Source organism: Oncorhynchus tshawytscha, linkage group LG11, assembly GCF_018296145.1.
Source record: "Oncorhynchus tshawytscha isolate Ot180627B linkage group LG11, Otsh_v2.0, whole genome shotgun sequence".
Lineage (NCBI taxonomy): Eukaryota > Metazoa > Chordata > Actinopteri > Salmoniformes > Salmonidae > Oncorhynchus > Oncorhynchus tshawytscha.
In genome coordinates, this window is record NC_056439.1 from 16304399 (window position 1) to 16438943 (window position 134545).

The 134545-nt window shown below is 43.0% G+C and overlaps 1 protein-coding gene across 1 annotated transcript; it reads left to right on the plus strand.

Annotated features, from left to right (window-relative positions):
• The first annotated feature begins 47623 nt into the window (after positions 1-47623).
• Positions 47624-121362, plus strand: LOC112261493 (FERM domain-containing protein 6). The gene is made up of 14 exons (XM_024436869.2): positions 47624-47809; positions 98050-98357; positions 103466-103556; positions 106508-106587; positions 107101-107177; positions 107610-107796; positions 109107-109262; positions 109348-109413; positions 109530-109598; positions 116779-116953; positions 117256-117567; positions 117812-117949; positions 118235-118326; positions 120224-121362. Exons 2-14 carry the CDS (start codon positions 98256-98258, stop codon positions 120518-120520), a joined length of 1842 nt encoding a protein of 613 aa, XP_024292637.1. The 5' UTR covers positions 47624-47809; positions 98050-98255; the 3' UTR covers positions 120521-121362.
• Positions 121363-134545: the final 13183 nt, after the last annotated feature.

Consider the following 134545-nt stretch of genomic DNA (forward strand, 5'->3'; position numbering starts at 1 on the left):
TCAGCACCTCTGTGTTTTTGAACATTACCTAAAGGCAGTTTGGGATCCCGGCTCTTCTTTCTGCTAATGGGGTCACTCAGTTTGTGGAGGGACTAGTGGACTCGGGGGCTGCAGGGAATTTCATTGATGAACAATTGGCACAAGTTAATCCCAGCTAATCCTCCCTTTAGGATTAATGTGCTGGACAGACAACCTCTCGGAACTGGTCTTGTGACTCGCATGACTGAAAGTGGTGTTGTCTTCACCTGAAGAACCCCTCATCCTTGGTAACCCCTGGCTAAGCCTTCACAACCCTGCCATCTCCTGGTGGCAAGGGAACTGCTGTCATGCTCTCACGCCTGTTTTAAGAACTGCTTCAGTCTACCCTGTCGAGCCACTTCTATAGAAGGATCGGAGTCTGCCATTCCAGTCCACATTCCACCTGTATATGCCCAGTTCCTGGGTGTCTTCAGCAAGAAAAAGGCGTCCATTCTGCCCCCTCATCGCCCGGAGGACTGCGTGATCGACCTCCTTCCTGGGGCATCATCACCTAAGGGTCGGATCTACCCCTTATCCATCCCAGATAATGAGGCTATGGACACCTATATAGAAGAGGTTCTCGACATGGGATTCATCCGTCCACGTCTCGGGCTGCATTCAGTTTATTTTTTTGTAAAACAAAAAGGATGGTAGTTTCTGTCCCTGCCTAGATTTCCGACCTCTCAATGACCTTTACCATCAAGAATCGCTTCCCTCTCCTCTGATTCTGGCCGCACTAGAACAAGTTGGACAGGCTACCACCTACTCCAAACTGGACCTACCTAGTGCTTACATCCTGGTCCGTATCCGCAGTCTTCCAGTGAGGATGAGTCAACGATATGGACAGAAACGTATGCATGGCAAAGTCACGTCTGTGCTTAACTGGCCCAAACCTACCACCGTAAAGGAACTACAACGTTTCCTAGAATTCTCCAACTACTACCACCGGTTCATCTGAAACTGCAGCAGCACAACCGCTCCTCTCTCAGCTCTCACCAGTCAAAAAAACCTGTATGAGTCGTGGGACTCATACAGTGGGAAATCCAATCAGCTGTCCAAGAGGCCCTATGCCCAGACCCAGCACCTCCCGACAACCCTGCAGGCAAGACCTACGTTCCTGGATCTGTCAGAACCCAACTAATGCAGTGGTGCCATACCTCGCTGAGTTCTGGCCATCACCTGGACCACCACGCAAGTTCTGGTGGTCATCCCTAAAAGCCGACGTCCGAGATTACGTTCTTTCCTGTCCCGTCTGTGCTTGAGCAAAGAGCCCTCGTCAACTACCTACAGGTAAGCTCAAGCCTTTACCTACATCACACAGTCCCACATCGCCATGGATTTCCTCAATGATCTGCCGGACTCTTCGGGCTTCACAACTATTTTAGTTGTAGTGGACCGTTTCTCCAAGATGTGCTGACTCATCCCCCTTCCGCATCTACCTCATGCCATGGAAATGGCGAGTGCATGTTCCAACAGGTTTTTCGTCTGTATTTATGCCCCCGTCTCTCAATCATCATTATTCACAATTAATTAATGATTATCCGTAATCATGATAGCGTCCAAATAAATGTAGTGTTCAGAAACGTATTTTATTCTTATCCACAACAAAGTGACTCCAAAATGACACAATACATTTATTTACCATTCATTTCAATTTGCACAACATAATAGAAAACACAACCAAAACAAACTGCAAATGCAAGCATGATGTAGTCATTGAGCGCTAGGCATATGGGAGCTAGTAACTTCTACAGATGCACAATCGAGAGCATCCTGGCGGGCTGTATCACCGCCTGGTATGGCAACTGCACCGCCCTCAACCGTAAGGCTCTCCAGAGGGTAGTGAGGTCTGCACAACGCATCACCGGGGGCAAACTACCTGCCCTCCAGGACACCTACACCACCCGATGCTACAGGAAGGCCATAAAGATCATCAAGGACATCAACCACCCGAGCCACTGCCTGTTCACCCCGCTGTCATCCAGAAGGCGAGGTCAGTACAGGTGCATCAAAGCTGGGACCGAGAGACTGAAAAACAGCTTCTATCTCAAGGCCATCAGACTGTTAAACAGCCACCACTAACATTGAGTGGCTACTGCCAACACACTGTCAATGACACTGACTCTACTCCAGCCACTTTAATCATGGGAATTGATGGGAAATGATGTAAATATATCACTAGCCACTGTAAACAATACTACCTTATATAATGTTACTTACCCTACATTATTCATCTCATATGCATACGTTGATACTGTACTCTATATCATCGACTGCATCCTTATGTAATACATGTATCACTAGCCACTTTAACTATGCCACTTGGTTTACATACTCATCTCATATGTATATACTGTACTCAATATCATCTACTGTATCTTGCCTATGCTGCTCTGTACCATCACTCATTCATATATCCTTATGTACATATTCTTTATCCCCTTACACTGTGTATAAGACAGTAGTTTTTTTGGAATTGTTAGTTAGATTACTTGTTCGTTATTACTGCATTGTCGGAACTAGAAGCACAAGCATTTCGCTACACTCGCATTAACATCTGCTAACCATGTGTATGTGACAAATAAAATTTGATTTGATTTGATTTGATTTAGTAATAAACTTTTGACAGAATGTACACGTGAATTTGTCCAAATACTTATGACAACATCAAATGGGGGGACTAGATACATAAAGTGCTTTCATTTCTGATCTCAAATCCAAAATGCTGGAGTATAGAGCCAACTTTCAAGTTTTAGCTTCACTGTCCAAATAAATACATAAGGGACTGTATTTCTAAAAAAAATATATTAAACCTATGACGACCACCCATGTGCATATCACCCCAATCTTGGACCCTTGAATAAATTGTGACGAGCACAATGTAAAAATGAATCTATAAATGATATACTATATTCATGTCATGTGCATCTTTCAGCGACAGTAAGGCGTGTTTCCAGTTGATGTTGTGTGGTTATGTTATGTAACCAGATAACAGTGGTGAAAGGATAGATGCCTTGCAGCACTCTGTTGTTATTTCTATTGCTGTTATTATGGTTAGCCTAGTGCTCTATTTGCGTCCCAGGTGACACCCTATTCCAATTATAGTGCACGACAATTGAGTTGGGCCCATAGGGCGAGCCTTAGGGCTCTGGTCAAAAGTAGTGCACTATATAGGGAATATACTGTATTAGGGTGCCAATAATGGGACGCACCCTCAGTGAGATGTGGCATCAAAGTGCTCCCTATAACCTGTAGTGACAGGTTGTTATGCCTTTTGGCCTGTCCTGTGCAGTCACAATTGCACCTCCCAAATGACACCCTATTCCCTTGTTAAATGTAATACACCATGTAAGGAATAGGGTTCCATTTGGGACGTATTCACATTGACTTCACCTCAGTCTGCAGAGAGGGAAATGTATGTGAGAGCAACGAGAGCATAGATCATGTAAGGTGACTGGCAGGCAGCACAAACTTGATACATCAAATCAGTGTGTACAGAATAGATAGTCAGAGGTAGAGGGAATTGAATGTATGAACCTAATTTAATCATTGAATTGTTATACTACTAAAATTGCATTGCTTTGGTAAAATCTGTACTCCCATTCATGCCATCATAGCTCATTTGAATTGAATTTGTGATTTAAGAGAGACTTGTCACATAGGCACTTTCACACTGATGTCACTTATCTCAGACATACTGTCACCTAATGGTTCAATATCACATCTCCACTATTAATAAAGTATTATAATAATAATATATAATATGAAAGTTGTATTGGATACAAGCCAAACTCCACACACATTGTAAGAATCCCAACGCTATACTTCCCTGCTATTTGAAACATGTCCTGTCACAATCTTAAAATGTCCTGCCACAGTCCCCACTTCCAGTTGTCTCTCTCTCTCTCTCTCTCTCTCTCTCTCTCTCACTCAGGGCATAATCTCTGTGGCCTTGTCAGGGAGAGGGGAAGGAGGGAGAGAGAGAGTTTGGCCTATTTCAGTACTAACCTGACATCTGAACGGGAAGAAGATGCCATGATTACTATAGCAAGGGTTAATTACAAGGTTTAGATAACTAAGGGACACTTACTGCCTCTGTGTCACCAGCATCGATCTGTGTTCCTCTGTGTCCCAGGCAGAGCCTGTCCTTTTAATTGCAGGTCTGTGGCATTAATCAACATGTATTTTGGGGGTACGGCTTTAGAATAATATGGGAGTACGGATAGACTCATGGGGACATTCTTTTTCTGTATCCTCTTTGTCTCTACATCCTTGTCAGTTGCATTCGGTCGAGAATGTGTCTCCCAGGCCGTCAGTGGAACAAAACAAACACATTTGAGAAAATAATTAAATGAACAATGTGAAGATATGCAGTGTGCAAATGTACTGAGGAAAAGGTGGCGCCGGGGAGGGAGATTTTACGCCTCTGCTGATTAAACTGCAAAAGAGGACACGTCGGCTAATTCACTGCAGTAATGGACTCATCAGATAGACTGTACTCATGTATCATGCTCTCTTCATCCCATTACTTCTATTAACACTGCCTCCCACCCTCCTGCTGCTGCCTCCAGCGTCTTTGCATCTCAAATGGCGTGCTATTCCTTATATAGTGCACTGATATGACCAGGGCCCATTTTAACCAGGACCATAGGGAATAGGATGCTATTTGGAACACAGCATCTGACACCATTCAGACCGATATGGAAATGATCAGATGCTGCATACATTGTACTACTTTTAACACGTTCATTATTTCTCTCCATACAATAATGAATTGTGTGATACCGGTAGTGACAGGTTGTTATGCCTTTTGGCCTGTCCTGTACAGTCACAATTGCACCTCCCAAAATGGCACCCTATTCCCTTGTTAAATGTAATGCACCATGTAAGGAATAGGGTTCCATTTGGGACGTATTCACATTGACTTCACCTCAGTCTGCAGAGAGGGACATGCATGTGAGAGCAACGAGAGCATAGATCATGTAAGGTGACTGGCAGGCAGCACAAACTTGATACATCAAATCAGTGTATACAGAATAGATAGTCAGAGGTAGAGGGAATTGAATGTATGAATAAACCTAATTTAATCATTGAATTGAATGTATGAACCTAATTTAATCATTGAATTGAATGTATGAACCTAATTTAATCATTGAATTGAATGTATGAACCCAATTTAATCATTGAATTGAATGTATGAACCTAATTTAATCATTGAATTGTTATACTGCTATAATTGCATTGCTTTGGCAAAATCTGTACTCCCATTCATGCCATCAAAGCTCATTTGAATTGAATTTGTAATTTAATTGAGACTTATTCTGCTTATGTCACATAGGCACGTTCACACAGATGTCACTTATCTCAGACATGCTGTCACCTAATGGTTCAATATCACATCTCCACTATTAATAAGGTGTGAACCAGAAAATCATTCATGCATGATATTCTTGTGAAGGGCAAAAACATGCATGCTTCAGCCCTTGACTTTTTAATGTCGTCATTCAGTGTGAAGAAAGGGTAGTCATGATGCAGTCATGCTGTAGAACTGACTCACCAGACTGACTGTCATAGTGACTTCTGGTCTCCATCCCCGACGGAACCTCAACCTTTTCTTCCCTGTTGACATTCGTAAACCACATTCCCACTCATTCAAAGGTTCAACCTACACAGAGAACATACAATTACATGTGAACCTGATGCTGCAGAGTCTGGGCTGCAGGCTCTGACTGTTGACATTGGCGTGTCTGTGTGCGCTATATATCAAAAGCACTCTCTGTCTCCGCAGTCCTCAGACTCTCCAAGGTTTCCCAGCCTCTGGTTTCAGTTAAAGCCTGGTTATGCGTTCCAAATGGCACCCTATTCACAATATATTGTGTACTACTTTTGACTAGAGCCCAAATGGGCCCTGGTCAAAAATAGTGCATTATAAAGGGAATAGGGTGCCATTTTGGACGCAGCCCTGGTTTTCAGGGGGTAGAACAGCGGTGTTATCCCTCCCTGGTGAGGGTTATGTCTGGGAAGATCCATTGTGTGCTTTACAATTCAGGACCAGCTTTATGGGATCCGCTCCTTTCATCTTCTCTCATATGGAACACATGCAATTCTCTTCATCTACATGCATGAAACTCTTTTCAGTGTTTCAGAGGTGCATACCACTGAATTCCAACTCCAATCTAAAGCTTTATGTGTGCTAACATGACTTATTTGTGGTGGCAACACGGCTCACCAAGCAGACACTCAAGGCTGCAGTCCACGAAGACAGATCTTATTCACATAACTCCTACAATCCCAAATGAGATTCATCCTGCTTTCGAGCAGGCAGAGCATGGAGGACAAACCAATGTGGCTATAAACGCAAAGCCAACAAACATCAAGCTTTGCTCTCAACAGCAGTTAGTCAGGCAGTGTGGAATGAGGATTGTGTTTAGGAATACATGACTGGAACCCTGTAACCCAAGTGTTGTTAACATACAATATTTTCACCCATTTCCTTCTTCCTTCGACGCACCTCAGACTCAGTGCTGTTCAAGGATTACAGCTCACACTAAAAAGAAGAGGAAAATCAGAGGGGATTCTGGCATTCCAGAACTCCCAGAATGGAACTCCGGAGTGTCTGCTGCAGGGATTCTAAGATTCCTCCTCGGCCGCATATGGAAGATTCATGTCCCGGGACTAAAGGGGCTCACCCCTCAACTTTCACCCCACTGATCACCCCTCTGATCTTGCAATGAATTCCACACCAACCCCGGTCATGTCTATAGGCAGAAGGACACCCCTGCTACTGAACTGATCTTCTGGCAACTACAGCACGTTACCTGCAGAAGAGGCAGGCCGGAGATCACGTGTATGGACCAACCCAGGAGCGACACTGGCGGTAGAGGAGGAGGAGGACATTACGTCTGAAATGGAGAACAGGCAGCTCTGAAAAACCCACTTTTGCTCCCGTGGACCCCAGACGACCAGATGATTTAGTATACAAGCAGCCCAGGACCCGACCAGTTCCGGACCAGAGAACTGAGCAGTAAAAGGCAACAGGGTAGAGAGAGGTCAGAGGTTATGTACCACAGCCACTCAGGGACTCCCTGGGTCAGTCCAAAGGCTTATGGGAATACCACCGTTTTTCTCCCCTTACCCTTGCACTTCTCTGTAGACTGAGCTAGGCTTGTGCACTGTGCAGCCAGTCATTGACTACTGCCTATTGCAACTTGGACACAGGATCATTTATTAATAAAATCAATAGTTTTTTCCTTTTAAGATAAATGTTATGTTAAGATAAATTACATTGAAAATGAAAAAAACATTTGAATATGTTTCAGTACAACACATGCACTCTGCTATGAATATTGACCATGCTTTTTGAGTGCACAGTGTTTCTGATGAGGCAGATGAGGCAGAGATTTCATGTACTATATATGGCCACATTCCTACCCATCAGATTACAACAGGAGAGGACAGGTCTTAGCCTGCTCTCCCACTTTTTCCCTCCCTCCCTCCCTCCCTCCCTCCCGCCCTTGTAATCCAACCAGGCAGCGATGATTTTTTCTTTTTTTCTTTGACACACTTTAACGTTGCTTTGTTCCACAAAAAGCCACAGCCGGGCATGTACAGTATACAAGAAGTCCTTTATTCTGATACCCTGGAATTTCCTTTTTTCTCCCTGTTTTCACTTTTAAGAATGTACTTGAAAGTGGCTAAACTAACTGTCTGTGGAGGGAGCTAGAGGAGGTGTCGCCTGCATCCCAAATGGCACCCTATTTCCTATTTTGTGTACTACCTATGGGATCTGGTCAAAAGTAGTGCATTATATAGGGAATAGAGTACCATTTGGGATGGGACCATAGTGTTTATGTCTTTGGGAAGCGTCCAGGGCAGGTATAGACATGCAGAGCCAGCACACATAGAAGGGAGAGGGGTGGAGAGAGATGAACTCAGCAACACTGCATTGTCATGGTCTTGTCAATCCCCGTACCTTAATCCTGAATTAATTAATAATACATGGTATTATAAAGCACTTTTCAAGGACCCAAAAGCGCTTTACCATTGTATAAAACAAAAACAATAACAATACCAGACTAACCAGAACAAAAATAAACAAAGAAAAGGGTTTAGGGCTCAAGGAAATGGAATAGTGTGTGTGTGTGTGTGTGTGTGTGTGTGTGTGTGTGTGTGTGTGTGTGTGTGTGTGTGTGTGTGTGTGTGTGTGTGTGTGTGTGTGTGTGTGTGTGTGTGTGTGTGTGTGTGTGCTGTGTGGGGAAGGGGATTTTACTTGCACATCTGAGCTCAGTAATAATAAAACAAGATATTAAACAGACAATCCATTACAGTACAACATACAGCATGTATGAGAAATACACATATCCTAACTCTACACCACAGTAAGAAAATAAGTGTTTACTCCATGCTGCTGGGCCTCGATGAGGTCATCTGTTTAGGATTCAATTGCTGATCTATTAACTCCTGAAAAAATGTGGCCTAGTGGTTGAGCGGTGTTGTGAGGGGTTAATATTCACTATGTGTTCCGTTACATTAGTTTGATTGTTACCGTTTGTGCCAATGTGGCCTAATGATCTGGTGCGCCCCAGAGCATTGGTTGAGCGGTGTTGTGAGGGGTTCCACACAGTTGGGGAAAGTCCCACTTTTCAATCCACAAAAGAGTTTAAAAACAAGGCTTTTAAACAGATCATATATTTTTACATCCAGCTATTTAAACAAATGGATTGTGTGTTTTCTCTGTGAGAGGTCCAAACGCTATTAGAGTCACAGCATGCTTGGAACGATGCATGAGACGTCTCAGCCTAATTGTTTTTGTTGTTATTTTTGTTGCGTTGTGGTACATGCCAACACCGTGGAATGATGAACGGTGTATTATTCCAAGGGTACGTCCCAAATGGCACCCAATTCCCTATAAAGTAGTGCACTATAAAGGGAATAGGGTATCATTTGGGATGTAGCCCAAGCCTGCGTGTCTGCCAGTCCAGTCATGGGGTTTTGGCTTGCTTTATTCATGGGTTGCACGTCCGTCACTCTGTCGCATCAGGCCAAAAGTTGACTAATGCCCAGTCATTCTGAACGGGGGATAATGACTGTTTCATCTAAATTACACTATAGTGGCTTGGAAATAAGATCACATTGCTAATGTAGGCAAAGATTTCGCAGGAAACAACTGTTCCATCAAATGTACTTTAGACATATGGTAATGTTGTCATTAACTAGAAAAGTGCTTTTTTTTTTAGCAATGCTAACGTAATCTAGCTCAAATCTGGCGGACCCCTCAATCTAACTAACGTTATACTCCATCTAAATTCAGCTGGACAACATCACAATGATGACAAAAGGTTTTCCTACTAATTATCTGCCTCCTTTAGAATTAGAAATGTAACTGTATTTCTAAACCACTGTAATGCACTTTTGATGAATGCCAATTGACAATGCATTGAGTATAATGCTGGGCTGTAAAGGCCTACATGTGGCCTAATTACTCGGCATTAACTTCACAGTTGTGTTTGACAGAGAGAGAGCGAAAGTGAGAGAGAGAGAGAGAGTGAGAGAGAGAGAGCATGGCACTCATCAATTGGCTGAAGTGTAAAGGGAGATCTTTTTTTTGGGCCTACACAGATGACATTTTCCCTTTCATGTTTATGCTACAAAACACACTCTCGCTCTTTTTCTAACTTTCTTCAATATGTCTCTCCGACTCTCTCTTACTCACTCTCCTTTTTTCTTTTTCAAAGATTGTTTGGTACACAGGACATTTAGAAAGTCATTGAATTGTTTTCCTTCCCAATCAAAATATACATCAGTACACTACAGTATGTACTAAACAAATATCACAAAAGCAGTTAAAGGGGCAATCTGGGATTGGTACATCCAACAAGTGTTGGGTGTCTTCTTTGTTGTTGTTTGAATCCCAGATTGTCGCTTTAATTCTAAGGTGAGAGGGCTGGCTCTGTAAATGGGGAAGGGCTATACAGGCTTTTCTGACTTGCAAACCGACTACTAACCTTAACCCTAACCTAATTTTAACAAATTCTGTAATTATTTATTGGTTTGCGCGTCAGAAAAGTACATATAGTCCATTCCCTGTGACTGGGGCCACCATGATGGCAAGGCAGAGTGGTTCAGCCCAGCATAGCACGGTGCCCACTCCTTTGTAATAAGCACCACCCAGCACCATCCTGCCTGTGCTGTAAGAATGCCAGCCTGTGTCCCAAATAGCACCCTATTCCATATATAGCCCACTACTGTAGACCATGGCTCATAGGGCTCTGGTCAAAAGTAGTGCTGTGTAGGGAATAGGGTGCCATTTGGGTCGCAGACCCTAGAGACCAGAGAGTGACTGTCATAGGTTGTCTGTGGCTGTGGAGCAGATCTGTTTTGCTGTATAGCCAACTCCTTGACAGATCTGGGACCAGGTTAAATGTGCTCTGTATGGCAGCAGGAGAAGGCTGCATCACAATAGCCTTGATCTAAAGTGAATTGTTACGTTTCACTTCACAATACCATTTAAATCCAGGCTAATCTCCAATCTCCAACCCACTGAGTTATGCAACAACTTTGTTGGCCCAGGCCAGACCAGAGTTGTGGTCCAGAGTCTCTGCTGGGATGAAATGGATGTGGTTCCTCTGAGGGGAGAGAGGAAGGGTTGAGTCTAAGTCCTCATGATATGAATGTTCTGTTTATTTCCATACACACCACAGGCACGCACACACACACACACACAGGAAAACATACACACACATGACAGGAACACAACACATTCCACCCAATGAGAGGGACATGGCGTCTGTTTCATCATCCAACAATGCAAGTCATTTTAACCATAATGCTAGTCAGATGAATAAGTGCTGCAGCGGAATGTGAGAAATATGTCCAAAATGACTCCACATTCCCTATTTAGTGCACTACTTTGACCAGGGCCCGTAGGTCTCTGGTTAAAAGCTGTGCACTATATAGCGAATATGGTGCAATTTGGGAGGGAGACTAAATATGTTGTTTTTCTGTGTAAGTACACACGGACCATAGAGATTGCTCCCACAGCACTGCTGCTCCTCCAAACTTCCAAACTTAGGGTTCAGTTACAACATATGTATGTTTCCACAGCCAACCAACCTCTTTTAGTTTCTGGAGAATATGTGTGATGTTAGATAAGATCTCTGATGCTGACAGATTATGTTATTGGTGAACTGAACATTGTTATCTATACTGAATAAAAATATGAATGCAACATTTAAAGTGTTGGTCCTGTTTCATGAGCTGAAAAAAAAGATTGAAAATGTTTTCCATTATTTCTCTCAAATTTTGTGCACAAATTTGTTTACATCCCTGTTAGTGAGCATTTCTCCTTTGCCAAGATAATCCATCCACTTGACAGGTGTGGCATATCAAGAAGCTGATTAGTTTTTTTCAATTGTTTACATTTTGAAAACAGGGCCCGGTTTGTCAAAACACTACACACAATTAGCACAACCCTACACCAAAGTAGCACACCACTTCAGATTATTTGCAAAATGGAACACTTGTCAAAACTATACGCGACTTCATAAAAATAATATTTTGTTACCATACGAAACACACACATTTCATACGACTTCAATCTTTTTGAACCAGTTACACACTGCTGTTGCTAACCTAAAACACTTTTAGCAAGTCTAATTGTCAGTGATTAGAGTACTGTAAATGAAGTACACAGAGAAAGTGCAACTATACAAACACTCTACAAGACCAATGCTGCAGACTGAGGAAAATATTATTTATTTCTCTCCCCATATACCCAAATCAGTCAACATGTCAACATGGAGAATCACAACAAAACATGTCAATTGTCATGCTACTACAGTAGTGTGCATAACACTGTTAGCTCAGCAAACAGACACACGTAAAATACTGTATCCAGTACAGGTTACAATTACAGTAAATAACAACAAACATAAAAAATAATCTGAAAAAAACAGACAATATTGTACAGAAAATACTGCAGTAAACATACTATACATTATCTCATCGCCTAGCTGGATCTGGCCAGAGAATTTCATCAACATCACAAGTAATATCGTCATTAGCAAGACAACGCGGGAAGAACCGTCTTGAATGACGAATCCATCCTTGCACAGCTACGGCGTCGACTTGGTCACAGGGGTCCTCCATGGCCTGAATGAGGGGTACCTGAGCCTGAGCCTGGAGATCGTAAACCTTCCACCGCCACGCAGAGGAAAACTATTCGATAGGGTTTAGAAACGGAGAGTATGGTGGAAGGTATAGTACTGTCAACTGTGGATGGTGTTGAAATCAGTTCTGGACCAAAGCAGAGCGGTGGAATGACACATTGTCCCAGATGACCGTGTATTGCATCTGGTGCATTTACCTGCTGTGACGATGTGGTGCAATCGGTCCAAAAATGTGAGAATGTGAGATGTGTTGTAAGGGCCCATTTTGGCATATCGGAGGACAACCCCATGCTGTGAAATGGCAGCGCAAAGGGTGATGTTACCCCCACGTTGCCCTGGGACATTGATTATAGCCCTGTGGCCAATGATACTTCTGCTTCTCCTTCTTGCTTTTGTGAGGTTGAACCCTGCCTCATCAATATATATGAATTCATGCAGGATTTCCTCAGCATCCATCTGCAAAACTCCCTGAAATACAGTGAAAGACAAGATTGTGTAGTTCAGGATAGAACTAGTATACAGTCAATGTAAAAAAGTCATGTGTGCAGTATGCAACATCACAGTGCTAAAGTGAACAATACAAACCCCCACATACTCATGCCGCAGCCGTTTGACCCTCTCTGAATTCCGCTCAAAAGGCACTCGATAAAGTTGTTTCATTTGAACCTGATGTCTTTTCAGGATGCGTGCCAGTGTTGTCTGAGAGACCTGATGGACATTATTGAAAATGGCATGGTCACCCATAATGTTGACTTGTAGTTCTCTGAGCCTGATAGCATTATTGGCCAAAACCATGTTTATTATCTCCCTCACTTGTTCTTGCGTGAATATGGGCCCCCTTCCTCCTTGTCGTTCCCGACCCTCAATCCTATGTAGAGAATAACACATGTAACTTACTGTACAATGTCACAGGAAGGGGTATCACAAGTGCTGATATGGTGCATACATGCATTACTGTAACTGTAAACAGATCTTCTTTTACCTGTTTTCCTGTCGAAAAGTCCTTATGACAGATGCCGCTGTATATCTGCTCAGATTTGACTGAACTCTCAGTCCAACCTCCCTCAGCGTCAATCCGTGGTTCACAACATGGTCCACTCGTGTTGCACAAATGTCATTTGATAAGTTTGGTCCTCTTCTTCTTTGTACACGTTCTCCTCCTGCTTCAGGTCTTCCTCGACCTCTGGCTTGGCCTCTGCCTCTTCCTCTACCTCCTCTACTTCCTTTACTTCCTTTACCTCCTTTTCCTCCTCCTCCTCCTCCTCCTCCTCCTCCTCCTCCTCTGTGTACTCCTCGTCTCACCCTCACTCTTCTTCTGACTCCTTCCATTTTGGTTGAAGGCAGGTGAACCTACCTGCTGCATTTTTATAGTGCTTAAACCTGATCGGTGTGTCTACAATTTAGCAATCATGTGTTTGTGTACCTGATGGCTGTGTTTAACAGATTGGCTCATAGATGTGGTAATTTGACAGTCAGTGCATTGGAATTGCAAGGAAGTGACATCATGATATACTTCTGTGTCTGATGTATATAAGTGTGTTTAGTGTTTTGCAAATCACTGTGTGTAATGTTTTGCAAATAGTGTGAAGCTGACAATGTGCTTACAGTTGTGCAAATCTAGCCTTGTGTTTTGCTCCTTGAGTGTAAAGTTTTGCTAATTGTGGGAAAAGTTCAATTTTAGTGTGTAAGCAATCGTAAAAAACTGTAAGCAGTATGATCATTACACAATGCTCCTTGTGCTGGGACAATATAAGGCCGCTCTAAAATGTGCAGTTTTGTCATACAGCACAATGCGACAGATGTCCCAATCTTTGAGGGAGCGTGCAATGGCATGCTGACTGCAGGAATATCCAACAGAGCTGTTGTCAGAGAATTTAATGTTAATTTCTCTACCATAAGCCATGTCCAACATCGTTTTAGAGAATTTGGCAGTACATCCGACCGGCCTCACAACCGCAGATCATGTGTAACCACGCCAGCCCAGGACCTCGACATCTGGCTTCTTCACCTGCGGGATTGTCTGAGGGGGAGGGGTTGTTGAGGAGTATTTCTGTCTGTAATAAAGCCCTTTTGTGGGGAAAAACTAATTCTGATTGGCTGGGCTTGGATCCCCAGTGGGCAGCGCCCCTGCCCAGTCACGTGGAATCCATAGATTAGGGCCTAATTCAATTTCAATTGACTGATTTCCTTAAATGATCTGTAACTTAGAAATTGTTGCATGTTGCCTTTATATTTTTGTTCAGTATAGTTGTCCTCTCGAGAGGAAGCTTCATACTGTGACTAATGCCTGTAACATGACCCAGGTTATCAACCAGGTAGAGTGTATACCAATAGTGTTTGATTTGTGAAATCCACTTGTATTGATCATATCTTCACTAACACTGCAGAGCTTTGCTCCCAAAAAATATAAATTCCAATTGCATGTAGTGATCATAACATTGTGGCAATAACAAGGAAAGCCAAAGTACCAAAGGTAGGGCCTAAAGTGATTTATAAGTGTCAAGGCTCAGCAGAAGACCCAGATGCAGACAGTTTCGAAGTAACGAAAGTTTATTACAAAAACAGTGGGGCAGGCAAATGCCTGGTCAAGGGCAGCAGAGGTCAGTAATCCAGAGCAGAGTCCGAAAGGTACAGAATAGCAGGCAGGCTCAGGGTCAGGGCAGGCAGAGGTCAGTAATCCAGAGTAGTGTGACAAGCTACAGAACGGCAGGCAGGCTCAGGGTCAGGGCTTGCAGAATGGTCACAACCAGGAAACCTAGAAAACAGGCACTAGAGAAAGACAGGAGCACGGGAAGAAACAACGCTTTTAGGCTTGACGAAACAAAACAAACTGGCAACAGACAAACAGAGAACACAGGTATAAGTACACTGGGGATAATGGGGAAGATGGGTGACACTTGGAAAGGGGTCGAGACATGCGCAAAGACATTTGAACCCCCCCCCCCCACTCTTGGGCTGAGTGGGAGAAAACAAGGATGTCATCGAGGTAGACGAAGACAAACCGCTTCAACATGTCATGGGGAACGCCATTGACCAGGGTTTGGAACACAACTGGGGCATTGGTAAGACCAAATGGCATGACCAGGTATTCATAGCGACTGTTGGCCATGTTGAAGGCAGTCTTCCACTCATCCCCTTCCCGTATCCGCACCAGGTGGTAGGCGTTCCGCAGGTCCAACTTGGAGAAAGCGGTGGGCCCCTGGAGTGGCTCGAAGGCCAAGACGTGAGTGGTAGCAGGTAGCGGTTCTTCACCGTGATGTCATTGAGGCCCCGGTAGTCTATGCACGGGCGGAGGGTTTTGTCCTTCTTCTCCACAAAGAAGAACCCACAAAGAAGAACCCTGGTGTTAAACAACCACCACTAACATTGAGTGGCTACTGCCAACACACTGTCAATGACACTGACTCTACTCCAGCCACTTTAATCATGGGAAATTATGTAAATATATCACTAGCCACTTTAAACAATGCTACCTTATATAATGTTACTTACCCTACATTGTTCATCTCATATGCATACGTTGATACTGTACTCTATATCATCGACTGCATCCTTATGTAATACATGTATCACTAGCCACTTTAACTATGCCACTTGGTTTACATACTTATCTCATATGTATATACTGTACTCGATATCATCTACTGTATCTTGCCTATGCTGCTCTGTACCATCACTCATTCATATATCCTTATGTACATATTCTTTATCCCCTTACACTGTGTATGACAGTAGTTTTTTTTTTTGGAATTGTTAGTTAGATTACTTGCTCGTTATTACTGCATTGTCGGGACTAGAAGCACAAGCATTTCGCTACACTCGCATTAACATCTGCTAACCATGTGTATGTGACAAATAAAATTTGATTTGATTTGATTTGATTTGATTTGATTTGGTGTGACAAGGTACAGAATGGCAAGCAGGCTCAGGGTCAGGGCAGGCAGAATGGTCACAACAGGGAAAACTAGAAAACAAGAACTAGAGAAAGACAGGAGCACGGGAAAAAACAACGCTTGTAGGCTTGACGAAACAAAACAAACTGGCAACAGACAAACAGGGAACACAGGTATAAGTACACTGGGGATAATGGGGAAGATGGGTGACACTTGGAAAGGGGTCGAGACATGCGCAAAGACATTTGAACCCCCCCCCACTCTTGGGCTGAGTGGGAGAAAACAAGGATGTCATCGAGGTAGACGAAGACAAACCGCTTCAACATGTCATGGAGAACGCCATTGACCAGGGTTTGGAACACAACTGGGGCATTGGTAAGACCAAATGGCATGACCAGGTATTCATAGCGACTGTTGGCCATGTTGAAGGCAGTCTTCCACTCATCCCCTTCCCGTATCCGCACCAGGTGGTAGGCGTTCCGCAGGTCCAACTTGGAGAAAGCGGTGGGCCCCTGGAGTGGCTCGAAGGCCAAGACGGTGAGTGGTAGCAGGTAGCGGTTCTTCACCGTGATGTCATTGAGGCCCCGGTAGTCTATGCACGGGCGGAGGGTTTTGTCCTTCTTCTCCACAAAGAAGAACCCACAAAGAAGAACCCTGGTGTGACAAGGTACAGAATGGCAAGCAGGCTCAGGGTCAGGGCAGGCAGAATGGTCACAACAGGGAAGACTAGAAAACAAGAACTAGAGAAAGACAGGAGCACGGGAAAAAATAACGCTTGTAGGCTTGACGAAACAAAACAAACTGGCAACAGACAAACAGGGAACACAGGTATAAGTACACTGGGTATAATGGGGAAGATGGGTGACACTTGGAAAGGGGTCGAGACAAGCACAAAGACATGTGAAACAGATCAGGGTGTGACAATAAGAGATCATACAAAATGCTTTCTCAGGACTCTTTTGTTGAAGATGTAAAACATGTATGTTGGCCTGATATTTATAAGGAGGAGATTTCAGATGCAGTACTTGGAGGATTTGTAAAATTATTATAAAACATGCACATGTTAAGAAAGTGAGAATTGTTAGAGCCCCCTGGATCGATGAATTGAAATATTATGGTTCAAATAAATGATGCAAAAAAGGTGGCAAACAAGTCAGGCTGCTCAGCTGATTGGTTGATGTACTGTCAATTGAGACATTTTGTGACTGAACTTAACAAAACAATGAGGAATTATATTACCATAACAAGTATAAATGACATAAAAAAACAATGGTGAAAGACTTTGGAGCACCTTAAATGATATTCTGGGCAGAAAACTAATTTAATCTCCATCGTTCATCGAATTTGATGGGTCATTTATAACAGAACCTTTTGATATAGACAATCATTTCAAACTATCTCACTGGTAAAGTCAACCAACTGAAAAGTGAAATGACAACATTGAACAGTGAACCATCATATTTGTGTATTTAATTTATTTGCATACACTTCAAAACAGATATACATGCCCCACCAGACACGCCACTATGGGTTTCTTCACTGTACCCAAACCAAAAACAGATTTAATGCATTGCTCAGTTTTGTAGAGAGCAATGTCATCATGGAATGCTCTGCCACCTGTCACGAATCCGACCGAGGGTGGCTTCCCTTCCCAGTCGGGTGGCGCTCGGCGGTCGTCGCCCCCTGCTGGCCACATGTTTATCTTAACTTTTTTCCTTCACTTTTTTCCCTCTTCCCAGCATAGGATGCTAGTCGATTCAGGCGCAGCTGGGAACTTTATGGATCGCGGACTCGCCCTTAAGTTAGGGGTTCCCCTGGTGCCGATAGATTCTCCTTTTCCTGTGCACTCCCTAGATAGCCGGCCATTAGGGTCAGGGATGGTCAGGGAGACCACGGTTCCACTGGACATGGTGACGCAGGGGAATCATAGGGAGCGTATCAGTCTTTATATTATTGATTCGCCTGCGTTTCCAGTGGTGCTAGGGATTCCCTGGCTGGCCCGGCACAATCCTAAAATTTAGTGGAGACAGGGGGTTCTCCAGGGGTGGTCAGAGGAGTGTTCTGGAAGGTGTTTGGGAGTTTCCATCGGTGCCACGTCGGTGGAGAGTCCAGACCAGGGTTCCACGGTGTGCATTCCCCCCGAGTATGCCGATTTGGCAATCGCTTTCAGTAAAGTGAAGCGACTAAATTACCACATTATCGCCTGGGAAGGGATTGTACGATAGATCTCCAGGTAAACGCTGCGCTTCCCAAGAGTCACGTGTACCCATTGTCCCAGGAGGAGACGTTGGCGATGGAGACATATGTCACGGAGTCGCTGGGACAGGGGTACATTCGGCCCTCCATCTCACCCGTCTCCTCGAGTTTCTTTTTTGTGAAGAAAAAGGAGGGAGGTTTGCGTCCGTGTATTGATTATAGAGGTCTAAACGCCATCACAGTGGGGTATAGTTACCCTCTACCTCTCATCGCTACGGCGGTGGAATCATTTCACGAAGTGCAGTTCTTCACAAAACTGGATCTCAGGAGCGCGTATAGTCTGGTGCGTATTCGGAAGGGAGACGAGTGGAAAACCGTATTTAGTACCACATCGGGCCACTATGAGTACCTCGTCATGCCTTATGGGTTAAAGAATGCTCCAGCCATTTCCAATCCTTTGTAGACGAGATTCTCAGGGACCTGTGCGGGCAGGGAGTGGTTGTTTATATCGAAGACATTCTGATCAACTCGGCCACTCACACCGAGCATGTGTCTCTGGTACGCAAGGAGCTTGGTAGACTGCTGGAGCATGACCTATACGTCAAGGCTGAGAAATGCGTGTCTCTAAACGAGCCGTCTCCTTCCTGGGTTATCGCATTTCCACCTCGGGGGTGGTGATGGAGGGTGACCGCATTAGGGCCGTGCGTAATTGGCTGACTCCGACCACGGTAAAAGAGGTGCAGCGGTTTTTGGGTTTTGCCAACTACTACCAGAGGTTTATCTGGGGTTTTGGCCAGATAGCGGCTCCCATTACCTCACTGCTGAAGGGGGGCCCGGTGCGGTTACAGTGGTCAGCAGAGGCGGACGGAGCTTTCAACAAGTTGAAGGCGCTGTTCACTGATGCACCCGTGTTGGCGCATCCGGACCCCTCTCTAGCATTCATAGTGGAGGTGGACGCGTCCGAGGCTGGGGTGGGTGCCGTGCTATCACAGCGCTCGGGTACGCCACCAAAACTCCGCCCCTGCGCTTTCTTCTTAAGGAAGCTCAGCTCAGCGGAGCATAACTATGATGTGGGGGACCGGGAGTTGCTAGCGGTGGTCAGAGCTCTGAAGGTGTGGAGACACTGGCTTGAGGGGGCTAAGCACCCCTTTCTCATCTGGACCGACCACCAGAATCTGGAGTATATTCGGGCAGCTAGGAGACTTAACCCACGTCAGGCAAGGTGGGCCATATTCTTCACCCGGTTCCGGTTTACATTGTCTTATAGACCGGGCTCCCAGAACGTAAAGGCTGACGCACTGTCCCGCCTTTACGACACGGAGGATAGGTCCACCGAACCTACTCCCATCCTTCCCGCCTCAAGGCTGGTAGCACCAGTGGTATGGGAGGTGGACTCGGACATCGAGCGGGCGTTACGGGCGGAACCCGCGCCTCCTCAGTGTCTGGCGGGGCGAAAGTATGTGCCGCTTGGTGTTCGGGACCAACTGATTCGGTGGGCTCACGTCCTACCCTCCTCTGGTCACCCTGGGGTGACGAGGACAGTGGGGAGCCTTCGGGGGAGGTATTGGAGGCCTACCTTGGCTAAGGACGTTAAGGTTTATGTCTCCTCCTGTTCGGTGTGCGCCCAGAGTAAGGCTCCTAGGCACCTTCCTAGAGGGAAGTTACAACCCCTCCCCGTTCCACAACGGCCATGATCACATCTATCCGTAGATTTCCTGACCGATCTTCCGCCGTCTCAGGAGAACACCACGGTTCTAGTGATTGTGGATCGGTTCTCTAAGTCCTGCCGTCTCCTCCCGTTGCCCAGTATCCCTACAGCCCTACAGACTGCGGAGGCATTATTCACCCACGTCTTTCGGCACTACGGGGTGCCGGAGGACATCGTTTCTGATCGGGGCCCCCAGGTCATGTCCAGAGTATGGAGGGCATTCATGGAACGTTTGGGGGTCTCTGTCAGCCTGACCTCCGGTTATCACCCCGAGATTAATGGGCAGGTGGTGAGAGTGAACCAGGAGGTGGGTAGGTTTCTGCGGTCGTATTGCCAGGATCGGCCAGAGGAGTGGGCACGATACATTCCCTGGGCTGAAATGGCCCAGAACTCACTACGCCACTCCTCTACTAACGTGTCCCCTTTTCAGTGTGTGTTGGGGTACCAGCCGGTCCTGGCACCATGGCATCCGAGCCAGACCGAAGCTCCTGCGGTGGAGGAATGGGTACAGTGCTCCAAGGAGACCTGGAGGGCCGTCCAGGAATCTCTCCAACAAGCGAGTGGACGGCAGAAGAGGAGTGCTGACTGCCACCGCAGTGAGGCCCCCGTGTTTGTACCGGGGGACAGGGTCTGGCTCTCGACCCGAAACCTGCCCCTCCGCTTGCCCTGCCGGAAGCTGGGTCCGCAGTGTGTAGGGCCCTTTAAAGACCTGAGGAGAATAAACAAGGTGTGTTATCGATTACAACTCCTTTCCTATTATCGTATTAACCCCTCGTTTCATGTGTCTCTCCTCAGGCCGGTGGTAGCTGGTCCCCTGCAGGACAGTGAGGTGCCGGAGGTCCCTCCCCCCTTTGGACATCGAGGGGTCCCCGGCGTATACGATACGGGCCATTCTGGACTCAAGACGCCGGGTGAGGGGCCTGCAGTACCTCGTGGACTGGGAGGGGTACGGTCCGGAGGAGAGGTGCTGGGTACCGGTGGGGGACATCTTGGATCCATCAATGTTGAGGGATTTCCATCGCCTCCATCCGGATCGCCCTGCACCTCGTCTTCCGGGGCGACCTCGAGGCCGGTGTCGGCGCGCTGCGGGACCCGCGCGTCAGGGGGGGGGGTACTGTCACGAGTCCAACCGAGGGTGGCTTCCCTTCCCAGTCGGGTGGCGCTCGGCGGTCGTCGTCACCGGCCTATTAGCTGCCACTGATTGTCTTTCCTCCCCCTCCTTGTATGTTTATTGTTAGCACCTGTTCGCGAATGATTAGTTGGGCTTTATTAGACAGCCGGCCCGCCTGTTTCTTTGTGCGGGATTAATTATTGTGACCTTCGGTTCTGTAGTAGAGGAACGTGTTTGTTCCTGGTTGTGTATTTCGGTTGTACTATTTTCGTCCCCCGTGTTTGGGGCATTTGGTTTTGAGCACCCAGTGTTGCGTGAGTGCATTAAAGAGCACAGCATTGCACTCTCTGTTTCCTGCGTCTGACTCCACACCCACTACACCCGGAGCGTTACACCACCAGAGGTTACTCTTAAGTTTACCCTTAAAAAACGGATTATAAAAAACATACTGTATCACAGCACCTTTCCTCTTTCTAAACATCTAATTTAACTGTACTGTATATATGAATATGAATATTTGAATAATGTTTAAATAGTATTTTTGTTGTCTCTTGGTGTCTTTCCAATATATAACTCTTATTTTATTTAAAATTGAAAATGTCATGTCATGTCTTGTTGTTCTTGTCTATCATTGTACTGTACTTTGTCATGTATGTTAACATTTTATGTGGACCCCAGGAAGATTAGCTGCTGCATATAGCAATAGCCAATGTGCAATAGCTAATGGGGACCCTAATAAACTAAACTAATCTATCCCTTTCTCTTTCTTAATCTCTTCCTGTCTGACTCTCTCACCAATTGTATCTATTGTCTTCCAGTGTTTCCACTAGATTATTTTCCAGAATGGGAGCTTATGCCCAAGAGCAACATCCACGTCCTCTGGCACCAACACTTTCAATTAAACCCAACAAAGGTAAGTGAGGGGGGCTAGGCCCCTATATAATGAGAGAGAAAACTCTGCTGTCTCCACCTTTCTGTTTTGGTGTTCTGTTTCTATGGTTACACCACTCTCTCTGGACAGCGGTTGGAATATGTGTGTGTGGGTGTGTTAGCGAGTCCAACTCTCTGAATGGAGAGTTTACATTTACATCACTTATAAAAAGAGCGACTTAAAGTAGTGAGTTGTGACATTTTCATACTGGTCCCTCCAGGAAACAGGCCTCATTATTCTGCCCCAGAACAACTGTACTCAAAAAGCTTCTCAAAGTAGGAGTGCTCATCTAGGATCAGGTCCACCCTGTCCATGTTACGTTATTCCTTATGATCTAAAAGGCAGAAATGACCATGGGAATCGAACCCACAACCCTGGCGATGCCACACGGACTGAGTTCACACCCCGGATGAGTACACCCCATGAGGGTTTGAATCAGACTGAATTACACTACAAAGAACCCTTCCTCCAGGAAACAGGCCTCATTATACTACTCCAGAACAACATCAGAGTAAACTGCTCGGCATATTGATAATTTCCGTTTGGATCATTTTATATGTTAAAGTTCCTTACGAAAGAAATGTAGCTGTATGAATACACAGTGGGCGTTGTAACACCACACCACAGAGGAAGAGGCACTGTTCATTGATCATTTCCGATAATTTCAGGAAGACTGTTGTTTAGCCAAGGCCTTAAAGCAGGGGTTGTTGTAGGCATTGGAGACGGTTCATGGTGATCAGCCAGCCCAACCCTGAGAGGGACGGATCACAGTGCACTCAGCACTCCAAGGTTTGTGTCCAAAAATTGTACCCTATTCTATTCCCTATATAGTGCACTACTTTTGAATTTGCACTATATAAGGAATAGAGTGTCATTCGGGATGGAGCCCAGTTCATGGCTGGAGTTCGAGGAACATGTGGTTCTAGTTAGTCCCAGTGTGTTTATTCCACTCTGTTCCAGGGACTAGCTATAATATGTTTGGTTCCCCCTGCCTCTGCAGAGACAAGAAAATTACAGGCCAGGGGCTGTACTCAAAAAGCTTCTCAAAGTAGGAGTGCTGATCTAGGATCAGGTCCACCCTGTCCATGTTATGTTATTCCTTATGATCTAAAAGGCACAAATGATCCTAGATCAGCACTCCTGCTATGATAGTTTTTTATTATCACAGGGCCAGGAGTCCATCCTTGAGACAGTCAGTCTAAAGCTCTTCTCATCCTCTGAATTAAAAAAAAACTGCTTTCGTGTTTTTTATCCTTAACCATAAAACTGGATCTTTCTGCTCAAATCCTCCAATGTCTCATTGTCTTGGGTCCCTGATTTCCCTAGAAAAAAAAACCCTGACTGTATTTACAGAAATCTGTTGCTTTCACCCAAGCATACTAGCCTGGTTCCAGTTCAGCTTTTGCCTACTCTATTGTCATTGGCAAGCCAAACATTGCATGGCAATTCCATAAGGGGTTGGCAAGAGAACAGAAACTGACTGGCACAGGCTACGAGCATCCGCAGTCATTTAAACACAGGCATTTGTTTTATGTGGGGGGGAAATTACACAGGTTGACTTCTGAATTAGAAAGTGGGAAGACACACACTTCTACTCTCTGTTGCTCACCACATTGTCCTGAGGTAAATTCTGACTTACCTTCCATAGCCCAAACTAACAACTCCAACACCAGCCCCAGCGTCAACCCTGGTCCACGCCCTAGCTTCAGTACCAGCGTCAACTCCAGTGGAGTCCACTCTCACCCAGTTCCTGATCCTCTTTTATCAGGATTTTCTCACCAATCCTCCTGACTATCAGTAGCAGGAAGTGTCTTCAGCCAGCCTTGGCATGCTGTGGGTCCCTGGCTCCTGACCTCATGTTGTTTACCAGACACTGTGACCTGCTGCTTGTGGTATCAGGAGCTGCAGGGACACAATCACCCATGTTTTACAGGAAAAGCATGTAAACATATCAGATATCTTTAGCTGCACAGACTGAAATGATTGTTTGTGGAAGTCTTAGGTCATCTGGCCTTGGTGCCTGTCTGCTTCTGTATTAGTTTGATAAGTTAGTTGATGCAGAGACGCACTGGCACCCAGACTGGTGGTCTTCAATGGCAAAGTTTTAAAAAACAGACGGAAAAACAATGCTCCACTTCCCATACTGAACGGGAAAGTCATAGACAGGAATTGAGGCTAAGCCTTGGTAAACACAAGATAAATGGCAGTTACATCACTGTCAGGAATAGTGTTAAACCTTCACCCAGAACAAAAGTAATCTTTATAATATTATAGTGTACTGGCACCAAGGTGCAGTCCTATAGCTGACATATTGATTTTAATTTAGTTCTGTGAGAAGGAGTCCGATTCACACTGACAGTTAGATTATCAGAGCTCAACTTTATGCATCACATTTTTTAGGTAGAAAGAAGAAATTCTAAACCTTTTTTATGTCAGATTATGAGTATTTGCATATAGGTATACAGCAGTACCTACAGCAAGCAACTAAATTCAGACTTGCCATGTTAATCTCCATCTGAAACTGAAAAGTGAAAGTGGAAACTCTAATTGAAGCATAGATTTTGTGACAGTAAACCAAACATACAGTAAGGCTCATATGACACAGCATTTCAGTACTTAGAAGTTACAGATTATGGTTTTAGTTTCTTATACCTGTCATCAACAGCAAAGCATGTATTTCATCAGACTAAATGTTGAGCACTCTCTGTCCTATCGTTGTGGGGGGGGAAGAGTTACACCTCCCAGATGTTCATTTCAAGGAGGTGCGTTTGCACTTAACCCTCTAGGTACAGTAGCTAGTCTAGCCTCAAACCCCAGGTTGCTCTGCACCATAGTGTGTTTCATTCAACATCAAAGGATATCATTAACAGATGAACATCATCAGCGTGCTGGAACAAATATAGCAACCACAAATGGTAAGTGTTTTGAAAGGAAGAGAGCGCACCTACTGTAGCATGGACGTGAGGACTGAGCAGGGAAGGTAGTTGTGCCACAGGTACTTTAAAGCAGACTTCCTGATTAGTTCTGGCGCTAACTTGAATGGGGCTGGCTGGGGATGGGGGCTTGAGCTGGCTGGGGCTAGGGTCTGACTGGCTGGTGCTGGGGGCCGGATAAGGTTGGGGCTGAGGTCTGACTAGCTGGATGGGGTTGGGGATAGAATTTGGCTGGGGCTAGGGTTTGGGACAGAGGCCAGGGGCTGGGGGCTGGGGGATTTTAGTCAACAGGAGTGCCTTTAGGGCTGGGGTCTGAACAGAGCAGCACAGTGGGGGACCAGACAATGCAGAGCTGAGGGTCTAGTTTTTCCAGTTATAGGCTGCTCTGGTTAATCATTCCCCAATGTGCTTTAACAGGAGTAACTTCAACAGGTCTTTGGTTTCGTTTGACGTTTCCAAAAATAAGAGGATAACGAATGACCCAAAAATCTAAAATGTGTCATCATCCCCAAACATTTTGTAATACTGCTTTTGTAATATTCCAATAACCCAGTGTGTCTTCATTGGTGAATGCAGTGTCATGATTCCTTTCCCTAGTTCAGTGTTATGAATGGAGTGTGCTGTGAGGTTTGGTAGAGGAGAATTGTATCTGTTTCTGGTCTTATTTTACAACACTTTGGAGTACAAGATGGGTGGTGTACCTACGGGTTACTTCTCCAGTCCCATCCTTCAGCTTTATAGCAAACTAAGGGGCGGGGTTGCTATTTTGTTATTTTACGAATTAGGGAGTGGGCCTTTAAGCAGCACAAGGTGGGTGGTGTTCCCACAGGCTACTGTTCTCCTTAATTAGCCCATTATAAAGAGATGACAGAAGCAGTCCAACCTCTAGGAGATTCATAGCCCACAAAACTCCCTTCGTTGCACTTTCCCTCCACCATTGACTACCCAGCCAGGTGCCATGAAGTGGCAATGAGAGGAGTCGCTCTGTAAAATAAAAAATAAAAACGGTAAATGGTAACCATGCCCCCAATTATGCCCTGTCACTGATTGTGAATGGTTAAAGTGAAGTTCTACTTTTGGAAATGTTTTAAATGATGAATGGTGAACACTTAGTCATTAATTATTTCTGATTTCTTTATAACTGTAACTCATTAAAATCATTGAAATTGTTGCATTTATATTTTTGTTACCAGTCAAACATGTCATAAGTCTGTCAACTATGGCACAGGGTGCCATAAACAAAAATATTGTAACCCGAGTCTAGGTTTATAATATGGTGTGTTGGGATTTCAGAGACCAGTAGGAATAACACACGTTTTGTACTGTACTGTAACGTTAGTTGTATTCCACTTTCCAGAAGATTCAAAATACCATCCAAATAGTACAGGTGAAACCGATGCAAGGGCAAGATTTACAGAAAGAAAATCATAACTTCATTTCTAAATCACACACATTACTCTGGGGAAATTACAGGCTGACGGAGAACGTTGTCTCTCCCTGTCGTGTCATGTCCTGTCCTGTTCAGAGAGGTCGAACAGAGTGATGCTCCTTTAGGATGTCTGACTGGCACATACTGTAGGCTGTGTGTGTGTGTGTGTGTGTGTGTGTGTGTGTGCCTAGAAATCCAGCTGACTAATAAATGCCTCACAAGCACATTCAAGTCTGAAACTATTTCATACTCCTAGTCAATCAGAATGTTGTTAATTCATGTGTTTGGAATGTTTTCCATCCAGTCATCTGGAATTTGTAACTTGGATTTTTCCAAAATATTGGAAAATCCTAACCACAAACTCTTCCTGGCAACACAACAATGCATGACAATCTGAATAATTATGAGCAGTTCCTGGTGATGTTAGAAGACTCGCCAAAGGTTCCATTGATAAAAGATGATGATTCCATTCATGCACATGGTTAATCAAAAATCATAGATTAGAGGTACAAGGACCATTATCTGTCTCGAATGGCCATTAAGAAGAGTTTTAAACAATATACTGTGTGTTAGATCATTCAAGTTAGTCCAGTCCTTTTTTGGATTAAAACAAACAAGCAAACAAAGAGAATAAACACTTTAGTTGTCACGCCCTGACCTGAGAGAGCCTTTTTATGTCTCTATTTGGTTTGGCCAGGGTGTGATTTGGGTGGGCTTTCTATGTTCTGATTTCTCTGTTTTCTATTTCTTTGTGTTTGGCCGGGTATGGTTCTCAATCAGGGACAGCAGTCTATCGTTGTCTCTGATTGGGAATCATACTTAGGCAGCCTTTTCCCCTGTTGTGATTGTGGGAAATTATCTTTGTTAGTAGCACTATAGCCCTGTTAAGCTTCACGGTCGTTCCTTTGTTTTGTTGGCGACATTTTACATAAAATAAAGTAATGTACGCTCACCACGCTACGCTTTGGTCCACTTATTCCTTTCAGGAAGACGGCCGTGACATTAGTGAAAGAAACACAAAAGTGAACGAAACACTTAGTCATTAAGAAAGTTCAGATTTTTTACTTTGACACTGCTTTAGGTATTTTGACCATGAAAGTCTGAAATGTTCAGTTGAATGCAGTGTCCCTCCCGCATGACTGAAATGGCACACTATTCGCCATTTACTGCACTACCTTTTATCAGGGTCGACAGGGCTCTGGTCGTAAGTCGTGCAAAATATAGTAAATAGCGTGCCATTTGGGACACATGCAATTATTTTAAACTGCCATTAGCTGTAATTACCAGAGACAAATCACAAATAATTGTTTTTTCAATCAGCACCTCATCTGTGTAACGGTCTGAGTGTAGTGGGTGAGGAGTCAGGCGCAGGAAGCAGAGAGTTCAGGGGAGTGCTATTTTAATGCACTGAGAAACGCTGAACATAAGCCAACCCTCACAAAACACAGGGCGTACTGAACAAACAAATGCCCCAAACAGGGGGACTTAAACTGTCCAGGGAAAACCCACAAAATGGGAAAACACAAAACCCATAGACGTGCACACAAGTACACCAAACAGACGATCACAATAATTAATCCCGCACCAGGAACCCTGCGGGCCGGCTGACTAATAAAGCCTTACTACCTAACTCAAAACAGGTGCACACAATCAACACATAAGGAGGGGGAGGAAATAATCAGTAGCAGCTAGTAGGCCGGCGACGACGACCGCCGAGCACCACCCGAACGGGAAGGGGAGTGTCCTTCGGTCGGAGTCGTGACAATCTGTTTGCAAAACAGAGGAGGGGAGCTCAATCCCAAGATATAGGGGAGAGTGGGATTGTTTCTAGGAAACCATACACAAAATTAATAATTTTAACTGTTCAAATTATTAAATTTTGTGTATGGTTTCCCAAATCAATCCCACTCTCCCCTATATCTTGGGCTTGATCTCACCTCCTCTGTTTTGCAAACACGCATAACAACACGTTTGGCAACACCTCAGCCAGCTATACCACCAAATATCTAGCACTATTTAGGATGGGGTCATCATTTCATGGAGTCTGTGAAGGAAGAAACCGCATGGAAAAAGTGGTAAGCAAGTTAGAGTAGGTCCCAAAAAAATGGACTTTCTCCCCATGTCAAATTAATTTGTTAGAGGTTTCATGATGCTTGAAACCACTAACACAATAATAATGTTAAGATTGTGCGTTACATCAGTTGGGGTGCTAGCTAACTGTAGCTTATGCTTTCAGTACTAGATTCATTCTCTGATCCTTAAATCAGTGGGCAGCATGTCAGTTCATGCTGCAAGAGCTCTGATAGGTTGGAGGACATCCTCCGGAAGTTGTCATAATTACTGTGCAAGTCTAAGGAAGGGGTTGAGAACCAAGGTGGTCCTCCAAGGTGTTTTATTGAAGTCAATGTACCCAGAGAAGGATGGTAGCTAGCTGTCCTCCGGCTACACTATAGTGCTACCCTAAAGAGTGATTTTGAGGCTAATGTAGACCTTTATTGGAAAATAATGTGTTTTAATAAATTATTTGGTGATGTGAATATTTTTAGTATAGTTTAATCTAAAAATGATGACTTTTTGTATGTTTGTCTGTTTTTATTATTTTTATTAAATTCACTGAGGAGGATGGTTGACCCCTTCCTCCCCTGAGGAGCCTCCACTGAACTAAATAATATAAAAACTTAAACTAAGTAAAAACTAGTAAATCTGATCTGACCACTAACTGAAACTAAGCAGACTAATATAAAACACAAAACTAGAATAACCTTGAGCACAACTTATGCAAGCAAGTATGTTCTGAAATTGAGATACACCTCTCTGTAACTCATGATATAGAGTATAATACGTGATATAGAGTAGGTTATTACCTAGAAATGGGTGTGTCGTCGCCACACATTCTCCCTGGAGGTTGGAAAGTTTACATATGGGGTGGGATTCCGGTGATCAAACCCGGGGAATTGATGTATAATACTACCTTACTTTTCACTGCAGAGAGAAAATACACTGAGCCATTTACTGGAAAAGTAAAGCTCGAATTTACTCTGAAACCTACTTCTATCTATCTATCTATCAAGATTTGCCTTCTTTAAAATCCCCTTCTCCTTTCCCCCCTCCTTCACCCCCCTTACATTACTGCTGGGAATGTTTTTTACTGCAGGAGGGATGGGGGAGGGAGCAATGGTAGACCCACTTCTCTACCTTCCTGCTCTACCTCTTCTCTACCAAATTACACAGTATTCACGTCTCAGTGTTCCATGAATACAGTATACTGAGCAACTATTCAGAGTATATAAAGATGCATGTACAGGAGTGAGTTTGAGAGAGTTTGAAGCCTTGCAGAAGCATGTTGGTCTTTGTGGTATTGGTGGCAGGGGACAGGCAGCCATGGATGTTGATGGCTAACAATGCAGGCTAGAAGAAACAAACAGGGACATTCCATGGTTGCGGGTGGGGGCTGGAGGAAATGTATGCTTGCGTGTGCGCGTGTGTATATGTGTGTGTATGGATGTGCATGTGCGTGTGCTTGTTTGGGGACTGGAGAAAATGTACGGGGGTGTTTGTGTTTGTTGTTTTAAGGCAGACAGCCTGTAGCCTTTCTCTTCATGGCATCTGGCTACATTGACATTGTTTTCAGTTTCCTATGAAAGTTACAGAGAGCGTGTGCATCAACAGTCCCTTTTGAGAGTTCCATAATGCTCTTGATTTATGACTCAGTGAGAAACTAGCAGTGACCTGTATCAGGACATACAATAACCTCGTAACTGTGTTGTACTAGTGATGACATGTTATCAGGACACACAATAACCTGGTGACTGATTTGTGCTATATAGGTCTCACCCAGAGTAAACCCATTCACTTTAGTCCTGCTGATGGACTTACTTATGAATGTTGTGGTGGTCCTGAACCTGCTACTGGGAAGTGAGTGACAATCAACCCTTCAACCCTGGCCATTCAGAGGGAGGTACATTACCCATAATGAGACCATTACTAGTGGACAGTGAGGTTAACTTCAGGTTACCTGAGGTAGGAGTTCCTGTTCTTCTTGGCAAAGAACTGTTATACTGATATCAATACGTGTCTCTATGTGTTTTCAATCTCTCTTATAATGCCTGTACATTCATCAGAGAAAGGACATACTGTTATCTAGTAGTGAATATATTGGATAGTGGGGTTGTGAGGTTGTGGGTTGAATTTGGTACAAGGACGTTCTGTTATCCTAGCCTGGAGCCATTGAGAATAATCATTAAATGTAGCGTTTAATGGTTAACCAGGCTACTGTACTGTCATCCGTTCCTTCTCATCAGCCTTGCTGCCAACAGGCACAGTAGGGCAGGCACCAGGCAGCTGCCAGGACCAATCTGACCTCTGTGTGACCTTTTAAACCCTGGCTCTGACTCATGCTGTTGGCACCACCCCAGTGAACCAGGTTTGGGTTGTTTTGTGGTTACATGTTTTATTTCATTTATTAAGTGCCCAGCTCATATGGGTAGACAAGACACTATAAGGGATGGATTGAAATGTTACAGAATGGTTACCTGGAGGGAAATGGGGGAGGGTCATGCTTTTTCAATTTCAGTCAAGGGGAGGGCTTAGTAAACTCAGCAAAAAAAGAAACGTCCTCTCACTGTCAACTGCATTTATTTTCAGCACACTTAACATGTGTAAATATTTGTATGAACATAACAAGATTCAACAACTGAGACATAAACTGAACAAGTTCCACAGACATGTGACTATAAGAAATTGGATAATGTGTCCCTGAACAAAGGGGGGGTCAAAATCCAAAGTAACAGTCAGTATCTGGTGTGGCCACCAGCTGCATTAAGTACTGCAGTGCATCTCCTCCTCATCGACTACACCAGATTTGCCAGTTCTTGCTGTGAGATGTTACCCCACTCTTCCACCAAGGCACCTGCAAGTTCCCAGACATTTCTGGGGGGAATGGCCCTAGCCCTCACCCTCCGATCCAACAGGTCCCAGACGTGCTCAATGGGTCTGAGATCCGGGCTCTTCAATGGCCAAGGCAGAACACTGATATTTCTGTCTTGCAGGAAATCACTCACAGAACGAGCAGTATGGCTGGTGGCATTGTCATGCTGGAGGGTCATGTCAGGATGAGCCTGCAGGAAGGGAGGAGGATGTCTTCCCTGTACACACCGCGTTGAGATTGCCTGCAATGACAACAAGCTCAGTCTGATGATGCTGTGACACACCGCCCAAGACCATGATGGACCCTCCACCTCCAAATCGATCCCGCTCCAGAGTACAGGCCTCGTTGTAACACTCATTCCTTCGACGATAAACGCGAATCCGACCATCACCCCTGGTGAGACAAGAACGCGACTAGTCAGTGAAGAGCACTTTTTGCCAGTCCTGTCTGGTCCAGCAACGGTGGGTTTGTGCTCATAGGCGACGTTGTTGCCGGTGATGTCTGGTGAGGACCTGCCTTACAACAGGTCTACAAGCCCTCAGTCCAGCCTCTCTCAGTCTATTGTGGACAGTCTGAGCACTGATGGAGAGATTGTGCATTCCTGGTGTAACTCGGGCAGTTGTTGCCATCCTGTACCTGTCCCGCAGGTGCGATGTTCGAATGTACCGATCCTGTGCAGGTGTTGTTACACGGGGTCTGCCACTGCCCAGGACGATCAGTTGTCCGTCCTGTCTCCCTGTAGCGCTGTCTTCGGCGTCTCACAGTACGGACATTGCAATTTATTGCCCTGGCCACATCTGCAGTCCTCATGCCTCCTTGCAGCATGCCGAAGGCACGTTCACACAGATGAGCAGGGACCCTGGCCATCTTTCTTTTGGTATTTTTCAGAGTCAGTAGAAATGCCTCTTTAGTGTCCTAAGTTTTCATAACTGTGACCTTAATTGCCTACCGTCTGTAAGCTGTTAGTGTCTTAACGACCGTTCCACAGGTGCATGTTCATTAATTGTTTATGGTTCATTGAGCAAGTGTTACGCTCGTCGTTTGAATGAGGAGACCAAGGTGCAGTGTGGTAGGCGAACCTCTTACTTTTATTAAAATAAACACCGAAAAACAAAAAAATGCAAAACGAACGTAAAGTTCTGCAGGCTACACAGCAACTATACAAAATCAAGATCCCACAAACTAAGGTGGGAAAAAGGTTGACTAAGTATGATCCCCAATCAGAGACAACGATAGACAGCTGCCTCTGATTAGGAACCATACCAGGCCAATCAAAAAATTTGGAAAACTAGATTGCCCACCCTAGTCACACCCTGACCTAACCAAAATAGAGAATTAAAAGGACAAAGGTGCGGACTCCTGCTGCAAACCTGAACCTATAGGGGGGGTCCGGGTGGGCATCTACCCTCGGTGGCGGCTCCGGTGCGCGATGCAGACGCCGCTCCGCTCATGGCTCCGCCAACTTTGGTGGCGCCTCTGGTGTGGAGATCGTCGCCGGAAGCTCCGGACCGTGACTCATCGCTGGAGGAATCGAACTATGGATCGTCGCCGGGGACTCCGGACTGGAAACCGACGCTGGAGGCTCCGGACTGGGAACCCTCGTTGGAGGCATCACTCTGGTCCGGAGCCTCCAGCGTCGGTTTCCAGTCTGGCGACAGTCCCCATTCCGGAGCCTCCAGTGTGGGTTCCCAGTCCCCGGCGACAATCTACGGTCCGGAGTCCCTGGATCATCACTGCAGGCTTCTTGCCATGGATCATCACTGGAGGCTTCGGGCCATGGATCATCACTGGATGCTTCGGGCCATGGATCATCACTGGAGGCTTCGGACCATGGATCATCACTGGAGGCTTCGGACTGGGAACCCTCACAGGAGGCTCCGGACTGCGGAGGCGCACTGGAGGCTTGGTGCGTGGAGCCGGCACAGGGCGTACCAGGCTGGGGAGACGCACTGGAGGCCGGGTGCGTGGAGCTGGCACAGGATATACTGGGCCGTGGAGGCGCACTGGAGGTCTTGAGCGTAGAGCTGGCACAACCCGTTCTGGCTGGATGCTCACTTTAGCCCGACAAGTGCGGGGCGCTGGTACAGGACGCACTGGGCTGTGAAGGCACACTGGAAACACAGTGCGTAGAGCCGACGCAGGGTATCCTGGTCCGAGGAGGCGTACTGGAGACCAGGACCGCTGAGCCAGCACAAAAGGGACGTTTCTTTTTTTGCTGAGTTTATTTGTTAATCTAGTCCAGGGGAGGGTCATGAAATTGATGAAATGTCAATATTTCTCAGTGTTTTAGAATTAGTTGCTCATTATGTTATATATCAATGTGTGCCGGATGCCGCCTCTCATCTCTGATTCTCCGCTGGGCACGCAATATCAAGTGCTCCTATAGACTATTTAATGTGGTCTCAATCAAATGACCCATAGTCTATAGTCTATAGGCTATGAAGTGCATGCTTGTAGAAGCGCAGAGCAAAGTTACACGACCGGTCAAAAGTTTTAGAGTTAAGTTTTTCATTATTATCACTATTTTCTACATTGTAGAATAATAGTGCATACATCAAAACTATGAAATAACACATATGGAATCATGTAGTGACCAAAAAGTGTATTTTATATTCCTCAAAGTAGCCACCCTTTGCTTTGATGACAGCTTTGCACACTCTTGGCATTCTCTCAACCAGCTTCATGAGGAATGATTTTCCAACAGTCTTAAGGAGTTCCCACATATGCTGAGCACTTGTTGACTGCTTTTCCTTCACTCTTCGGTCCAACTCAATCCACATAATCTCAATTGGGTTGAGGTTTGGTGATTGTGGAGGCCAGGTCATCTGATTCAGCACTCCATCACTCTACGTCTTGGTCAAATAGCCCTTAAACATCCTGGAGGTGTGTTTTGTCCTTTTGAAATCAAATGATAGTCCCACTAAGTGCAAACTAGATGGGATGGCGTATTGCATCAGAATGCTGTGATAGGTTAAGTGTGCCTTGAATTCTAAATAAATCACTGTCAGTGTCACCAACAAAGCACCACCACACCATCACACCTCCTCCTCCATGCTTCACGGGGAGAACCATACATGCAGAGGTCATCCGTTCACCTACTCTGCGTCTCACAAAGATACAGAGGTTGGAACCAAACATCTCAAATTTGTCCATTGCTCAAGTTTCATGGCCCAAGCAAGCTCTATTTGGTATTTTACCATATAGGGCTATCTTCTGTATACCACCCCTACCTTGTCACAACACAACTGATTGGCTCAAACACATTAAGAAGGAAATAAATTCCACAAATGAACTTTTAACAAGGCACACCTGTCAATTGAAGTGCATTCCAGGTGACTACCTCATGAAGCTGGTTGATTGAATGCCAAGAGAGTGCAAAGCTATCTTCAAGGAAAAGGGTGGCTACTTTCAAGAATCTCAAATAGAAAATATATTTTGATTCCTTGAACACTTTTTCAGTTACTACATGATTCCATATGTGCTATTTCATAGTTTTAATGTCTTCACTATTATTCTACATTGTAGAAAATAGTAAAAGTAATGAAAAACCCTGGAATGAGTATGTGTGTTCAAACCTTTGACTGGGACTGTATTTGAAGGACAAATATAAGCACCCACCAAATTATTACTAATATTAGATCTTAGGAATGGGGACAAGGCCAGGTAAAGTATGACCTCATGGTCTCACTTCAGTATTCAACCTTTGTCCAAGGGGGATACATGTCTAAGGGTGAAGTTAAGGTTGACAAAACAGGTCAAACTTGATGGTTAAGTTTAGGCATTAACTCTGACTGGTTAAGGTTTGGGATAAGGTTAAAACACTTGGACTGAACCCACAATTCCCAGAGCCAAAGCGTACGGTTTAAGCTCATCCTCTAACTCCATTCACAACACCATAGCAAGCCGTGAGCGTATTACATGGTAATACGTGCTTAAGTTGCCCCTAGTGGAAAGTACTGAAGGCATCTCCCGACGTCCTGGGGTCTTGGACAAACGTTGAATACTGAAGTCAATCTGGTGTGATCTCACTTGGTATGATAAACACACACCACACACACACACACACGCACACACACACACACACACACACACACACACACACACACACACACACACACACACACACACACACACACACACACACACACACACACACACACACACAGACACACACACACACACACAGAATCGTCCAGTCCATTTCTGAGTCAGGCTGTCACCAGACCAGCATGGTGTGACCCCAGGTTGTTACATTAGCCTGTACGCTAACATGTTATCAAAACAATACATCTCAACTGTCTGTTGCCAAAACAGATGGTTCATTTACACTTCCTTTCAATTTCCATGAAACACACACACACACACACACGTACACAAACACTCTACTCTCTGTTGCCCACTTCACATACACACAGCATATGGTTTCTGTGGATGTGAAGGAATGAAGCCTCACATATTTCACTATACACTACACACAGATAGTGTGAGTTTTCGGTTCCCTAAGGTAGGGCACGGGGGACTGGTACTAGTTGGACTTTTGTGTGTTGCTTAGTTGCTCAGTTGTTAGTGTGGGATTGCAACTCTAAGGCCATGGGTTCAGTTCCCACAGGGATCACATACACATACTAAAAACGTATACACTCACTGTACTGTAAGTCTTTGCTTCAAATGGGTGTAGTAGTGGAGGTCAGAATTCTGGTCACTGCAGGGCATTATGGGTAATACCGGGTATGTCCTGTTCTGTTCCGCTTGCTCTGTAAAGCCCATTAGGTCTCTCTACAAAGAGAGCCCGAATCTCATCATCTTATGCATTCCTCTAATGCGTTTCACACTAACAAAGGAGATGCCAAATATAGCAGCATGGATGAAAAGTTTTCAGCCCTTCAAGGTTGAAAGAGAGGGGCACCATTGGTCCTGCTGTGTGATCACTATGAAAGGGCTTCACTCGGGGAACGTAGTGTGCAGCACAAGGCACACGCACACACTGTTAGACACACAGAGACAGACACACGGACACACACACACACACACACACTCGTCTGCTCTTATAGACTAGATGTAACATAGTAAATTAAAATCCGGGACACTCAGATCAGTGTGATATGTTATGATTGGTGTGGTTATATAAGACAGAATGTTACTCAACCAACCAAGGAGGGTAGTTGGTTGAAATGGATGGGTGGGTGGATAACTACTTACTACTTTTTAGATACTTTGCAACTACTTAGCATGTTAGCGAACCCTTCCCCTACCCTAACTCTAACTCTAACCTTAACCCTTTAACCTAACCCTAACCCAAGCCCCTAACCCTAACTCTAACCTTAACCCTTTAACCTAGCCCTAACCCTTAATGTCACCCTAAAATACTCTTTGTCCTCGTGGGGGAATACGTTCCTTGTTTAACTATCCATGTGGGGACTACATGTAAATGGGGATTTCCGGTACCCACAAGGATAGTAACACACACACACACACACACACACACACACACACACACACACACACACACACACACACACACACACACACACACACACACACACACACACACACACACACACACACACACACACACACACACACACACACACACACACACACACAGGCGTACTGCACTGATTCTGTCAACTAAATCTAAAAACATAACCAACACAATTCACACACATGACCTTAACAGTAGAGGAGACAGGATACAGGGGGAAGGGAAGGTTATATCTGAAATATTTTTAGGCTATAGAGGTGACTGTTATATGTAGAGAAAGGAAATAGAAAAGAAGGTTAAAGTAAATATTTGCCTTTTTGCTGTACAAGTGTTTGGGTTTCGGCTGCATCTGTAGTCCAAAGTTCGATGAAGCCCAAACGGGACTCACGAGAATGAAAAGAGCAGGTTTGAAACTGGTCGAACCCGTCTCTGATCTCTTCTAAGGTATATCAAATCAAATCAAATTGTATTTGTCACACGAGCCGAATACAACAGGTGTAGTAGACCTTACCTTGGATAGCTTACTTTCAAGCCATTAACCAACAATGCAGTTCAAGAAATAGAGTTAAGAAAATATTTTCTAAATAAACTAAAGTAAAATATAAAATAAAATAAAAACAATACAATAACGAGGCGATATACGGAGGTACCGGTATCGAGTCAATGTGCGGGGGTACAGGTTAGTCGAGGTAATTTGTACATGTAGGTAGGGGTAAAACGACTATGCATAGACAATAAACAGCGAGAAGCAGCAGTGTAAAGACAAAGGGGTGGGGGGGTCAATGTAAGCAGTTTTATAGCATGGGGTAGAAGCTGTTAAGGAGCCTTTTGGACCTAGACTTGGCGCTCCGGTACTGCTTTCTGTGCGGTAGCAGAGAGAACAGTATCTGACTTAGGTGACTGGAGTCTATGACCATTTTTTGGGCCTTCCTCTGACAATGCCTAGTTTGTAGGTCCTGGATGTCAGGAAGCTTGGCCACAGTGATGGACTGGGCCGCATGCATTACCCTCTGTAGCACCTTACGGCCGGGTGCCGAGCAGTTGCCATACCAGGTGGTGATGCAACCAGTCAGGATGCTCTCGATGGTCCACGATCAGCTTGAGGGAGAGTTTGTTGTCCTGCCACCACACTGCCTGGCCTCCCTATATCAGACATTTCATAGACGATGTCAGTGACCACAAACGAAAACATGCACTGTATTTCACTCCCTGCTTGACTTCACGTGTGTGTTTGTGTGTGAGTGGCTGCGCACTCACGTGATTGTGAATTTGTGCATCTGTGCTTGTGCGCATGTGTGCATGCACGTGTGTGTGTGTGTCAAGGTCAGTATTCCCAAGACAAAAGTGTTCTTGCAGGTGTTGTTGTGACCTGGATTCCCACAGGTGTGATGTCATCTCTACTGATGGGATAAGATGATGACAGATAGGATGCTCTCTATCTCTCACTTTTTCTCTCCATCTCTGGCTCTCCGTTTCTCTCCTTCCCTACCTCTCTCTTTTTCTCCCCCCCTTTCTGTCTCTCTGTGCTTAGGCTTAATAGTCACGTTGGCATGTGTGGCAATGGCTGGGATGGCTGGGAAATCTCTCCTATCTTCTCAGTGTCATCATAGAGAGAAACAACATCACGTTCCTCCCACTGTCTTCACCCCCCTGTGTTTCCCAGCTTCCCCCCTGCTTCCTCACAACTTGTGTTGTGTCTCCACAGGCTGAGATAGGACCTGTGCCTGGGAGAGGAAGGAGACGGGGCGGGGAGCGTGATTAACATGAGAGGGTAATACTAGTAGAGTTGGAGGATAAGGGTTGTAGGGGTTTTTATACACAAGGTAACATCAAATGTTAAGAACAATCAAGGTCCTGGAACCAAGTCTTGAGGGGCATATTTGACACTTGATTCTTTATCCAGTTTTAGAACACAAAGTCAACATAAATACTGATAAAATGCACATTTTAGGCTAGTAGTATTAGAACATCTTCATGTGGAGGACAGTATCTGATGACCTATTCACTCAGGTCTTCAAGAGTGTGACTCTGTTTCCATCTCTCCATTCCTTTATATACTGAACAAAAATATAAACAAAATCACATGAGGAAATCAGTCAACTGAAAGAAATGAATTAGGCCCTAATCTGTGGATTTCACATGACTGGAAATACAGATATGCATCTGTTGGTCACAGATACCTTTAAAAAAAATGGGCCTCACAATGGGCCTCAGGATCTCGTCACAGTACTCTGTGCATTCAAATTACCATCGATAAAATGCAATTGTGTTCATTGTCCGTAGCTTTTGCCTGCCCATACCATAACCCCACCACCACCATGAGGCGATCTGTTCACAACGTTGACATCAGCAAGCCACTTGCCCATTCAACGCCAAACACCTGGTCTGCGGTTGTGAGGTCTTGTTGGATGTACTGCCAAATTCTCTAAAATTATGTTGTAGGTGGCTTATGGTAGAGTAATGAATATTAAATTCTCTGGCAAACGCTTTGGTGGACATTCCTGCAGTCAGCATGCCAGTTGCACGCTCCTTCAAAACTTGAGACATCTGTGGCATTGTGTGACAAAACGGCACGTTTTAGAGTGGCCTTTTATTTTCCCCGGCACAAGGTGCACCTGTGTAATGACAATGCTGTTTAATCAGCTTCTTGATATGCCACACCTGTCAAGTGAATGTATTATCTTGGCAAAAGAGAAATGCTCACTAACAGGGATGTAAATAAATTTGTGCACAACATTTGAGAGATTTTTGCGAGTACGTCTGGGATCTTTTGTTTCAGCTCCTGAAACATGGGACCAACACTTTACATGTTGTGTTAATATGATTGTTCCGTGTAGATGACAAATCTTTGGAGAATGTGTTTCACATCATCCCTCTGACAGCCTTAGAAAGTATATATCAACGATTCAAGGAGAAAGGAGGTTGGGGTTTCCGGGTTGTGATGATGTTATGTTTTATTCTAGCTGGAATGCGTCCGATTCGTGACTGTTCCTATCCTTAAGGTCGCCTTCCTGGTCCTGCCACTCTGTCTCACACACAGATGAACTAAATGTTTTGTTTGACTAATTAACCAAGTGATGAAAGGTATGACGTCACTGCCACAGATAACAGTGCAATGACAAGGAGCCTAGCACTATATTCTTGTTAGTGGGTCTGGGCTGACTCAGGCCTATTCGTGCATGGTCACAGACAAGGATGACATAAAGAAGGACAAGACAGTGGCATCATCTCTATCCAGGCCTTCTTCATCTGCTCCTAGGCTTGATGAGAAGAGAAAGGACTGGTTCATGATGCAATAAAACGCTACATTCTGTACTGTAGAGGGTCTGAGCTGACTCAGTGTGCATTCCAAATGGCACCCTATACCCCTATATCGTGACCTATGGGTCCTGGTCAAAAGCAGTACACTATAGGGCATATGGTGCCATTTGGGACACAGCCTCAGGCCTTCGTACATGGGCACTGATGGTGGTGAAAGGACTGGTTCAGAGGTGCCCATTGTCCATTCTCTCTTCAGTGTTGCTGTACCGTCTGGTGCTGGGCTTTCTGGCTCTTTGTGGTGCCATTCTCCAGAGAGGAGAGATAGAATGATGTTGAGGACAGTCTGTGTGTGTGCGTGTGCGTGTGTGTGTGTGTGTGTGTGTGTATGGCATGGCTTCCACTAGCGATGCCTGACCTCTTTGTCTTGGCGATACAGAGGGAATTGTCTGAACCTAACAATAACACCATCAAGGTAGTTATTGTTTTTTCTGAATTAGTCTTTTATTGGTGAACAATCGTCTTTCAGCTCAAATGTTTTACTCTACACTTAAGTAATGTAATGGTTTTTCTGCCCAATGTCCCTGGCACTGTACAGTACTGTACTCAGTACTCTGTACCAGTGATGATGCAGTTTTTAAGGCAAAGGGCTTACTCAAAAAAGAGTGTAGTAATATATACATAATGTTAATAGCACATACATTTACAAATAATAATATAAATACCGGTATATACATTTAATATAACCACAGTAAAAACAGGCTGTATTTGTGAGGCTAGATATCATTAGGCTAGATAACGTATGCCTAATGACTTACAGCATTATTATGGCATCAGTGCTGTGGAGGAAGACTAATGACATATGGATTCTGCCGACAGCAGTGGAAGGAAAAAGGCTTTGGCACAATGACTAAAATCAATGTCTCCTCATCCCTGCTTTCTTTCTTTCTTTCTTTCTGCAGGGATCCACTTCTGTGTGTCTCGGTAAGACAGACTGTTACAATGCGCCGGGGCCTCTGCGCACACAGATATCATCACCATCTTTTCTTATCTCCATCAGATGAGGATTTTTATACACAACTAAGGCTAACTTAACAAGATACTATTGTGAGTAGATTTGAAGTCGCTACGTTGCTCCTACTACTGCTTTCGATCACTTAATGACACTGCTTCTCCATGAGTGCATATATCTCTCTAAGCACCTTATGGCCACCAGTCAGTTCGACACATTTTTGATCAATTCAGTCAGATGGCTAAATCCATTACCATGTCATAATCATGTAAGAAACCCAATAACAGCAGATCAGTTAGTGTGGAGTTGTATTCAATCAGCTGAATGACCCTTTTTTCACCCCTGAACACTGTTTATCCTCTCCTTCTATCCTCCCCTCCCTCCTCCCTTAGTTTGCTGTCTCCCTCTCTTCCTTCTTTAACCTCCCCCTCCTCCCTTTCTCCTGCCTAACCTCCCACCTCCCCCCTCCCCCTCCCCCTCAACCCTCTTACCTGCCTCCCCCTCTTACCTCTCATACCTTCCTCCTTCCTCTCTGCCTCCACCCTCCCTCCTCTCCCCCATCTCCCCCTCTACCCTTCCTATCACTCCCCAGAGGGGTAAGATGATGGGTTAGATTGAATTCTCAGCTGACCGACCATCTGCCTCTTGTTTGCCTGATGAGATGAGTATAGATGGGTACTGCTGCCACAATATTATATTGTATTATATCCTATTATATCCCAATATTATATCCAATATTGGGGTCATGCAGGGATGCCATTTTAGAAGATACTTGGAATGGCTGGACTGTTACTTACTTGGTGAGTACAAGTAGCTTAGATTTGAGACATAATTGTTCTGTTTCCCTTCACAATATTGTGAAGTGAAAATGAAACCATTCTATTTGAAAGCAGGCTGGAGTACAGGGGGACCTTGTCGTGGAACACACAGAAAAAAATAGCGTTCAAATCTATTAGCAAACCCCAACCAAAACAAGGGCAATTTTTATTGGGCTTGTTTTGAAGCTCAGAGACTACTTTAAGATCTAGATCAAGAGGCCCATAAAAGTTCTGGTGGTACCCATATGGATTTTTTTTAATGTAAAATATATTTTTTGATAAAACGTTTTAGGATTGGCAAAATAATGCATTTAAAAATATTTATATTTAATTCATTTTAAATACATTCCAACATATATTACAGAATGTGTACAAAACTTTAGGAACACCTTAGGAACACCTGCTCTTTCCATGACAGATTGACCAGGTGAGTCCAGGTGAAAGCTATAATCCTTATTGATGTCACCTGTTAAATCCACTTCAATCAGTGTAGATGAAGGGGAGGAGACAGGTCAAAGAAGGATTTTTAAGCCTATCGACAATTGAGACTTTATTGGATTGTGTATGTGTGCCAATCAGATGGTGAATGATCAAGACGAAATATTTAAGTGCCTTTGAACAAGGTTTGGTAGTAGGTGCCAGGTGCCCCGGTTTGAATGTGTCAAGAACTGCAACGCTGCTGGGTTTTTCACTCTCAGCAGTTTCCAGTGTGTATCAAGAATGGTCCACCACCCAAAGGACATCCAGCCAACTTGACACAACTGTGGGAAGCATTTGAGTCAACATGGACCAGCATCCTATTGGAACGCTTTTGAACCTTGTGGAGTCCATTCCCCGATGAATTGAGGCTGTTTCGAGGGCAAAAGGGGGTGCAACTCAATATTAGGAAAAGGAATAGAATATGTTTCTAAACACTTATACATTAACGTGGATGCTACCATGATTACGGATAATCTTGAGTGAATCGTCAATAATACCATACCCACAAGACATGCTAACCTCCCCTGTTATTGTAACGGTGAGAGGTTAACATGTCTTGGGGTTATGATCTTTGACCCTCTGTAACTTTCTCACTCATCATTATTTACAATTCTTTCAGAATGATCCGTAATCATGTTAGCATCCACATTAATGTATAGGTGTTTAGAAACATATTTTATTCTTATTTACAATAAAAGTGACTCCAACATGACACAAAACATTATTTAACATTAATTTATAGTGGATTATCCGTAATCATGGTAGCATCCACATCGTTCTTACATAAGACTCAGCCCCAAAGACCAGCAATTAGAGAACATCTGCTCGGCTTTCATTTTTATACTGCTTGCCTTCTCTGATTTCAAAGCAGGCTCCAAGGGTTTGGAAAAACAGATGCCCGTTGTTGTCGAAGTAGGAAAGAAGAATTCTCTAAAGCATCCCACTCAAGGCAATGACACAAAGTGTTACATAAAGAAGAATGACTTCAAGCAGGTAGCTTGGTGACAATGGTGTTATTCTAAAGGAAAGACTGAATAGGATGTGATATTGAACACATAATAACTGTGGTACTGAGAATTTTGAATGTGTTGCGATGGACAGCACTTGTATTTAGATCTTTGGAGAAGAGCTAAAATAAGGGAAGATAATAAAAGACATATAACCAATGCCTTACCGCAAGTGAAATTATTCAGATCATATCACCCAACCATGAGCGCTCTCTCTCTCTCTCTCTCTCTCTCTCTCTCTCTCTCTCTCTCTCTCACACAAACAAACAAACAAACAGACATGCACACACTTATGCCGCATAATTTCCCAAATACTAAATGATACATGTGTACAGATGTTTCATTACTGGCTAGGGACACATTTCAATGTGAAGCAGCATGTTGCTCATTAAGGCGAAAGGCAGAGCTCTCTTCAAGGGCTTTCCATAATGACGGAACCTCTGGTCTACTCAACCTAGCCTGAGACTGGGAGAGACAAAGGAGTAAAGCTGGAGGAAAAGTAGAGAAGGGGAAAGCAGACGGGTGGGGGGGGCAAGGAGAAGGGACCGGAGAGAGACGCAGGGAGGAGTCATTTCAATTAGTGTGATTATGCCCTAACAAAAAGCCCACCTCTCTCTCTCTCCTCTCCCTCCACACACTCTGGCTTGGAACAACTAATCAAATCAAGACAAATCTTTCAGACACGGGCAGGAGGGTGGGGGAGGCGGACAGGAGGGGAGGGTTGGAGTAGGGTGGTGAGGGGGAGGTGTGTGATGACTGTAACACATTAGGACTATCACATTAGTGGGGGCTCAGGGATAGAATGGGTTTAGTAACAGAGTTTAATCACTCACAAGGTAACAAGATAAGTGATGGCCAGGTATATTAGTGTGTGTGTGTGTGTGTGTGCGTGTGCGTGCGTGCGTGTGTGTGTGTGTGCGTGCGTGCGTGCATGTGTGCGTGCGTGTGTGTGTGCGTGAATTGCAGTCAACACCTGCGATGTACAATAAGCCAGGCTACCTGTTGTAATAGTCTGTTGAATATGGTATAAACAACCGTAATGACAGGTGACTCAGCTTTCCACTGGATCCTGTCCTAATGAATTAGTTTGTGTTTCCTCGATTGCTACGATCCCTACTTCTATGTCTCAGAGTAGGCCTGGTAACCTGAGTAGCTCTGCGGTGGAGACAGACAGGACAGGGAATGGGGATTTGTGGTCTATGGGTCCTGGGGTGAATGGTCTCGGTGGCTTTGTAGTTCACAGGGCCCAGCTTTTCTACAGTCACATCAAAGCACTAGGAGCAGGGCCAAGGGGGTTTAGCATGGCCTGAGTAGGCACACTTCCGACCATGCCCCTTTTCATGTTGGCCACTCCATTTCTCTACATTGACAGGCAGGCAGTCTGCACTGGGTTGGGTCCATATAAATAAAATTACTAGAATGAGCACTCCCATTCAAGTATAAATTAATTGTTGTCTGAGGGGCTTTTTCTTTTCTAGTATTTATATTTCTATGGTTGCCCTAATTATATGTCAACAGAGCAACAAAGAGGGGCAGATCAGAGATCACCTGTACATTCCAAATGGCACCCTATCCCCTGGAGTGCACTATTTACTGCACTATGGGTCCTGGTCAAAAGTAGTACACTATATAGGGAATAGGGTGCCATTTGGGATGCAACCATTTGGGATGCAGACTACTCCAAGTTGACCATGTTGCCACTACTGACGATGACATTATACAGGAAAAGGCAAGACGAGGAAGGAAACTTCCAAGGAAAGTATTCCAGCCTTGTGAGGGTTGTAAACTAGACATTCTCTCTCTTACGAAGGTGTTGCAGGTAGGGCTGTGGCGGTCATGACATTTTGTCAGCCGGTCAAAACTGCCAGTCTCACATGTTTAGTATCTCTTCAAATTGATCATCACAGTGAGGTGAGTTTAAAAAAATGTATGCTGTTTTTATGATGTGAATTTTGATTGCATTTGCATTGATGTCAGAGTTGTTAGAGGGACAACAGAGCACTAAGTACCAGGCCATTAGCTCAGGTATTTAGCGAGTTGGGTTTTACCAACACATGTCCAGAGTCAGAGTCAGGTGGAATTTTACCCCGGTCATGACTCATGACTCCTGGTGTGGCGGTAATATGGTCACCGCAACAGCCCTAGTTGCAGGGCTGTGAGATGATTCATAAAATAATAAAACATATTTTGATGGAAGTATTAAACATACGTTGACATACACTCAGTGGCCAATTTATTAGATTCACACATCTAGTGCCAGGTCAAACCACCCTCCAGAACAGCCTGAATTCCTTGGGGCATGCAAATGTTTCTCAATTGGTATCAAGGGACCTAATGTGTGCCAGGAAAACATTCCCCACACCACTACACCACCACCACCAGCCTGTACCGTTGACACCAGGCAGGATGGGGTCATAGACTCATACTGCTTACGCCAAATCCTGACTCTGTCATCAGCATATCGCAACAGGACCCGGGATTCGTCGGACCAGGCAATGTTTTTCCACTACTCAATTTCCCAGTGTTGATGGCGTGCCCACTGGAGCTGCGTCTTCTGGTTTTTAGCTGACAGGAGTGGAACCCGTGTGTGGTCCTCTGCTGCAATAGCCCATCCGTGACAAGGACCGACAAGTTGTGCGTTCTGAGATGCCATTCTGCTCACTGCTGTTTGTACTGCTTCGTTATTTGCCTGTTTGTGGCCCGCCTGTTAGCTTGCATGATTCTTGCCATTTCCTTCAACCTCTCATCAATGAGCTGTTTTCGCCCACAGGACTGCCACTGACAATGTTTTTTGTTTGTCATATCATTCTCGGTAAACCCTAGACACTGTCGTGCGTGAAAAGCCTAGGAGGCCGGCCGTTTCTGAGATACTGGAACCAGCGCACCTGGCACTGACGATGATACAACGCTCAAAGTCGCATAGGTCACTCATTTTGCCCATTCTAACATTAAATCGAACAGCAACTGAATGCCTCGATGCCTGCTTCATATAGCAAGCTACTGCAACGTGACCCACTGTCTGGAGGAGCGAACCATTTTCGTGAATGGGGTGATGTACCTAATAAACTGAATGTATTCCTTGAGGGTTCCTTTTCATAAAATTCAGTCTAACCCCGTCCAGAGGCTGTTGCATAGAGCTTGGGGAGAAAGTCTGGTCCGCAAGACTAAACTTAGTCTAGGACACATAAAAATGCTGTCCCATTTACAGCATATACTGTGTGCACTAGCATGATTTTGGAGCACTTTTCTCAAACTAGGTCCTTGTTGTCCCCACTATACGTTTCCTAAACTCGGGCTGTGTCCCAAATGGCACCCAATATTCCCTATTTACTGCACTAACTTTAACCTGGAAACATAGGGTAACCAGGGCCATTTGTAAGGGGAGGTGCTCTGGACTAGCAGGATAAAGTCTTATGGTCCTCCAGAGTCCATTGTAACAGGAGCTTTTTAGGGTCACACCACATGTAATTTCTTCACAATGGGAAAATACAGACAAGCAGCTTCTCTCTAAAACCAAACCAGTTCTGCAATGTGCAGCCTATAATCTACTATCCTATAGTCTACTGTAGTAGTCTAAATTCTGATAACATTCTTGGATGATCCTTAGTTTAAAAATGTGGTGTATTTATTATCTTCTCCCCATCCATATTATGATTCCAGTTGCCTATGACTTATACATCTAAAATCAAGCAGAAACGTTGACTGTTTCAAACTATATACCTATACATGTCATTTTGTATCATCGTGTTGATGTGGCCCATGACACTTTGCTTCTTGAAAGTCAAACATCTTGAAAACTTGACTGCTGACATACAAAACATTTAGGGACTATCAACAGTGTACTAATGAAAAAAATACCAAAATATAGTTTTTGAGTGGACATTCCCTTCAAGAATAGACTACTAAATACAGTACTACCCACTCCGTGCCACCAGGCTTCCAAAATACTACTGCACTGCTACAGTGTGGAATCATGGGACCAGAGGAATGGAATGACAGGCAGCCGTGGGCGATACCAACTGGGAGTCGTTGAGGGGGAAGCAGTTGCCTACGATCTACATAGTCTTTATAGATATCAAAAGAGCAACGAAATATCTCTAGGAGAATACTTGGACTATTCAAATAGACATGCATTTACGGATATTTTCACGGAATAACAATCGGTATTAAAATAACTACTAAAGTATATCAAATCTGTACTAACCCCCCTATCCATGGTTTGAAGCCACCCTTCCACCTTCCACATGTATTCCTACTTATTACTGTTCCAAAGGGATAGAAGTCTGGCGCTCGACACACGCGTGTAATCCCCGTTTAAATGTAAAACTTTAGTCTGCATTTGCTGACGACAAAATTGGATGTACTATAGCGTTTTGATGCAACTTGATCGGATTCATTGTTTTTTGAAAAGGAATTAGGATTTGTTTTTCACATGAAAGGTACGTTATATTAAAAAAGTGTACATTTCACATCTATCTCTTCTTTGTAATTCCCCTCGCTGCTAATTCCTTTAATAATTCCTTTAACTGATCCACCTCCTCTGCGCGTACGTACGAAGTTATTTTTCCATTGATAAAGTATTTTACATGAGTGTTATAACAAGTATTCACTTGTTCCACGGATATAATATGTTTTCAAACAGTTATTGAAACATTTAAATGTTTGGTCAACGGTTGGTTGGTTGTTCATTACAACACGGACCGGAATAAGTATCGTGTCTACAATGTAGCGATGCTGTCAGAATGTTGCTGCTATCCTTTAGGCTACGTTATAGACCTGATACTTGAGGCGGGATGCATTTTGTTGCGACAATATATCGATCTTCCTTTCTCACTATGGGTGATGTTTATTCTGCACATTGTGACCACCCCTTTAACCATATGTTCGTATGTTATTTAATGCTCATCTATTAAATTCGACGTATGGTTTTTGTTTTACGTCTCTCCCTTTCCAGTTTGGTTCTAAGCAATGACATACGCGTTCTAGTACCTACTGTATTGTTGTTGTTATAGTTGGCTATAGTCGTGCTCTCTTCATTAAAAAAAAAGACTGACACCAAGTGTCCTGTAGGATGTTGGCACTGTCTGCCTGTGGTATAGTATTGTCGTGTCAAATCAAATGGCATCTGGAAGTAGGCTAGTATGTGGATGTCTTGCAAATCAACGTAAGAACAACAGCCGGCATGCTAAACTTTGGATGAGGTTGCGCATTACTAAATGTCTTCCCTATAACATTATCGCTGTTCCATTTTGAAACGGGTCACTTACTCCTTTATTTTGGACTCATTATTTTACTCTTCTTCTCCTATTGAATGGAATCTGGCATACTATCATTACTGCTCTGTAATGAAACGACTCTGCACGGAGTAGGCTATTGGATGGTAGACTGTATAGAAGTAATATAGAGAGATAGAACTAGCATAGTATAACTAGGCGGTGGAAGAGGATAGCCCGTGAATCGTGTGTGTGTGTTCGTGTGGGGGGGTGTGTGGGAATATGTGTTTGCTTGTTGGGGACTTTTCCCCCTCTTGTGTCACTATGGACAAACTGCTATGTTTGCTTCAGTATTGAGGAATGCCAACAATTTCCTCCCTATGGTCAGTGGTGGAAAAAGTAACCAATTGTCATACTTGAGAAAAAGTAAAGATACCTTAATAGAAAATGACTCAAGTAAAAGTCACTCATTTAAAATACTACGGAAGTAAAAGTATTTCGTTTTTAATATACTTAAGTATCAAAATAATTTCAAATTCTTCATATTAAGCAAACCAGATGGCACCATTTTCTTGTTTTTGTTTTAAATTTACAGATAGCCAGGGGCACACTCCAAAACTCAGACATCATTTACAAATGAAGCATGTGTGTTTAGTCAGTCCTCCTGGTCAGAGGCAGTAAGGATGACCAGGGATGTTCTCTTGATGTGTGTGAATTTGACAATTTCCTGTCTTTCTAAGTATTCACAATGTACTTTTGGGTGTCAGGAAAATGTATGGAGTAAAAAGTACATTATTTTCTTTAGAAATGTAGTGAAGTAAAAGTTGTCAAAAAAATGTATAGTGAAGAACAGAGCCCAAAAGTATTTTTACTATTAGACTGGCCAGCATTCTATCATGGACAAGAGACAGGTGAAATCTGTGCACATTCTATTCTGAACTATAGGAACTGAACTATAGAAACATAAGATGACATTGAAAATATGCTGATAGTATTATTGGCATACCAGATGGGAGCAGATACTAAACAAGTGCACTTTTAACCTTGAAGTTCTCATTATTGATTAAACCAATTACACATGAGAGTCATTGGACGAAGGCTTCTTCTGTACAGCACCGAGAAGACGATCAAACTTGACTATCTAGAGGAAGTAAAAGTCGTAACAAGGTTTCCGTAGGTGAACCTGCGGAAGGATCATTTTTTGTTAAGTTTTGTTAAGAGCCCCGACGCTCAATCTGAACATCAACGCCCGTTACTTGCGATACTGTTTTGGAAGCATAAGGACCTTATCTTTCATATCAACAAAAAATTATTTTCAAAAACAGAAGGTTAAATTGATACACACCTTGTTAGGGCTAGTGTTCCCACACAGCCTTATCTCCATGTTACAGTGCTTGTTTAAAGAAAACAGACGGAAGACGAGGCGTCTACCTGCGCTAATTAGCTACACTATATATACAAAAGTATGTGGACACCCCTTCAAATGAGTGGATTCGGCTATTTCAGCCAAACCAGTTGGTGACAGGTGTATAAAATCGAGCATACAGCCATGCAATCTCCATAGACAAACATTGGCAGTAGAATGGCCTTACTGAAGAGCTCAGTGATTCTCAAGGTGCCATGGTCATAGGATGCCACCTTTCCAATAATTCCATTTGTAAAATGTCTCCCCTGCAAGAGCTGCCCTGGTTAACTGTAAGTACTGTTATTGTGAAGTGGAAATGTCTTGGGCCAACAACGTGTCAGCCACGAAGTGGTAGGCCACGCAAGCTCACAGAACGGGACAATAGAACGCTGAAGCGCGTAGTGCGTAAAAAAACGTATATCCTCGGTTGCAACACTCACTACCGAGTTCCAAACTGCCTCTGGAAGCAACATCAGCACAATAACTGTTCGTCTGGAGATTCCTGAAATGGGTTTCCATGGCCAAGCAGCCACACAAAAGTCTAAGTTCACCGTGCGCAATGCCAAGCATCAGCTGGAGTGGTGTAAAGCCATTGGACTCTGGAGCAGTGGAAATGCGTTTTCTGGAGTGATGAGTCATGATTCATCATCTGGCAGTCCGATGGACAAATCTCGGTTTGGCAGATGCCAGGAGAACGCTACCTGCCTAACTGCATAGTGCCAACTGTAAAGTTTGGTGGAGGAGGAATAAGGCTTGGGCTGTTTTTCATGGTTCGGGTTAGGCCCATTAGTTCCAGTGAAGGGAAATCTTAACGCTACAGCATACAATGACATTCTATATGATTCTGTACTTCCAACTTCCTGGCAACAGTTTAGGGAAGGCCTTTCCTGTTTCAGCATGACAATGCGAGGTCCATACAGAAATGGTTTGTCGAGATTGGTGTAGAAGATCTTGACTGGCCTGCACAGAACCCTGACCTCAACTCCATCGAACACCTTTGGGATGAATTGGAACGCCGACTGTGAGCCATGCCTAATAGTGCTCGACCTCACAAATGTTTTTGTGGCTGAACGGAAGCAAGTCCCTGCAGCAATGTTGTATTGGCAAGAATTCCCAGAAAGAGTGGAGGCTGTTATATCAGCAAAGGGGCAACCAACTCCATATTAATGCGCATGAATTTGGAATTAAATGTTCGACGAGCAGGTGTCCACATACTTTTGGTTATGTAGTGTATCTAGCATGCTCTGAACACCTGTGTGAATGCATAACTTGGGAAGTGTAGTTTTGTCGGACGGTGGCACCCATAGCTATATGGATCTATGCAAAACTGCTGCAGTAAGTGTATCTTACTGCAACGATTATTTACGTTTCTAAAGGTTAAAACCCAGCTTCGGGATTGTAGTTCATGGCTGAAAACTAATGCCTGAAAACTGTATGTAAAAGGCAGAATGCCGCTTAAACCTTTCGAGAGCTATACAAATGGTATAGAGCAAAATCAAAGAACTCCCTAAATCAGATGACGCAGCTGAATTTGCTTGAGAAATGACCACCTCCATTGAGATGCTAAAAAAACAATTACAGCAGTATTGGGGGATAAAATGAGGGACTTAAAAGGGCTACAAAGACAACAAAGTCTATGACTGGAATAACAACAACCGCCAGGGAACAAACACAAGATACACCTGCAGACAGGCAGGTGGTAATCTCTTCTCAACCGATCACCAGATGAGCACTCCAAGTGACACAGACAATGAGACCATGCACCCCCTTTTGCGGAAGACCGAGCTATCCACCCAGGCAGACACCAACCACCAAGAAGAAGAAGACCAGGAGGGGCAGAAGGGGCATGGGGTCCACTAAGGTGGTCACCCAGGACAGGCAAGTTCCTGTCCTGAACCTCTTCAAAACATCCTTGACACTGACGCAGGAGTCTATGCTAAGTAAGGGACAGTCTTTATCCACTAATCAAAACATGAAAGCCTTCAAATTGAAGGTGGATACCTACAAATTCATGCAACAACTGCACCTGAAAATTGTATTTTCCCCTCTGAACAGATCCAGTACAAGCAACATATTGAAAGACTACAAAGAAAGGGGAACCCCAACACAGCGGTCCCTCCCCTATTCCTCATTCTTTCTCAAAACCCTCATTGTTTGTATTCCCTACCCATACAAGCCCACTTGTCACCTTGTTTGGCAGGCTGGTTGAAAATTAATGGGAAACTATATTTTAAAAAATGACCAGGGACCCCAATATCACGATCTTCTCCAGCCGAAAGACAAGCACTAAAACATCTCCAGGAGAATAAGGACATGGTCATAAAACCCGAGGACAAAGGTGGAGCAATAGTTGTTATGGACATGAGCTATTATAATTCTGAAAATAGAAAGCACTCAGCTGCTGGTCTGGTCTGAACTGTCTGGTTCCTATCAACCCTTGCGAAGTGATCCTATTGCTTCTTTAAAATCTGAAATTGATGGCATGTTACAACATGCGTCTCACCAAAGCTGGATCACCAAGCGTGAATACGAGTTCCTAAATGTCACCTATCCAGTCACCCCAGTTATTTATTCCCTTCTGAAAGTACATAAGGACCTGACTCAGCCTTCACCCATACCTATTATCAGCGACAGGATCAGTCACAGAGCCCCTTTCAAAATTCATAGATTGTTTTTAATGGAAGTTATGGTTTTCAAGTTGCCATCATTTCTAAAAGACACAAAAGATCTACTCAACTGCTTAAATGACTGTCAAATTGATTCTGATGTACTACTTGTGACATTAGATGTGGCTAGTCTGTACACATTTATTCCCCATGCTGAAGGCCTACAATCGATTGCCAAATTCCTAAAGTCACGTGATGACTGTAAATCCCCCTGATTACTTTCTGTTGGAGCTCTTGAAATTGGGAGGCAGTTTATGTTAAAAATAAAGACTAAACCTTTTCTTCCCCAAGCGCTACATTGACTACAATTTTATTTTGGGGTTCATCTAAAGAGAATCTTAATGACTTTGTCCGTTATCTGATCAACACAACGACTTTCTTTCAATTCACTGTTGAAAGTGGCCCCAACAGTATCAACTTCCTAGATCTCAAAATATTCAAGGATGATGCTAACAAAATCCAAACTACGATCTATTGGAAACCAACAGAGGAATACTGTCCTCCACTTCAACAGTTCATCCGAGACATCTCAAAACCACTATCCCGACTGGCCAGTTTCTACACCTGAGAAGCAACTGCTCTACACTGAAAGAGTCTGACGCTCTGGCAAAGGAAATGACACACAGGTTTGCTAACAGAGGATATTATAGACCTGTCATTCAGCGCTCCCACCTCCTAGCTCAGAAGCCCCAAAAGGACAGCACGTCATGACTGTGCTTTGTAACAATCTTTGTTCAAACAAAATCAAAAGTGAAATCCTAAAACACTGGCCAATTCTACAAACAGAGCTTATGCTCCAGCCTCTGGCGGAAAATCCCTTTCTGGAACAGGTCACATCCATCAGAAGTGGCAACCTCTCTAAAATGCTTTGACTGATAGATTAAATACCATGCACCCTCGAGGTCTAAATTATGATTTCTTGTTCAGGCCCTTTCAAAAAATTGATACCTTAATGTTATTTGAGTTTATTCTGCTGATCTGGGTATTTGTATATGTGACCCATTTCAGGAAACTAGGCGTATGTCGCGAGTCACTACATTTGAACGTAAACTTTTTTTAAATCAAAATGTGTTTTTTGGCAGAAATGCCTTCTGGAACATGTGATCTTTCATGTGCCTTGATAACAAACTTGTATGCCATCTGTAGATACGAATAAAATGGTTAAATTACGAGCCTAGTTGGTTTAGCCACAAAAAAAGCCAGCAACCTTTCCGCTAGACGTGATTGGCTGAGATAATGAGTGGGTTGGACATGCCGAGAGATGAGTTTGGATTAGTGTGCCATAGAGCACGCTTCTGTCTATTTGAGCTGGTCAGTATGTGTAGGTAATCATGTCTAACGCAGCTTAAAAATATATATATATTGCATAGTAAAACTGCATACGTGTTGCTCTCCACTTTCTGGAGGACCGAGTTTTGAAATCAGTGGATTTCAAGTATGATAGTTAAGGAGATGGAGAAAACACATATCTCCAGATTACATCTTCAAACTAAGGGCAACCATGGCATCTGTGACAAGAGACGCATCCATCCATGATGTATATGGGTAAGATAGCTAGTTAGCTACATTTTCAGATATTACACATATCTAATTTTGCCAGAAAGTGTTGTTTTTTTTATGTTAAAGTGTACTGTTAGATAGCTAAAGTTAGCTGGCTGGTTCACTAACGTTACATGTATGATCTTATTATTCGTATCTCAGAGGCTTTTGCTTATAGCTTAATATTAGCTAGCTAACATTAAACCTGGTTGGTTAGCTACCTGCAGATTCATGCTGGGTAGGAACGTCATGAGTTGGTTTATGGTTCATTGTTTAGCTAGCTAGCTACATGTCTTAACAAAAGACTCTACTATGCAAGTGTCCATTTCAATAGAATGTCACTGCAACAACTGTTGATAGATGTAGCTGGTAAATTCGCTCTGGCTATCTACTCAGGTTTTAGGCCACGGGTAAGATAGTCTAGCTAGCTACATTTTCAGATATTACACATTTCTAATTTTGACAGTCTTTTCATTTCAAGTTAAAGTGTACTGTTAGCTCGCTAGCTAACATTACGTGTATGGTCTTATTATTCATATCTCAGAGCCATTTGCTTGGCTAGCTAACATTGAATCCGGTTGGTTAGCTACCTGCAGATTCATGCAGGGTAGTAACGTCATGAGTTGGGAATATGGTTAATTGTTTAGATAATTAGCTATATGTTTTAACAAAAGACTACAAGTAACCATTTCTGGTTCATTCGTAAATTCAGTCTGGCCATCTACTCTGATTTCAGAGCACTTTCATATGAGTGTGCCAGAGTGCAGAATAACTGATGAATTTACAAACGCTCAACAGTTAATGAATATGGCCGGTGTCAGAAAAACGTCTGCAAAAAAGCGCAATTAAATTGTTGCCAGCAGCACAGGTAGTCACCAACGCTCTGGATAACATGAAAACAGCCTAACCTGCTTTACTAGGGTGAGTAAAATGGTCAGAGTTTGGGTGGGGCTAAAGCTTAAGAGGGTGTGAATGATGCTGAATGGGTGTAGACAAAGAAGAGCTCTACAGCAGGTTACAAGTTGTTCAAATTTCAAAGCAGAATAACTTTCCTATTGTTCCTCAAATGCAGTTTATGATAGACCATTTTGTAGCTCTGTGTCTCTGGTTTTATCCAATGTAAAACACACAATTTAAAATGTCGATACATAAGACTGAATCAAGGCAGTCGGTCACATATACAGTACCAGTCAAAAGTTTGGACACACCTACTAATTCAAGGGTTTTTCTTTATTTTTTTACTATTTTCTACATTGTAGAATAATAGTGAAGATATCAAAACTATGAAATAACACATATGCAATCATGTAGTAACCAAAACAGTTTTTAAACTAATCAAAATATATTTGAGGTTCTTCAAAGTAGCCACCCTTTGCCTTGATGACAGCTTTGCACACTCTTGACATTCTCTCAACCAGCTTCACCTGGAATGCTTTTCCAACAGTCTTGAAGGAGTTCCCACATATACCGAGCACTTGTTGGCTGCTTTTCTTTCACTCTTCGGTCCAACTCATCCTAAACCATCTCAATTGGGTTGAGGTCAGGTGGCTGTGGAGGCCAGGTCATCTGATGCAGTACTCCATCACTCTTCTTCTTGGCCAAATAGCCCTTACACAGCCTGGAGGTGTGTTTTGGGTCATTGTCCTGTTGAAAAACAAATGATAGGCCCACTTAGCGCAAACCAGACGGGATGGTATATCGCATCAGAATGCTGTTGTAGCCAGGCTGGTTAAGTGTGCCTTGAATTCAAAAAAATCACTGACAGTGTCACTAGCAAAGCACCCCCACCATAACACCACCTCTTCCATGCTTCACATTGGGAACCACACATGCAGAGATAATCTGTTCACCTACTCTGTGTCTCACAAAGACACAGTGGCTGGAACCAAAAATCTCAAATTTGGACTCATCAGATCAATGGACAGATTTCCACCAGTCTAATGTTCATTGCTTGTGTTTCTTGGCCCAAGCAAGTCTCTTCTTATTATTTGTGTCCTTTAGTAGTGGTTTATTTGATGTTGATGTCTGTTACTTGAACTCTGTGAAGCATTTATTTGGGCTGCAATTCTAACTCTGGGTCTTCCTTTCCTGTGGCGGTTCTCATGAGAGCAAGTTTAATCATAGCGCTGGATGGTTTTTGCGACTGCACTTGAAGAAACTTTCTTAATTTTTAGTTCTTAATTTTAGTTCTTAATTTAAAAAATTTTTAGCAACCCAACATGACAGCAGCACAAAACCGGGTACAAACATTATTGGGCACAGACAACAGCACAAAGGGCAAGAAGGTAGAGACAACAATGCATCACAGAAAAGAAAAGACGAGCGACCCAGGGATGTGTGTGCTTTGGGGAACTTTAACAGAATGCGACTGGCAGAACGGATGTACCACCACTACCTTGTCACAACACAACTGATTGTCTCAAACGCATTAAGACGGAAAGAAATTCCACAAATTAACTTTTAATAACAAGGCACACCTCTTAATTGAAATGCATTCGAGGTGGCTACCTCATGAAGCTGGTTGAGAGAATGCCAAGAGTGTGCAAAGCTGTCATCAAGGCAGAGGGTATATTTTGATTTGTTTAACACTATTTTTGGTTACTTCATGATTGTGACATATTTGTTATTTCATAGTTTTGATAATCTTCATTTTTATTCAACAATGTAGAAAATAGTCAAAAATAAAGAAAAACCCTTGAATGAGTAGGTGTGTCGAAACGTTTGACTGTTACTGTATATTGTAACAATTGTTGGTTGACTAATGTTTTGAATACCACTATGCACTGCCCTGTGCACCTAAGCACTTGCATAAAAACAATGGCTTTAGCACATCTCCTGATGCTCTGATGAAGGCATAATTGCTGAAACGCGTTAGCCTGCCCGGCTGAAAGTAAAAAGATGAAATGAGGTGACGTCTTTAAAAAAAAAAAAACATTTTGGAGTCCCACTGTTTCCCAATGTTCTTGAACGTGGGATTTCCTTTCAAGTCATTTTCATATATGGCAGAGCACCCAGCAAGTAAAGCGAGAAAGCACCTGTTACCTGCTCTGATATTATTGTCATTATGTTATATAACTCAATTTAACATAACTCATTTCCATATTTCTTACTTACTGTATAATAACTGTGTCGTTGAATTACATGGGAAGTTTTCCTTTGTAGGCTAATCCAATAACAGAATGTTCGTTTTTCTCCACACAATTATTCCTAACAGATTGAGGAGTACTATAGATTCTGCATTGGTTGCTCTATTTTGCATTGGTTGCTCTATTTTGTTTAACGGCAATGCTACAGAATAACAAGGATCTGGCAGCTTGGTGGTTAGGCAGTCTCCCTCCTAATACATGGCCATCCAATCAGCTACCTCTGCTAACGGATGTACCACAGTGCCTTGCAAAACTATTCATCCCCCTTGGCTTTTTTCCTATTTTGTTGCATTACAACCTGTAATTTAAATAGATTTTTATTTAGATTTCATGTAATGAACATACACAAAATAGTCCAGATTCCCCAAAATAAAAACCGGAAAAGTGGTGCGTGCATATGTATTCACACCTTTGCTATGAAGCCCCTAAATAAGATCTGGTGCAACCCATTACCTTCAGAAGTCACATAATTTGTTAAATAAAGTCCACCTGTGTGCAATCTAAGTGTCACATGATCTGATCTGTTCTGAAAGGCCCCAGAGTCTGTAACACCACTAAGCAAGGGGCACCACCAAGCAAGCAGAACCATAAAGACCAAGGAGCTCTCTCCAAACAGGTCAGGGACAAAGTTGGGGAGAAGTACAGATCAGGGTTGGGTTATAACAAAAATATCAGAAACTTTGAACATCCCACAGAGCACCATTACATCCATTATTAAATAATGGAAACAATATGGCACCAGGGGGACCGCCAACCAAAACTCACGGACCAGGAAAGGAGGGCATTAACCAGAGAGGCAACAAAGAGACCAACTGAAGGAGCCGCAAAGCTCCACAGCGGAGATTGGAGTATCTGTCCATAGGACCACTTTAAGCCGTACGTACACTCCACAGAGCTGGGCTTTACGGAAGAGTGGCCAGAAAAAGTGTGGATAGTTATGCATGCTCAAGTTCAGTTTTTTGTGTGTCTTATTTCTTGTTTTCTTCACAATACAAAATATTTTGCATCTTCAAAGTGGTAGGCATGTTGTGTAAATCAAATGATACAAACCCCCCAAAAGGCAACAAAATAGGAAAATGCCTAGGGGGTGAATACTTTCCAAGCCACTGTACATGCTTGTTTTCCTCTCTAGCTTCTCCAGCTGTCGGAAGAAAGCGGAATAAAAACAATGCCTGTTTTTGTGCTTATTTGTCCAGTTGATTGAGGAAATAGAGCAGCTTCCGTGCTCCAAACTGATGTCTTCTGGTAAGACTAGAGACACGGTAGAGACACACTCTCTTAGAAAAAAGATGCAATCTAGAACCTAAAAGGGTTCTTCGGTTGTCCCCATAGGAGAACCCTTTGAAGAACCCATTTGTGTTCCATGTAGAACCCTTTCCACAGAGAGTTCTACATGGAACCAAAAAGGGTTCTCCTATGTGGACAGCTGAAGAACCCTTTTGGAACCCTTTTTTCTAAGAGTAGACACAGTGTGTACAGACTCAGACACACAGGAAACACACAGAAAAGTAAATGGTGCAGGTGCTGTCTCTGTCTGGACAGGAAGGAAGTGTCCCCTGCCTGAGCAGGAAACAAAACCAAACATCACCGTCAGTCAAGCTGGTAAAACTATTAAGTAGGTCTTTCTGGGACAGACCTTTTTTTCCTCTGAGCAGCTGTTTGTACTGTTTCACTTGAGAACCAATTTGTTTTTTCCCATGCCCATGTCATCCTACCTAGTTTGGTGACAATCTGTGGGAGGAAGCAACCTACCTGCCTTGTGATTTTATTCTATTTGTTCTTCTCCTAAGTCTTGTCTCTGGCTTTCTCTCTAATGTCCTCTTGGGGATCTTCAGTCCAGACTTACTCTTGTTGTTTGGTTTTGTCTGTAAAACCTGACTGATTCACTGATTCCCCTCCTCACCTCTACTGCCTCACCCAAAGACCATAGCCCCAGGGCCCTCTCTCTTCCACTACTGTTGTCATAATCCATTCTGCAGTGATTACCGTAGACAAATAGTTCTGTATGCTGCTTCTGTAGCTAGCTAAGCTGCCTGACCGACAGACTCTTGCAATGTGTTATGGAGTGTCTCTCTCTCTCTCCCTCACACCTCTGTCCCCTCTCTCTTTCTCTCATCTTTCACTCTGTCACTCTCTGTCTTCTCTTATCTCTTCTTTATTCTCTCTCCTTTCTCGCTGTCCCCCTCTCTCTATTTCATCTCTCGACCTCCCCCTCAAGTCTTTTTGTTTTTGTTTTGTACCTCTCCCTCATCTCTCTAACTCTGTGTTATCTTTAGTTCCATCCATGTGACACAGACAGTGCATAGATGCGGAGAGATTCACTGCATTTTCATACACTTTGTTTATACAATGACATGTAGTGTCCCCCCTTGAGGAATAATTCATTATTAATCATGTAATCTCAGATAAAACAATGTCATCATTTAGACTGACTCGAAGCATCAGCTGGTTTTGGAATGATGCACAATTTAACGACAGATAGGCCCAGAACTGTCTTATTATCAATTACTGCCATCTTATATTCACAGTTGAAGTCGGAGGTTTACATACACCTTAGCCAAATACATTTAAACTCAGTTTTTCACAATTCCTGACATTTAATCCTAGTAAAAATTCCCTGTCTTAGGTCAGTTAGGATCACCACTTTATTTTAAGAATGTGAAATGTCAGAATAATAGTAGAGAATTATTTACTTCAGCTTTTCTTTCTTTCATCACATTCCCAGTGGGTCAGAAGTTTACATACACTCAATTAGTATTTGGTGGCATTGCCTTTAAATTGTTTAACCTGGGTCAAACGTGTCGGGTAGCCTTCCACAAGCTTCCCACAATAAGTTGGGTGAATTTGGCCCATTCCTCCTAACAAAGCTGGTGTACCTGAGTCAGGTTTGTAGGCCTCCTTGCTCGCACAGGCTTTTTCAGTTCTGCCCACTCATTTTCTATAGGATTTAGGTCAGGGCCTTGTAATGGCCTCTCCAATACCTTGACTTTGTTGTCCTTAAGCTATTTTGCCACAACTTTGGAAGTTTGCTTGGGGTCATTGTCCATTTGGAAGACCCATTTGCGACTAAGCTTTAACTTCCTGACTGATGTCTTGATGTTGCTTCAATATATCCACAATTTTCCATCCTCATTATGCCATCTATTTTGTGAAGTGCACCAGTCCCCCATGCAGCAAAGCACCCCCACAACATGATGCTGCCACCCCTGTGCTTCACGGTTGGGATGGTGTTCTTCGGCTTGCAAGCTTCCCCCTTTTTCCTCCAAACATAACGATGGTCATTATGGCCAGACAGTTCTATTTTTGTTTCATCAGACCAGAGGACATTTCTCCAAAAAGTATGATCTTTGTCCCCATGTGCTGTTGCAAACTGTAGTCTGGCTTTTTAATGGCGGTTTTGAAGTAGTGGCTTCTTCCTCGCTGAGCAGCCTTTCAGGTTATGTCAATATAGGACTCGTTTTACTGTGGATATAGATACTTTTGTACCTGTTTCCTCCAGCATCTTCACAAGATCCTTTGCTGTTGTTCTAGGATTGATTTGCATATTTCGCACCAAAGTACGTTCATCTCTAGGAGACAGAACGCGCCTCCTTCCTAAGCGGTATGACGGCTGCGTGGTCCCATGGTGTTTATACTTGCGTACTATTGTTTGTACAGATGAACGTGTTACCTTCAGGCGTTTGGAAATTGCTACCAAGGATGAAACAGGCTTGTGGAGGTCTTCAATTTTTTTTCTGAGTTCTTGGCTGACTTCTTTTGTTTTTCCCATGATGTCATGCAAAGAGGCACTGCATTTTAAGGTGGGCCTTGAAATACATCCACAGGTACACCTCCAATTGACTTAAATGATGTCAATTAGCCTATCAGAAGCTTCTAAAGCCATGACATCATTTTCTGGAATTTTCCAAGCTGTTTAACGGCCCAGTCAACTTAGTGTATGTAAACTTCTGACCCCCTGATCTGTCTGTTAATAATTGTTGGAAAAATGACTTGTGTCATGCACAAAGTAGATGTTCTAACCGACTTGCCAAAACTATAGTTTGTTAACAAGAAATTTGTGGAGTGGTTGAAAAACAAGTGTTAATGACCTAAGTGTATGTAAACTTCCAACTTCAACTGTATGTAAAGGTATTTTGATCTGGGACCAGTTCCATGACCATAGTTGCATGCCAAATGCCAGTACATTCCCTATGTAGTGCACTAATTTTGATCAGGGCCCACTGCACTATATAGGGAATAGGGTATCATTTGGAACACAGCCCCATGAGTCTACTTTACCCTTTTATGTACAAATCATATCAGTGAACTGTGTTATTGGAGTATAAAGTGTCTGAGGGAATCATATTAGTGTCTGAGGACAGTATTGCACAGCAACCATGAGAAAGGATGGGGTTACTGTTAATGACATGGAGAAATACTATCTTTCCCCTTCTGCCTGTCTGTGTTGGGTTCCAACACACGCTCACCCACACACTCCAACCTCCCTCTCACTGTAAAGTTGTATTGCAGAAAGATGCTGCTGGCTGGCTCCCATTTCACCAACAGTAACAGTAACTAGTCTATTCTTTATCCAGCACTGTGGTTAGACTTATCCTCATTTGTGAAAAATATATCACCGGGACTACAGAAGGAGAAGAAGAAAAATCGGACACTTCCTATTCCGTATTTAGCACAGTACCCCAGAGGGTAGAGGGTGCAATTTGGGACGCGGGACAGAGTGTCTCACGTCACATGCAACTCGCTGTAGCTGTGAACATGATCTTTATAACCAGGGGAGTATCCCAGTTTAGTGTTGCTATTGATATGCCTCTGCATATTCTGTTGTGTTCTAAAATATCTTGAGTTGTTTTTAACAGGATTAGCCTCATTTAAAACGTCAGGCATTGGGTGTGTATGAATAACACTAGTCTGTTTTTCCCAGCCATTTTCTTTGCAGCCACATCCTCTTCTGTTTTGAGCATATATAATGGTCAGGGTGGCTGTGGTTTTTTTTTTCTCAGAGCTACCAGTGATAGTTGAGCGGATTACTCATGCGTGTCACAGGGCTGAGTGCAGAGCTCCTTGGGCCTGGAGTAAAGGAGGAGAGAGGGGGAAGGGGAGGGAGCGAGAGGAGAGAGAGAGCGACTGCTGCTGACGGTTCAAACATGTCTGGCGACTGGCGGTTTGAGGTGTGTTATGAGGTGTGTGTGTGTGTGTATAGTTTTTTGAGGTGTGTGTGTATAGTACTTTGAGATGTGTGTGTGTGTGTATAGTTAGTAATTTGTGTGTGTGCGCGCTAGTCAGTACTTTAAAAAAAAATCTGAAAGTAAACCTTGCTGTGCATTTATATAGGGGATAGGGTGTCATATGGGACACAGCCCAGGTGCTGCCGCAGACGTTTGATTGTCGATTCCCTGGCCGGTTTCCTTAACCTGTTTAACTGGCTATGTATTTGAATAACACACATCATTATCAAGTATATCAAGCATAGTGACACCACCATGAATATCCAGATGAGATTAAAATACCTGTTGGCTTATGATGTTGTCAGACACTTGAAACTTTGTGTTGCCTATAGGCTAACGCTACGCTGGATTAGTTTAGGCCTATCATCTAATATAAGTGTTAGTTGTTGTTTTTAACCATTCCGCCAACTGCTTATCGCAGATGTGCATGTTGTCGCAGATGTGGTCGTACTACAGCAATGATGTTGTGGCTTTGTCGTGTACAGACTTGCGCTTTTGTAATGGGACATGACATTTGATCCAATAAGACTCGTAGCTAAGCGTTTACGCTTTCAATCTTCTCAGATCAGTATTGTGGAGACAAAGCAGCTCTGTCTGAGCCACACTGATGCTAATGCTGCATAGGGACCAGTGTTCCCTCACATTTTCGCGGGGGCACTGGCCTTGTAAGCGGACACTTGAACATTGTGCGAATGTTTACAGTAAACACGTAAGCCGTAACGTTACAGTTATAGACTGTAGCCAATAGGCTATCGTAGCTATTTGAGCATAATGTAGGCCTACCAACAAAACCAATGCACCGAATCCCATAACATTTTGGTTTATATGATATATCTTACGGTAGCCTATATGTGGTGTTCAATGCAGGCCTACATTGCATGAGACTTAAAAAAAACAACGTGGCTGAACATGAATTAAGGATTTTTTTACTTGGTCTGTAACACCATGGGCCAAATTGATGACTGTAAATTACATTGTATTGGGTTGTATGATGCAAGAAACCACTTTTCAACATAAAATGAATTATTATTACCATAGATAATTAGACAATGTAGACTACCCCTCTCCTTATTGGCTTATTTGCATATTCATGCCTGTCTCAAAATACAAAATGCCCCTTTAAGACCTAAGCTTTTCAGCTGCCTGGCTTTTCAAAGACAGTGTGTATCCTACACATTTTGTGCTGTTGTAGGAAGCTGTAACTTCACATTGATGACCTATGCTTATCTATAACTGGGCTAATAACTTGCTAACTAGCAAATAATATCAACAAATGTGCACACGCGTGTTTCTCTGCGCTCTGATCGTCAGATCTGAAAAGCATATTCACTTGCGTGTGATTGAAAGACGACACCTGGCTACACCGCCAATAGAATTCTACTCCATTGCGCTCTGGCTCTGCTTACAACAAAATCACAGACTCGATCTTGCAAAGTTAGATTTGTTTTGGTTTGTTGCATTGGAAAGGGGCTGATATAATGTTGATTCGATCACAGAAAAAACGTTGATCTATATACTGCAAACTAATGGGGCGAACTCCGTGAAGTCTCAATCTCTTGCGTCTCTGCGCGGCATGGTATTTCTCTGCGTGGCAGTCCTGGAGGAACTGCGCAGCTTGGAGAGAATGTTCATAGGGGCTGAACCACAGAGCTTTGCTTTAGGTTTAAGCAACGGAGTTGCATGCAATAATGGCTCTACAGTCGTGGCCAAAAGTTTTGAGAATGACACAAATATGAATTTCCACAAAGTTAGATGTTACTATGGAATACTGAATTATAATTACAAGCATTTCATGAGTGTCAAAGGCTTTTATTGACAATTACATGAAGTTGATGCAAAGAGTCAATATTGGCAGTGTTGACCCTTCTTTTTCAAGACCTGTGCAATCCGCCCTGGCATGCTGTCAATTAACTTCTGGGCCACAGTCAGGTCTTGAAAAAGAAGGGTCAACACTGCCAATGGCAGCCCATTCTTGCATAATCAATGCTTGGAGTTTGTCAGAATTTGTGGGTTTTTGTTTTTCCACCCGCCTCTTGAGGATTGACCACAAGTTCTCAATTGGATTAAGGTCTGGGGAGTTTCCTGGTCATGGACCCAAAATATTGATATTTTGTTCCCCAAGCCATTTATGGCCTTATGGCAAGAAGGGCAGCAAAGAAGCTACTTCTCTCCAGGAAAAACATCAGGGACAGACTGATATTCTGCAAAAGGTACAGGGACTGGACTGCTGAGGACTGGGGTAAAGTCATTTTCTCTGATGAATCCCCTTTCCGATTGTTTGGGGCATCCGGAAAAAAGCTTGTCCGGAGAAGACAAGGTGAGCTCTACCATCAGTCCTGTGTCATGCCAACAGTAAAGCATCCTGAGACCATTTATGTGTGGGGTTGCTTCTCAGCCAAGGGAGTGGGCTCACTCACAATTTTGCCTAATAACAAATCCATGAATAAAGAATGGTACCAACACATCCTCTGAGAGCAACTTTGAACAGTTTGGTGACGAACAATGCCTTTTCCAGCATGATGGAGCACCTTGCCACCAGGCCCTCCTCAAAAAAGTATTCGCTTCACTGTGTGTGCTGATGCACTCACACCTGCCTGCTGCCATTCCTGAGCAAGCTCTGTACTGGTGGTGCGCCGGTCCCACAGCTGAATCAAATTTAGGAGACGGTCCTGGCGCTTGCTGGACTTTCTTGGGCACCCTGAAGCCTTCTTCACAACATTTGAACCGCTCTCCTTGAGTTCTTGATGATCCGATAAATGGTTGATTGAGGTGCAATCTTACTGGCAGCAGTATCCTTACCTGTGAAACCCTTTTTGTGCAAAGCAATGATGACGGCACGTGTTTCCTTGCAGGTAACCATGTTTGACAGAGGAAGAACAATGATTCTAAGCACCACCCTCCTTTTGAAGCTTCCAGTCTGTTATTCGAACTCAATGAGCATGACAGAGTGATCTTCAGCCTTGTCCTCGTCAACACTCACACCTGTGTTAACGAGAGAATCACTGACATGATGTCAGCTGGTCCTTTTGTGGCAGGGCTGAAATGCAGTAGAAATGTTTTTTCAGGATTCAGTTCATTTGCATGGCAAAGAGGGACTTTGCAATTAATTGCAATTCATCTAATCACTCTTCATGACATTCTGGAGTATATGCAAATTGCCATCATACAGACTGAGGCAGCAGACTTTGAAAATTAATATTTGTGTCATTCTCAAAACGTTTGGCCACGACTATATAAAATACTGTATGCTTTATTGAAATTGTTCTGTATTTGGGGACTGTGAAAAGACCCCTGGTGGCATGTCTGATGGTGTAAGTGTGTGTGTGTGTCAGAGCTGTGTGTAAGTTGACTTTGCAAACAATTTGGGATTTTCATCACATTAATGTTTCTTATAAAAAAGTGATGCAGTCAGTCTCTCCTCAACTCTTAGCCAAGAGAGACTGGCATGCATAGTATTTATATCAGCCCTCTGATTACAATGAAGAACAAGATGTGCCACTCTGTTCTGGGCCAGCTGCAGCTTAACTAGGTATTTCCTTGCAGCACTGGACCACACGACTGGACAATAATCAAAATGAGACAAAACTAGAGCCTGCAGGACTTGCTTTTTGGAATTTGGTGTCAAAAAAGCAGAGCATCTTTTTATTATAGACAAACCTGTCCCCATCTTTACAACCATTAAATCTATATGTTTTGACCATGACAGTTAACAATCTAAAGTAACACCAAGTAATTTGCTCTACTCAACTTGTTCAACAGCCACACCATTCATTACCAGACTCAGCTGAGGTCTATAACTTAGGGAATGATTTGTACCAAATAAAATGCTCTTAGTTTTAAAGATGTTCAGGACCAGTTTATTGTTGGCCACCCATTCCAAAACAGACTGCAACTTGGTCAAAAGTAGTGCACTATTATAGGGACTATTTGGGATACAGCCTGAGGCTTTTATTTTCCAGTCTGATTCAGTGCAGAACAGACTGTTGACTCTCTCCTGTCTGAGCATAGTTTAAGTGGAGGAGGATATGTAACAGTCAACATGGAGATTTCTGGAGGCTGATATTATGGAGTGGGATGTGGAATGTAATGGCATTTTACTCTTATGTTGACCTGAATGTCTTTATACCAGCAGGCTAGCACTTTATATTACAGCACAAAATAAAGTGGTAATAACATGGTAATAGTACAGTTACAAAGTTTTTTTTATTGAACATCATTCAAAACATGCTTTGCAAAGGCAGAGATGCCCCTCCACCTCCACTCTGAATCATGGAAGATTGAGCAGATTGTTAGGTGTTGAAGATAATGATATTTGATTATAGGGCTGTCCCCCAAATAAAAATAATCTTGACCGACTGGAATTCGGCTGTTCTTTTGACCAATTGATTGGTTAAAATGTTAAAACGTGTATTTTTCCATATATAGACACACCCTATGTGTTTTAATAAATCTATAAATAAATAAATAAAGCTATATGCAGTCTGATGCTTTGAGTGCACAAATGACCAGAGATCAAGATAACCAGAAGAAAAACTTAACCTGACCCGGCCATAATCCTCCCGCTCTCGCTGGCTTTCGCAGATTCTGCCATTACTCTCCTGAAGTTGCTGGTAATAGGCTACACGAGGAGTCGGTAACCTTTCTCATGTTAAATGCCAATTTATCTTAACATTTCTACCAATCTGCGTGCCAGTTATGGTTTTTAGTTGTACATTTTTTGTGGGACAGTTTAATTTAATTTCTAATAATGTTTTCGTATCTCAACATCATTGTCCTGTGGTTAATCAAATTTCTATCCAAATCTAAACGATACAAACCTAAAAATTACTTTATTGCCATTGCCAACTATGTACAAAAATTGCCTACATAAAGTCAACAAATAAGAACATTGCAGCCTACAGGTAGAAAATATCCTGCTAAAAATAAATATCCTAGAAATCACATTGGCTACGCATGGCCTGTCTGCAATGAACTTGAATCATTTTATCAATTATCATCTTGAGCCTGAACTTGCAACATTGTATAAAATATTCTGGGCCCTCGGAGTTTCCAGCACCAGTGAACTCGGGACAGACACAGCTGTAGGCTATTTTGCACAAGGGATAAGAGCTCTACAGGTAGGCCTATTTTATGATGTTTCCACTGGATGACATTTTTCCCTTTCGAGTTTGAAAGATTTTTCAAATACATTGAGGAACCATTGTAATTCCCAATGGATGAAAAACAGACTTCATTTGCTTGCAGTTTGAGGTGAAGAAGACATTACTTTGAGAAGCTCTTCAGCTCATTAGTGGTGGTATGCTTAGCCAATCAGAAATGCCATCAGATCCCCAAATGGGCACATTTACATGCCTACATTTGTGCACAGGCCAGATAGCCTAGAGGCCTACTTCTAGGTGTAATCAGGTGCACGTCCTTACTCAACATTGATAGGAGCGCTCCAAACAAAAGACAATGACAAAATTGTAAACCAAAACTTTTTCTCACAACTGTAGCATAGGTTGTGCACTCTGCAAACAACTTGTCCACTCCGACAATGAAAACGTTAAGAAATTACTATAACCACCCAAACATTGTAGATTAGAAATTATAGGAATTAATGGTAAATGTATTACTGGTGTACTGGGGAATTGATATACACTAACAATCAAATGGAAACAATTCACACAATGCAGTTATGAAACAATGAAAGTGCACAAATTGTTGGGAGAGAGCGTATTCTGGAGAGAGATGTGCATCTTATCCACACTCCCCTTCTTCTTGGACTGTGCCATCCTCGCGGCCTCCGCAATGGATTAGTCTCGGCCTCCGCAATGGATTAGTCTCGGCCTCCGCAATGGATTAGTCTCGGCCTCCGCAATGGATTAGTCTCGGCCTCCGCAATGGATTAGTCTCGGCCTCCGCAATGGATTAGTCTCGGCCTCCGCAATGGATTAGTCTCGGCCTCTGCAATGGATCAGACGTGTGTGTGTGTGTGTGTGTGTGTGTGTGTGTGTGTGTGTGTGTGTGTGTGTGTGTGTGTGTGTGTGTGTGTGTGTGTGTGTGTGTGTGTGTGTGTGTGTGTGTGTGTGTGTGTGTGTGTGTGTGTGTGTGTGTGTGTGTGTATATTTTAAAAATCTTGGGCAACCGACAGCATATCGATGAGTCGGCTAATTGGGGTCAGCCCTATTTGATTACCAACTAACTTTCTATCAACATTTTTAACAACTTATTTTTTATTTTACATGTTTTCTCAAATTTTTTATCTTGTCTCATCGCTGCAACTCCTCAACGGGCTCGGGAGAGGCGAAGGTGGAGTCATGCTTCCTCCAGAACATGACCCGCCAAACCGCGCTCCTTAACAGCTTTACCAGCCGCACCAATGTGTAGGAGGAAACACATAAAGTAATTATTATCCAGTTCTCAAGATGGTAGAGTGCTTCAATCCAGACTCTGTCACTGCTTCATCATGCACACACACACACAAACCTGTTCCATGCTAAAGCTCTTCCACCAGAAATGGATATTAGAAAGGATTTGCCTGCACTTAACCTCCACCCAGGCTTTCAACAACGTTATCTTTCCTCATAATTCGTCCAGTTGTAGCATTCGATTTCGCGCCTTAACCCCCTATTTGGGTTGGCCAATTGGGACTGATAACGTCATATATCACAATGTTCTATGGATACATAATCACGATAGGACAAAGGTTGAAATTGTCCCACCCTAGTTTCCTTGTTACAAAGTGTGGCATCACGTTGGATCAATTGATGCATGCAAAAACTTTCCCCTGTGCATTTCCAGCATTATACTGGCAGCAGGGTTTCAGAGCTAAAAACTATTTTTTGCTTTACAGCAGGGATGCTGTAAGAGCTTTTATGGTAAGAAAAACTGTGCGGTATTATACATTACAGCAGGTATTTCCAAACTGGGGTACTGGGGGTACGTGCAATGCCGTCGGGGGTACGCCAAATAAAAATGTGATTCACATTTTTTTAACATTTATTTTATCTTAAGAAATAAATGTTTTAATTCCTCACATTTTCAAACAGTCCATTTATATTTTCCAACGGGGCTATACATTTGGGTGCGGCTTTTTTCTTTACTGAGTAGCCTCTTTTCACTGCCAAAAAATAAAATGAAACCATGTAGTGGTTAGCGAAATAACAACACAATGTCAAATACAGGTAGCCTAGTCAAATAATTAACATCCAATCACATTAACCGTTACTCTCTCGCGGGAATTCCACTTAACGGTCCGTATGTAGCCAAACAAAGCTGCTGCTCATTCCGTTTGCTTGAAAATTGATACATTTAGAAACAAAACATGCCATTTTGAAAAATAAGCCACGGCAGTTTTTTGAGCGAGGATTAAGACTACTTTCGAGTAGTAATACGTACAAAAGCAACATATACCATTAATAAGAAGAGGCTAGAAGAGTCTGTTGCGGATATGGCTGGGACAATGCTGGGGGAAAAGGCCCAAAAAACTATACAGACAATCTCTTCATCAAACAACACTGTTTCATGACGTATCAGTGACATGGCAGGAGATGTTTTGAAACAATTACTGCTTTGCATACAAGCCAGTGAATTCTATGTGCTACAGCTGGATGAGTCAACAAATGTGGCGGGTCTGGCACAGCTCCTGGTATATGTCCGTTATGTTTATGGGGGGGTCAATTAAGGAAGACACCCTCTTTTGCAAACCACTGGAAACCAGGACAACAGGAGAGGATATTTTTAAAGTTTTGGACAGCTTTGTGACATCAAATGGGCTTTGGTGGTAAAGATGTGTTGGTATCTGTACTTATGGCGCAAAAGCCATGACAGGGAGATATAGGGGAGTGGTAAATGCGCGTGCAAGCAGTTGCTCCCGATGCCACTTGGGTACACTGCAGCATCCACCGAGAGGCTCTTGCTGACAAAGGAATGCCTGACAGCTTGAAAGATGTTTTGGATACTACAATGAAAATGGATAACTTTGTTAAAGCAAGGCCCTGAACTCTCGTGTATTTTCTGCATTATGGAATGATATGGGCAGCGACCATGTAACGCTTTTACAACATACAGAAAGAAGTGTGCTGGTTATCAAGGGGCAAAGTATTGACACATTTTTAAAGTTCTCTTTACTGACCATAATTTTTCACTTGTCTTGCATGATGACGAGTTTCTCACACAACTGGTTGATCTAGGTGATGTTTTTTATCGCCTGAATAATCAGAATCTCGGATTACAGAGACTCTCCCCAACTATATATCAATGTGCGGGATAAAATTGAGGCTTTGATTAAAAGGTTGGAGCTCCTCTCTGTCTGCATTAAGAAGGACAACACATCATTGTATGATTTTTTTTGGGTGCAATTGAACTCAGTCTTACGGACAATGTCAAATATGATATAGCGTAGCACCTGAGTGAGTTGGGTGCGCAATTACACAGGTACTTTCCTGAAATGGATGACACAAACAGCTGGATTTGGTATCCCTTTCATGCCCTGCTTCCAGTCCACTTACCGATATCTGAAGAGAACCTCATCAAAATTGCAACAAACGGTTCTGTGAAAATGGAATTTAATCAGAAGCCACTGCCAAATTTCTGGATTGAGCTGTGCTCGCTGTTAAGACACTGGTGCCCTTTGCAACCACATACCTATGTGAGAGTGGATTCTTGGCCCTCATTAGCATGAAAACTAAATACAGGCACAGACTGTGTGTGGAAAATGATTTAAGACTGAGACTCTCTCCAATACAACCAAACATTGCAGAGTTATGTGCATCCTTTCAAGCACACCCTTCCCATTATCCTGTGGTGAGTTATTCACATCTTTCGATTAACAAATAAGGTTCTATATGTAAGATGGCTAAATAAAGAGCAAAATGATTGATTAGGGCTCTTTGTCACTTCCCACGAGCCGGGTTGTGGCAACTCACACTCATTCTTATCTTTAATAAATGTATCATATGGTGTGTGGCAGGCTTACAATAATGTCAAAAAACCAAATTTGAGAGTACGCAGCTGGAGGTTGAATGTTTGAAGGGGTACATGTTTGCAGTGGTTTGGGAACCACTGCAATACAGTATTATACTCTAAATGAGCCTACTGTAATCATTACAGCAACACAGCTGTATTTTATTTATTTATTTAACCTTTTATTTAACTAGGCAAGTCAGCCAATTGTGTGATTGGGACTCCCAATCACGGCCGGTTGTGATACAGCCTGGAATTGAGTCAAGGTCTATAGTGACGCCTCTACCACTGAGATACAGTGCCTTAGACCGCTGACCCACTCGGGAGTATTAAATAATTACAGTAATTTGGTGACATCTCTGCTGCTAGTATAATGCTGTATAATACTGTAGGCCTACAGCATGTTAACGTAATCAGTTTTATGGTACTAATACTTTTACTGTAATCTTTTTACAGTAATTGTAATAAATTAATGAATTAATTGGGATTAGTGCATGCCGTGTGTGTGTGTGGTATGTATTTGTATATAGAAGCCTAAACAAAGGCTTGGGGCACTATTACCACATACCAGTTAAATTGGTACAACACTCTCATTCACGGGTGAAACAAATGTAGCCTCTTACAAGGCACATCTCAAAATAAACTCAGCAAAAAAAGAAAGGTCCTCTCCCTGTCAACTGTGTTTGTTTTCAGCAAACTTAACATGTGTAAATATTTGTATGAACATAACAAGATTCAACAACTGAGACATAAACTGAACAAGTTCCACAGACATGTGACTAACAGAAATGGAATAGTGTGTCCCTGAACAAAGGGGGGGTCAAAATCAAAACTAACAGTCAGAATCTGGTGTGGCCACCAGCTGCATTATAAGTACTGCAGTGCATCTCCTCCTCATGGGCTGCACCAGATTTGCCAGTTCTTGCTGTGAGATGTTACCCCACTCTTCCACCAAGGCACCTGCAAGTTCCCAGACATTTCTGGGGGGAATGGCCCTAGCCCTCACCCTCCGATCCAACAGGTCCCAGACATGCTCAATGGGATTGAGATCCGGGCTCTTCGCTGGCCATGGCAGAACACTTACATTCATGTCTTGCAGGAAATCACTCACAGAACGAGCAGTATGGCTGGTGGCATTGTCAATGTGTCTGCAGGAAGGGTACCACATGAGGGAGGAGGATGTCTTCCCTGTAACACACCGCATTGAGATTGCCTGCAATGACAACAAGCTCAGTCCGATGATGCTGTGACACACCGCCCCAGACCATGACGGACCCTCCACCTCCAAATCGATCCCGCTCCAGAATACAGGCCTCGGTGTAACGCTCATTCCTTCGAGGATAGACGCGAATCCGACCATCACCCCTGGTGAGACAAAACTGCGGCTCGTCAGTGAAAAGCACTTTTTGCCAGTCCTGTCTGGTCCAGCGACGGTGAGTTTCTGCCCGTAGGTGATGTTGTTGCCGGTGATGTCTGGTGAGGACCTGCCTTACAACAGGCCTACAAGCTCTCAGTTCAGCCTCTCTCCGCCTATTGCGGACAGTCTGAGCACTGATGGAGGGATTATGTGTTCCTGGTGTAACTCGGGCAGTTGTTGCCATCCTGTACCTGTCCCGCAGGTGTGATGTTCGGATTTACCGATCCTGTGCAGGTGTTGTTACACAGCACGAACATTGCAACTTATTGCCCTGGCCATATCTGCAGTCCTCATGCCTCCTTGCAGCATGCCTAAGGCACGTTCACACAGATGAGCAGGGACCCTGGTCATCTTTCTTTTGGTGTTTTTCAGAGTCAGTAGAAAGGCCTCTTTAATGTCCTAAGTTTTCATAACTGACCTTAATTGTCTACCGTCTGTAAGCTGTTCGTGTCTTAACGACCGTTCCACATGTGCATGTTCATTTAATTGTTTATAGTTCATTGAACAAGCATGGGAAACAGTGTTTAAACCCTTTACAAATCAAATCAAATCAAATCAAATCAAATTTTATTTGTCACATACACATGGTTAGCAGATGTTAATGCGAGTGTAGCGAAATGCTTGTGCTTCTAGTTCCGACAATGCAGTAATAACGAGCAAGTAATCTAACTAACAATTCCAAAAAAAAACTACTGTCTTATACACAGTGTAAGGGGATAAAGAATATGTACATAAGGATATATGAATGAGTGATGGTACAGAGCAGCATAGGCAAGATACAGTAGATGATATCGAGTACAGTATATACATATGAGATAAGTATGTAAACCAAGTGGCATAGTTAAAGTGGCTAGTGATACATGTATTACATAAGGATGCAGTCGATGATATAGAGTACAGTATCAATGTATGCATATGAGATGAACAATGTAGGGTAAGTAACATTATATAAGGTAGCATTGTTTAAAGTGGCTAGTGATATATTTACATAATTTCCCATCAATTCCCATGATTAAAGTGGCTGGAGTAGAGTCAGTGTCATTGACAGTGTGTTGGCAGTAGCCACTCAATGTTAGTGGTGGCTGTTTAACAGTCTGATGGCCTTGAGATAGAAGCTGTTTTTCAGTCTCTCGGTCCCAGCTTTGATGCACCTGTACTGACCTCGCCTTCTGGATGACAGCGGGGTGAACAGGCAGTGGCTCGGGTGGTTGATGTCCTTGATGATCTTTATGGCCTTCCTGTAGCATCGGGTGGTGTAGGTGTCCTGGAGGGCAGGTAGTTTGCCCCCGGTGATGCGTTGTGCAGACCTCACTACCCTCTGGAGAGCCTTACGGTTGAGGGCGGTGCAGTTGCCATACCAGGCGGTGATACAGCCCGCCAGGATGCTCTCGATTGTGCATCTGTAGAAGTTTGTGAGTGCTTTTGGTGACAAGCCGAATGAAGATCTGTGAAGTTATTTGGATTTTTACGAATTATCTTTGAAAGACTGGGTCCTGAAAAAGGTTTATGTTAATGAACCAGAGAAAACAATACCTTGCACTCAAAATATGGTGGGGGTACTGTATTGTGGAGTGGCATTACATTAACATTTGAAATAGAGTACTTCTGGGGCGGCAGGTAGCCTAGTGGTTAGAGCGTTGAACTGAAAGGTTGCACAAGATCAAATCCCTGAGCTGACAAGGTACAAATCTTTCATTCTGTTCCTGAACAAGGCAGTTAGAGAATTTGTTCTTAACTGACTTGCCTAGTTAAATAAAAGTTTTTTTGTTTTTTTTTACTGTTAAACCAACTTTTCAGTGGCATTTACAGTACAATTCGCCAGTTATACCTAAAATCACCGAGAGTGCATCGCAATTTATGGCAATTTAAGATTTTGTAGATAGAAAAAAAACCTGTGCCGATAATATGGGTCATATAATTGCCAAAAGTATGTGGACACTCGAGCACACAGCCATGCAATCTCCATAGACAAACAATGGCAGTATAATGGCCTGTATTGTATAGCTCAGTGACTTTAAACATGGCACCGTCATAGGATGCAACCGTTCAACAAGTACGTAAGTGTGTCACATCTCTGCCCTGCTTGGCTGTCCCAGTCAACTGTAAGTGCTGTTATTGTGAAGTGGAACCGTCTAGAAGCAACAACAACTCAGATGAGAAGTTGTAGGCCACAAGCTCACAGAACAGGACTACGGTTGCAACACTCACTACCGAGTTCCACAAGAACGGTTCGTCGGGAGCTTCATGAAATGGGTTTCCATGGCCGAGCAGCTGCACACAAGCCTAAAATCACCATGCGCAATACGACGCATCGGCTGCAGTGGTGTAAAGCTCGCCACCATTGGACTCTGGAGCAGTGGAAACACGTTCTCTGGAGTGATGAATCAAGCTTCACCATCTGGCAGTTCAACAGACGAATCTGGGTTTGGCGGATGCCAAGAGAACGCTACCTGCCCAAATGCATATTGCTAACTGTAAAGCTGTTTTTCATGGCTTGGCTAGGTCCGGTGAAGGGAAATCTCAACTCTACAGCATCCAATGACATTCTATACTATTCTGTGTTTCCAACTTTGTGGCAACAGTTTGGGGAAGGCCCTTTCCTGTTTCAGCCTGATAATGCCCCTGTGCACAAAGCAAGGTCCATACAGAAATGGTTTGTTGAGATTGGTGTGGACGAACTTGGCTGGCCTGCAAAGAGCCTTGACCTCAACCCTATCAAACACCTTTGGGATGAATTGGAACGCCGACTGCGAACCAGGCTTAAACGCCCAAAATCAGTGCCTGACCTTACTAATGCTCTTGTGGCTGAAAGGATGTCCCTGCAGCAATGTTCCAACATCTAGTGGAAAGCCTTCCCAGAAGAGTGGAGGCTGTTATAGCAGCAAAGGTGGGACCAACTCCTCATTAATACCCATGATTTTGGAATGAGATGTTCGACAAGCAGGTGTCCACATACTTTTGGTCATGTAGTGTATCTTTTGAACTGTTTGGGCTAGTTTGCTCTGTGGTAATGGTGCAAACATAACGGCACTCAGTTTATTCATTATGGCACCCAGAGGCTGCGGTACAGCTAAGCCTAATCATTACAACAGTTATTATTTGGGAGATGTTTTGATACAATTTTTTAAAACTTAAATAGTCTGAGCGTCGGGTCTCATCCGACAGCATGGTTGGCGCCTGAAACTGGACGTTTTAATCTACAGTAGGCATACGCTATTACTGTAAAGAAATACTGTATGTTAGTTATTTTTACAGGAGTCTCAAAATTACAGTTAATAAAATAATTTTTCTGCATTTTACCCATCAAATCTACAGCATTGATTCTGTTAAACACATTTAAGGTAGTTTACTGTGCATTCTACAGTGTTTTACTGTTGAAGGTACAGAAAAGTATTAGTGTATGATACAGCCTGTGTAACGCTCCGGGTGTCGTGGGTGTGGAGTCAGACGCAGGAAACAGAGAGTGCAATACTGTGCTCTTTAATGCACTCACGCAACACTGGGTGCTCAAAACCAAATGCCCCAAACAAGGGGGACAAAAATAGTACAGCAGAATACACGACCAGGAACAAACACGTTCCTCTACTACATAACCGAAGGTCACAATAATTAATCCCGCACAAAGAAACTGTCTAACTGTCTAATAAAGCCCAACTAATGATTCACTAACAGGTGCTAACAACAAACATACAAGGAGGGGGAGGAAAGACAATCAGTGGCAGCTAATAGGCCGGCGACGACGACCGCTGAGTGCCACCCGACCGGGAAGGGGAGCCACCCTCGGTCGGACTCATGACAACCTGCCCAATGCCCTACCTACGAAAGTTATTATAGTAAATGAAACTGAAACTAAAATTAAAACTAATCATGAAAAAACAATTCAGTTAACTGAAATAAAATAATTCACAAAACTATACTGAAACTATCTTTTACTCAAAAAATAAAATCCATCATCAATTCTGTTTTAGTTTTTCACCTAGGTAGCTAACTTATTTCTTCTTGTCATAATAATATTGAATCCCACTCTTAATGCGCACAAGGTAGAAAACAAAACAAAATGGCAACAATACATAACTTTCACAGTCGACAAAACAACCTACTAATGCAAAAGATAGACTGTAAGCAGATTAAGCCATCAAACGCTAGCTTGAATATGTTTTTGTTTTTTTAAACAAGGAAATTGAATCTGCCTCCTTGACATGTGCAGGTAGAGCATTCCAGAGCTCAGGGGCCACATGTGAGATGGTCATGTCGCCCATGTTGCACAGGTTGTGACTGTTGTGACCAGGCTGTTTTAAGTCTGACAATCATAGGTGTGCATCCTGGGGAGTAGTTATTTTATTTAACAAGGTAAGTTGACTGAGAACACATTTCTCATTTACAACAACAAAAGATGGCACCCTATACAGGGCAATTTCCCCAATCACTAACATGGGGCATTGGGATATTTTTTTAGACCAGAGGAAAGAATGCCTCCAACTGCCCCCCCAATACCACTTCCAGCAGTATCTGGTCTCCCATCCAGGGATTGACCGTGCTTAGCTTTAGAGGCTAGCCAGCAGTTCTCTAGAAGTTGGAATATTTATATTCGTGCATTACCCTGGAGAGCCTTAAAGGTGAGCATCAGAATCTTACATTTTATCCTGTATTGAACAGGAAGCCAATGGAGGTTGAATAGAACAGGGTTAATGTGGGTTTTGTGTGAATCTTGTGAGAGTTGAAGTTCAGACGAGCTTTACTGTTATGCCTATCAGCAGTGCATTACAATAGTCAAGTCAAATCAAAATCTAATTGGATTTGTCACATGCGCCGAATACAACAGGTGTAGGTAGACCTTAAATTGAAACACTTACTTATAAGCCCGTAACCAACAATGCAGTTTTAAGGAAAAAAAAGTAACAAATAATTTAATAGCAGCAGTAAAATAACAATAGTGAGGCTATATACAGGGTGTACCGGTACAGAGTCAATGTGCTGGGGCACCGGTTGGTCGAGGTAATATGTACATGTAGGTAGAATTAGAGTGACTATATGCAAAGATATTAAACAGAGTAGCAGCAGCGTAAAAGAGAGGGGAGGGGGCCAATGCAAATAGTCTGGGTAGCCATTTGATTAGATGTTCAAGAGTCTTATGGCTTGGGGGTAGAAGCTGTTTAGAAGCCTCTTGAACCTAGACTTGGCGCTCCGGTACCACTTGCCTTCCTCTGACACCGCCTGGTATAGAGGTCCTGGATGGCAGGAAGCTTGGCCCCAGTGATGTACTGGGCCGTACGCACTACCCTCTGTAGTGCCTTGCGGTCAGAGGCCGAGCAGTTGCCATACCAGGCAGTGATGCAACCAGTGCTCTCAATGGTGCAGCTGTAAAACCTTTTGAGGATCTGAGGACCCATGACAAATCTTTTCAGTCTCCTGAGGGGGAATAGGTTTTGTCGTGCCATCTTCACGACTGTCTTGGTGTGCTTGGACCATGTTAGTTTGTTGGTGATGTGGAAACCAAGGAACTTGAAGCTCTCATCCTGCTCCATTACAGTCCCATCGATGAGAATGGAGGCGTGCTCAGTCCTCTTTTTCATGTAATCCACAATCATCTCCTTTGCCTTGATCATGTTGAGGGAGAGATTGTTGTCCTGCCACCACACGGCCAGGTCTCTGACCTCCCTATAGGCTGTCTCGTCGTTGGCGGTGATCAGGCCTACCACCGTTGTGTCATCGGCAATATTGATGATGATGTTGGAGTCGTGCCTGGCCAGGCAGTCATGAGCGAACAGGGAGTACAGGATGGGACTGAGCATGCACCCCTGAGGGGCCCCTTGTTGAGGATCAGCATGGCGGATGTGTTGTTACCTACACTTGCCACCTGGGAATGCCCATCAGGAAGTCCAGGATCCAGTTGCAGAGGGAGGTGTTAAATCCCAGTGTCCTTAGCTTAGTGATGAGCTTTGAGGGCACTATGGTGTTGAACCCTGAGCTGTAGTCAAATTAACAGCATTCTCACATAGGTGTTCCTTTTGTCCAGGTGTGAAAAGGCAGTGTGGAGTGCAATAGAGATCGCATCATCTGTGGATCGGTTGGGGTGGTATGCAAATTTGGAGTGGGTCTAGGGTTTCTGGGATAATGGTGTTTATGTGAGCCATGACCCGCCTTTCAAAGCACTTCATGGCTACAGACGTGAGTGCTACGGGTCGGTAGTCTTTTAGGCAGGTTACCTTAGTGTTCTTGGGCACAGGGACTATGGTGGTCTGCTTGAAGCATGTTGGTATTACAGACTCAGACAGAGGGAGGTTGAAAATGTCAGTGAAGACACTTGCCAGTTGGTCAGCGCAGCTCGGAGTGCACATCCTGGTAATCTGTGTGGCCCTGCGGCCTTGTGAATGTTGACCTGTTTAAAGGTCTTACTCACATCGGCTACGGAGAGCGTGATCACGCAGTCGTCTAGAACAGCTGATGCTCTCATGCTTGTTTCAGTCCAATATTGACGCTTTGCCTGTTTGATGGTTTGTTGAGATGTTACCAGGGCATTCACAAGCTTCTCAGCATCCAGGGGACAAGAACGACTTGATTCGAGCGACGTTACCCAGGTAGAAAAATTACACTTTCTTGATGTTGCGGATGTGTGCTTCAAATGAGAAGCTAGAGTAAAAAAAGGACACCGAGGTTATTGGCTGTGGGGGAAGCTTTGATGCTGTCATCATCCAGAGAAAGGGAGAAAGTGTTCATCTCAGCACAAGCTCTGTTTTGTTTCAATGAAGTCTAAGGAAGATCAACTGCATCAATCTCTTGAATGCATCTAGACAGTTTGTCAGTTTGGTTGTTACAGTCTGAGTCCCCCTTTGTCTTCACATATATTTCTGTGTCATCAGCATCAAAATGAAAGTTCAGTCCAAATCTTCGGGTTAGTATACCAAGTGGCAGCATGTATATAGAAAACAGGAGTGGGCCCAGGGAAAAACAGCCCTGTGGCAACCCTTGAGTGACTGGCAGGGTTGGATTTGTAATAGCCAAGTTTCACAAATTCTTGTCTTTCAGTCAGAAAGGAGCAAAACCACTGGAGATACTTTGCCAGAGAATCCATACAAGTTCAGTCTGCTGATGAGAGGCTCATGATTCACTGTGCCAAATGCTGCTAACATGTCTAATAGTGAAAAGATGCTGGTGTCACCTTCATCTGCTTCCATCAACATGTCATTTATTACTCTTACCTGGGCTTGGTTTCCCGGTAGCCATGGAACTTAGGCTCACGAGTGCGTTAACTAGGGGTCGGAAACCAAATGATTTTCCAATCGTTTGTTCTGAACAGAACCATTTTTTTTTGTTCCATTCCACTGTTCCGATCAACAAAATAAAGTTCTGAACCGGTTCGAACCCAGAAAAGTAGCGGTTTATATTGTTCCTTACTGTTTGTTTTTAAACCTCTGAAACCACATTTTAAAAAACTGTTTAGCTCAACATTAAATGACGTCACCAATCAGTGCGGGTAGAGCAGCTTGCTATGGAGTGGGTAAGCAATTTAATCTGCATAGGAAAGTCGTTAAGAGCAAGTTGTATTTTGCCGTAACAGCATGGTTTAATCGTAATGAAAGACAAATACACACACTGTGCTGCCAGTCACAGTGTAGGGCGTGAGATGCAACTGAAATTTTGCGGTTGAGGAGAGTGTGAGAGAGGATGGAGGAAGCTTGCCTTGAGGCTCTGGGCATCTTATGACATGCTTTATCTAAATTATACCAACAGAGGAGCGGCTTCTATGGAGGAACGGTGAATCTTCGAACTTCCAAGTTGGTTTAACGTTGGACCAGAGCAAACAAGAAAACTAACAAGCTTGTGTGTGCAGAGCGGCACTAGAATTAAAAACATCTGACTTTTTTTGTAGTTGAATAACTCCAATGTGAAACGTGTTAACTATAGTATCCTTAACAAGCATTGAAAAACAAATCCATCCTTCTCTAATTAAACAGCTCTCCCTAATTTATGAACCACAGTAGGCTACAATAACCTATACTTCAGAGGGAAGGTGCAGATAACCTACACACATGCACACCCACTGGAAAAGATTTCCAGCTGGCATGCAGACAATGGAATAGGTTTATGAATGACAGTGAGAACTTTGCAAAGCAACGCTTTGTTGCGATTTTTGTGAGACTAGAAAAAAATGCCCGGAACGTAATTAAGTGATAATGCCAGAGAAGCCGGTGTTTGGAGGATATATTGGCACCGGTGTTGTTAGCCCCGGGACAAAGGCGAGGGGCGGCAAACCGTGCCAGTATATCCTCCAAACATACTATTCATACTATTTCATCCATCCACAAGATGGACACATATCTAGGGTTGCTATCCAAGCCGGCTGGTCGTTCTATCGGTTCGGTTGCTAGAGATGTGACCCAGTCACAGTCTTTTTGTTCTGTATCTATTGACGCGACCCATTCGTTTGTTCTAAATGTTCCATTGCCATAGTGGCTGGCAACGTTCTTATCCCTTGCTTGCTAGCTAGCCAACTATGGCTGACTTAGTCACATCAAAAAGTGCAACCAGAATAACAGCAAAACAGGCGCATTTTCATTTGTTTAAGCTGTTTTCTAGTGACTTATCTATTTGGAAACATCCTTAACAATGAGCTAATGAGAAGTGATTTCGCCTGTCATAGAGAATGTGCTCACGCGCCAGGACACTGTTGGTCAGAGGAGCTAGTCAACAATACAGTGAACACAATCACTTCAAATTGAAGTTAGAAAGACTGCAAACTCGCTGCACTTTTATATATCCATAAAAATTATGCCAGCTGATTCATGATTTCGACTGGCTGAGAAACGCTGCCTGCCTGTCTGTCTCGACTCCCGACAAGTTCCTTACTATGGGACAGCTGGAGGTCGAATTAGAAAATTGAAACAATGTTGCAAATGTCAGAGAGACAGACAGGAAGGTTTATACAAATCTCCGCTGTTGAAAACTAAATGTCAGTCTAAAATAAATGTGAAATAATGTCTAGATTCTTTTTATAGTGGAGATCAAGTTTATAAATTGCCTGGCTGGGCTGATTAGACAGTGAATTGCACAGTCAGATGGAACAGATTTAGCCAGTGGTAACTTGTGGAATAGACACTGGCTGGAATGTGGTCTTAACCAATCAGCATTCAGGATTAAACCCACCCGTTGTATAAAATAACATTATTAACCGGTTCCCATGCTTTTAAAATAACGGTTCCGGAACAGTATCGATCACTTTAGTTTCGGGTTGTGTTCCTCAAATCATTTTGTTATTTTCGGTTCTGTTCCCTAAACCAGTTCCTGATGCGGTTAAAAGAAAGGCAACGCTGCTCTCGGGTCAGCTTTCGCAAATAAAATTTTACCTTTTACATTATAATTATTTTACAATACTGACGACAGATCAGCTCCTAGAGAGATATTGCCACGTACGGCTGCAAATATTGAGACGGCTTATTCTAACGCTTACCCAATAAAAATGGCCTAAATCACAGATTTGGCACATTATTGTGCACACATCATAAAATATATTGAGACAAATTACAGACCGTCGCCTACAAGTAGCAAACTAGAACTCAGTTTGTTGAACATGTATTTCAATATGATTGAAATAGACCTATAGCTTACTGTATTTATATTGTAATGAATTTATCTCTGCTTCAATTTGAAGCATATTTATACGTTGCTTGTTCGTGTCAATTGGCAAGACATTGGAAACATTGTTTGTTTTCAACTTTGTTCTGAAGTTATCAGCGTTCACAGAGAGACGATAAACCATGTGATCTTATGTTTAGCAGAGATCTGTGTATAAAGTGACGCGGGAGGGCAAAAAAGTATCTAACAACACACTTTGCTGTTCTACGAGTGGTCTGAGGCAGGCGTTAGAATACAAGCGTTTTCAAGTGCAATATTAATAACAATGCTGTTGGAAACGACTCAGAGAATTAACGATGCTCATACGAAGGTTCTAATGATGAACTTAGCCTTAAGATGCTTTTTGGAAACCGGGCCCAGGACTGTTTCTATTCTGTAGCGTGCACAGAAGTCAGACTGGTGGAAGGTAGGGCTGGGTGATATGGCCAAAATCTCATATCCCGATTTATAGGTCATTTCATATCCCGATAACGATACATATCACGATATAGCACATTTTCTGTAAATTCAATGAAGAACGCAAAGTGTCATCCAAATGACAAAAGGTATTTCCGTAGAGTGTGATTTGCAACACAACGAAATAAACGATAGAGCATAATATGAAACGATAGACGTTTTTCTATCGTCACACGATATATATCGTCATATCGCCCAGCCCTAGTGGAAGGGTTCATGCAGATTGTTGTTTGAGAGGTAAATCAAATAATATCTGTAGCTGTGTTGAGTCCACACGTTCAAGGACCTTTGATAGAAAGGGCAGGTTGGAAATGGGTCTGTAATTGCTTAGGGCAATTAAGGTCGGTGTAATGGAGGCAGTTTTCAGGGAATAAGGCACAGTGCCTGAATTAAGAGAGTAATTTATGATCTTGGTTATAGTTGGTTGGCCTGAGAATGAGGCTGGATTTTATGAGTCCTGAGGGAATAGAGTCCAAGGGGCAGGTAGTTGACAGATGTTGAGGATGTCAATTTAAAATTTGGTGAAACTGCAGCTGGGAGGCTCTGTATAAAGCAGAGAGGCGGATCCAAAGCAAGGTCTAGATTGTATAGTGCAGTAGATGCCCTTGATTTTGGATTGGAAAAATTGTTAAATTGCTCAACAGAGGGGGTAAAGGAGGATTTATCTGGGGGTTGAACAAATTTCGATGCAACAGAAAATAGCATCCTGGGTTGCTTACGTGCAGTGTTCAGTGCCTCTTTGTAAGCAGTCTGAGGGTATGCCAGGGCCTGGGCATGCACCGTTAGGTTTGTTTTCCTCCATCTTCTCTCCAGTTTGCGCCCAGCAGCTTTCATAGAACGTACATACTGTACTTGTTAAACCATGGTGCAGAGTGTTTGAATGAGACCTCCCAGGTTTTTAAAGGGGCAATATTGTTTTATATTGTTTATATTGTTTTATATTGTTCAACTTCCATTTCAAGTGAGATTGAGTAATTGCACATCAGATAATGTTTCTGGGGGTGAAAGATTTCAGATTCCGGAAGGTTATCAGTCTGTTTTTACAAGGTCCTGGTATTGAGATGGAGGCAGTCATGATAATGGCCTTGCGATCAGATAAGCCCTTGCCCTTGAGGTCAGATTGCTGATGCCCAGTTCCCACTCCAGAACTGCATACTAGATCCATAATGTGCACCCGATAATGTTGGAAAATCACAACAGTCCAGTACAGACAAAAAGTAATCTGCAATTTTGCTATGGGAGTAATCAATGCATATGTTAAAATCCCCCATGAGAAGAATAGAAGTAGATACAGAGCTTAGCTGAGTGAGTAGTTCTGCAAGGTCACTCAAAAAGCAGGAATTTGGTTTAGGAGGGCGATAGACCACAATGAGCATTCAAATGAGGCTGGGTTTTCTATTAGTATTCATTACAGCATGCATAGGGTAATCTGCACTTATTGGTACTTAGTTAGCGAAAGACATGATTATCATCTCTGTATGTGATCAGTATCTGCTGGGGTATCTTACATGTACTACTAAAGTTAAAAAGCATTGTATTGATGTAAACATGGGCGAGAGAGTTTCCTTCTCCCATATTTTTTGCACCAGTCTCGGCACTATTCCTTTTAAATCTACTTCTTACGGCTAAGCGTCCCGATAGCGGGACACCTGTCGACAATATCTGGTGAAATTGGAGGGCGCGCAATTCAAATAAATAATCGTAATATTAAACATTTATGAACATACAGTATCTTATATCGTTTAAAAGCTTAAATTCTTGTTAATCTAACTGCATTGCCCGATTTACAGGCTTTACAGCGAAAGCATACCATGCGATTGTTTGAGGACAGCGCCCCACATCAATATATTTTTCAACCAGCACAGGCTTCATAAAATCACAAATAGCAATTAAATAAATCACTTGCTTTTGAAGATCTTCCTCTGTTTGCAATCCCAAGGGTCCCAGCTATAACAGGAATGGTTGTTTTGTTAAATAAAGTCCTTCTTTAGATCCCAAGTCAGTTTAGTTGGCGCCATCGATTTCAATAATCGACTCGTTCAACATGCAGACAAAAAAAGCTACCGCTAAACTTTGTTCAAACAAGTCAAACTACGTTTTATTAAATACTCCGGTATCCTAAAATGTAAACAAACTATACTATTTTATATGGAAAGAAGTATGTTCAATAGAAAAGTAAAATGAGTAAGTGCGCATCCTCTTCCTCTGACTGATTTTGTACAAAAACTCAAAATTCTTGCTCGTTTTTGAAGAAACAAGCCTGAAACAATGAACAAAGACTGTTGACATCTAGTGCAAGCCATAGGAATTGCAATCTGGGAGCTGGAATTACATATAACCCATAGCTTTCCATTATAAGAACCAGGGAGCTCAACAACAAAAAATAATCCTGTTGGTTTTTCTTTGGATATTCACCTGCCATATCAATTGTGTTTTTGTCTCATACATTATTTTTAACATTTCTACAAGCATCAAAGTGTTTTCTATCCAATGATACCAATTATATGTATATCCTGGCTTCTGGGCCTAAGTAACAGGCAGTTTACTTTGGGCACGTAAGTCAGGCGGAAATGGAGAAAAATAGAGTTCTGAAAATCCCTTTTATAATAAAGCATTGCATTCATATCATCACATTTGAGTAGTGGCATAGAGCATAAGAGTAGAGGCACTTACAGAAGTTGCACATTTTTAATAGCCTAGGGTCTGGGAAAATGTGGCCTTTTTATTATGAAATTATTATTTATGAAATTGCATTTCATGCAATTCTACTTTTGGCAGAATATTTTTTAATAATGGCAGGCTACTTTGACACTGACAAACTGAGAATCAGAGATCAATAAAAACGACCTTGTCTTGAGTCCATCAATATCCTAGGCCTAGGTGTGTGGAGACATATTGTAGGCTACAATATGAGGAGGAAATGATGGTCCTAAATATCCTCTCCAGTTTCACTGACTCACCCAATGATGCACAACTCACCAGCTGGTGATGGCCGATGCGCTCGTACCAAAAGCCTATCTCTCTCTCTCTTTTGTAAAACAATATTTGGTAGTTGATCAAATATTTTGATAGCCGACAGCATAGTCTTCTCTTTTCAGTAGGAGCCATTTGTTTTCCATGCTGTGTTTCCCCTCGATTTCTATTGGAAATATTGCGAAAGGCCTGTTTTGTCTGCAGGCAGTTTTTTTCACTGACAGATTTGCCACACGTTCCCGAGTGTTGGCTATTTCTTGTTATTGGGCAACAATCCACTGCTAAAAGAAGCTATTGATCCCCTGTGACTAAATTATAGGCCCTCTCATGTTGTAGTAGGCTATTCTGAATGATTTAATTTGTTTCTGAACAGACAGCAGTAATTCTAGAACTTTGGCAAATGTATCAGGGGTGTTGCATTTCCTTCAGAACCCTTCGTGAGGCTATGATTCTATAAGGAAATAAATGATGAAGTGCAATACTGGAGAGATGAGAGTTACAGGCTCATGTCTATCAGAGCGGAGAGGGAGAGATCCTAGAAAGTGAATCTCATTAAAGTTATGTGAGATACTGGCGCGCTTCTTACACGGCCACGGGTTGTTCTCAAACATAGGTTGCAATGTTGCGCAAACCATAAACCCGTGCCGGCACAACCCAAATCAACTCTTAGAATGTTATGCATGGGCTGAAAATCTACTTTTTTAGGATAATTTGGATAATTAATGAAGAAGCAACTCAAATGAACTAACAGCATAGTAACTCATATAGACAGATGCAGATCACATATACTACAACCTATTTCATTGTTATATCTATTTGTCTCTCATTCTCAAGTACTCTCTCGCTCTCCTTCTCCCCCTGTTTCAGTGGAGCGCTGCCAGCCAACCAGACTTACTTCAGACTGTATTCAGCTGATTAACCAGAGTGGGCTAGAAGACTGCAGTAAATAAATAACCTTGCTTACATTTGTATATGATCACAGGTCTCTGTATTATGCGTGGAAATACTTGTGAACAGATTTCCCAAATTAAAATCACTTGGAGCTGATTTCATGGTGTTTTTAGCTTTTTTTGAAATGTCTAACAATGAAAATTCCCCCAAATGTGTTCATTAAAATTATTTTTCTTCAGAAAACATGGGGTGCCAAATAAAACCACCAGCAGGTCAAACTCGGTCTACAGGCTGCCAGTTGGGTAGCCCTGCCCTATGTAGTGCACTGTTTTTGACCTGGGTCCATTTCCACTTCTGCCAGTTGTTTTTATTTTTTATTTTTTTAAGATAGAAACTAGGAAGGAGTAGGAAGTGGTTTTGGGGGTCCAGAAGCAATTTCTAACCTGAGTGCCAGTCTGTTTGTGCCAAACATCTATTGATGACAGCAATGGAGTTGGCAAAAGCTTAACAGATCTGGGACCAGGCTAGAGATTTCTGTCCAGCCGTACTTTTCCTGTCAGAGATGTCTGTGAGGTAGCATTATGTACTGTATTGCTATAAACCTCTGTTACCATTGACCTACAGTATTTAGTGCATTTGGAAAGTATTCAGACTCCACATTTTGGTATGTTACAGCCTTATTCTAAAATAAATTGTTGAATTTTAATCTAGGCGAAAACAGGGTTGTAGAATTTTTTGCAAATGTATTAAAAATAAAATCAGATACATTATTTACATAACACTGACCCTTTGCTATGAGACACGAAATTGAGCTGAGGTGCATCCTGTTTCCATTGATCATCCTTGAGACCTTTCTACAACTTGATTGGAGTCCACCTGTGGTAAAATCAATTTATTGGACATGATTTGGAAAGGCACACACCTATCAATATAAGGTCCCACAGTTGACAGTGCATGGAGAAGGTGGAAAGTTTTAAGTTCCTAGGCGTACACATCACGGACAAACTGAAATGGCCCACCCACACAGACAGTATGGTGAAGAAGGCGCAACAGCGCCTCTTCAACCTCAGGAGGCTGAAGAAATTTGGCTTGTCACCTAAAACCCTAACACACTTTTACAGATGCACAATTGAGAGCATCCTGTCGGGCTGTATCACCGCCTGGTACGCAACTGCACCGCCCACAACTACAAGGCTCTCCAGAGGGTGGTGCGGTCTGCACAACACATCTCCGGGGGCAAACTACCTGCCCTCCAGGACACCTACAGCACCCGATGTCACAGGAAGGACAACAAGATCATCAAGGCCAACAACCACCCAAGCCACTGCCTGTTCAGCCCGCATCAAAGCTGGGACCGAGAGACTGAAAAACACTTTATATCTCAAGGCCATCAGACTGTTAAACAGCCATCACTAACACAGAGGCTGCTACCTACATATAGACTTGAAATCATAGCCCACTTTAATAAATGGATCACTATTCACTTTAATAATGGCACTTTAATCATGTTTACATATGTTGCATTACTCATTTCATATGTATATACTGTATTTCATACCATCTATTGCATCTTGCCTATGCCACTCTGTCATTGCTCATCCATATATTTATATTCTTATTCCATTCCTTTACTTTGATTTGTGTGTATTAGCTAGTTGTTGTGGAATTGTTAGATTACTTGTTAGATGTTGCTGCACTGTCTGAACTAGAAGCACAAGAATTTCACTACACTCGCAATAACATCTGCTAACCATGTGTATGTGACCAATAAAATTAGATTTGATGTCAGAGCAAAAACCAAGCCATGAGGTTGAAGAAATTGTCCGTAGAGAAACCCGAGACTCGATTGTGTCGAGGCACAGATCTGGGAAGGGTACCAAAAAATGTCTATAGCATTGAAGGTTCCCAAGAGCACAGTGGCCTCCATCAGTCTTAAATGGAAAAAGTTTGGAACAACCAAGACTCATCCTAGAGCTGGCCGCCTGGCCAAACTGAGCAATCGGGGGAGAAGGGCCTTCGTCAGGGAGGTTACCAAGAACACGATGGTCACTCTGACAGAGCTCCAGAGTTCCTCTGCGGAGGCCTTTATGATAGTGGCCAGACAGAGGCCATTCCTCAGTAAAAGGCACATGACAGCCCACTTGGAGTTGCACCTAAAGACTCAGACCATGAGAAACAAGATTCTCTGGTCTGATGAAACCAAGATTGAACCCTTTTGGCTTGAATGTCAAACGTCACTTCTGGAGGAAACCTGGCACCATCCCTATGGTGAAGCATGGTGGTGGCAGCATCATGCTGTGGGGATTTATTTCAGTGGCAGGGACTGGGATACTAGTCAGGATCAAGGGAAAGATGAACGGAGAAAAGTACAGAAAGCTCCTTGATGAAAACCACCTCCAGAGAGGTAAGGACCTCAGACTGGGATGACTGTTCACCTTCCGACAGGACAACGACCCTAAGCACACAGCCAAGACAACGCAGGAGTGGCTTCGGGACTAGTCTCTGAATGTCCTCGAGTGGCCCAGCCAGAGCCCGGACTTGAATCCCATCAAACATCTCTGGAGAGACCTCAAAATAGCTGTGCAGCGAGGCTCCCCATCTAACCTGACCGAGCTTAAGAGGATTTGCAGAGAAGAATGGGAGAAACTCCCCAAATTTTAAGATGTGCCAAGCTTGCAGCGTCATACCAAAGAAGACTAGAGTCTGTAATCGCTGCCAAAATTCTTAGAGTAAAGGGTCTGAATACTTATGTAAATGTGAAATTTAAGTTTTTTTATTTTTAATAAATTAGCTAAAGGTTCTAAAAACCTGTTTTGCTTTGTCAGTAAATGGGGTATTGTGTGTAGATTGATGAGGGGGAAAAAAACTATTTAATCTATTTTAGAATAAGGCTGCAATGTAACAAAATATGTAATATTTTCTGAATGCACTGACGAGGGATAGTAGAAACATGATGTGCATCCATCATTGCCCACATTCTGGTCTGCCTTTCCCGCTAGCTAGCTCCGAACCAGTGTTCGTTTGCCTTTAGATCCCTAACATTACTGTTTGAGTCCTAATATACCATTCTCTATCGCGTGGAGCTGTAAGGAATTCTAACAAGTAGCCTTTGTGTGCTGGAGTTGGTGTGTGTGTGCGTGTGTGTGTGTGTGTGTGTGTGTGTGTGTGTGTGTGTGTGTGTGTGTGTGTAGGGTTGGTGTATAGGTTAGGTTACCTGTCCAAAATTGTAATCAATACATCATTTTGGGTTACCCAAACTCAGTAATGTAATCTGATTACTTTCAGTTACTTTTATGGGTACTTTCCCCTTAAGAGACATTAGAAGAAGACAATAATGAATATTACGAATTGAACAACATCTATTACAAGATAAATCAATGTTAGAGTTTACATAGCTGGCCATAAATGGATGTTGCATTTTACTTTATAGGTTGGTTATGTAGGCTTATTCTAACCTATTGCTTTCTACTACAGATAATGACAAGATTATATCTTTGAATTAAAAACCAAAACGTCTATCAGACTCCATCATTCCAATTAATTTAATACCCCTTGATCTGCAAGAATATGACTCGGAAATATGGAAATATAGATTAGCCAAATTGTTTAACCTGAGCATAACCACAAAACTAAGGATTTATTAGCCTACTCTGTTTATGAATTCATGAATGATGATTTAGTTGTCATGGGGGACTGATTGAGCTCATTGCTTCAAAACATGGTTGAAACATAAATGCAATGGCATGCTTTGGAGAACTACCGAAAAATGCTATTTGCATGTGAAAAATGTATGCCATATGCTGCATTTCTCATTGGCCTATTGTTTAAGTTTTTGTTGGTGTCACTGATAACTGATATCTCTATGATTTGCAGCTGTTTGCAGTAAGTCTATCAAAAGTGGGCGAGTTTGAGCATGTGTCTGTTAGCCCTATGGATATATTTTTTTTTAAGCAGTACAAATTAGATTGAGAAATAAACTCGTAAAAAATAAACTTGTTTTTGACAGTGTGGAGCACAATACCAGAGAGGAGTCTAGATTTTGTATTCCATAGGCTGGGATCCACACTACTATGCAGCTGTTGCAAGAGTGCATTTTTCATTGGCTATCCACTGGTCACATAAACAATGATTGCTAGGAAGCTTAAACTTCAATTCAAGCATTATTTGATAAAAATACTCATATACATTTGTGAACAGCCATCCACAACAACCACAATCCGTAAGGCGCAAATAGTTAAATGAGAGAGCAGCAGTGTAATTCACATCAATGCGCTATGTAGATATCAATAATAAGTTATATCCAGATCGCTCGTAGGCTACAACACTGCTGTCTTCCTTACCTCAAAGCGTTTATTCATGTTGGATAATCAGCAGTCACACCATTGGAAGACATAGCTTGGACTGTAGCCTAGAAAAGCATATTCCTGCTTTTCCTGCTCAGGCAGAACAAACTTCAACTTGCGACTTTTTTCAATGCTGATTTGAATGTCGTTGAGAAAACAGAAAGTTTTTCACAAACATCCTTTCTGCATTTAAAAGTAGTCCTCGAAGTAATCAAAACGTTTTTCAAAGTAACTTGTTCCATGCTGAAATTTCACTTACTGTAGCTTCTGCCCAGGCTTTCAACAACATTATCTTTCGTTATAATTCGTCCAGTTGTAGCATTCGATTTCACGCCATAGCCCCCTATTTGGATTGGCAAATAGGGACTGATACCGTCGTATATCACAATGTTTTATGGGTACGTAATCACGATAGGCTTGACATTATTCTCCCACCCTAGTTCCCTTAATACAAAGTGTTGCATCACAATGGCTCATATGATGAACTGTAAAACTTTTCGCTGTACATTTACAGCATTATACTGGCAGCAGAGTTTCAAGCTACAGTATATAAAAAACATTTGCTTTACAGCAGCGATGCTGTAAAAGTGTTTACAGTAAGAAAAACTATGCAGTATTATGCAATAAAGCATTATACTGTAAATGAGCCTACTGTAATCATTACAGCAATACAGCTATATTATATAATGACAGTAATGTGCTGGCAACCGCTGTCAGTATAATGCTGTACATTTTACAGTAAGCCTATACAGCATGTTACTGTAATAATTTTTACAGTACCAATAATATCACTGTAATCTTTTTACGGTAATTGTAACAAGCGTTTATTCAAGTTAGATAATCTTTGGATGCCGACAGCAGTCGCACCATTGGAAGACATAGCTTGGACTGTAGCCTACAAAAGCATATTCCTGCTCTTTTCCCACGATCCATCAAACACATTTGATGTGTCATCATAGGGGTCTCTGACTTGTGGTCAGACTCGCTCAGGCGGAACAAACTTCAACTTGCGACCTCGATGACATTACTGAATGTCATTGAGAAACAGAAAGGTGTCTTTTTTTCACGAACATCCTTTCTGAATTTAAAAGTAATCCTAGAAGTAATCTAGTTCTTCAAAAGTATCTGTAATCTGACTACAATATTTTTTGCTGATAGCGTAACAGATTAAACTTAATTTTTGTGGTAGTCCGTTTCTCTCCAACCGTGTGTGTGTGTGTGTGTGTGTGTGTGTGTGTGTGTGTGTGTGTGTGTGTGTGTGTGTGTGTGTGTGTGTGAGCCAGGAATCAAAGGCCTCCATTGTTGGAATGAGAAGCAGATGTTAGTGTGGAATTCTCCTGACTGCAGCAGTTTTTTAAACGGCTGTGCTTTGAGTGCTCCCTCGCTTTCTTGCTCTCTCACTCTCTCTCTCATTCTCCATCTCATTCTCATTCTATAAATGTATTTAATCTGAAATGTTTCTATTTCTCCAGTCTGGCCTGTTGTGAGTCATTCTCTTTTCCTCTCTCTAATATTTTAGGGGAGATTGGGGTTGAATGGGGCTATTTCTTACATTCAGCATCACTCCATCAAAGGAAATATAGTATTATTTCTAACAAACATATCTACATATATTTCAGAATGTTGTGTATCCCTGAATATAATCAGAATTCATATAAACATCACAGTTTTGAAATCATAGCTTGTCCAAAAAAAGTGCTCTTTTGACACAAGTTATTCATAGGGGCAGGGTACAAGTTGAGGAGCCTATGCATTTGTGTACTGAATGAAATATTACCACTACCTTTTTAAAACCATGTCTATTTTTAATTCCCAAAGACAATTCAACACAATCACTTGCATCTTAAGCACCTTTTAGCAAACTTAACATGTGTAAATATTTGTATGAAGATTCAACAACTGAGACATGAACTGAACAAATTCCACAGACAGAAATGTAATAATGTGTTCCTGAACAAAGGGGGGGTTCAAAATCAAAAGTAACAGGCAGTATCTGGTGTGGCCACCAGCTGCAGTAAGTACTGCAGTGCATCTCCTCCTCATGGACTACACCAGATTTGCAAGTTCTTGCTGTGAGATGTTACCCCACTCTTCCACCAAGGCACCTGTAAGTTCCCAGATGGCCCTAGACCTCACCCTCCGATCCAACAGGCCCCAGACGTGCTCAATGGGATTGAAATACGGGCCCTTCGCTGGTCATGGCAGAACACTGACATTCCTGTTTTACAGGAAATCACGCACAGAACGAGCAGTATGGCTGGTGGCATTGTCATGCTGGAGGGTCATGTCAGAATGAGCCTGAAGGAAGGGTACCACATGAGGGAGGAGGATGTCTTCCCTGACAACAAGCTCAGTCCGATGATACTGTGACACACCGCCCCAGACCATGACGGACCCTCCACCTCCAAATCAATCCCACTCCAGAGTACAGGCCTCAGTGTAACGCTCATTCCTTCGACTATAAATGCAAATCCGACCATCACCTCTGGTGAGACAAAACCACGACTCGTCAGTGAAGAGCACTTTTTACCAGTCCTGTCTGGTCCAGCGACGTTGGGTTTGTGCCCATAGGCGACGTTGTTGCCGGTGATGTCTGGTGAGGACCTGCCTTACAACAGGACTACAATCCCTCAGTCCAGCATCTCTTAGCCTATTGAGGACAGTCTGAGCACTGATGGAGGGATTATTGATGACAGTTGTTGTTGCCATCCTGTACCTGTCCGACAGGTGTGATGTTCGGATGTACCGATCCTGTGCAGGTGTTGTTACATGTGGTCTGCCACTGCGAGGACGATCAGCTGTCTGTCCAGTCTCCCTGTTGTTCTGTCTTAGGCTTTTCACGGTACGGACATTGCAATTTATTGCCCTGGCCACATCTGCAGTCCTCATGCCTCCTTGCATTATGCCGAAGGCACTTTCACACAGATGAGCAGGGACCCTGGGCATATTTCTTTTGGTGTTTTTCAGAGTCAGTAGAAAGGTCTCTTTAGTGTCCTAAGCTTTCATAATTGTGACCATAATTGCCTACCATCTGTAAGCTGTTAGTGTCTTAACGACCGTTCCACATGTGCATGTTCATTAATTGTTTATGGTTCATTGAACTATAGTATGGGAAACAGTGTTAAAACCCTTTACAATGAAGATCTGTGAAGTTATTTGGATTTTTACGAATTATCTTTGAAAGACAGGGTCCTGAAAAGGGGACTTTTTTTTTTTTTAGTTTGTATTAGCCCACACAACTACACGGATGCACTTTCATGCTAGGTTTAGGACCTCATATTGAAGCTTAGAGACCCCAACTGATATATTGAACTATCTTTAAATTATTTACTTTGGTATAGATACAAGCATCATGAAACCTCTAACACATTAAATGATTTTGACTTGGTGGAAATCAGTTTTTGGGACGTAATTTGTTTACCACTGTTTCCATGTGGTTAGTCCTTCACAGACTCCATGAAATAACAGCGTAAATATCTTGTCAAATGATTCATTTAGTGTATGGTTTTCTCGAAACAAGGGGTGGCTCAACTTACCCCACTCTCCCATAATGTCTTTCCCACCCCCCATCTCTCACCTCCCCCTGGTTCCAGTCTCTCTCTCTCTCTCTCTCTCTCTCTACGTGTTCCAGGGGAGTTTTTGGTCTGGTGCAGCCTCTGTCTTTAGTTCTGTAAAGGTTCACATAGGAGCACCCCACCCCTGTGGTGTTACATTAGATGGGAGGGAGAGACAGAGAGACGTACAGACTCAGAGGCATTCTCGAATTCTCTCTCTCACTTTCTGTCTTTCTTTCTGTTTGTATTTCGGGTGGTTTTTCTGTGTCATGAGACTGCCTGCCTCTGAGGCTAACTTGCCACGTTGACAGAATTTATCCGTTCTTGCCGCTATCCCGGGCTGAAGGCAGGAAGTGGGTCTATCTCTGTCTGGCAGTTGGACTGCTGTGGACACAGCTTTGGTGTTGCATCACTATTCTACTGGGCTGTGGATGAATAGGGGATGGAAGGCAGCAGTAATGTTATTATCCAGGCCTCTCCCTCACACAAAGCCTTCATACCGGGGATGGACGATCCCCAGCCTGGAAGCCAAGTTGAAGCCATGGAAAAAAGGAGCATATCACTGTGGATCCCAGGCTAGATGGAAGAAGAGAGGGGTATCTGTCAAGAGCTAGAATAGTCTATGGAACATTGATGTCTCGTATAGTAGTCATGATGTCTCACTAGACATGACACTATAGGGTCTAAACCATTAGTGATCTGATGACTACTCTCTCACTCAGTCTGACTGCTAAATTACAGTAGGGGAGAGGTGGGGTAAGGTGAACCAAAGGAGTAGGTTGAGCCACCATACACCAAATTAATCCTTTGACCAAATATTTAGGAAGAGGTCATAATTCCATGGAGTCTGTGAAGGAAGAAACCACATGGAAAATTAGGTAAGGAAGTTCAGTAAAAAAAATAAAAGATTTTCACCAAGTCAAATGAATTTGTGTTAGAGTTTTCATGATGCTTGTATTTAAACCAAAGTAAACCATTTAAAGATTATTTAGACAAATTTCCATCAGTTGGGGTCTCTTTAAGCTTTAAAATTAAGTCCTTAACCTAGCATGAAAGTGCATCCTTGTAGCTGTGTGGGCTAATATAGTCAACATGTTTTCCCTTGGGTAAGTTGAGCCAATGGCCATGGGGCTTGGGGATTTGAACCAGTGAACTTTTGGTTACTGGCCCAACACTTAACTGCTAGGCTACAGCATTGTGTTGAATTGTGTTTGGGAAAATAAAGATATATATGGTTTTAAAAAGGTAGTGATATTTAATTCAGTACAAACATTTGTAGGCAGCTTCACTTACCCCAAGTTGTGCCAAGATGCCACTTTTTTTGGGAGACGAGCTATATTTTCAAAACTGTCATTTTTACATGAATTCTGATTATTTCCAGGGATACAAAACATCCTGAAATACATGTAAATGTCTTTGTTAGAAAGAATACTATATTTCCCTTGGCACGGTGATGCTGAATGCAAAACATGGCTCACCTTGTCCCTCTCTCCCCTCCCCTATCCCTCCTCACCCCGCCCAACACAGGCATCCTCTTTCACCATTTAGCTCAAGTGTGCTGAGCAGTGTTATTACTAATTTGGGTGTGAGGATTATATTCCTGCTTGAAAGTGTAATGGGATATGATTTCAATAGAGAACAAAACAGAGAAACATCTTAAGAGCTAAGATAATTTCTAATGATACAGATACATTTATATACACAGTTGGGCACAAAGAAAAATATTTGATTACATAAGCCATTGATTTTAGTTAATTTAATTATGTCGTGCTATAGAGGCATAATCTTAATCATAAGAGTAGGAAGAGAGAGGCATAATCTTAATCATACGAGTAGGAAGAGAGAGGCATAATCTTAATCATACGAGTAGGAAGAGAAGAGGAAAGACATGATGGATAATCAATCTTATGTTTTAACACTGCTGTTATTCACTCTCTCGCGCACTCGCTCTCAGGAGTTTCCTCCCTCATTGTAAAATGTTATCAATCATCCAACTTTGTTTTGTGTGATTACTAATCTTGCTTTCCCGTCTCGTTGTGATGAGAGCCTGATACAGCAGAGAGCTGTTAAGTGTGTGGTGTTAGGTGTTAGGTGTGCGTGCATGCACATGAAATAGATCACCAAGCACAGTTGTGTTATCGCTGCATCGTTGCACTGAGAAGGGGAATCAGTTAGTTAGTTACAAGCCCATCCCCATCTCACTCCCTCCCAGTCACACAATCAACACCACCACATTCCTTCAGTACCTCTCCAGACAGAAACGGGCAAACATATGTTCAGATGTTACCCAGAAATCAGCTAGGGACTACTATGGCAACATGATGACATTCTCCTGACGTGAGATCGCATATTTTTAAGTCTGTCTTCAGTTGCCTTCAGTTCAATCGATCAAATGTATTTATAAAGCCCTTTTTACATCAGAAGATGTCACAAAGTGCTTATACAGAAACTCAGCCTAAAACCCCAAACAGCAAGCAATTCAGGTGTAGAAGCATAGTGGCTAGGAAAAACTCCCTAGAAAGGCAGGAACCTAGGAAGAAACCTAGAGAGGAACCAGACTCTGAGGGCTGGCTAGTCCTCTTCTGGCTGTGCCGGGTAGAGAGTACATGGCCATTAAGGCCAGATCGTTCTTCAAGATGTTCAAACATTCACAGATGACCAGCAGGATCAACAAATAATCACAGTGGTTGTCGAGGGTGCAACGGCTCAGTACCTCAGGTGTAAATGTCAGTTGTCTTTTTATAGCTGAGCATTCAGAGGTCGAGACAGCAGGTGCGGGTGAGAGAGAGAGCAGGTCAAACAGCAGATATGGGAAAAGGTAGGACATCCAGTGAACAGGTCAGGGTTCCATAGCCACAGGCAGAACAGTGGGAGAGGGGGACCACACAGGACACCAGAGAAGACAGAAGTAATACACCAGATAGGACAAACTGACCCTAGCCCCCAGGCACATAGACTATTGCAGCATAGATACTGAAGACTGAGATGGGGGGACACTGTGGCCCCGTCCGACGATGCCAAACAGGGAGGATATAACCCCATTAACTTTGCCAAAGCACAGCCCCCACACCACTACAGGGATATCAACACACCACCAATTTACTACCCTGAGACGATGCTGGGTATAGCCAACGAAGATCACTCCAGTCTGTCGTCTACAGTATTTCCATCCAGCAGCTCTAATATTATGTCCCCTCTGTCTATCTGTCCTCTACAGTGTGTCCATGCAACAGTGCTAATGTGATGTCCCTTCCTCTATCTGTCCTCTACAGTGTGTGGCCCCGCACTGTGTTCTGGTGCCTCCCATGTCCTGGCCTGCTAAGCCTCGTGTCTCCTCACTGGGCCTGGGCAATAGCTGAACCAGGGCTGCTGCTGGTACTACTGCTGCTGGTACTGGTACCGCTACTTGTACTGGTGGTGGTGGGTGTCCCAACCCGGGGGCCTGGAGGAGCCCTGTCGACCTCCCAGCCACACGAAGATGAACAAACTGACCGGCTTCCACAATAACAAAGCTATGCAGGACCGCCGCTGTGTCTGTGTCTTTCTCCCCAACGACGACACGCTTAACGTCATCGTCAATGTGAGTACTGCGTCTCACCTAGCTACCTTAAAATGAATGCTCTAACTGTAAGTTGCTCTGGATAAGAGCATCTGATGAATGATTATAATATAAAAATATACATGTATATAGGATCTCAGTACTATTCAGGTGTATATAAGGTGAGACCACTGGTATCAAGAGTGTAGTGGAACTGTTCTCACTAAGTTGGGATTATATTTGTGATTAAGACAAAGTGTATTATCCAAAAGCAAGGGTCAGGAATTGCAGTAATTGTTGTATTTTACTTTCAAACTGGCAATTCCATTCATCCTTGTATCACAGTGTATCTTATGTAGGGCTGTCGCTGACCGAAAGTCATCTGTTATTTCGACAAATCGATTGCTCGAAAATGTTAAGCGTGTATCTTTCCATATATAGACACACCCTATGTGTTTTAATAAAATAAACTGTATGCATTACGCTTGTCTGATGCTTAAAGCTAAGACAAATTCCTCACGAGAGCGCCAGAGATCAAGATAACCAGAACATATTTTTTTTACCTGACCCGGCCATCCTCCTCCCGCTCTTGCTGGCTTTCGCAGATTCTGCCATTACTCTCCTGAAGTTGCTGGTAATAGGCTACACGAGGAGTCGGCAACCTTTCTCATGTCGAATGCCAATTTATCTTAACATTTATCCTGATCTGCGTGCCAGTTATGGGTTTCATTTGCACATTTTCGTGGAACAGTTTCATTTCATTTATAATAACGTCTTCGTATCTCAAAATCATTGTCATGTGGTTATAATCAAAAAATTCTATCCAAATCTAGATGAAAATGATACAAATACAAACCTAAAAATGAACTTCTATTGCCATTACCAACTATGTACAAATATCCTACATAAAGCTAACAAATAAAAACATTGCAGCCAGGAAGTTGAAAATATCCTGATAAAAAAAATCCCATTGGCTACACATAGCCTGTCTGCAACGAATTTAAAACATTGTATCAACTATTAAGTTGGGTCCAGCCCCAAAGTTAGTGCTAGCAAAAATATTCTGGGCCCTCAGAGTTTAGCCAGTGAGCTCGGGACAGACACAGCTGTAGGCTATTTGCGCAAAGGAAAAAGCAGCAGTGTATGACTTGGGCAGGAGCTCACTGGAGCGAAGTACCGGCACCTCAAATGTTCTACTGCTTGAGCTCCTGTTCTTCTTATAGAATATTAGCTCAAAAGTATTGTGGAGCTCCTGCACCTAAATATAAACAGTACCACCACCAAAAATGAGTACTGGAACCTATTTCCGTCCAAGTCAGCAGTAATAAGCAGTAATCAGGTAGGCCTATTTTATGGCGTTTCCACTGGATCAAAGCATGACATTTTTTGCTTTCACACTGAGTGATTATAAAAAGAGAGAGAGATGGAAGATTTTTTCAGGTAGCCTATAGGCCTACTTCTATGTGTGTGCATCCTTACTCAACATTGACTGGAGCTCTCCAAACAAAAGACAATAACTATATTTACAACTTGTAAAAGGAATGAAATTAACCAAAATGTGTTTGTCACAAGTGTAGCATAGGTTGTGCACTCTGCTAACAATGTGTCCACTCAGACATGTCAGGGTTGTGCGCTACTGGTGGAGAAGTCAGGTGCAGGAGAGCAGAGAGTTGTGAACAGGCGCACACTTTATTTAGGCAGAGGAAAATAAAACAGACAGACGCCACTGCGTAAAAACCTCCAGCCAAAGGTAAAAGTGCAAGGCGCGAAACAGTCACAAAAATAAGCAAACGATTACAATTAAACATCCCTCGTGAAATACCACGGAATACAGGGGAAAAACCAGCCTGGCGCGTAACACAGAACACGTAACAAAAACAATTCCACACAAAGACATGGGGGGGAACAGAGGAATAAATACATGCAATGTGATTAGGGAATGTAAACCAGGTGTGCAGGGAACAAGACAAAACAAATGGAACAATGAAAAAATGCATTAAAATAATTACCATAACCAAAGGAACAAACATTGTAGATTAGACAATATAGGAATTAACGGTAAATGTAGTACTGGTGATATGTGTAATTGGGATTGATATACTAACAATCAAACGTAAACAATTCACACAATGAAGTTAAGAAACAATGAATGTGCACGAATTGCCGGGAGAAAGTGCATTGTGCATTTGGGTGAATGGTCAATCCGACAGCTGCATTGGCCATGCAGCATTTACGGGGATATGCCCTCAGAAGTCAGGGCATTCATACTTCACAGAGCAGTGTAGAGCTGTTGTCAAGGAAGTGAATTTGTGTTTATACAGGATGCACTGCCCCCAACTACCGTCAACGATCATGTCAATGCGGAGCTATACAGAGCCCTCCGCATTGTTAAAACATTTGGGAGGCGCATGGCGATGCGGTACAGAGCTTGATTTGGCCTCTGGAGGCACACCCTCCATATAGAGCCTCTCCCACATTTATATATATATATATTCACTGCTCAAAAAAATAAAGGGAACACTTAAACAACACAATGTAACTCCAAGTCAATCACACTTCTGTGAAATCAAACTGTCCACTTAGGAAGCAACACTGATTGACAATACATTTCACATGCTGTTGTGCAAATGGAATAGACAACAGGTGGAAATTATAGGCAATTAGCAAGACACCCCCAATAAAGGAGTGGTTCTGCAGGTGGTGACCACAGACCACTTCTCAGTTCCTATGCTTCCTGGCTGATGTTTTGGTCACTTTTGAATGCTGGCGGTGCTTTCACTCTAGTGGTAGCATGAGATGGAGTCTACAACCCACACAAGTGGCTCAGTTAGTGCAGCTCATCCAGGAAAAAAAAACAAAACAATGCGAGCTGTGGCAAGAAGGTTTGCTGTGTCTGTCAGCGTAGTGTCCATGGAGGCGCTACCAGGAGACAGGCCAGTACATCAGGAGACGTGGAGGAGGCCGTAGGAGGGCAACAACCCAGCAGCAGGACCGCTACCTCCGCCTTTGTGCAACGAGGAGCACTGCCAGAGCCCTGCAAAATTACCTCCAGCAGGCCACAAATGTGCATGTGTCTGCTCAGACGGTCAAAAACAGACTCCATGAGGGCCTGACGTCCACAGGTGGGGGTTGTGCTTACAGGCCAACACCATGCAGGACGTTTGGCATTTGCCAGAGAACACCAAGATTGGCAAATTCGCCACTGGCGCCCTGTGCTCTTCACAGATGAAAGCAGGTTCACACTGAGCACGTGACAGACGTGACAGAGTCTGGAGACGCCGTGGAGAACGTTCTGCTGCCTGCAATATCCTCCAGCATGACCGGTTTGGCAGTGGGTCAGTCATGGTGTGGGGTGGCATTTCTTTGGGGGGCCGCACAGCCCTCCATGTGCTCGCCAGAGCTAGCCTGAATGCCATTAGGTACCGAGATGAGATCTTCAGACCCCTTGTGAGACCATATGCTGGTGCGGTTGGCCCTGGGTTCCTCCTAATGCAAGACAATGCTAGACCTCATTTGGCTGGAGTATGTCAGCAGTTCCTGCAAGAGGAAGGCATTGATGCTATGGACTGGCCCGCCCGTTCCCCAGACCTGAATCCAATTGAGCACATCTGGGACATCATGTCTCTCTCCATCCACCGACGCCACGTTGCACCACAGACTGTCCAGGAGTTGGCGGATGCTTTAGTCCAGGTCTGGGAGGATATCCCTCAGGAGACCATCCGTCACCTCATCAGGAGCATGCCCAGGCGTTGTAGGGAGGTCATACAGGCACGTGGAGGCCACACACACTACTGAGCCTCATTTTGACTTGTTTTAAGGACATTACATCAAAGTTGGATCAGCCTGTAGTGTGGTTTCCACTTTAATTTTGAGTGACTCCAAATCCAGACCTCCATGGGTTGATAAATTTGATTTCCATTGATAATTTTGTGTGATTTTGTTGTCAGCACATTCAACTATGTAAAGAAAAAAGTATTTAATTAGAATATTTCATTCATTCAGATCTAAGGATGTGTTATTTTAGTGTTCCCTTTCAAAAGTTTGTGGTCACGTAGAAATGTCCTTGTTTTTGGAAGAAAACTAAAAACTTTGTCCATTAAAATAACATCAAATTGATCAGAAATACAGTGTAGACATTGTTAATGTTTTAAATGACTATTGTAGCTGGAAATGGCTGATTTTGAAAGGAATATCTACATAGGTGTACAGAGGCCTATTATCAGCAACCATCACTCTTGTGTTCCAATGGCACATGGGGTTAGCTAATCATATAATAATTTTAAAAGGCTAATTAATCATTAGAAAACCATTTTGCAATTATGTTAGCACAGCTGAAAACTATTGTTCTGATTAAAGAAGCTATGAAACTGTCCTTCTTTACACTAGTTGAGTATCTGGAGCATCAGCATTTGTGGGTTCGATTACAGGCTCAAAATGGCCAGAAAGAAATACCTTTCTTCTGAAACTCGTCAGTCTATTCTTGTTCTGAGAAATGAAAGCTATTCCATACGAAAAATTGCCAAGAAACTGAAGATCTCGTACAACGCTGTGTACTACTTCCTTCACAGAACAGCGCAAACTGGCTCTAATCAGAATAGAAAGAGGAGTGGGAGGCCCCGGTGCACAACTGAGCAAGAGGACATAGAATGTCTAGTTTGAGAAACAAAGTCCTCAACTTGCAGCTTCATTAAATAGTACACACAAAACACCAGTCTCAACGTCAACATTGAAGAGGCGACTCCGGGATGATGGCCTTCTAAGCAGAGTTGCAAAGAAAAAGCTATATCACAGACTGACCAATAAAAAGAAAATATTAAGATGGGCAAAAGAACACAGACACTGGACAGAGGAACTCTGCCTAGAAGGCCAGCATCCAGGAGTCGCCTCTTCACTGATCACTTTGATGTTATTTTAATGGACAGAAATGTTGCTTTTCTTTCAAAAACAAGGACATTTCTAAGTGACCCCAAACTTTTGAAGGTAGTGTATGTGTGTTACTGGCCGACCTAAATGGACTAAAACCATTTAGTTGACCACCAAACAGTTGACCAGTTGAATAATTGGGGTCAGACCTAGTCTAAATACCTCCGATCTCCCCCTGCATATCCTGACATTAAACCTCTTGCTATGTGTTCTCTCTCTCTGCTCAGGTGAAGACTTTGTGCCAGGAGCTGCTCATCCAGGTGTGTGACCTGCTCCGACTGAAGGACTGTCACCTGTTTGGACTCAGTGTCATTCAGAGTAAGAATGGTTTACCGTTGTCGCTGTGTGCATGTCTGTCTGTGTTTTCATGTGTCCATCGTCCATGGCTATGTGACATATCTCGCCCAGATCAGCCCATTTGTCTATGTTGTTAAAGTAGCCGCATAGCTTAGTGTGTGTCATATCAAAGGCATGAGCCTTCCTCTGTACAGAAAGATCCCAATGAGTTGCGCCTCAATTCTCCGGAGGTATGCACTTGTGTACTTCACCCCACACATTTAAAAGCATTGGATTGGTGTGTATACATGGGCTAGTGGGAGTTTCCACCACAGGCGCCGGTGGCACCTTAATTGGGGAAGACGGGCTCTTAGTAATAGCTGGAGCAGAATAAATGGAATGGTATCGAACACATCAAACCCACGGTTTCCAGGGGTTTGATGCCATTCTCTCCATTCCAGCCATGAGCCGTCCTCCCCCCAGAAGCCTCCTGTGGTTTCCGTCTGTCTCATACCAGTCCTTTCCTTATAAATCAATTAAGGCAAGTGAACAAGTGCACACTTGGGACAGAGGGATGAATAATTAGAACAGAGAGTTAGACTCTCTGAGGCAGCCTTTGAGCAATCAATATGTCAGACATTCTACTGGCTGGGCTGAACCAGTCCCTCTGGTGCGCGCCTCTCTCTGTCGCTTTCTTTTTCTCTTTATCACTCTCTCTCTCTCTCTCTCTCTCTCTCTCTCCCTGTCATCTTAATCTTCTCTGTTAGTCGTACGTGTTATGAGCTGAGCGTTTCCCTGCTGAACCAACAGGTTTGGCTCTTTAAAAGCCATTGGAGTGGAAAAGTCAAGGATCAGAAAAGAAAGGAGGAAAAGGTCTGACAGGCGAGTCTGCCAGTATAGAGACTACTGACTCTAAGCCCCGCAGTACAGATGACAGATGATTAACTGCACATTTCACCAGGCAGACTGACTAAAGAGAGAGAGGGAGGGAGAAAAAGGAATGATGATGACTGGTAAATCAGAGCTTAGCTAACTGACTGGTCTGCTCCCTAGTTGAGCTGGAGAGGTGGAGTGGGGTGACAGAGGCATGGGGACGGAGTGATGATTGGTCAGTGCGAGGGACACAGAGGCTGAGGGGGTTGGAGCTGGGGCTGGGGGTGGTTGGTAAGGCTGGGGGACGGGGTCGTGGGTATGGGTTAGAGTGGGGGTGGATAGTCACTGTTTGCCTTGTGATTTCATGCTGTTCAGACAAGCAGCTCAGGAATGTCCCTAAATCAGCCCCACTAGACTGGTCAATAGACTTGTCCTGCAGGGCATGTGATTGGCTCATACTGAAGACCTGCAGGCATGCCATTGGCTCAGAGACCTGTCCTGTAGACTTAACATTGGCTCATGTCATCTGGTGGCTCATCTCATCTGGTGGCCATCTGTCTGTCTGGCACTGCTGCGATGTGCTTTCCTTTGTAGTTGTTTCCACACTATAAAAATATTACTCTTTGGATCAACCTAAAACAATTGCAGGGTTACAAGTAAATAAGTTAAGTTTTCTTAATTGAAAAAAATAAACTACATTTGTTGAAAACAAATACATGATTCAATGCCAGCTGTTATATTAGATTATTATGAACAACCCTATATTTCAAGTTGCAACTGACTTCTTTCAACAGTCAACTTACTTTTCCCCTTTGATTAAACCTAATAAATAACATAAATACAAACAAATGAATATATATACACAACCCATTTGTTCAATTGGGTTTAAAGCAGTCAAATACATTTCCTGTTAATCAAGATATGAAGTTGGTTCCATAACATGAAATAATGACTCCAAACACCTTTACGTAAGACTTTCACATTAACTGGTTACAATATTGTAACTAAATGGTGACCATCTCATCAACGAAAACATTTCCAGGCTGTTTAGTATCACAGTACCTACACATATATAATTTAAGATTCCGTGCTGGCAGTGAGCATGTAATCACACGAAAACAGAACACATTACCTGAAAGAATTTTAACACTGACACAGGTGGCCAATAATAACAAATGGAAAGCCACGCCCCAAATAGGCCTAGGGTTAGAGCAAAAACCTGCTGGACGGTAGCTCTCCAAGAACAGGGTTGGAGAGCCCTGTTCTGGAGGCAGCTCTGCAGAGGTCATTAGCTACCACTGCCACAAAGTTATAAAATCTTATTCTTAAACCTAACCGATAAATTAAGGAAAACGTTTGACCTGTCATTGCCAACAAAGGGTATATAACAAAGTCTTGAGATAAACTTTCGTTATTGACTAAATACTTATTTTCCACCCTAATTTGCAAATAAATTCATTCAAAATCCTACAATGTGATTTTCTGGATATGTTTTCTCTCATTTTGTCTGTCATATTTGAAGTGTACCTATGATGAAAATTACAGGCCTCTCTCATCTTTTTAAGTGGGAGAACTTGCACAATTGGTGGCTGACTAAATACTTTTTTGCCCCACTGTATATATAAAGTAAATCTTATTTATCTATCTCTGTGATATCTCCATCTAACCCTTCTCTGTGTCATCAAAAGCAACTTAGACTAATCTTGGGCCATGATCGAAAACATTAAAACCGTGATGTATTATGGGTCGATTGTGACTGACTAATCTACAAATAATATTGAGTAGTTATTCATGATGCCAAGTTATTTGTAGATCATTAAATGTCGAACGCATCCATGGGCTTGATCCACATGTGGTTTGCCGATACATATAATATCTATCCAGTTGTTGTAAGATCTGGCATGGGTCAGCAACACCTGGGCAGAGGAACGCACCCATTGTTAGACGTTACAGTCGACTGCCAACAGACTGATCTACAAATGACCTTGCATCATACTCACTACTCATTCTTTTTTATAGATTAGTCAGTCGCAATTTACGCACAATGCATCGCATATTTAATGCTCTCTAACACAGCTGCTTTCTGTATGTAACTCTGGTTTGTTTGTTTCCCCCTCCAGACAATGAGCATATCTACATGGAGCTGGGCCAGAAGCTGTCCAAGTACTGTCCCAAGGAGTGGAAGAGAGAGGCCAGCAAGGTGAGTCAATCTACAGCAGTGGTTCCCAACCAGGGATACTAGGACCCCTGGGGATACTTGGACCCCTGGGGATACTTGGCCTATCCACAGGGGGTACTTGAGAATGCACACTTCAGGGGTACTCCGGGCAGAGCAAAAATCAGTTTGTGGTACAGTAACCAAAACGGTTGTAAACCACTGGTCTACAGTACAAGACAACAGTAATATCTCTCTAGAGACGTGGAATATGGCTTGCAAGATTAGCCCTTTAGAAAAGAAAAGGAAAAGCCGCACACTAAGGGCTCCGATGCAATAATTGATTTAACCAACATGTCGACAGCTAAGCTGTCTTCATCCGGGTTTCAAGGTTTCCAAGATTAACGCAACAGACATAGTACAATTAAATTTGATGTCAGCAACTGCTTTTGATTTCACTGTCAGGATGGTAGTTTTGATATTATATTGATAGAATGAATACACTGTCTTGATGGTTTGATTTGCTCGAAAATAACCAAGGTATCTTGATGTTTTCAGGGCATCGACCAGTTTGGGCCTCCCATGATTATCCACTTCAGGGCTCAGTATTACGTTGAGAATGGGAGATTAATAAGGCAAGTAATCCCACAGAGATCCTAGAAATTACTATTAGCAATAGAAGTTTATAACATGAATGCAATAACAATAAATAGAACATAAGTTTATAACATGAATGTGCGCCCAAGCCAGGGCTTGTCATTTAAAGGTCATTTCCGATTGAGCCGATATCTGCAGCGTTCACCGTGAATGCCATCTCATTTAAACACAGCAATTGTCCCTTCATCCATATTAGCTCATTTTCCTTGTTTCAAACTTTACCTTTCTCTAGTATATCAGCAAAATGCGATAAGTGATCGGTATAGTCGGTGTCGATCATTTTCGGGTTTATCGTCCCAGGTTTACTAGGTACTACTACTGGCACCTGGTACTACTACTATGTTAGTTATGTAGATCTACTACTACATAGCCATATGTGTCTAAAGGTTATTCTCCTCTCTCCCCCATAGTGACCGCTCGGCCAGGTACTACTACTACTGGCACCTGAGGAAGCAGGTGTTGCTGTCTCAGTGTATCCAGAGAGAGGAGGCTTACTTTCTGCTGGCAGCCTTCGCCCTCCAAGCCGATATGGGCAACTTCAAACGCAACAAGCACTTTGGGAAGTACTTTGAACCTGAGGCCTACTTCCCCCCATGGGTGAGTAGATCTAACCTTTTAACCCAGTGGTATTCGTAGTCGGGGTCGCGACCCTGAGGGAACTGCAGTGTTGTCGCCAAAATAAAATGAAAGATAATTAGAACAATTCAATTTTATTGATCAAATGTGTTTATTGGTTTCTTTTTATTTTGATGAGATGAAAATGCAAAGAATTTAAGTTTTTTTGTTGATGTAAAAATCGGAATGTGCCGAATTTAAGGTTGTGTCATTAGATTTGGGGTGCGGTGGGGTCACAATAAATTATACTGGAAACAATGGGGCCCCCGCTGAAAAAGTTTGAATACCACTGTTCTAACCTAACTGGTACCACGTGGTTTCCCAGGCAGTATTCAGACCGTCCCAATTCACTCTCCCCCCCTTCCCCTGCCCCTTGGCTAGATAGGTATAATCAGAATAGTGGTGAAGTATCCAACATATTGCTACAGATCTGCAAACATGGAAGGGTTAGGGCCAAGAGGAAGGAGTAGGGTGCGAATTAGCACAAACTGAGTGTAGTCTAACACACAGCCCAAATGTAGGTCTGTAGCCTGTTTTATTTATCACTGTGCTCCAACACTTTGACACACTCCCTCATTTCAGCATGCTGGGATAGCTGGATGTAGAACACTAGTTTTATGTTGGTCCCTGGAAGTGGCACGCAGCACGATTTACTCTTTTGAGAAAGGATCTGAATGCAATCCGGCTACTCCCCTACTCGACTTGACCCCCCCCCCCTCCCAGACACAACGGTGGTCCACCCTTCTGTTTACCAACCACGTCCTGTGATTAGCCTGTTGCCATCCAATCTCCATTTTGAAGCCACAGGGACGGAAATAGTTGTACGATCACGAATGGTACATAAATACCTCCTCTTAGGATGTTCTCTAACTGGTTCTGAGTGAGTGACTGGTTCAGGAGAAGCACCCCAAATCCAGACCTGACACTGACTGCTTTCTAGATTCCAGTGGGATTGGGGGCCCATCCCTAATTGCACCCCATTCTCTATATAGTGCACAATTTTGACGATAGGGCTTGGGTCAAAAGTGGTGCACTATATAGGGAATAGGGTGGACGATGCCTTTCGTGCCCAGCTGGATGATGCCTTTTGGGACGTCATCTCAGTATGTGAGACATCTTTCCTCCCCTGGGCGGGGGGCTTCATCTACCTCCATTAACCCCACTGGCAAGCCTTCCTTCCTGTCTTCTGTCATTGAGCTGAAATTAGAGCCATTAGCCAGTAATCACACTCCACCGAGATGCTTTTAAGAGAGAATTTATTTTCAGCCTATGTCTCTGTCGCTCTCTTCCAGGTGATAGCCAAGCGAGGCCGGGACTACATCCTGAGACACATCCCCAACATGCACAAAGACCAGTTTGCCCTCACCGCCTCCGAGGCTTATCTCAAATACATCAAGGAGTGTTCCCTTCTGGATGATGTCACTGTCCACTACTACAGACTCTATAAGGTCAGCAGTCAACCTGGACACACACACACACACACACGCACACACACACGATAAACTTACCAGTAAACTTCTGTCTCTTCCACAGGACAAAAAGGAAGTGGAGGCTTCTCTTACCTTAGGACTGACCCTGCGTGGAATCCAAATATTCCAGGTACGAAAGTAAGAATGAAGTGGTTGTGATGGCTTGTGTCTTGGAATACACAGTTCATGTATATGGTTTAGATGGTGATTAATATCACGTACTGTATGTTTCTGTGTTTCTTTTAGAACATGGGGACAGTGAGACAGCTCTTGTATGATTTTCCCTGGAGCAACGTGGGCAAACTGGTATTTGTGGTGAGTAGAGCCATAGAGATAATACATATTGAATATATGAGTCATGAAAATTGTGACTTGAGTCAGATTCGAGTTCAAGTCCTACAACACTGATATATAGTGTTTTAATAATTTTTCTATGAGTAGAACATCTTCTCATTCCCTGTGTCCCTTGTTCAGAAATGTCAGACGTTGGATGTCATTTGGCACTTAGAAGGCCCAGGGGAATCCCTCTCTCTGGAAGATCTGTTGTTTTTTCACTCGTGATTCCAGAGGTGGTGACGTCTTTGGAGCTTGGAGCCAGTTCTGGCTTATGGCAGTGGTTAGTTCAGCTCTTAGGCAGACTACAATTGTGGAAATAGTGACGCAGATTTCCTCTTGTCCGTATTACAGTTGGGTCTTCTTACCCCTGCTACAGCTACAGCTAGGAATGCGTCTCCTATGGGCCCTGGACAAAAGTATTGCACTACAAAGGGTATAGGGTGCCATTCGGCATGCTACCATGGCCCCCTGGAACTAATCAGGGCTTTAGGAAAACTCCTCTTGGCCAGGAAACACACACACACAAAATCAGTAGCATTATCTCAATTCCTTTTTCTGTCTCGTTTAGTCTTCTCTCTTTTCTCCATTTAATTCTTAACCTGTCTGGGAACGGGGAATCCCTCGCCAATAGCCAATGAAATTGCAGGGCGCCAAATACAAATCAACAGAAATCTCATAAATCAAATTTCTCAAACATAGAAGTATTAGGCACCATTTTAAAGATAAAATTCTCATTAAGAAAAACCCAGCCATTTTTCCAGCCAAAGAGAGGAGACACAAAAAGCACAAATAGAAATAAAATGAATCACTAACCTTTAATGATCTTCATCAGATAACACTCATAGGACTTTGTGTTACACAATACATGTATGTTTTGTTCGGTAATGTTCATATTTATATCCAAAAATCTCATTTTACAATGGTGTGTTATGTTCAGTAGTTCCAAAACATGCAGTGATTTTGCAGAGAGCCACATCAATTTACAGAAATACCCATTATAAATGTTGATGAAAATACATGTTATACATGGAAATATAGATAAACCTCTCCTTAATGCAACCGCTGTGTCAGATTTTTTAAAAACTTTACAGAAAAAGCATAATCTGAGTACGGCACTCAGAGCCCAAAACAGCCAAAAGAAATATCCGCCAAGTTGCGCAGTCAACATTAGTCAGAAATAGCATTATAAATATTCACTTACCTTTAATGATCTTCATCAGAATGCACTCCCAGGAATCCCAGTTTGACAATAAATGTTTGATTTGTTCGATAAAGTCCATCATTTATGTCCAAATAGCTTCTTTTGTTAGGGCGTTTGGTAAACAAATCCAAACACGCGTTCAGGTCCAACCGAACGTCGGACGAAAAGTTCAAACAGTTATATTACAGGTCGTAGAAACTTGTCAAACTAAGTATAGAATCAATCTTTAGGATGTTTTTATCATAAATGTTCAATAATATTCCAACCGGAGAATTCCATTGTCTGTAGAAAAGCAATGGAACGAGAGCTACCTCTCATGTGAAATGCGCATGACTGAGGTTAAGGCTGCTGCCAGACCACTGACTCAAAGAGCCCTCATTCCCCCCTCCTTTATAGTAGAAGCCTGAAACAAGTTTCTAAAGACAGTTGACATCTAGTGGAAGCCTTAGGAAGTGCAAAATGATCCATATCCTACTGTGTATTCGAAAGGGGCTGAGTTCAAAAACTACAAATCTCAGATTTCCCGCTTCCTGTTTGGATTTTTTCTCAGGTTTTTGCCTGCCATATGAGTTCTGTTATACTCACAGACATCATTCAAACAGTTTTAGAAACTAGAGTGTTTTCTATCCAGTACTAATAATATACTGCATATATTAGCATCTGGGACAGAGTAGGAGGCAGTTTACCCTGGGCATGCTTTTCATCCAAAAGTGTAAATGCTGCCCCCTATCCCAAAGAAGTTAACAGACCAGATTTATGTGTGTGTATTTTTCCTTGACGAAAGCTAGTTAGTCTTTTTACCATAGGGTCTCTGTTATCAGAGAGAGCAGCTTACCATGTCTCCATTTTTCAGTCTTAAGCAGAACACACACCACAATGAGGAACTAGCCGAGTGCAACTGAGTGCCTCTGATCAGAATATTGGCCAACATGTTTCAGCTATTCTACATGTTGAATCGGCGCAAACAGCCACCAAGCCGCGGCTTTTACCGTGGCGACAAGTAGCGTAGCGGTTAGAGCGTAGGGCCTGTTATCGAAAGGTTGCTAGTTTGAATCCCCCAGCCAACAAGGTGAAAAGTTTGTTAAAGTGCAATTGAGCAAGGCACCTAACCCTAATTGCTCCAGGATCGCCGTTGATAATGGCAGACCCTGGCCTTGATAGCAGCCACTGAGGGTGTCTCAGGGGGAGTTGGGATATGCAAAAAAACACATTCCCAATACACACTTGTACATGTGTGAAATAGGACAAATATACGCACCCACCAAGTTATTAGAATAATATTTGAACTGTTCATTGATGCGGTGTGTCCAAAATGTAACAGCCCCCTTCTTACAACTATCACACCGTAAATGTCAGGATGTCTCAGTGAATTGGTTCCTCTAGTATAGCTTTGTGTAATTAGGAATTATACCCTATCATCTAGTGGTACAGTCATCAATGCCACCACAATGTTTTGCCACTTACGATAAGAGACCCTGTTTTGTTCTGTCTATGTCCCTGTATAGCCTTTCTATTCATATAGTAAGACTTACGAAAGCATGGAGTAGTGGTGGATGTGGTTTGTATAGGGACTAGAGGGGCCTCTTACAGCGGGGACCGTCAGTCACACCCTTCTTCTGAATAACAGACTCTCTCACTCCACTGCTGCTCCACCCTGAGCACGTCAGCCGGCCCAGCGCAGCAGTGGGCGGGAGCGGAGGGAGGGAAGGGTGGAGGGACGTGTCAATAAATACCTCCAGATGTTGTCATGGTTAGCGGGTGGATAAGCTTTGTTTTATTGGCAGGGTCTGAGTTTTGATGGTTAAGGGGGGCCAGGGCTTGTTCCATTGGCAGGGGGGAGTTTGGCTCCTCCTGGACATCCACTAATGTTGGGGGTATGAATCTGATGGACAGAGAGGAGGTTTCTGGGCCTGGCCCCAGGTCTGGTCTCTGGAGAGCCCAGGGTTGGATGGACAAGGTGTCCAAGTAGAATAGGACGGGACAGGCTCAGGCTAGGGCAGAGCCTTGGGAGTACAGTCATTAGCAGGGTATGTCCTGCTCCACTGTGTGTGGGCTCAGTCTAGGAGGTCCAGAAAGGGGAGAGGAAGACATTTCTTCCGACAACTGTCAGACTCTTGAGAGGTCAAATGGTCTTGATCGTGCAGATGGACAGCATGAGAGAGAGACACTTAAGGAGTGCCAGGATAACCTTTTAATAAACTGATATCTGACACTGCTCCACTCTTTGTGTGGCTTTGGTTTGGACCAGGGAACTGTTATAGTTATTTATCTCAAATGAGCTGGTCAGAATGATAGATCAATGGGGGTACCACAGGGTTCAATTCTCGGGCCGACTCTTTTCTCTGTATATATCAATGATGTCACTCTTGCTGCGGGTGATTCCTTGATCCACCACTAAGCAGACGACACCATTCTGTATACATCTGGCCCTTCTTTGGACACTGTGTTGACAAACCTACAAACAAGCTTCAATGCCATACAACACTCCTTCCGTGGCCTCCAATTGCTCTTAAACGCTAGTAAAACAAAATGCATGCTCTTCAACCGATCGCTGCCCGCACCCGCCCGACTAGCATCACTATTCTGGACAGTTCTGACTTAGAATATGTGGACAACTACAAACACCTACGTGTCTGGCTAGAATGTAAACTCTCCTTACAGACTCATATTAAGCATCTCCAATCCAAATTTAAATCTAGAATCGGCTTCCTATTTCGCAACAAAGCCTCCTTCACTCACGCTGCCAAACATACCCTCGTAAAACTGACCATCTTACCGATCCTCGACTTCGGCGATGTCATTTACAAAATAGCCTCCAACACTCTACTCAGCAAACTGGATGCAGTCTATCACAGTGCTATCCGTTTTGTCACCAAAGCCCCATATACTACCCACCACTGCGACCTGTATGCTCTCGTTGGCTGGCCGTTGCTACATATTCGTCCACAGACCCACTGGCTCCAGGTCATCTAGAAGTCTATGCTAGGGAAAGCTCCGCCTTATCTCAGCTCACTGGTCACGATAACAACGTGCTCCAGCAGGTATATCGCACTGGTAATCCCCAAAGCCAACACCTCCTTTGGCTGCCTTTCCTTACAGTTCTCTGCTGCCAATTAAGTAACAAATTGCAAAAATCGCTGAATTTGGATACGTATATCTCCCTCACTTACTTTATGCATCAGCTATCTGAGCAGCTTACCGATCGCGGCAGCTGTACATTGCCCATCTGTAAATAGCCCATCCAACTACCTACAGTTGAAGTCGGAAGTTTACAGTTTTGGCAAGTCGGTTAGGACATCTACTTTGTGAATGACAGTCATTTTTCCAACAATTGTTTAAAGACACTTATAATTCACTGTATCACAATTCCAGTGGGTCAGAAGGTTGCATACACAAAGTTGACTGTGCCGTTAAACAGCTTGGAAAATTCCAGAAAATGATGTCATGGCTGTAGAAGCTTCTGATAGGCTAATTGACATAATGTGAGTAAATTGGAGGTGTACCTGTGTGTGTATTTCAAGGCCTACCTTGAAACTCAGTGCCTCTTTGCTTGACATCTTGGGAAAATGAAAAGAAATCAGTCAAGACCTCAGAAAAAAAAGTATTGAACTCCACAAGTCTGGTTCAGCCTTGGGAGCAATTTCCAAACGCCTGAAGGTTCATCTGTACAAACAATAGTACGCAAGTATAAATACCATGGGACTACGCAGCCTTCATACCGCTCAGGAAGGAGACGTGTTCTGTCTTCTACAGATGAACATACTTTTGTGCAAAAAGTGTGAATCAATCCCAGAACAACAGCAAAGGACCTTGTGAAGATGCTGGGGGGAACAGGTACAAAAGTATCTATATCCACAGTAAAACGAGTCCTATATTGACATAACCTGAAAGGCCGCTCAGCGAGTAAGAAGATACTGCTCCAACACCGCCATCAAAAAGCCAGACTACGGTTTGCAACTGCACATGGGGACAAAGATCGTACTTTCTGGGGAAATGTCCTCTGGTCTGATTAAACAAAAATAGAACTGTTTAGCCATAATGACCATCGTTATGTTTGTTGGAAAAAGGGGGAGGCTTGCAAGCCGAAGAACACCATCCCAACCGTGAAGCACGGAGGTGGCAGCATCATGTTGTGGGTGTACTTTGCTGCAGGAGGGACTGGTGCACTTCACAAAATACCGGCTTCGACTGTACAGCCCCAGAGTGTATTCATGTGGGATCGTCATCATCCGTTTACTATCCAGAAGGTCCTAATTTAGCTTGTCCATGCATGGTTATGCAACCACTGTGCTTTTCCTTTTCTCTCTATGGGTAGCTAGACCGCCATACACTGAGTGTACAAAACATTATGAACACCTTCCTAATACTGAGTTGCGCCACCTGTTGCCCTCAGGACAGCCTCAATTCGTCAGGGCACGGACTCTACAAGGTGTCAAAAGCGTTCAACAGGGATGCTGGCCTATGTTGACTCCAATGCTTCCCACAGTTGTGACAAGTTGGCTGGTAATGGATCTCTACTCCAAATAGGTAGTTCCGTCTCATCCCACAGATGCTCAATCAGATTGAGATCTGGTGGCTGAGCAGGCCACTGCAGTAAGCTGAATTCACTGTCATGTCCGTGGAACCATCCCTGGACAATCTTAGCCTTGTGGCATGGGACATTATCCTGCTGAAAAACTCAATTTGCAGATAGGTACACTGCCAGGAAGGTATGCACCTGATTGTCAATGATGTTCAGATATCCTGTGGCAAACGTTACTCCGCTTTTATCAAGAGACGCAATGTATGGAAGGAAAACACACCCCACACCATCACCACTAGCCTGCAATGTTGAGATGAGGCATGATGGATGGATGTACTCATGTGGTTTTCTCCATACCCTAGTCGTCCTATCAGAGTGAAACAGCAGGAACCAGGATTCATTAGACCAGGCAATGTTTGTCCAATTCTCCAGTGTCCAGTGTCTTCGTTCCTTAGCCCACTGCAACCGCAGTTTCTTATTTTTTTGCTGAAAGAAGTGGAACTCTGTAAGGTTATCGGCTGCCATACCCCATTCGTGTCAAGGTACGATGAGTTGTGCAATCTTTTACTGGTCTTTGGGCACCAATGTTGTACTGGACTGTCAGTTGACTAACTGTGCCCGTTTGTTGCGCTGCACAAATTGTGTCAGCCTCCTTTATCCTCTTTCATCAATGACCTGTTTTCGACCACTGGCCTGCTGTTGGCTGGATGTCCTTTGGGTGATGGACCATTGTTGATACACACGGGAAACTGTTGAGCATGAGAAACCCAGCAGCGTGGCAGTTCTTGACACACTCAAAGCGGTGCGCCTGGCACCTACTACCATACCTCGTTCAAAGGCACTTAAAACATGTGTCTTGCCCATTCACTCTCTGAATGGCACACATACACAATTGCCATTGAGACATAGCCTTTGGAATTTGCTCTCTGGTTATACAATAAGAAAATGTTGAAATGTTAATGCAGTTTTGTTTGTGTCCCTCAATCAGTAGACTACGCTCTTATCTATATTATAAATACTTCTCCAGAGCGTGTTTTGGTTGTAAAGAAGTACAACAGAAGTAGTTTTCAAGAAGAGACCATTCTCTCATTGCTCTCCCTCCTATTGTGTGGTTTGCGTGTGGGCTATGTATCTGGCACTCTAGCAAAGTGTCTGAATCTTCTCATGCATCCCCTCTGCAAATTAACAAAGATTCAGAAAATGAACAAAGACTATGAAAATGAACAAAGATGCAACACTCACACTGGAATCAGACAGGGTTGTTTCTCAGGCTCAAAAATATTCTATAATCATAAAGTTAAACATCAATCAATCAATGATTTCAATAAATAAAGCAATCAATCTGTTGCAGAGTTAAAACATCTGGATGAACGTCATCTGGATGACATATAGCATGAAGATATCCTATAATGTCTGTCTGTCTGTCTGTGTTTCAGGGGAAGAAGTTTGAGATCCTGCCTGATGGTCTTCCGTCGGCCCGTAAGCTGATCTACTACACCGGTTGTCCCCTGCGTTCCCGCCACCTCCTGCAGCTGCTCAGTAACAGCCATCGCCTCTACATGAACCTGCAGCCTGTCCTCAAACAGGTCCGCAGGCTGGAGGAAAACGAAGGTAAACTACCTGGACACACCTGGTACTCACCTGCCTCGTCATACCTGGGCATAACCTGTATCTAGTACTTAACTACCTGGCCATCCTTCATACTTGAGCATTCTGGCTACCTACATGGTCATGCTTCCATACTAGATCAGACTGGCTCTTATATCCTGTCTCTCTGCTTCTCTGTGTTTTTCAGCTTACCTCAACTTTGCCAATTGTAATGGTGTATGTGTTATGTGTGGGCCTCTCTGACCAGCAACAGCTTTGGTACTGCTGTATCTAACCCTCTGTGTGTGTCTATCCCTCCTCTCCAGAGAAGAAGCAGTACCGTGAGTCGTACATCAGCGATGCTTTGGAGCTGGATATGGACGGGCTGGACAAGCGTTCCCGGGCCAGCGGTAGCAGTGCCGGCAGCACTGTGTCTCACCTCAAACACCTGTCTCGCCACTCTACCACCAGCCACGGTAGCTCACACACCTCGGGCATCGAGACAGACAGTTTCCGGGCCCCCGGAGGGACCCCACATCGAGCCCTAAGGACTTGCAGCTCCTCAACGATTAGCCATGGGAGCTCACACACCTCAGGGGTGGAGAGTGGGGGAAAGGAGCGCATGTTGGACGATGATGGTAAGGCAAACTATTTCACAATTACACATGGAACACACACACATGCAGACACACACTGAGAGCAAGACTGAAATCTACCTCCCCCTTAGAAAAGTATATTCTGCTCTTGTTCAATGTGGCATGGCATTGTTCTTCTGTTGGTCATGCCTGCTCGCCTGCTCAACTAGTGGTCATCACTGACCCTCTAGGTGTCTGTCCCTCCAGAGAATAATAGTAGTGTCTGTCTGTCTGTCTGTCTCTCCAGAGATTGAGATGTTAGTGGACGACCCTAAAGACTATGAGGAGCTCCATGAGCTGGCCCTAGAGTTGAACCAGGACCTGTGCATCCACATCACTGAGGACATGCTGACCATGACCCCTGACCAGACCAATGGATACTCAGGTATACAATCACTTCCTCACTGTATTCATTCCGCCTGTCTTAGCCTCCTATCTCAGTGCGTTGAGACTGGTTGAATTGTAATTTGGCTGGTAGTAAGAAGTAGTAGTGGTAGTAAGAAGTAGTAAGAAGAAGTAGTAAGTAGTAGTTAGTAGTAGTAGTAGTAGTAGTAGTAGTAGTAGTAGTAGTAGTAAGAAGTAGTAGTAGTAAGAAGTAGTAGTTAGTAGTAGAAGTAGTAGTAGTAAGAAGTAGTAGTAATAAATGTCATCCTCTCTGTCTATACCGTAGGGCTCATAGTGAAGGACGTTGGCTCATCCACCTCCAGTTCCTCTGAGACCGTGGTCAAGATGAGAGGCCAGAGCATTGTGTCTCTCCCTCAGGTCAGTGACACTGACAGCATTTCCTGTTTGGCACTTACGTTGTAGTTATTTAGCAGATACTCTTATCCAGAACAACTTACAATGAGTGCATTCAACTAAAGTAGATAAAACAATCATGATCATTGATTCGTAAAACCTTCATAAAACATACAGTTGAAGTCAGAAGTTTACATAGACATAGGTTGGAGTCATTAAAACTTGTTTTTCAACCACTCCACAAATGTCTTGTTAAACAAACTATAGTTTTGGCAAGTCTGTTAGGACATCTACTTTGTGAATGACACAAGTCATTTTTCCAACAATTGTTTACAGACAGATTTTTTTATTTCACTTGTAATTCACTGTATCACAATTCTAGTGGGTCAGAAGTTTACATAAACTAAACTAAACTGACTGTGCCTTTAAACAGCTTGGAAAATTCCAGAAAACGATGTCATGGCTTTAGAAGCTTCTGGTAGGCTAATTGACATAATTTGAGTCAATTGGAGGTGTACTTGTAGATGTATTCCAAGGCCTACCTTCAAACTCAGTGCCTCTTTGCTTGACATCATGGGGAAATCAAAAGAAATCAGCCAAGACCTCCGAAAAGAAATTGTAGACCTCCACAAGTCTGGTTCATCCTTGGGAGCAATTTCCAAACGCCTGTACAAAAAATAGTACATAAGTATAAACACCATGGGACCACGCAGCTGTCATTCCGCTCAGGAAGGAGACACGTCTCCTAGAGTTTAACATACTTTGGTGTAAAGTAAAGTGCAAATCAATCCCAGAACAACAGCTTGTGAAGATGCTGGACGAAACAGGTACAAAAGTATCTGTATCCACAGTAAAAACTAGTCCTATATTGACATAACCTGAAAGGCTGCTCAGCAAGGAAGAAGCCACTGCTCCAAAACCGCCAATAAAAAAACAGACTACGGTTTGCAACTGCACATGGGGACAAAGATCATACTTTTGGGAGGAATGTCCTCTGGGCTGATGAAACAAAAATAGAACTGTTTGGCCATAATGACCATTATGTTTGGAGGGAAAAGGGGGAGGCTTGCAAGCCGATGAACACCATCCCAACCGTCAAGCACAGGAGTGGCAGTATCATGTTGTGGAGGTGCTTTGCTATAGGAGGGACTGGTGCACTTTGCAAAATAGATGGCATCATGAGGATGGAAAATTATGTGTATATATTGAAGCAACATCTCAAGACATCAGTCAGGAAGTTAAAGATTGGTCACAAATGGGTTTTACAAATGGACAATGACCCCAAGCATACTTCCAAAGTTGTGGCAAAATGGCTTAAGGACAACAAAGTCAAGTTATTGGAGTGGCCATCACAAAGCCCTGACCTCAATCCTATAGCAAATTAGTGGGCAGAACTGAAAAGGCGTGTGCGAGCAAGGAGGCCTACAAACCTGACTCAGTTGCACCAGCTCTGTCAGGAAGAATGGGCCAAAATTCAACCAACTTATTGTGGGAAGCTTGTGGAAGGCTCCCCGAAACGTTTGACCCAAGTTAAACAATTTAATGGCAATGCTACCAAATACTAATCCAGTGTATGTAAACCTCTGATCCACTGGAAATGTGATGAAAGAAATGAAAGCTGAAATAAATAATTCTCTCTACTATTATTCTGACATTTCACATTCTGAAAATAAAGTGGTGATCCTAACTGACCTAAAACAGGGAATTTTGACTCCGATTAAATGTCAGGAATTGTGGAAAGCTGAGTTTAAATGTATTTGGCTAAGGTGTATGTAAACTTCTGACTTCAACTGTACCTGCTCTCTGCAGAATCATTGCTAGAAAGAATAAAGGAAAAGGTACAGCAGAACAGAACAGCAGTTTTTACGTAATTTAAGTTAATACTTTTTACTGATCGTTCTGCTTCTGTTCCATTCCCCAGACCTCGATGTGCAGGAAGCCTCAGACGTCAACTGACCGCCACAGCCAATCCCTTGATGACGTGCGTCTCTACCAGAAGGGCTGTCTCCATTGGGCGGAGCTATGCCAGGACACCGCCCACAGCTACACCTTCGGCTGTGCCCAGGAGCTGAGCGACAGCAGCGGTTACCAGGGCAACCTGGCCGAGCAGTGCGCTGGTATTCGCGGTGACCAGCTTGACTGCTTCCCCATCAAGAGGACCAGCAAGTACTTTTCCCTGGACCTGACCAGCGAAGAGGTCCCAGAGTTCGTGGTGTGATGGCCGAACAGGGGGAGACGGGGATGAGGAGGCAGAAAGGGTGACCTCAAGATCCCTGCTCCCCTGCCTCCACATCTCAGATTTGGAGATGCCTCAGGAAACTGAATGGGACGAGAGAAGAGGGTTGGAGGTTTGGAGAGGTGATACTTGGTTGTCTTTCTATTGCCCTAACCTGTCAGCCATAACCTGTCAGCACCAGACTTGTGAAAAGTCAGATGGACTGTAAAAGCCCTACATCCACCAGACTGACATCAACATAACCATGTAACCACCTGAGACGACATACGTAACACACTACAGAGACAAATAACTGACAGTGAAAGCCCTTTGAGGTATTCTTTTTGCCAAAATGGCAATAAATAAAAAAGGATGAACATTTGCTGGGTTTCAAGAAAACCTATCTGCGCCTTTTAATTGGACCGATGCTGGTTGGGAATGGAGTGTAAAAGGAAAAGTAAGGGAATGTCGAAATATCTCACCATCACTTTTTTATTCAAACAACCTCTGACTGTCTGCGTTTCCAAAGCATGTACTCTCTCCAGATGTTTTCTGGATCTGATTCTTGTGCTTGCGAAGAGAAATAATACTTAATTCGCACAGAAAACAAAAACAAACGTTCTGATGTTAACACACTTGCGTGTGCCTACTTCGACTTTACTAATGCAGTGCAAACAAACAAACACACACACAGCGAAGATATCAAAATATTCTACCATGGAGAGTAGATCCCACTCTCCTTTCCCTACAGAAAGAAGGGAACTCTCATTGATAGTCAAGCTAGATGTGCTATGAACCAAAGACAAGTTACACTAAGCACGAAAATAAAAGCCACTTGGCTCCAAGCCCTCATGTCCACATGAATATTATTTTAGTGTGCAACCAACCAACCTTTGAAATGATACAGCCTCCTGAATCCATGACAGGATATGACATCACCATGCGCAGGTTCTGTATCGTTTCAGAATCTAGAGGTTGATCCAGAGGAAGGAATTTGGATTGGTCTCAGAGTATTTTAGAACAAGGAACGCTAATGATGTCCTTGTTCTCACGTGTATCCCTTCCATCCCTCTGTCTCTAGTATGAAGTATGTATGATGTGACATAATCTGGGAGCCCAGAACCAAATCCAGCGGGCGCTAGTCTGTCACAAGAGATTAGAAGTGACGCGCCTCCGCTCCTCTCTTCACAAGGAAGTGCAATGTGTCAACAGTTCCACCGTAGAGTTGTGTCCTAGTGTAGCGACGAGACTGATATTATGAACACACCCAACGTGCCTTCATCACCTATGCAGGCCCTGAACCACAACCATGCCTTGACAATCAATCACAGCTTCTCACTAAGCAACGCAACACTCCCACATGAGTCACAGAGATCAGTTTTAAGTCATAAGGTCAATTTTAAGCTCTTCATCTGTAACTTTATTCTTGGTCAGCAGTACATTGGTATTTAAAGGCCCAGTGCAGTCAAAAAAACATGATTGTTCGGTGTTTTTCTATACATTGCCACACTATGATGATATAACTGATGAAATACTGTGAAAAATGCCCTTTTAGTGTAAGCTGTTTGAAATTAATGCCTGATATTTTAGCCTGTTTTGGTGTGATGGAGTTTTAGCCTGCCTGGTGACATCACCAGGCGGTAAATTAGTTAACAGACCAATAAGAAAGAGTACCAAACCTCTGCCAATAACAGTTAGTTTTCCCCTCCCCACTCAGAACACTCACAGACAGTCCTAGCAAAGTTATTGTTCTTCGCTAAGAAGCTATTTTTGTTTATTTTTCACCATTTTAACTGAAAACAGTAAGCTACTTAACTGTTACCCAGAAATGATTTGATATTGAGATAAAAATGGCTGCATTGGACCTTTAATCATTGACTTCAGAGTATAAACATCGTTATTCAAACAGTTTTAGCAGATTAATCAATGAAGGGGATTACCCTAATGTCCTCTACCATCCCTAGCCTAGCTTTATGTTAAACGTGTCACTTATTTAAATCTGTGGTAGTTAGGTTCCTGTCATGTGAAATGTAGCCCAGATGACGTCATGGGCTGGTTCAAGACTTCCCGACTACATCATTGGCTGTGCCAGGTCTGATGCTTGGGGCAGGATGAGTTTCTACATGCCCTCACCTGTCTGTCTGTGTACAGAGCTGAGGAAAGCTTAGATGTAATCTACACACACACACACACACACACACACACACACACACACACACACACACACACACACACACACACACACACACACAATGGAGCTGGGTTGGCTTTAGGCCAGCTATGAAACTGACATTTTCACTTGGTTCTTTCTATATGTTGGTAGTTTATTATTTTTTTCACTCGGCTGTCTTTGTTAGTCCTTAAAACTGTCTTTTGTTTGTTTTGTCTCGATAATCATTTTAAATTGGAACTTGTTACATTTGTTTCTTTCATTTTATAATTTTAGCTGATTGAAAGTAGAAAGTGTAATATTTTTTGTATGGAGTGTTTTAGAACAGTGAGATTCGTTGTATATGTTGAAAAGGTATTCTTTGTGTGCAGTTGGTGTGTGTCAGTATTATAAGCAAAGTACACTCACAGGAGAGTTTATTAGGTACACCCATCTAATACCGGGTCAGACCCCCCTTTGCCTCCAGAAGAGCCCAAATACTTTGGGTGTCGGAAACATTCCACATGGATGTTGGTCCTCGCAATGGAATCACGCCTGCTGCTGCAGATCGGATGGTGGTACATTTATGCTGCAAACAGCCCGTTCCAACTCATCCGTGACAAGGATCGACGAGTTGTGCATTCCGATGTGCCGGTCTGCACACAACTGTTGTTGTACTGCGCCGTTATTTATCTGTTTGTGGCCCGCCTGTTAGCTTCCACGATTCTTGCCATTCTCCTTTGACCTCCGTCGTCACCGAGGTGTTTTCGCCCACAGGACCTCCGCTGACTGGATGTAAACCCTAGACGCTGTGATGTACCTAATGAACTGTCCGAGGAGTGTATGTGACAGTGTTACAACCCTGTGACACCAAATTCACTTATTTTCAATATTGGGCCCCTTTTTACCCAGGAAGAGTCGTGATTTCAACGTACAGTAGCTGAAGAACATTGATAACAATCTGTTTAATTGGCCAAGAGGCAAGGTGTGAAACCCAACACTTCACAAATATAAAGTTAGATTTCTTATACATTACTTTCCGTTAAGGTGTGGAAACAGACAAGACTGCCCTCTCTTGCCTCTTTTATTAGCTATCGTCATAGAGATTTCTTACTATTAAATCTCCGAACCGTACCTACTCAATGTAAATTGAATCTAGCGTTTGTCTTCCAAATTTGTTTTACATTCAGTACTTTTGCATTTCTACCCCAGTCAGTAAACCTTATTGAGAAGTCCGTTTCAGTGACCTCCTCATTTTATGTGTAGTGATAGTACAGTAGGCATGTAGAGTTGAATTCCAAACCTCATTCACATGGTTTAATATCGCTAGAGTAATGAACAAAACAAATTACTACTTCATTATGTACTTGGAATTCAAAACTACTGTGTGCCTCAGTTAAGCAATAATTTGTCAGTGTGGATCAACATTCTAGCTGAGCTTTTCCATTGCTGCTCCAGAGATCTTTATTCTAGAACATTCTAGAGCCCTCTAAAACACTTCTAGAACCTTTAGAATGTTTCAGAAGCAGCTCTGCTGTGGTACAGTGGAGAGACCTGACATCACTTCACTTCTCTTCACAGCTGGTCTCATCAGCTGGACACGTTGGGCTAGAATACTGAGCATGGCATCTTGGCCTAGAACCACAGAGCAAAGCATCTTGGCCTAGAAACACAGATCAGGCCAAGGCAGCAAGAAACAATTGTTGGAAAGAAATGTGTAATAATTAATACACTTATGAATTTGATATCGTTGTGTGATTTCAAAGCAAACATTAATGCTGTAACAGTTTATTTCCAACAAGATGTTACTTATTATTTCTACTCATTAATATTGGGTATCTGAGAAACAGAAAGAAGGTTGTTCACATGTTGAAATGAATCGTTTTCTGGCAGATTATTGGTGATATATTAACCCAGTGTGTGTCCAGGTACATAGCCATAAAAACAGAACCACAACCTGAAAACTTTTGCATTCGGATAAACTCTCTACTCTGGTGACTTAGGCTACAGTGCATATCATAAGTATTCAGCCCCCATGGATTTCTTCAACATTTATTGTTGTCAATGATCTACACAAAATACTCATGTACATTTGAATTAACAGAAAATAGGACACACATATACGCTGAGTGTACAAAACAGAGCACCTTCCTAATATTGAGTTTCACCCTGTTTTTTCCCCTTCAGCACAGCCTCAATTTGTTGGGCATGGACTCTACAAGGTGTCAAAAGCGTTCCACAGGGATGTTGGCCCATGTTGACTCCAATGCTTCCCATAGTGCTGTCAAGTTGGCTGGATGTCCTTTGGGTGGTGGACCATTCTTGAAACACATGGGAAACTGTTGTGTGAAAAACTCGTCAGCGTTGCAGTTGATGATGACACACTCAAACCAGTGCGCCTGGCACCTACTACCATACCCCATTCAAAGGCTCTTTTGTCTTGCCCATTCACTCTCTGAATTGCACATGTTCACAATCCATGACTCAATTGTCTCAAATCATTCTTTAACCTGTCTCCTCCCCTTCATCTACACTGATTGAGGTGGGTTTACCCGGCAACATCAATAAGGGATCATAGTTTTCAACTGGTCAGTCTATGTCATGGACAGTGTGTCTTGATTAGATAAATATGTAACTTACCTGAGTCAATACATATTAGAAACACCTTTGGCAGCGATTGCAGCTGTGAGACTTTTTGGGTAAGTCTCTTAGACCTTTGCACACCTGGATTGTGCAATATTTTCACATTATTCTTTCAAACTTCTTCAAGCTCTGTCAAGTTGGTTGTTGATCATTGCTAGACAGCCATTTTCAAGTCTTGCCATTAGCTTTTCAAGCGGGTTTAAGTCAAAACTGTAACTAGGCCACTCAGGAACATCTTGGTAAGTAACTGCAGTGTAGATTTGGCCTTGTGTTTTAGGTTATTTTCCTGCTGAAAGATGAATTTGTCTCTCAGTGTCTGGTGGAAAGAAGACTGAACCAGGTTCCTCTCTAGGATTTTGCCTGTGGCTAACTCCATTCTGTTTATTTTTATCCTGGAAAAACTCCCTAATCCTTGCCAATGACAAGAATACCCATAACATGATGCAGCCACCACCATGCTTGAAAATATGGAGCATAGTACTTGGCGATGTGTTGTGTTGAATTTGTCCCAAACATAAAACTTATTCAGGACAAAAAGTCCTTTGGCACATTTGTTGCAGTATGAATTGTTTAGAGCCTTTTCACTCTGTCATTTAGGGTAGTATTGTGGAGTTACTGCAATGTTGTTGATCTAGCTTCAGTTTTCTCCCATCACAGCCTTTAAACGTTGTTACTTTTTTTTAAATGGCCTCATGGTGAAATCCCTGAGCTGTTTCCTTCCTCTGCTGGCAACTCCGTTAGGAAGGACACCTGTGTCTTGGGTGTATTGGTTCACCATCTAAAGCTTAATTAATAACTTTACCATGCTCAAAGGGATATTCTGTGTCTACTTTTTACTCATCTACCAATCTGTGTCATTCTTTGTGAGTCATTGGAAAAGCCCCCTTGTCTTTGTGTTTGAATCTGTGCTTGAAATACACTACTCGACTGAGAGACCTTACACATAATTGTGTGTGTGGGGTAGTGATAAAAATATACCAACAAATCACAATTATATCCAGTTCAATCCCACTTTGTTAACTCAACAAAATGTGAAAAAAAATCCAAGGGGGTGGTGGGGGTGGATGCTTATGATATGCACTGTATATACACGGCCATACTGACACCGAGTAAGTGTCTGTATGTCTGCACTAAGTATCCATAGTCCTTTCTGTGAAAGGATCTCCCTTCAGGAAAAACATTTTTTGGGGTCAAACCCTGTAGTAGTGAAAATGTTTTGTTAATATGAAGTCTGGGGCGTGCCGCCTTGGTAATAATACCCATAACAATATTCAATAAAAAGGTACATTTATTTGCCAAAATCGAGCTGTCCTGTCCTCTCTGATGTTTGGTCCATCTTGTGGAAGCCATTATTATATAACAGACAGAGCAATTAAAACATCAGACAGTCAAACACACTGGCCCTGTTCAAATACTTTAAAACATTGTACTTATTTTCTTCCTGAAACCAATTCCGATAGCGGCTATTTCGAAGATGGATCTACTTGCAGTGACTATGATTTCCGGTTGTTTTCCCCTACTTAATTAACTTGGTTGAGTACAATGACTGTAAGTTGCTCTGGATAAGAGTGTCTGCCAAGTGACTCATGTAAACCAACTGTTAGACGAGTGAATACTTTAACCCTTCCGTGAAGCAAAGCTCTGTAGTAGAGTCCGTCACCTGTCCAAATAATGTTTAGATCATGAATTACTTTAAGTGGGGAATTTTAAAGGATTCAAACTGAGTCATCTGCTCTCTGATCGACATTCTGAGAACACTGGGGAAAGCCAAGATGCTGTATCCATGAAGACATGCTGCCCTCTGCTGCCCACGGAGAACATCTTACCTCTGCAGTTTTTCTACCTCGTCATACCCTAGTTAGCCACCAGGTGACAATGTTGGCTGTGTTCCTACAACAGTCTGCAGAAGGGTCGAATAGAGATGAGGAATCATGAGGCAACATCATCATCACACACACACATATTGCACATAGATGTGACATGCCTGTCTCTCTCTAGCCCCTCCCTATGTGCTCTGGCTCCAAGGATATAAGTCATAGTTGTTACTTATATGACTTTAGTATAGCCTATGTATGAGGGAATAGTGTATACATATGTGAGTGTACGAGAGTGATTGGCTTTTCTGTACAGTATACTATTTACTTGAGTGTGACAAAAAGTTACAGTGGTTTCCTAAAGCTATAAGCATGTGTATATGAGGGAACTGTGTATAGTACGCTTTGTGCGTAAGAGTATATGAGTAAGTGTTCCCAATTGTTGAGTTTTGCTCTACACTACAGTACTTGAGTGGGATGGAGAGTTGTGTTGTGCTTTGGATGAGTGTTTCTCATGGAGAGAGATGCTGTGTGTGGGTGGATAGGTTAAAGAGAACATTAATAACATTGTACACAATAGGGACACCCCTCCTCTCTCTCTCTCCCTCTCTCTTTACCTCTCTCAGTATGATGGTTGGAACATCATAACCTTCCATTCAACATCATCTTCAACCTCATCTCCCAATCGTTTGTATATTTACTATTGTACCCTACAAATTCTGTCGTGAATTGTAATAACTGGCAATTCAAGAAGCCAATCTGTCCATGTAAAAACACAGAGGAGTAGAGAGATCAGATGTGGTTTCAAATCTACAGGAAACATGGACATCTAAACTCCTCCCCCAGCCTATGACGTCAATAGTGTCCCTCTCTCTCTCTTCACCCCTCCTCATCCTTCGCTCCCCCCTTTCCCCCCCAGCTACACAGCTGTACAGGAAATCAGTCATCCACCATCCACCACTGTCGCCACGGCAACACAGACAGGGAAATCAATTTTTATCAGCCTCTTTCCTTTTCTCTCTCTCTTTCGCTCTCTCTCCCCATGTCTCGATTACTTTCTCGCTCTCTTCTTTCCTCAGTCTTTTGTCTCACCAAATAATATGTAATTCTTAATAAACATGCATATTCTTTTTATATTATTACACAAAGCAGGATGATTCCGAAATTATGCACAAAGGCTGCTGGCAGATCATTAGAGACGTGTGTGTGTGTGTGTGTGTGTGTGTGTGTGTGTGTGTGTGTGTGTGTGTGTGTGTGTGTGTGTGTGTGTGTGTGTGTGTGTGTGTGCGTGTGTGTGTGTGTGTGTGTGTGTGTGTGCGTGTGTGTGTGCGTGTGCGTGTCTGTGTGTTTAGGTGACAGTAGTGTCTCCAGTCCAACCCTGCTGACTGACCTCTCATTAATCCCATGGGGCATCAGGGCAGGACCGTTCTCCCCTGCCCTGGACAACAGCTGCTGCTGGAGCCAGATGGTCACGAAGCAGATTTGAAATCCCCCAACCCTCTTTACCCCCGCCCTGATGCCAACCAAACCAACCCCACCCCATGGCCTGTTGCCCACACACTCACACTCTTCATCGGGAGACCCATTCAATCATACATCCTCTTATTATCTCTTAGAATTCGGATAGCGTTTTTTTTCTGTGAAAGCTTCTTCTTATTTGAGTTTTTTATGTTTCAGGAATGTCTGTTTCTGCTGCTTGTCTCCCCTCTCACCCCTCTGCCATAAACACTAGCCTACCACCCCATACCAATTTATAATTGAAGTATCCTAATAATTATGAAAATAAAACAGAAGCCTGTAGTATATCTGGGAAAGAGGAACCGTTTCTGCTCCTCTTCTCCCCTCTCCCTCCTCTGTCACAAACACTAGCCTACCCTCACTATACCAATGTATAATTGTAGTAGCCATATCTGAGAGAGAGTCCTCTATCCGAGGGATTAGTAATCCAGTGCTTATTAAACTAGCTCATTAACTAAAACAGCCTCAGTGACACCGAAACAGGGTTCAGAGATGATCCCATGAGCTGATAATAAAACATGATAATCAGATTACAAATTCTTTATCTTGTTGTATTCCGTGGAGGTTGTGGCCTATAACTTTGATGTTTCTCTCTGGGGTTGTGTCCCTTATGACACCCTATTTCTCTCTGTAGTGTAGTACTTTTGGCTTTTTTTTTTTAAAGCAGTGCACTACATATAGAATAGGCATAGGATGCCATTTGGGACGCATCCTGACTTTAAACCATCCCTCTTCCAGAGCAACCACTACTGAGTGAATTACACACCACCTCGCCCGGTTTGGGGTCAGGTCCATTTCAATTCAGTTGATTCTGATTCTGATTCCAGTTTCTGTCACTGAAAAGCATTGAGGAAAATATTATGTTTATTGGCTGAATCAAAATGGAATCAACTCCAACCCTGCTAGCTACCAAAAATACTCTCTGGTCTCCCCTAGTACTCCCCTAGTACTCCCCTAGTACTCCTGTCTTTTCTGCTGCCGGAAGAGCAATATTTTAATCATGCATATGTAAATGTGTAATAAGAATACACACATTTAGGCTAAATAAAATGTGTCTGATAAATATATAAAAAGAATAGCCTACAATTTAATAAAAATCTCTCTCTCCTCTCTCTCTTTCTGTGTGTCTCTTAATGGCATGAATGACAAGGTCAATGTTGCCAAAGTGAAGTGATACACACAACAATTATGAAGATTATGTTGTCTCTGTTGTTTTCATCATTTTATTTGTATCACTTCACTTTGGCAACATTGACCTTGTCAATTCATCCCCCCCCCCACACACCTCATTGCTTGCTCTAAACCTGTTATTTCATATGCATTGCGACCTTGATATATAGGTCGAAAGGCCAAGACAATAAGAAGACACAGTGGCAGAAAAAATTCAACCACACCTTTGTTTTATAACAAAACCAGATCGCAACCTCTGTCCAGCGAAGTCCACTAAGACTTTTGCATGTACAGTAACAAACAGTTGCATGACCTATATGATGGTCATGGAAGTAAATTTTTCTGACATTTTCGGGACCTATATGTAAACTATTGATTTAGAACCACAGAGAGTTTTTTGTAAAAAAAAAATACATATATTTTAGTTTAGCCTTTATTGAACTAGGATAGTCAGTTACAGTAAGAACAAATTCTTATTTTCAATGACCGCCTACTCCAGCCAAACCCGGACGGTGCTGGGCCAATTGTGCGCCACCCTATGGGACTCCCAATCAAGGCCGGATGTGATACAGCCTGGATCCGAACCAGGGACTGTAGTGACACCTCTTGCACTGAGATGCGGTGCCTTAGACCGCTACGCCACATGAGGCAAAGGAAACAGGAGCTGCCTCCACTATTCCAGCATCATTTCAACTTTAACATCCCAACACTATCAAATCACCTATACTTAGTCTAAAACAGTGACAACTAAAAGATACCAAAAACTATTTAGTCCAATCAACGTAAGTTAAATATGATGTGGCTGTCTATGGTTCTGATTTCTGTGTGTGTGTGTGTGTGTGTGTGTGTGTGTGTGTGTGTGTGTGTGTGTGTGTGTGTGTGTGTGTGTGTGTGTGTGTGTGTGTGTGTGTGTGTGTGTGTGTGTGTGTGTGTGTGTGTGTGTGTGTGCGCGCACACGCGCGCAAGTAGAAAAACATGTTGACTCTCCCTACTTGTAGAGAAACGCCAATGCCATCCTCCTTGGCGAAACAGTCTGTCACTCTGTCATACAGTACACTCTTATTTTTTTGTTGTCCTAGGCTACCTAGCTAAAATGCTTGCTCACTAGCTTAACTTCCAATCATGGGCAACGTTAGCTAGTTAACAATAACCTTCTACATCTAGCTACATGTTGAACTTCCATCCTCTCAGGCCAGGGGCACAACAATGTACAAATTAATGAATGGATCAGAATCGCCATTATAATCATTGCCCATAATGAAGAATTAAGTAAAACCACAAGTCCAAATCACTATCTCCATCCATGGCTAATTTAGGAGAGGGCTAATTTTAGCTAGCTAGCCAGTGTGGGAAAACAACACTACAAGATGAAACAATTCAAGTGTTTCTGTCAATGACGTATGCTCTCAATGGGATTTGATAGGAGTGACACCAAATCCAAGCTGGCTTCCCTTAACCACGACCATTCACAGTAGAGCTCGCTCAGTTTAGATCAACGCTGATTGGAAAATGTTTGACACTTTTTTTGTCAGGGGAGGCCAGATGCTCGCTGGCTTCCCTTGCCTTCAATGCTACGGGCAGCAACAATGTCATACTCATTTGGACTTTGTGGTTTGAAATGCGCCGCTCGACTGAGGGACCTTACAGATAATTATATGTATGGGGTACAGAGATGAGGTAGTCATTAAAAAATAATGTTAAACACTATTATTGCACACAGAGTCCCTGCATCTTATTATGTGACTTGTTAAGCAAATTTTTAATTGTGAACTTATTTAGATTTGCCATAACAAAAGATTTGTATTTGATTTATTATGGATTCCCATTAGCTGCTGCCAAGGCAGCTACTCTTCCTGGGGTTCAGGCAAAATTAAGGCAGTTATACATTTTAAAAACATTGCAATACATTCATAACAGATTTCACAACATATTAAGTGTGTACCTTCAGGCCTCTACTCTACTACCACATCTACCTCTGTATTTTGATCTGTTTTTTAAATCTAATTTTACTGCTGGCATGAGTTACTTGATGTGGAATAGAGTTCCATGTAGGCAGGGCTCTATTTAGTACTGTGCACCTACTATCGTCTGTTCTGGACTTGGGGACTGTGAAGAGACCTCTGGTGGCATGTCTTGTGGGGTATGCTTGGGTGTCTGCGCTGTGTGCCAGTAGCTGAGCTGTGTGCCAGTAGTTCAAATAGACAGCTCGGTTTATTCAACACCTCTCACAAATACAAGTAGTGATGTAGTAGTCCATCTCTCCTCCAGTTTGAGCCATGAGAGATTGACATGCATATTATTAATGTTAGCTCTCTGTGTACATCCAAGGGCCGCCGTGCTGCCCTGTTCTGAGACAATTGCAAGTCCCTCTTTGTGGCACCTGACCACACGACTGAACAATACTACAGGTGCGACAAAAATAGGGCCTGTAGGACCTGCCTTGTTGATAGTGCTGTTAAGAATGCAGATCAGCACTTTATTATAGACAGACTTCTCCCTATCCTAGCTAATGTTGTAACAATATGTTTTTATCATGACAGTTACAATCCAGGGTTACTCCAAGTAGTTTAGTCTCCTCAAATTGCTCAATTTCCACATTATTCATTACAAGATTTAGTTGAGGTTTGGGATTTAGAGAATGATTGGTCCCAAATAAAATGCTTTAAGTTTTTAGGACTAATTTATTCCTTGCCATCCATTCTGAAACTATCTGCAGCTCTTTGTTAAGTGTTGCTGTCACTTCAGTTGCTGTGGTAGCTGGCGTGTATAGTGCTTTACTCAAAGCCAGTAGCATATTGTTTGAAAGATTGGAAAAAGTAAGGGGCCTAGACAGCTCCCCTGTGGAATTCCTGATTCTTTGTTTTAGAGGCTTCCATTAGAGAACACCCTCTGTGTTCTGTTAGACAGGTAACTCTTAATCCACAATATAGTAGGAGGTGTAAAGCCATAACACATACATTTTTCCAGCAACAGACTATGATAAATAATGTCAAAAGCCACACTGAAGTCTAACAAATTTCAATTTCTCTCAGCTAATCATCAGTCATTTGTGTAAGTGCTGTGCTTATTGAATGTCCTTCCCTATAAGCGTGCTGAAAGTCTGTTGTCAATTTGTTTATTGCAAAATAGCATTGTATCTGGTCGAACACAATTTATTCCAAAAGTTTACTAAGGGCTGGTAACAGGTTGATTGGTCGACTATTTGAGCCAGTAAAGGGGCTTGACTATTCTTAGGTAGGGGAATAACTTTTGCTTCTCTCCAGGCCTGAGGGCACACACTTTCTAGTAGGCTTAAATTGAAGATATGGCAAAAAGGAGTGGCAATATCGTCTGCTATTATCCTCAGTAATTTTCCATCCAAGTTGGCAGACCCCGGTGGCTTGTCATTGTTGATAGACAATAACAATTGTGTTCACCTCTTCCACACTTACTTTACGGAATTCAAAATTACAATGCTTGTCTTTCATAATTTGGTCACATATACTTGGCTGTGTAATGTCAACGTTTGTTGCTGGCATGTCATGTTTAAGTTTGCTAATCTTGCCAATGAAAAAATCATTAAAGTAGTTGGCAATATCAGTTACTTTTGTGATGAATGACCCATCTGATTCAATGAATGATAGAGTAGAGTTGACCTTTTTGCCTAACATTTAATTTTGAATGATTATTGTCTCAAGTCATTTCAGCTTTTCTTTTTAATAATAATAAAATTAAAATTAAAAAGGTACATTTAATCAATTATAAATTCAAAATAATGAAAACACTTGAGTTAATGGGGGATACAAAGACTATTGAAAGCAGGTGCTTCCACACAGGTGTGGTTCCTGAGTTAATTAGGCAATTAACATCCCATCATCCTTAGGGTCATGTACTGTATAACGATTCTGGGCAGGCCATTATTTTGGACATTATTTTGGCTACCATGCTATGGACCCAGGATGACAATGCCCTCATCCACATGAAAACGATGTAATCCATATGCCATGGTTGTCTCAGTTACCAGATCTCAACCCAATTGGACACTTATGGGAGATCCTGGAGCAGTGCCTGAGACAGTGTGTTCAACTGCCATCAAACAAAACACAAAATGATGGAATTTCTTGTGGAAAACTGGTGTCGTATCCCTCCCATAGAGTTCCAGACACTTGTAGAATCTATGTCAAGGTGCATTGAAGCTGTTCTGGCTCGTGGTGGCTCAACACCCTATGAAGACACTTTTTGTTGGTGTTTCCTTTATTTTGGCAGTTACCTTCGCTTTCTATTTCTCCTTAGCCCACAGTGAGGACATCCTCACTGGCCAAACATGTTTTTTGATGCCGTCCGGTTTCAATTGACAGGCTATGATCATTAATTCTGCATTTGGTCAAGGTTTTTTATTTTTTGGGGATCTTTTAAATAGGTTAAGTATTCAGCTGAAGTGAAGTATCTTTCCAATGTTTGGTAGCATTCCATCATTCTTTGACCTTCAACTTCACGCCGCCAATTGTTGATGTATGCGTTCATATTGTTCACCTCCAGCTGTAAATTTTGTCCTTGGGGTCAGATCACTTGTGTTCATTTTAATCTTGTGTTTTGGGGCTAGTTTTGTTAAGTCACTCTCTGGGCAGTCGCTTGTCCATAAATGCTCTGTGCTTGTATGACCATTTGTCAGATTGGGCTAGGTGCACCCATCATTCGCATGCCTTTTTTTTAGTGGGCAGTAAAAGAGGAAGTCTTCCTAGTTCTGCTCTGCAT

Bases quoted from the DNA above. Each gene is read 5' to 3' on its own strand.
- LOC112261493 (XM_024436869.2), top strand. From the start codon at position 98,256: ATGAACAAACTGACCGGCTTCCACAATAACAAAGCTATGCAGGACCGC. The intron at 98,358-103,465 runs GTGAGTACTGCG...CTCTCTGCTCAG, and splicing joins CGCTTAACGTCATCGTCAAT to GTGAAGACTTTGTGCCAGGA. The intron at 117,950-118,234 runs GTATACAATCAC...TCTATACCGTAG, and splicing joins CCAGACCAATGGATACTCAG to GGCTCATAGTGAAGGACGTT.